The sequence below is a fragment of the Danio aesculapii genome, chromosome 22 (assembly GCF_903798145.1).
Source record: "Danio aesculapii chromosome 22, fDanAes4.1, whole genome shotgun sequence".
NCBI lineage: Eukaryota > Metazoa > Chordata > Actinopteri > Cypriniformes > Danionidae > Danio > Danio aesculapii.
In genome coordinates this window covers 16,784,781-16,928,959 of record NC_079456.1, presented here as the reverse complement: position 1 = coordinate 16,928,959, position 144,179 = coordinate 16,784,781, and the positions used below count along the sequence as shown (strand labels likewise).

At 35.0% G+C, this 144,179-nt stretch overlaps 8 protein-coding genes across 11 annotated transcripts in view; 4 read left to right on the top strand and 4 right to left on the bottom strand.

The window, feature by feature from the left end:
- lama3 (laminin, alpha 3) overlaps positions 1-22,895 on the top strand; it is a 24,401-nt gene extending 1,506 nt beyond the window's left edge. Inside the window, exons 2-38 of one of the 2 annotated variants that reach the window (XM_056448262.1) lie at positions 1,155-1,268; positions 3,843-3,961; positions 4,047-4,127; positions 4,222-4,319; positions 4,391-4,432; positions 4,513-4,664; positions 4,760-4,870; positions 4,946-5,057; positions 5,149-5,310; positions 6,514-6,710; positions 7,192-7,305; positions 7,375-7,529; positions 7,610-7,751; positions 7,966-8,065; positions 8,197-8,313; positions 8,401-8,571; positions 10,588-10,739; positions 10,813-11,004; positions 12,309-12,457; positions 12,776-12,938; positions 13,131-13,258; positions 13,325-13,463; positions 13,541-13,645; positions 13,724-13,872; positions 14,022-14,136; positions 14,219-14,362; positions 14,619-14,749; positions 14,825-14,956; positions 15,036-15,183; positions 18,497-18,606; positions 18,675-18,852; positions 18,940-19,083; positions 19,165-19,327; positions 19,619-19,749; positions 21,760-21,850; positions 21,941-22,057; positions 22,747-22,895. In XM_056448262.1, the coding sequence (XP_056304237.1) occupies positions 1,155-1,268; positions 3,843-3,961; positions 4,047-4,127; positions 4,222-4,319; positions 4,391-4,432; positions 4,513-4,664; positions 4,760-4,870; positions 4,946-5,057; positions 5,149-5,310; positions 6,514-6,710; positions 7,192-7,305; positions 7,375-7,529; positions 7,610-7,751; positions 7,966-8,065; positions 8,197-8,313; positions 8,401-8,571; positions 10,588-10,739; positions 10,813-11,004; positions 12,309-12,457; positions 12,776-12,938; positions 13,131-13,258; positions 13,325-13,463; positions 13,541-13,645; positions 13,724-13,872; positions 14,022-14,136; positions 14,219-14,362; positions 14,619-14,749; positions 14,825-14,956; positions 15,036-15,183; positions 18,497-18,606; positions 18,675-18,852; positions 18,940-19,083; positions 19,165-19,327; positions 19,619-19,749; positions 21,760-21,850; positions 21,941-22,057; positions 22,747-22,886 (4,908 nt within the window). In that variant the 3' untranslated portion in view covers positions 22,887-22,895. Of the gene's footprint in view, positions 1-1,154; positions 1,269-3,842; positions 3,962-4,046; positions 4,128-4,221; positions 4,320-4,390; positions 4,433-4,512; positions 4,665-4,759; positions 4,871-4,945; positions 5,058-5,148; positions 5,311-6,513; positions 6,711-7,188; positions 7,306-7,374; positions 7,530-7,609; positions 7,752-7,965; positions 8,066-8,196; positions 8,314-8,400; positions 8,572-10,587; positions 10,740-10,812; positions 11,005-12,308; positions 12,458-12,775; positions 12,939-13,130; positions 13,259-13,324; positions 13,464-13,540; positions 13,646-13,723; positions 13,873-14,021; positions 14,137-14,218; positions 14,363-14,618; positions 14,750-14,824; positions 14,957-15,035; positions 15,184-18,496; positions 18,607-18,674; positions 18,853-18,939; positions 19,084-19,164; positions 19,328-19,618; positions 19,750-21,759; positions 21,851-21,940; positions 22,058-22,746 lie in introns of both variants that reach the window. The other variant, XM_056448261.1, reaches the window with a different exon arrangement.
- A 21,555-nt stretch (positions 22,896-44,450) lies between these two features.
- ttc39c (tetratricopeptide repeat domain 39C) lies at positions 44,451-67,756 on the top strand. The gene is made up of 15 exons (XM_056448270.1): positions 44,451-44,729; positions 44,834-45,018; positions 48,570-48,618; positions 51,973-52,101; positions 52,182-52,296; positions 53,567-53,933; positions 58,341-58,509; positions 60,056-60,149; positions 60,433-60,540; positions 60,621-60,730; positions 62,655-62,778; positions 62,866-62,963; positions 63,214-63,318; positions 65,314-65,352; positions 66,696-67,756. The coding sequence occupies exons 2-15, from the start codon at positions 44,876-44,878 to the stop codon at positions 66,783-66,785; spliced, it is 1,740 nt and encodes a 579-aa protein (XP_056304245.1). The 5' UTR covers positions 44,451-44,729; positions 44,834-44,875; the 3' UTR covers positions 66,786-67,756.
- Positions 67,757-69,860: 2,104 nt separating this feature from the next.
- On the bottom strand, positions 69,861-99,872 carry osbpl1a (oxysterol binding protein-like 1A). Of its 3 annotated transcripts, XM_056447783.1 has the most exons (30): positions 99,725-99,872; positions 99,543-99,610; positions 95,593-95,718; positions 95,421-95,506; positions 95,239-95,313; positions 94,216-94,327; positions 94,044-94,129; positions 92,103-92,247; positions 91,556-91,623; positions 91,328-91,372; positions 91,147-91,220; positions 90,490-90,553; positions 90,290-90,391; positions 89,261-89,383; positions 87,422-87,503; positions 87,233-87,339; positions 83,886-84,048; positions 81,511-81,703; positions 79,190-79,265; positions 78,970-79,104; positions 78,378-78,475; positions 77,680-77,862; positions 77,342-77,449; positions 77,167-77,256; positions 76,958-77,084; positions 76,757-76,873; positions 74,056-74,179; positions 73,886-73,976; positions 73,542-73,562; positions 69,861-70,969 (listed from the first exon to the last, which is right to left on the bottom strand). In XM_056447783.1, exons 3-30 carry the CDS (start codon positions 95,714-95,716, stop codon positions 70,867-70,869), a joined length of 2,922 nt encoding a protein of 973 aa, XP_056303758.1. In that variant the 5' UTR covers positions 95,717-95,718; positions 99,543-99,610; positions 99,725-99,872; the 3' UTR covers positions 69,861-70,866. The 3 variants fall into 3 exon arrangements, with proteins under 3 accessions (XP_056303758.1, XP_056303757.1, XP_056303759.1); XM_056447782.1 differs by having other exon boundaries at positions 99,543-99,872; XM_056447784.1 differs by lacking the exon at positions 73,542-73,562 and having other exon boundaries at positions 99,543-99,872.
- A 2,006-nt stretch (positions 99,873-101,878) lies between these two features.
- Positions 101,879-106,340, top strand: trmt13 (tRNA methyltransferase 13 homolog). Its single transcript, XM_056448146.1, is given in 15 exon segments — positions 101,879-102,016; positions 102,138-102,187; positions 103,815-103,881; positions 104,011-104,070; positions 104,150-104,192; positions 104,195-104,218; positions 104,316-104,422; positions 104,872-104,998; positions 105,001-105,038; positions 105,130-105,145; positions 105,148-105,201; positions 105,279-105,353; positions 105,437-105,622; positions 105,625-105,832; positions 106,118-106,340. Coding segments are annotated over 15 exon segments (1,371 nt in total). The 5' UTR covers positions 101,879-101,881; the 3' UTR covers positions 106,299-106,340.
- lrrc39 (leucine rich repeat containing 39) lies at positions 106,338-109,682 on the bottom strand. Its single transcript, XM_056448147.1, is given in 11 exon segments — positions 106,338-106,909; positions 106,996-107,148; positions 107,233-107,378; positions 107,462-107,509; positions 107,511-107,599; positions 107,688-107,845; positions 108,656-108,704; positions 108,707-108,765; positions 109,121-109,172; positions 109,175-109,289; positions 109,443-109,682. Coding segments are annotated over 11 exon segments (1,062 nt in total). The 5' UTR covers positions 109,452-109,682; the 3' UTR covers positions 106,338-106,725.
- Positions 109,683-111,025: 1,343 nt separating this feature from the next.
- Positions 111,026-111,656, bottom strand: LOC130216506 (dynein light chain Tctex-type 5). The gene has a single exon (XM_056448406.1). It carries the CDS (start codon positions 111,613-111,615, stop codon positions 111,142-111,144), a length of 474 nt encoding a protein of 157 aa, XP_056304381.1. The 5' UTR covers positions 111,616-111,656; the 3' UTR covers positions 111,026-111,141.
- Positions 111,657-113,279: 1,623 nt separating this feature from the next.
- On the bottom strand, positions 113,280-125,032 carry dbt (dihydrolipoamide branched chain transacylase E2). The gene is given in 14 exon segments (XM_056448386.1): positions 113,280-113,467; positions 114,518-114,589; positions 114,666-114,698; positions 114,700-114,858; positions 114,934-114,952; positions 114,954-115,009; positions 115,086-115,142; positions 115,144-115,253; positions 115,332-115,578; positions 119,838-119,968; positions 120,043-120,224; positions 120,315-120,390; positions 121,950-122,070; positions 124,938-125,032. Coding segments are annotated over 14 exon segments (1,485 nt in total). The 5' UTR covers positions 124,989-125,032; the 3' UTR covers positions 113,280-113,296.
- Positions 125,033-127,332: 2,300 nt separating this feature from the next.
- On the top strand, positions 127,333-135,974 carry rtca (RNA 3'-terminal phosphate cyclase). Its single transcript, XM_056448569.1, is given in 13 exon segments — positions 127,333-127,378; positions 127,527-127,626; positions 130,098-130,241; positions 130,356-130,479; positions 130,559-130,617; positions 130,703-130,844; positions 132,566-132,598; positions 132,600-132,688; positions 132,779-132,807; positions 132,810-132,836; positions 133,030-133,124; positions 134,934-135,038; positions 135,133-135,974. Coding segments are annotated over 13 exon segments (1,089 nt in total). The 3' UTR covers positions 135,229-135,974.
- Positions 135,975-144,179: the final 8,205 nt, after the last annotated feature.

Sequence of the window (144,179 nt, the reverse complement as noted above, 5' to 3'; positions counted from 1 at the left end):
CAAAAAGTCAAGATGACAAATATTTTGTTGCTTTAACTTATTTTAATAGGTTATTCGGTTTTCAACAAAAAATTAAGTTATACAAAGTTTAACTTGATATTTTTATTGATGTAAGTTGAGATGACTAGAAATGTTAATTTGATTAAAAAAAAAAGGCAGCCAGAATGTTTTTACAGCGTAGATGTTGAGGTTAACTCACTGTGCGTTTACATGATAATGATGTAGTAACCATGGGAAATGTTTCATCATATACATGGTCGAAATGATCCCTGTATACAAACATACGTGAAAGCGTTAAAAAAACCGAACGCATGCCACGCCAGTAGGGGGTGATGTCACTTTGTACAGAAACACCACATGAAAGCGCAAATACAATCCTGTAGTCCACCATTGTTGTTTTGTTTGGCGACTTCGTAGAATAAAGACATAATATATGTACATGTTTTCATTTACACCAATAGAGTCAATAATGGAGACAAAAACTAGTCTTTTGCAACCTGTCTCCAAAACAATGCGTTTCAGACCCCCAAAACACCACCGTTGTGTAAATGAATGGCCACACAACGTTTCCATATTCCAAAAAAAAAAGTGTTGAGTAAAACCTGACTTAAAACGAAAGTCAGAAATGTGAGGTTAAAGTGAAAATTGACTTCATTTTATTATTCAGCGGTAGAAACAACCTTCCATGAATAATCAATGCAGATCGCGCATGGATCCACATGCAGTAGTGCACATGAAACAAACACACCAAGCAAACGTTCCTGCAATGTGTTTAATTCCCAGCTTGTATCGCATTTCACAAAAAGATCATTCACGCATACAACCACAGTATATGCAAGAATCTAGAGACCCCCGGCCGAACAGGCTCAAGCTTGTTTTTCTTTAGGTATGTCAGATAACAGATTTAGCTTGAATGCTCAGGCATGCGGCCAACATAAACAAACGTGAAAACGACACGCACCGTAGAAAGCCAAGACCCTTTACCCTGATTTGGATTCAAGTTGTTGCAGTTGCTTATCTGTCAAGTTTGTAGAGTAAAACGCACCTTCAGGGTTAAAGTTTAGATTTGCAGCTCTAAACACTAACTCTATATGGATTCACTAAGGTCTTAGAAAGCTTTAAGTCCCTTTATTATTTCTTTTGTTCCATTACAGGACTGCGAACGTGGTTATTACAGGGAGAGAAGTGGATCGTATAAGGGACGGTGTGTCCCGTGCAACTGCAATGGCCTGTCCGGTGACTGTGATCCACATACTGGGAAATGTTTGGTATTATGTGGTGTTGTTTTTTATCAGTTTGAGAAAGTTAGCCCTCATCTCCACTTGATCTCTGTCACTTTGTGCCCTTCATTTTGAATGTTACTATATGTCACTTGTGCATGAAAAGATGTCTCACTGATTATGATAAAGAATGCATTTCGGATAAAAGAAGCACGCTTGGGCTTGGAGTGTTATTTTCATCCAGCCATTTAAAATTCAAGATACTAGTATTCAGCTTAATGTGACATTTAAAAGCTTAACTAGGTTAATTAGAAAAGTTAGAGCAATTAAGCAAGTCATTGTATGATGATGGTTTGGTCTGTAGAAAATCAAATAAAGTATAGCTTAAGGGGGCTAATAATTTTGACCTTAAAATTGTTTTTAAAAAAAATAAAAACTGCTTTTATTCTAGGCGAAATAAAACAAATAAGACTTTCTCCAGAAGAAAAAATATTATCAGACATACCGTGAGGAATTCCTTTCTCTGTTAAACATCATTTGGGAAATATTTCAAAAAGATTTCAACTCTACACTCACATATTCTGCTGCTTGTCAACACAAATATGTAATCAGCCGATACATTTAGGCATGTACAAGATCAAACCAAACATCAAAATGCTCTACTGTGATTGTCAAACTCAACTATCTCTAGAGTTAAGAGATAATGGTGTGAAAAACTGCCTAGTTGATAGTGGAAGTCAGAGGAAAATGAACAGGTTAGTCTAAGCTAATAGAAAGATAATAGAAACTCAATTAAGCATGAGTTACAACAATATCTAAACACGCAGTAACAGTAAACTAAGGCTACAATTCATGGACTTAACAAATTTAGACTATAATATTGGAAAAAGTTCAGCTGTTCAGTTAAGGCTTTGATTTTTGCTGCAGAATTCAGATTATAGGGTCAGAATTTGGCATAAATGACATAAAAGCATGGATTCACACTGCCAACAATTAAAGGAACACTGCACTTTTTTTGAAAATAGGCTCATTTTACAAGTGAAACAGTTGAGTTTTACCTTTTTTTAAATTCATTCAGTTGATTTTTGGTCCAATAATGAGAGTAGAAACTTAATAGAAACTTTTCATTTTCTGTTGGTCTTAGTACATGATGTAACCACAGAAGAGTCGAGCTTAAAATAGGAAAATTCAAGCTCATTTTAGAAATGTTTTGAGTGAGATGCTAATGTTCTAATCCGATTCAATGATTTATGTTAAACTAAGCTAAAAGTGCCTGAATGGATTAAAAAATGATAAAACTCAAATATTTAATTCTTCGTGACTTGTAAAATGAGCCTATTTCCAAAAAAGTGGAGTCTTCTTTTAAGTCTAATGTTGGTGTAATGGTGTAGGGAAGATTTATTTGCCACACATTGAACCCCCGATATTATCAATTAAGCATTGTTTAAATGTCACAGCTAATCTGCGCAAAAATGCTAATAACTGCATTTGAAAGCTCTAAAATGCTTCCTTTGGAGGCTGCATTTCAATGCAGTAAGGCATCAAGACTTGTCCCAAAAAATTTCCTGTCTCCTGAGATACACCTTCTTCTAATCAAATTTTGAAAGCAGCACACTGTATACTGTATGTGTCATTTGCTATTTGATATCCCACAATCCCCTGCATTTCATTTTTTTTCCTGGGTTTTCACCTTTTATTTGATAGGACAGTAGAGAGGACTGACAGGAAAGCGTGGGGACCACGAGGCGGGAATCAAACTTAGGTCGCCATGAGCACCGGAGTGCATGTGTCGACGCACTAACCACTACAAAACTGGTGCCAATGTGCACTCCATTTTTAACAGTAGAGCTAAAAAATAAACATGGCATCTTGAAACGCCCATATCCATATCAATTTGTGCGTAAATGTATGTTTTATTTACCAACGTTTGCATTTTAGATGGCATTTCTAGCAAGAAGCTCTCACTATTTTGTTGTACATAAATTGTTATGCTGTCTCAGAAGTATGTCTGAAATCCATTTTGAAATCAACAAAAGGGACGTCATGGTGGGACAGTGGGTAGCACGTTCACCTCACAGCAAGAAGGTTGCTGGTTCGAGCCTCGCCTGGGTCGGTTGGCATTTCTGTGTGCAGTTTGCATGTTCTCACCATGTTCGCGTGGGTTCCTTCAAATTCTCCGGTTTCCCCCACAAGTCCAAAGACATGCGCTATAGGTGAATTGGGTAAGCTAAATTGTCCGTAGTGTATGAGCGTAAATGAGTGTGTATGGATATTTCCCAATGATGGGTTGCAGCTGGAAGGGCATGCGCTACGTAAAACATATGCTGGATAAGTTGGCGGTTCATTCCGCTGTGGCGACCCCTGATTAATAAAGGGACTAAGCCGAAAATGAATGAATGAATGAAAAATCCACAAATGCTGCCCCCAGAGTCACTGCCTGACAAGGCAGCAAGGCAACACGTCATCTTTTGTATGTAGACGAAGTCCATCTTTTTATGATGCTTTTTCCAATTTGACAATTTGTTATGTCACAAAGCTCGAATCATCTCAAACTGGCTTCTTGAACATAACCCAAATGGCCTCCACAATAATATAACACTGGAATGACTCTATTTTTCACAGAACTGCCAGTTCAATACAGCGGGTGACCACTGTGAACGCTGTATGGAGGGTTATTATGGCAGCGCCATATTGAGAACCTGTCGTATGTGTCCATGCCCCTTAACAGACCCAGGAAAAAGGTATGATGCCAGCTTTTATCTAAAGCAGAACAATATAGTTTCAGATATCAGATTTTAATGAATAATTGTTTATTAATTTGTGCAGTTTTGCTGTTGGATGTCTCGGAGTTGGAGATGAGTTTGAATGTTTGTGTAAACCTGGTTACTCTGGAGTTCGATGTGAACGGTCTGTCTGGCTTTCACATTTGTTTTGATTGAATTAATAATTTAGCCGATAATTTTATCTAATTTAGTGTTTCATCATTTACTCCACATTATAGGTGTGCGCTTGGATACTATGGCAGTCCTTTGGCAGAAAGAGGAAGCTGTCAACCATGTGATTGTGAACACGGTTACGTATGTGACCCGTTAACAGGCGGTAAGCAAATTCTCATGATTTAAATAGTAATAGAAATAATAATATTAATGAAACATTTTCTGTCTTTATAGAGTGTTATGAGGCTGATGACCCAGACACAGACAACTGCTTTGGTTTGTCATAACATAAAAAACACACAAATGTATGGATGAACAGTACTATGATTGACTAACTCCAGTCTCTCTCCCATTAGACTGTGATATCTGTGTGGTTAGGTTATTAGATGATCTTGCAGCGATGGATGATGAGTTTTCCAGACTTGTTGATCAACTTGGGTCATTTAGTCAGAACGCTACTTCATATACGGGACTTGAAAAACTTGAAGATGCCATTGCTGGTACAAAGGTCACTACAACAATTTTCCTGAACAATTATTTGGAAAGGCTCTAATACACTGTTTATTTTTGTTCACAATTAAAAAAGAAATTCCACTTTCTTAGGTGTTGGTCCAGAAGTATACTGAATCTGTCTTCAAATTAAAACCAAACATTTCAGAGCTTGAATCTCATCTCCAAAATGTCAAAGATGACCTCACTGCTCTCAATGACAAGGTACGATTACTATTCATGGGGGGTTATCTTTATGTTGGCTGTAAAATAGATTACAACTTGTGTTTCCTTCTTCAGGCTATTGAGATGTCCTGTTCTGCAGTTCAGTTACTCAAGTCTATTGACCAAACCTATCAAAGAGGGGACAACCTGCGGTCTGAGAGTGTAAACCTCTTACAAAAGATACAAGGTGGACCCACTTGATCAAGCTAAGATTTCTTCTTCAAAAGTCTTCGTCCCACAAGGTCACCAATTTCACTTTCACTTCTTGACCCACACAGAGTTCTTGGATAAGCTGAATCGGTCAAACAACACAGGTGGAAACACAGAGGATGCAACCAGGATGTTAAAAGAAGCCCAGAGGATGCTGGAGAAGATGCGAAGACAGACCTGTAGGGTTCAGAGAGAACTGGCCAATGAGGAGTTGAGAAAAGCACACATATGTGGGTGAACTGCCTCCGAATTGAGCTTGACCTATGTAATGTGTATTAATATAGCATATTTATTGTGTATGACCATACACCCAAAGTGTTTCACAATCATGAGGGGGGTCTCTCCACACCACCAGCAGTGTGCAGCACCCAATTGGATGATGCGACGGCAACCACAGCACAACAACGCCAATGCGCTCACCACACACCAGCTTTTGGTGGAGTGGAGAGATAGTGATAGAGCCAATTCAGTGGATTGGGGATGATTGGGAGGCCATAATCGGTAAGGGCCAATAGTGGGAATTTGGCCAGGATTTTTTGGTCAATTTTGGCAGGTTACACCCCTACTCAGGACCTAAGTTTAACATCTCATCCAAAGATGCCACTCACAGACAATATAGTGTCCCCTTACTATACTGGGGAATTAGGAATCACACAGACTGCAGTCTCTGTTAGTGAGGCCCCCTGCTGGCCTCATTAGCACCACTTCCAACCGCAACCTAGTTTTCCCATGTGGTCTACCATCCAGGTACTGACCAGGCTCAGCCCTGCCCAGTTTCAGTAATTAACCAGTCTTGGGCGGCAGAGTGACATGGCTGTGACCTACTTCTAGAGGGCCAAGATCCTGACGGAAAGACTCAAACATTGCCCAATTAGCCCATTTTAAGGGATCTGTAAGACATTGCTTACATGGTTCAGATGTGTTTAAATGAATTTGAAGCTAAATTATTCAGGATAGTTGTCCTCTAGAAGATAAAAAAGGTCAACCCTGCTTTATTTTGTTTTAGGTTCCTTAAGGCCGATTTATACTTTTGCATTGAGTGCCCATGGTAGGTCCTTTGCACAGTCACATATCTTCGCCATACCCTGATGTGCACCTCTCAAAAAAAATTATATGACATGGTGTGCAAGATCTGTGATTGGTCAGCCAAGTAGTGGATGCTAATTGTGGGCGGGGCAAGAGCCGTGGGGGTGGAGCACGATAGTTTTTAACAAATGTCGAGGACCATGGAGGAGCTCCAGATGGGTACTTTTATTTTGTGTTTACTTTATGATTAAAGTCTTTGATTGATTGTTGATTTGCGCCACTTTATTCCTTGAATGTGTGTAAGTTTAAGATACTTCTACAGCATCGGTCACTCGACGCAGAAGTGTAAATCAGGCTTTATTAATGACCAAGCTCCTTTGTGGTTTTGAAACTTGTTTTTCTTACAGTGCTCAGCCTCATTTTGGAAGACCTGATTGTTCCTTTGAATGGCTCCTTGATTGCGGTTGATCGTATTCGACAGTATCTCATGGATCGGGCAGAAGATCTTCGAGATATACAAGAGGCAATAATAGATGCCCAACTTGATGTACGGAAAGCCAATGGAGTGAACAAACTCAATGAGGAACAGCTGAAAAACATTTTGGTAATTAGCTAATAATCGTGGCTGAATTACAGTAAAACATTGGCTGCATCCGAAATCACCTACTACTCAAACTTAAATGTACTACTCGGCTGTTCAATAAAGTATGTTCTCTACAGTATGAATGTGAGTAGTATGAATGGAACTCGAACGTACTACATCCGCTATTTTGTCATGATCATGTGACCTACCTGCGTGAGTTGCATCGCTTCACTCCCATTCATGAATTCTCTCGCGGGGCATCATAGGAGAGCATAGCGTCCATGCGATGCCCACTTCAGAATCTTGCCGGAAATAGTAGGTCATTCGGGTACTTCTTGCATACTGATTTTCAAATTCAATAAATTCGGACATACTACTTGGCTCACATACTGATTTTAGGGAACTATATAGTATGGAAGTATGAGATTTCGGACGCAGACATTGTGTTTTGAACTTTAGCTACCATTGTTAACTCCTTAATTGATTGTTTGTTTAACAGAAGCAGTTTAAGGCATTGAGGAAGAATCAAGGAAACATCATAGCCAATTTGAACATGGCCAGAGGGACACTAAAAAACACTTCTGATCTTCAGGAAATGATGGATGAACTAAAAGAGGTCATTAATAATGATATTTTTGTGTAAAACAAATTCCAGTTTGGATACTTACCTTCCATTCTCTTCCAGAATATGACTCATCTTGCAGCTTTGATCGACGGGGCAAAAAACAAGTTAGAGGCAAAACTCGAGTTGCTCTCTAATGCAACCGCTAAGCAGGAAATCGTGAGACAGGCCGAGGAACATGCACAAGAACTTACGAAGCTGGCTGTGGACTTACAAATGTGTGTCAAAAGTCCTCCAATGATTCCTAAATCAAAGTTTTGTTTTTAATGACGTTTTAATGAGTGCATTTGTCTTATAGGGTCATAATGAATATAAAGAACGCAACTGCTGTTCATAAAGCAATTGAAGCCATCAATGCATTCACAGCCATCACCGCTGCCATAAATGAGGCAGAAGCTGCTGCTAAACGTGCCAAAGAAGCGGCGGAAAATGCTTTAAAGGTATGAAAGTCATTACTTTAAATCTCAGTGAAGATTAGATAATGGCCAAAATAATCTAAATGTACAAATAGAAAAAAGTGAGCTTGAAAAACCTCCAAAATTGGCAGATAAATGATATGATATGGACTTTGTATTTCCATATGTGCTTCAACTAAAAAAAAACATTGTTGTTTTTCCTAAATCAAACTTGGTTCAATTAATTTCATGTTCCCAGGATGTGCAAGAACAGGGTCTTCAAAATAAAGCCAAGGATCTTATAAATAATGCAAATACTCTGCTGGTGAATGCCAAGGAAGCATCAATACAGCTAGAAGGTTGCCATTTTCACTTTTTAATGCAACTACAGCAAAATTGCCTCTAGAGCAAACACAGCTCTAATCATAGGAATCCATGAGTTTTTCACTGACGTGTTCTACTATGTAGTAATAAAAAAATCCGTCTACAGATGTTGCACAGAAATGCGAAGCTTACAAGAACCTGATCCAACAGGCTGAAGACAAACAGAAGCAACTCAAGCAAGTCATGCTAGATGTGTTGGAGAGGATGAACAACATCAAAAGAGGTGAATAGCTTCATTATTCTAGATTGTTATCGTATAGCAAGTATTGTAATGATCTTGTCAAATGAGCACTTTGGTGGATTTTTTTAGGCGATACTGAAATCCTCATTAACCAAGCCAAGGAAGGTGCTGCAGATGTGAATGCCACAGCGACTGAGGCACTGACCAGAATGCAAAACATCAGTGAAGAACTGAACAAAGTCAACATTTCCACTCAAGATTCAAACCTTAATAACTTACTTGATGGTGTCAACAAGACCTGTGAGTCTAATTGGTTCTTCTTTTCAGATTGAGTCAATATAATAAACATTTTTAGTTGTCCCTAGTTGTTTCAATCTACCTATTTTATTAGCATTTTGGAATATTGCATAAATTTTGAAAATACACATCAAAAACATCTTGTGATTTAGTTTTAATGGATCATGCGATAACAAAAATGGGTACGATGGGATGGCATTGACAGACAAACCAGCCAACCAAACACATTGTAAAATATCTCAAATGTTGATACATTTAGTTGTAACACTTATTTTTTAACCATTCTGTAATCTTCAGCCTTGTGTTTGCTAACTGAACCAATAGTATCCGGATGCAGCCTTTATGATGCAAGCTGAGATTGCATCACTCAGCAATGCAATGTCAGACACAATGCACTCAAATGGAGCGAGTGACGTCACTGTGAGGGGTAGGGTTAGGGGTGGGGTAAGGTGAGCCCATTAAAAAGCATTGGACGCAGCTCAGATTGCACTGCACCAGGTCTGCATCCAGACCCCTCTCAAGTGAACAGCCACTTGACCTGCACTATTAGCATGTACACTACCTAACAAAAGTCTTGTCGTTGATCCCAGTTGTAAGAGCAACAAATAATAACTTGACTTCTAGTTGATCATTTGGAAAAGTGGCAGAAGGTAGATTTTTCCGAAGAGTCATCTGTTGAACTGCATCCCAATCATTAAAAATACTGCAGAAGGCCAATTGGAACCCACATGGATCCATGATTCTAACAGAAATCAGTGGAGTTTGGTGAAGCAAAAATCATGATTTGGGGTTACATTCAGTATGGGGGTGTGCAAGGGATCTGCAGAGTGGGTGGAAACATCAACAGCCTGAGGTATCAAGACATATGTGTTGCCCGTTACATTACAAACCACAGGAGAGGTCAAATTCTTCAGCAGGATAGCGCTCCTCATACTTCAGCCTCCACATTAAAGTTCCTGAAAGCAAAGAAGGTCAAGGTGCTCCAGGATTGGCCAGCCCGGTCACCAGACATGAACATTATTGAGCATGTCTGGGGTAGGATGAAGAAGTAGATGAACCCAAAGAATGTTGATGAACTCTGGGAGTCCTGCAAGAACGCTTTCTTTGACATTCCAGATGACTTTATTAATAAGTTATTTGAGTCATTGCAGAGATGTATGTCATACACAATATTCATTCTTTATCCACTGCACCATGACTTTATATTTTATATTGTACATTATTTCTGTTAAGTGACAAGACTTTTGTCTAAGCCTTTGCCTATCATGTAAGCCACTTCTGATACCAAATGATCAACAAGAAGTCAAGTTATTATTTGTTGTTCCTAAAACTAAAATAGGTGCCAAGACTTTTGTCAGGTAGTGTACAAAAACAACAAAGACGTCAGCATACATCTGGATATTAGAATTGAGACAAACATTTGGCAAGTCATTTACATACAGCGAAAATAAAAGTGGCCCCAAGCATGAACCTTGTGGGACACCTGCTGACAAAGAAAAAAAATGTGTATAATAAATATGAGTGCAATGGGATGGCATTATAAAGACAAGCCAGCCAACTGACCACTGTACAATATCTGAAATGTAATTTTGGTCATACTAATATCCCAAATTCCATCATCAAAGTGGTTCAGCAAGATTACTTCCCAGAACTGTCTTAAGCATATGCACTCCCAAAGAGCGTCTCACACCTCCAAAAGCCACTGTGCATTTATTGTGTTTTGGCTTCCTCTTCTGAGGGCCAGCTAATTTATTATATAAGAAAAAATCCCACAGTGGCTTCTCCTACTGCAGGAAATCCCATTTTACTTTTTGAAATTTGGTGCCAGTTTATCAGGAATTGAATATTTAGTTCTTTTTGACTAATTGGATGGAATGATGCTTTATTTGGGCAAAAGTATTTTGTATTTTATGTAATATTCCAGTTTTGCGCATAGTTTTAGTCTGCATTTTTGGATTGAAACAAAGCTATTGTTCTTAAAGTCTGAATGTTATTTAGGATTTCTTTTCTTCCATGCAGTGAAAGAACTGGATCAATCTTTCCCTTCATTGATTGACAAACTGAACGATGTGGAGAACCAAACTGAGCACATGCCTGCTCAAACTAACCTATCCAGCAGCATAGAGAGAATCAAAGTCTTAATCGAACAGACCAGAGATGCAGCCAACAGAGTGAGTGCTCAATGAAGCAAAAGAGATGTTTCCTCAACTGCCTTTAGATGTAAACCTCTTGGTTGTCTTCTAGATCAGGGGGCCAATCTTATTCTCTGGCGATGCTCACATTGAACTTCGACCTCCTAAAGACCTGGAAGACTTTCGCACCTTCACAGCTCTTAATTTTACATTGCACCAACCAAAAGCCAGAGGTGACGGAAGACGTAGACGCCAACTGGATTATATAGATGGCCAATTTGTTCTTTATCTTGGAAATAAGCACGTGAGGGCACTTTCATTACTTAGTTTGTTAAATATTTGCAATATATTAGTACCGATATTGGAGATTTTAATAATTATCGATATTGGATGTTTAATTGTTTATGTTCATTGCCACTATTTGTACGTTAAGGCTATGTTTACTTGTGTTTTTAGTAAGTTTTACTTATGATAATGTTTTCAAAACGATTATTGTTTACACATATTAACGGAAACTGCCACAAGTGTCAGTTAATTACTAAACAGTAGCTGTAGGGAAGTGATGATTATCTCTTTGTGAGTTTGTGGTGTTATTCTCTCAGCTTTGATTGAAAAATGCCGTTAAAAAGACGTGTCGCCAGCACTGATGTTTATTTAGGATTTGGCATGAGTATATTATGCATCTCTGCTGTTGGTTGTAATATTAGTGAAGTAAATCCACACTTTTTAGCAACATAGACTCATTATAAAAACGTTGCCCTGAATACAAGTCTGGAGATAGCAAATTATGTTGCCTGAAGTACTTACGACTGCATTTCATCTTTAAAATGAACGCTTCGTGGCGGTATGATGTCGTTCCTTTTCGCGCTTACCAGCTGACCGCTTACCTCCATATAGACGCCTTTTCTGCTGTTACCAGTTTGTCCAGTTAGCTTGCCATGTATATCGGCGGACTTGAGACACAAAGAGAAGTTGACCACGACGATGGGGTTCGAGACCTACGAAGAATGATTCAAGAAAGTTGGTAAGACGATAATAGAATTACAGACATCGATTTGTCAACAGCGGCCTCTAATGGATTTACACCGTGAACAGCAGGCGCGAATGGCACTCGCAAGATAAATTTGAGATCTCAGAAAGCGTACACATCGGCCTCTGGTGGATTCACGAAAAACAAAAACAGTAAAAAAATGTGGCTCTAGGGACATATTTGGTGCTCTCCAGAAATTTATATAGTGCTACATTTTCAAAATGAGCCTGGGTTGCTTTTTGGAGAAGGGATAGTAAACTCTTGAGCAACAACAAAACAACCATGTACTCTGCAATTGTTGTATATGTTTGTTCGAACTTGCCTTTACAGTTGACCCATGCTGTGCATATCTACATATCTAACACATACTACGCACACATATGACCTCACCGTTTTCAAAGATTTGAATTATTGTTAATATCAGCCAGTTATCGGTTATCAGTAACATATATCTGGGTGAGTATCAGTTAGTATCAGTATAGGTTACAGCTAGTATTGTAATATGTGGGTATATTTTACACAAATTCAAGCTGTATATCGTAGGGCATCTTTTTATTTGTAGTTCTCTTGACCAACAGGCAGTCAAGGATTTCATTGGCCTGGTTGTGAGGAATGGTGTGCTTTTTTGCCTCTACAAACTGGGTGGCCAAATTCATGAAATAGAGACGAGCGAAATCACTAAGTCCAGCAATGATAAAGCCTTCATGGATAGGGTGGATTTCCGCAGGTAAACATCTTAATCATTGTAGTTCCCCTGTTCTGTCAATTTGTCATACCTTGTCAGATTGCCCATTCAAAAAGTAGGTAGCACATTTTGACGACGCAATATGCTACCTACCAGATTTTGCTACCAGTGTGGATGTTGAGAAGTGTGATATACAGTAAAGCTGTAATATCGTCCTAACCTACCTAATCCCTAACCCCAACCTCAGAACCATTCAAATACAGTGTTGGTAGCATAATCTGAGGGGTATGATAAAATGTCAGGACACCCCCAAAGAGTACATTTGGTTTTCTGAAAACGATTTTTTTGTTCCCAAATTAGAGTTTATCAAGATGCACAAGTCATATACACGCATACTTTCACTTCAACTGAACCCAACGAGCTTCCAGCAAGGAGAAATCAGCCCAATACCATGAATGGATTGCTCGATCTAGACCCCAGTGACGTCGTCCTTTATGTTGGAGGATACCCAAGTGATTTTATGGTGAATAAGTCTACAAAGCAAAGGCTAACAGCTTTCTTGAAAGATTATAATATGAATAGTTTGTTCCCAGTTCTTTAAATGGATAAATAACAAGTACCTAAAATGTCAGTAATGCATTAATGCAGCATTCGTGATTAAACTATCACCTTATTTACATTTCCCCCATTTATATTCTGTATTTTTGCCTTCCAGCCTCCAGTGGAGCTTCAGTACCAAGGATTCAAGGGCTGCATTGAGTTTTCTTCTATAAATGATCAAATCCTCGGCTTATACAACTTTCAACGTGCTGTCAACATAACCAAAAATGACCTGTGTCAAAGGTACAAAGTCGTCATAATGTTTTGATCTTTAGGTTTTGGGTTACTCTTCCTATTTTCTGCTCCTAGGGGTAAAGTCCGCACATTGGGGGATTATTTCGATGGCACGGGTTATGGAAAAGTGGATATATTAAGCCAGAATTCTTTCATTAAGTTTTTTGTTCTGAGTCATCAAATGGATGCTGTGCTTTTTTACATGGGAAATGAGGTGACTATAAACGCTTTGGTTTGATTCCTGATAACAAATGATTACTAGTTGCTTGATGATATTTTTTTTATTTAAAGAACTCGTACTTCTTCATTACACTGGAGGGAGGCTACATTGTTTTGCGAGGTGTAAACAATGACGCAATTGTTTTTTTAAGGTCCAACGTTAAAGTATTTCCTCAAGTAAGTATCTATTGCTGTTATGTATTTTTTCATATTACTGCAGTTATAATACAGTATATATCCTATTTCTCCCTTCAGACAAACTTCATCCAGATCAGACTGACTATGAATGATGTAAGACCAGTAACAATAACAGTCACAGACTACATCAACATTTTTTTGGGATACGTCAAAGGACTCTTCAGGGAGGCCTACATTGGGGGTGTTCCAGCTGCAATCCGGGAAAGGTATATATATAAATATTAATATTTTGTTTACTGTGCATTTTTTCAGTTTTTGTTTTATTATAGACCAGTGCAAAATGAATGAAAATAAAGCCTGTTTTAGGAGAAACGGACACCTGATGACTTTGAAATGTTGCACTTTTTCCCGCCAGATATAATGTTTTTCTTCCGTCACTCAGAGGATGTTTTAAAAACATCCAGGTAGACGTAACGACTACTTTTACAGAGGAAAACGGAATCGTCCGAGGTTGTCCAAATCCTTTACTGGTAGGACTTTTGTGGATTTTCTGACAGCATACATGGATGACAAGAAAATACATTTAAACTTTTTCTGCTTGGTGGTTTTCAGGGCTCCCGAGAGGCTACTTTTGAGTTTGGCAGTTCTTTGTCGATGTTCCCCATTGTTAAGGATATAGACCTGGGGACAATGGTTTCACTTGGATTTAAGACGTCTGAGGAGAATGTTGCAGTTTTAATGCAGACTGGTGGAATGGTTAGTTAAAGAACTATTTTTTTCCTGCACAATCAATTTGTGTTGGGACAACATGGAGGAAATAAGTTATTAATTAGTTTTTACAAATTTAAGTGGATTGAACATAAAACAATAAAGTTGTCCCCCCAAAAAACATTTAAAATTGTGTAATTACAGCTCATTTTGAATAAGTAGTCTGAACAAACAGCAAACAAGTGTATATTAGTTGGCTATATTATGTTTGATGAAGCTCTTGTTTCTCTATTTTGGCCTGCAGAAGAATGAATTTCTGCTGTCTTTGAAAGATGGCTTTGTGGAAATGAGTGACAGTAAGGAAAAGTTAACATCCTCCATCAAATGTGAAATTGGAAAATGGCACTACATAACAGCTTTCAGAAGCAGTGCAGGGTAAGAAGACCACATCTTAGTAGACTTACTTTCAGAGATGCTTTTCAGTACTTCATGTTGATCGTTTGCTATTAGGATGCAGCTAAATGTTGACAACACAGACGTTGGAGATCCACCATCTCCATCCACATTCCCTGAATTCGCAGAAAGTGTTATTTTAGGTGATGGATTATTTGGAGGCTGTTTAAGGAACCTGTATATGCGGAGGTTTGATGTTATGTTTTTTATCTAATTGGATTATGATGCATATCAGAAATAAGCAACTAACAACAGCCTTATGGTTCAGCATACAGAGTGACTACACTCCAGCCGACTTGAGCAGTTTCAATCAGACTGGAAGCGTGTCTTTGGGATTCTGCAAAGCAGAGCGCCCCCTTCTGGACTTCAGCATGAAGCGTGCAAGACATGCTGGAATTACATCCAACAGCAATTTGGTATTTGGGATTATTGAGAGATAGTTCATGCAAAAATGAAAACTGTCATCATAGACTCACTCTTTACTTGGTTCAAACCTTTGCACCTTCTGGAAACCTGTAACTATTGACATCCATATTAGGAAAAACAAATACTATAAAAGTCAATGGTTACAGGTTTCCACCATTTTTCAAAATGTCTTCTTTTGTGTTCAACCGAAGAAAGAAACAAAATGGTTTTAAACAAGTAGAGTAAATAAATTATGACAGAATTTTCTTTTTTTTATGTGAACTATCCCTTTAAACTCTGTATTAAAAAGGAATAAGGTCAAGTGACAGTTCACTCTATTTGGAGAATCAAATAAAAACTGCAACCATGTCACATAATTACTTATTTGATAAAGATTTTGTCTGCCCTTTTTAACTACATAAACTCACAGTAGGTGAATTTTGTTGGAAGTATTCAACTGAACATTTTCAGTCTCAACAAAAGTAGGAGTAAACTGAATCTAGTTTCCAAATCTCAAAATTAATGATTAAAAATGGCAACCTTGCCACAAAATGACAATTTGGTAGCCATTTCTCAGTTGTTGTTTATTTGTTGTGCTTTTATAACTATGCAATTTTTTTTTCATAAGGCAAGACTGCCTTTTGAAGGCCACCATGTTGAAATGTAATCACATGACTAGCTGAACATGACTAGAAGTCACATGGCTAGATGTAATGACTTTATTTTTACTATTAAACATTCCCACATGACAAAATACAATAGTAATAATTAGTAAATACTATGGTGTTTTAAACAATATTTAAATTAATATTTTGTGGTAATCCTATTGTAATTCAACAACTATAGTGATAGAAACAATTTACCTACTGCTGTACTAAGATTTCTGTTAACCACTGAGCCACCATGCCGCCATTAGAATCAGAATCAGTTCTATTGGCAAATGTGCTTCACACACACACAAGAAATTTGTTTTGGCTACAGAAGCTTCCAGTGTACATAAAGTGACAAGTGACCAACACAAAATAAATAAATATGAAAAAAGACGATAAACATTAAACAGACGTGCAGTCAAAAAATCTGGATGTTGACTTGTGTGTACAGATTTGTTATAAATATACAGGTTATAAGGTGCTGAGTACAAATACTAATGGAGAAGGTATTGCATTGTATATTGATATAAGGTGCTGTGTACAAGTGCGTATGAGAAAGTATTGCACATATTTATAGCACAGTAGGGGAATATTTAACTGTTCATAAGGTAGACAGCCTGAGGAAAGAAACTTTTCCTGTGTCTGGCTGTTTTTGTGCTTGATGCTCTGAAAAGCCGACCAGACGGTAACAGTTCGAACAGGTAGTGTGCTGGGTGTGAGGCGTCCAGAGTGATTTTGCGAGCCCTTTTACTCACTCTGGAAGCGTACAGTTCTTGAAGTGTAGGAAGGGTTGTGCCAGTGATTTGTTCAGCAGTCCGGACTATTCGCTGTAGTCTATGGAGGTCGGTTTTGGCAGCTGAGCTGAACCAGATGGTGATTGAAGTGCAGATGATGGATTGGATAACAGCTGAGTAGAACTGTACGAGCAGCTCCTGTGGCAGGTTAAACTTCCTCAGCTGACGAAGGAAGTACAGTCTCTGCTGGGCTTTCTTCACAATAGAGTCTATGTGAATGTCCCACTTCAGATCCTGAGAGATGGTGGTGCCAGGAACCTGAATGACTCTACTGCACGCACAGTGCTGTTCATGATGGTGAGTGGGGGGAGTGCAGGGGGGTTTCTCCTGAAGTCCACTATCATCTTCACTGTTTTGAGTGTGTTCAGCTCCAGGTTGTTGTATCTGCACTATAAAGCCAGCCCCTCCACCTCCTGTCTGTATGCAGACTCGTCACTGTTCTGGATGAGGCCGATAACAGTAGTGTCGTCTGCAAACTTAATGAGTTTGATGGAGGGGTCTTTTGCAGTGCAGTCGTTGGTGTACAGGGAGAAGAGCAGTGGGGAGAGAACACATCCCTGGGGGGCACCAGTGCTGATGGTGCGGCTGTCGGATGTGATTTTGCCCATTCTGACTAGCTGCTGTCTATCTGTCAGAAAGCTGGTGATCCATTGACAGACAGAGCTAGGAACAGAGAGCTGGGTCAGTTTGTACTCAAGCAGTGATGGGACGATGGTGTTAAAAGGCAGAACTGAAATCCACAAACAGAATCCTTGCGTAGTTCCCTGGTTTGTCCAGATGTTGTAGGGTATAATGCAGTCCCATGTTAACTGCATCATCCACACACCAGTTTGCTCTATAGGCGAACTGCAGGGGGTCCAGCAGGGGTCCAGTGATGTCCTTCAGATATGCTAGCACCAGTCTTTCGAATGACTTCATGGCCACAGATGTTAAGGCCACAGGTCTGTAGTCATTGAGTCCTGTGATCTTTGGCTTCTTCGGGATTGGGATGATAGTAGAGCGCTTAAAGCAGGATGGAACTTTGCGCTGTTCCAGTGATCTATTGAAGATATGGGAGAAAATGGGAGCCAGCTGGTCAGCGCAGGTTCTCAGACAGGCTGGTGAAACACCGTCTGGCCCTGGTGCTTTCCTTCTCTTCTGTTTACTGAAGATCTGACGCACATTATCCTCACTAATCAGTAGTGCAGGGGGCAAGATGGCTGGAGGTGTTGATGGCTCTGTAGGGAGATGGTCCGGGCTGTGTTGATATGCTGTTGATGTTGTGTTGGGAGATGGTCCGGGCTGTGTTGATGTGGTGTTGATGGCTGTATAGAGAGATGGTCCAGGCTGTGTTGATGGCTGTGTAGGCTGTGTTTATTGCTGTCGATGCTGGGGGACGGTGTCTTGTAGTTAGTAAAATCCTTCAAGCCTCTCCACGCTGATGCAGGGTTGTTGGCAGAAAACTGATTTTGCAGCTTTTTGGTATAGTTCTTCTTAGCCACACCAATCTCCTTTGTCAGTGTGTTCCTGGCCTGATTGTTCAAGATTCTGTCCCCACTCCTGTAGGCATCCTCTTTGGCCTGATGAAGCTGTCTGAGTTTTGGTGTGAACCATGGTTTATCATTGTTAAATGATAAGTAGGTCCTGGTAGGGAGGCATAACTCCTCACAGAAACTGATGTATGATGTTACAGGATGTTGCACTGATGTATAATGTTCAACTCAAAGTTCCTGGAAATACCCAGTACAAAACTTTCCATTGTTGAATAATGGTGCTCCACAACACTAGCTGTCAGCACTGAGTGAGATCATTAAATAAATACACATTATTAAAATGTAGCAATAATTACCTTGTGAAGGTTAATGCCATTTGTTAAAGTCTATATTTGCTGTTTTTAATAGGAAAGCTCTACACAAGACTGCAGAAACCCAAAATCCATCAAGCACACCTACCACATTGGTTCCAGAAGCAAAATGCAGTTTGAAATACACCAAGAGGAGCTCAATAACAGGTAAATTATGTTAATGACGTTAATTCTTACTTTTGTAACACCTTTATAAGATCTTCTGCTTCCTTTAGGCCCCATTTCTCCCTAGACGTCAAGACCACATCATCTGAAGGACTTTTATTCCATATCGCAGGGAAACAAGGTGTTCCTCTTGTGATCTTGTATTTGGATAAAGGAAAAGTCAAACTTTCTGTTGGGGAAGATGAAATAGTTTCCTCTCAAAGGATCAATGATGGTGATTGGCACAGTGTATGTAGCAAACTCACCCGAACATATATATCTGTGACTGCAAAATCCCAAGTTTGGATTCATGTTTTTGAAATATTGTGTGTGCAGATCAAGTTTACGGTCAAGAAAAGATTATCTCATCTTGCTGTGGATGGCGTTCGAGCACCCAATGGACAGCCGTTGAAAGGTTTCACACATGATTTGGAGTCTCCTGTCTATGTGGGACAACTTCAGACTTTTCACCAAACATACGTATGAATGTGTAACGTCCTTATTTCAGCACAGTTAAACTGCATCATTTTGTATTGTTTTAAAAAGGCTTTTTTTCCTCAGAGAAAAGTCCCTCTGAAGAGTATAACCGGATGCATTTCTGAGCTCAGGGTTTCCAAGCTTCTCCTCATGAATCCAGCTGTCAGTCATGGAGCCACGCCCTGTTTTAAAGGCCGAACTGAAAAAGGGGCGTATTTTGCTGGAAACGGCGCACGTTTGGTATTAGGTATGCCCCTTCATTTTAATACATAAACATTGCAAAAAATGCTGGGTTGCACACAATTCCTTCATGCTGTCCCAACATAAATCGAACTTAACTTAATCGTTTTTACAAATTTAAGTGGATTGAACATAAAACAATTATGTTGTCCATAAAAAGCCTTAAGAATTGTGTTGATTCAACTCATTTTAAATAAGTAGTTTGAACAAGGAGCAAAAGTTATTTTTATAGTGTATGTATAGTGAATAGTGACAGAAAAGTATGCTAAAGTTGTCCAATTTGTTTTTGTTTGAACAGAAAAGTACTTTATCTCTGGTTCTACGTATGATTTGGCTTTTGAATTTCGGCCAAGAAACCTCACAGGCCTCATGTTCCACAAAAGAGACAACCTTGGACAGACACTCACACTGTTTCTCAAGAAAGGGAAGGTGAGTGAAAATATGTTCAGTAAAAATCAGTTTTTGCAAATTAGCTATTTTAATTGTAAATAAAAAAGAACAATAAAGCTAAAATCGAATATTCAGATTGCTAATGCTTAGCTAACATGTACATTTAGTCTACCCTGATGGTAAAAAATATCAGAATTAATCAGTTTAATAACATCTCAACATTTTTAAATCACTCAATTTACCTTCGCAGTCCGCACAGCATTGATGTTTATAAAAAGTCATCCCCATTCTCACTGTTCAGCAAAAAATAAATAAAAAAGACAGATGCGCTATTATGAACGCCTGGCCAATACTACCATCTGTGCATAGAGTTGAAGTCCAAATTATTATTATCATTATTTTTTTTTTCAAATATTTCCCAGATTATGTTTAACAGAGCAATTAATTTTTCACAGTATTTCCTATCATATTTTTTCTTCTGAAAGTCTTGTTTGTTTTATTACGGCTTGAATGAAAGTAGTTTTAATTTTTTTAAAGCCATTTTAAGGTCAATATTATTAGCCCCCTCAAGCAATTTTTTTTAATTGTCTACAGAACAAACCACTGTTATACAATGATTTGCCTAATTACCATAATTAACCTAGTTAAGCCTTTAAATTGCACTTTTAGCTGAAAACTAGTGTCTTGAAAATTATCTAGTAAAATATTATTTCTATAATGTTTAGAAATGGGTTCACACCAAACCACAGCAAGTTACTTGCTCTAGTTTACTCACAGAATGTGTTTTACATATTTTTCTGCTCAAGTTGAATTATTTTAACCTGAGGTGAACTTTGAATGTCATCTTACCCCGTGAATAATAAGGATGCACCTATATGGATTTTTGGCCGATTTCGATAACCTATAACTAAAGCAAAAAAGCAATAATTTTAAAGTTGATTATATAAATATATACACGATTCCACCTACATCAGCATGCCAAAAATAAATTATTTCCTTTTCTTTGCATAGCAAATTAACATGCAACTTGACTGTTGCATAAAAATAATAGGTTAAATAGCAAAATTGGATTTAATTAACAAACAAGTTAAATAAAATGAAAATGAAAGAACTAAGAACTGAAACCAGCTCAAATGTTCTTAACGAGATTCATTCAGGACTTCTTAATTATAAATATGCCGATCAAACTGAATACAATCTTACATCCACAACACATGGCAAGCAACACATTGATAGTAACAAAATAATCATATTAGATTACAAACCACCCAACAGACGGCATGTGTGCATCGCTGCTTTTATGTTTACACATGTAATATTTTTTCCTGAGGTGATTTAAATCAAAATACACATTGATACTCTATCAAACATATCTATAATGATGAGGAATAAAGTTACTTACTGAGTTATTAACACACAGCAAGACCACACAAAGAAAGGATGGACTTTGAAGGAATAAACAATGTGAGGTAAGCATCGTTATAGTGCACTGGACAAGTCTGAACAAGTTCGACCCACACATGCGCAAGACAGGCAGTTCTGTACAATTACCTATTCTATCAGCTTAAAGATATCGGTCTAATTTTGACATCGGACCGCTAGCGATAACATTAAAAATATCATTTATTGGCCGATAACAATATGGCCGCCGATATATTGTGCATCCCCAGTGAATACTTAATTCCATGTTTGGTGTGAACTCAACATTAGACTGAATAAGTAATAATGCATGTGAGTGACGTTACCATTTTCACAAAATTGCCTATTTAAAATTTACACAGAAGATAATGGTATAGTATTAAAAAACATGAACTTTAAAACATTGTTCGGTACAGTACACTAGCACATGATTTCTGGCATTTGGCAGAAACAGGAATATGGTAGTACGATTTTACAAATTCAGCCACAAATACTTCGCAAAATGTTGATATAAAAGATAGTGTGTGCTGACATTGTGAAACACTGACATTGTGAATTACATATTAGACTTTAGTGTTGTAATTATGCTCAACATTATATATATTTGAGTACTGTATGTTGTTTTGTTAGGTGGTGGTAAAAGTGAATGATGGAAAACAACGCTATGGCACTGCAGTGACTCCAACACGACCCCTCTGTGGTGCATTTCACAGTGTGTCAGGTACTTCTTCATATCATGGTGGATTGTAAGAGATTGCTTTCACAATAAAAGTACGTGGGAGTTCATTCATTTTTGAACGATGTATCCCAGTGTCCATTTGGCGAAAAACTATTGAGCTGAGAGTGGATGATAGAAAATCAAGAATCAGACGACGGTCTATATCACGTCTTTCAGTTGATGAAGAAATCTACATTGGTGGGCTTTCAGGTAAATCACCTTTCGATGAAGTAAAAATATCTTGTATTGGTACACTTATTCATATTAAACATGTTTTCAGTTTGACCTAACAAATACATTTAACTTTATTTGAAATGGTTAGCTTTACATACGGCCACAAGAAAACCGCTATTATAATTTATAGCAAATACTATAGTATTTTTAACTATACTGTAGTAAACTCTTTATATTAAAGTATTTACATCTCTTTTATTGTAATGAATACTATAGTATTAGCTGTTGTGTACTGATCAACTGCAATAAATACTGTAGTATACATTAATATTTACTACAGTAAACTGTGGTTTATTGATGATTAACATATATAGCTGTTGAAAAATTTATATTAGATGTTGTACTACCGTAGCAACTATAAAAATACCAAAGCAGATTCAAGTTCTTCAATATAGTTCAATAACACCATAGTATTTACTATAATATAATTAATACTAATGTTAATAATAGTATATTTACTACAAATTGCTATGGTATTTTATCATGTAAGTGTTCATGTTAATTCATTGATGTTGATTTTTGAAACCCAAGGTCAATCTTTTAAGTCTATGTGTTGTTAAAACTACAAAATGTAAGACTCATACCAAGCAGTCATTTCTGTGCAACACTACTCTCATATAGTGAATAATAAATTATTGTTCATTTCTTGTTTTTCGTTAATGCAGAGAATCGGAGTGAAGGAGTGGAGATACAGACCTCTTATGAGGGATGTTTGCGGAACATATGGATTAATAATAATTCTCTCTCATTTGATAATGCGCATGTATTCGGCCCCGTAAACACAAACGAGTGTCCGGCAGAATGACAGAAGGATGAAATAATTGAATTAAACCAAAACAAAAAAAAGTATTGTTTAAGGAACGCTATTGATTATTGATCTCAGAAATAGGCAAAGATACCAAATTTTTGGATTTCCAATTCTTGAAAGTAATTGCCAACACATTTCATTTACTGTAAAAATTGTTAGATTCAGTGTGAAGGTTTAAAATACAAAATGTGACTTTATTTTACAGTTTGTGTACTGAACCCGTATGTAAATGACCACACTGTAAGGACATGTTATCACTAGTGCTGTCAAATGATTAATCGTGATTAATCGCACCCAAAATAAAAGTTCATATTTACTAAATATATTTGTGCATATGTGTATATTTTTGTGTATATAAATATATACATAACTGTATTGTATGAAATATATATATATATATATATATATATATATATATATATATATATATATATATATATATATATATATATATATATATATATATATATTTATGAACACATCTCCCTCTACACCAAACCACTGAAAACGCACATCACGTGACCACACACACACACACACGCACACACACGCACACACACACACACACACACACACACACACACCAGATGATCTCATCTACCCAGATGAGAGCTGTGCATGTCCGACTGTTCATCAAGGATCTACCGCTGGATCCAATCTCACTATATTTGTTAAACGTGATATTTAATTCATCTTGTTCTCTATATCTAACGACATATTCCCCGACTTCGGTCTTTTGAATCTATTACTTGTTCTCAGGTAACACATTTTGGCTGAGCGCAAAAATTAGTTAATAATTAATGTAACCACGTACAATCTGTATATTGACTGATTGTTTGCCTCTATATTATATAAACCTATTGTACGTTTTATAATGGCCATTACTGATTATTAAAACTGATATTCAGCAAAAGAGAGGGTATGTTATTTCACATCTGCAGCTGACGTTAGAACAGCAGAAACTGTTGCTACTTCATAAACGTCACTTTAGAGCTAGTATTTGTATGATTCTCTAGCGTAATGACTTAAATGATGACATAACAGGGGATTTTGCTCACATTTTAAGGCTGAACGGCATAAAGTACCATCAGTCTACTGAGATTTCATAGTATTTCTCATTTGCCATCGGGATACCACAATAATTAACTCCGAAAAAGGCAAAGCAAACTCTACCAGATTACTATAGTATATCGACTTATTATTAATGTCACTTACCAGTTTTATAATGATTTGATCAGCTGTAGTTTAAAATTTACACTGAGTTTTCACACTTATTACACGTCTCTGTTGCCATCTTGTGGCGGAACATCAACCGTCTTTGCTCTGCTCAGTATGACAAGCTAATGGCCGCCGATGTTGTCTCTCAGAAATTATAAATATTTAAAAATGGCCACTATCCTTATAAATAAACTGCATAGTTGCAATCTAAACAACTACATTCTTGCCTAAAAAGCCTCAAAAGTACATTATGTTGCCCAACAGATGCAATATTTGATAAATCTGTAATCTGTATACCCTCACAGGGGGGGTATTGTGTGTGTATGTATGTGTATAGAGTATATTATGTGTGCATATGTATAAAGTGTGTATATGCATGTGGTGTATCGTGTGTATACGTATGGGGTGTGTAAATGTATGCAACGTACCATGTGCCTATATGTATCGAGTGTAGCATGTGTGTATATGTATAAAGTGTGTATATATGTATAGAGTGTTTCATGTGCCTATATGTATGGAGTGCATATGTATAGAATGTGTATATGTATGGGGTGTATCGTGTGCATATGAATAGAGTGTATCATGTGTCCATATGTATACAGTATGTGTAAATATGTATGCAATGTATGCAGACTGTCCAGTAGCTCCAGTGCCTATATGTATGGGGTGTATCATGTGTGCATATGTATAAAATGTGTGTATATATATATGGGGTCTATATGTATGAAGTGTATCATGTGTCTATTTGTATGGGATGTATCATGTGTCTATTTGTATGGGGTGCATATGTATAGAATGTGTATATGTATATATATGACAAATGGGGTGTGTATATGTATATCATGTACCTATAAGTATGTGATGTAACATGTGCCTATATGTATGGGGTGTATCATGTATGCAGAGAGTCCATCAACTTCCAGGAGCTCAGTGGTAATGTGGACCCACTTCTCACACCAGAGACCCGGGTTCTATCCCAGACCCTGACAGGAGTGTATCATGTATGTGTATAAATGTTTCCAATGTATCATGTGCCTATATGTATGGAGTGTATCATGTGTCTATTTGTATGAGATGTATCATGTGTGCATATGTATAGAATGTGTATATATGTGATGAATAGTGTATAAATGTATACAATGTGTATATGTGTGTATATATATGTGATGAATAGGGTGTATATGTATGTGATGTATCATGTGTCTATATGTATGGGGTGTATCATGTGTGCATATGTATGGAGTGTATCATGTATGTGATGTATCATGTGCCTATATGTATGGAGTGTAACATGTGCCTATATGTATGGTGTATCATGTGTGCATATGTATGGAATGTGTGTGTGTATATACATGATCAATGTAAGTGTGCAACGTATCATGTGCCTATATGTATGGGGTGTATCATGTGTGCATATGTATAGACTGTGTATTTGTATATATATGATGAATCGGGTGTGTATATGTATCATGTGTGCATATGTATAGAATGTGTGTGTATATATATATATATATATGGGGTGTATATGTATGTCATGTATCATGTGCCTATATGTATGGGGTGTATCATGTGTGCATATGTATAAAATGTGTATATATATATATGGGGTCTATATGTATGGAGTGTATCATGTGCCTATATGTATGGAGTGTGTGTGTATATATAAATGGGGTGTATATGTATGTCATGTATCATGTACCCATATATATGCAGTGTTTCATGTATGTATGTATGTGTGTAAATGTATCATGTGTGCATATGTATGGAATGTGTACATATATATATATATATATATATATATATATATATATACATTCCATACATATGCACACATGATACATTTACACACATATATATATGACATATATATAAATGATGAATGGGGTGTGTATATGTATAGAGTGTGTGTATATATATATGGGGTGTATATGTATGTCATGTATCATGTGCCTATTTGTATGGGATGTATCATGTGTCTATTTGTATGGGATGTATCATGTGTGCATAAGTATAGAATGTGTATATGTATATATATGATGAATGGGGTGTGTATATGTATATCAAGTACCTATATGTATGGGGTGTATCATGTGTGCATATGTATGCAGAGAGTCCATCAACTTCCAGTAGCTCAGTGGTAATGTGCACTCACTTCTCACACCAGAGACCCAGGTTCTATCCCAGACCCTGACAGGAGTGTATCATGTGTGTATGTGTGTAAATGTTTCCAATGTATCATGTGCCTACATGTATGGAGTGTATCATGTGTCTATTTGTATGAGATGTATCATGTGTGCATATGTATAGAATGTGTATATGTGTGTATATGTATGTGATGTATCATGTGTGCATATGTATGGAGTGTGTGTGTATATATGATCAATGTAAGTGTGCAACGTATCATGTGCCTATATGTATGGGGTGTATCATGTGTTTATATGTATAGACTGTGGAGTGTATCATGTGTCTATTTGTATGAGATGTATCGTGTGTGCATATGTATACAGTGTGTATATATATATATATGTGATGAATAGGGTGTATATGTATCAAGTGTGCATATGTAGGGAGTGTGTGTATGTATATATATATGGGGTGTATATGTATATCATGTACCCATATATATGCAATGTATCATGTGCCTATATGTATGGAGTGTATCATGTGTGCATATGTATAGACTGTGTATTTGTATATATAGGATGAATAGGGTGTGTATATGTATATCATGTGTGCATATGTATAGAATTTGTATATATATATATGATGAATGGGGTGTGTAAATGTATATCATGTACCTATATGTATGTGATGTAACATGTGCCTATATGTATGGGGTGTATCATGTATGCATAGAGTCTATCAACTTCCAGTAGCTCAGTGGTAATGTGGGCTCACTTCTGTATCATGTATGTATGTGTGTAAATGTTTCCAATGTATCATGTGTCTATTTGTATGAGATGTATCATGTGTGCATGTGTATATGTATACAATGTGTGTATATATATGTGATGAATAGGGTGTATATGTATGTGATGTATCATGTGCCTATATGTATGGAGTGTATCATGTGTCTATTTGTATGGGATGTATCATGTGCCTATATGTATGGGGTGTATCATGTGTGCATATGTATAGAATGTGTATATGTATGTCATGTACCGGGTTCTATACCAGACCCTGACAGGAGTGTATCATGTATGTATTGTGTAAATGTATCAAATGTATCATGTGCCTATATGTATGGAATGTATCATGTGTCTATTTGTAAGGGGTGCATATGTATAGAATGTGTATATGTATATATATGACGAATGGGGTGTGTATATGTATATCATGTACCTATAAGTATGTGATGTAACGTGCCTATATGTATGGGGTGTATCATGTCTGCATATGTATGCAAAGAGTCTATCAACTTCCAGTAGCTCAGTGGTAATGTGGGCTCTCTTCTCACACCAGAGACCCGGGTTCTATCCCAGACCCTGACAGGAGTGTATCATGTATGTATGTATGTATGTATGTATGTATGTATGTATGTAAGTAAATGTTTCCAATGTATCAAGTGTCTATTTGTATGAGATGTATCATGTGTGCATATGTATAGAATGTGTATATGTATACAATGTGTATATATGTGATGAATAGGGTGTATATATGTATGTATATGTATAGAATGTATATGTATGGAATGTATCATGTATGTGATGTATCATGTGCCTATATGTATGGAGTGTAACATGTGCCTATATGTATAGAGTGTATCATGTGTGCATATGTATGGAGTGTATCATGTGTGCATATGTATGTATGGAGAGTGTGTGTATATATATATATGATCAATGTAAGTGTGCAACGTATCATGTGCCTATAGGTATGGGATGTATCATGTGTGCATATGTATAAAATGTGTATATATATATGGGGTCTATATGTATGGAGTGTATCATGTATGTGATGTATCATGTGCCTATATGTATGGAGTGTAACATGTGCCTATATGTATAGAGTGTATCATGTGTGCATATGTATGGAGTGTATCATGTGTGCATATGTATGTATGGAGAGTGTGTGTGTGTGTGTATATGTATATATATGATCAATGTAAGTGTGCAACGTATCATGTGCCTATAGGTATGGGGTGTATCATGTGTGCATATGTATGCAAAGAGTCTATCAACTTCCAGTAGCTCAGTGGTAATGTGGGTTCACTTCTCACACCAGAGACCCTGACAGGAGTGTATCATGTATGTGTGTAAATGTTTCCAATGTATCATGTGTCTATTTGTATGAGATGTGTGCATATGTATAGAATGTGTATATGTATACAATGTGTATATATATGTGATGTATCATGTGTGCATATGTATGGGGTGTATCATGTGTGCATATGTATAGACTGTGTATTTGTATATATAGGATGAATGGGGTGTGTAAATGTATATCATGTACCTATATGTATGTGATGTAACATGTGCCTATATGTATGGGGTGTATCATGTGTGCATATGTATGCAGAGTCTATCAACTTCCAGTAGCTCAGTGGTAATGTGGGCTCACTTCTCACACCAGAGACCCGGGATCTATCCCAGACCCTGACAGGAGTGTATCATGTATGTATGTATGTATGTGTGTAAATGTTTCCAATGTATCATGTGTCTATTTGTATGAGATGTATCATGTGTGCATGTGTATATGTATACAATGTGTGTATATATATGTGATGAATAGGGTGTATATGTATGTGATGTATCATGTGCCTATATGTATGGAGTGTAACATGTGCCTATATGTATAGAGTGTATCATGTGTGCATATGTATGGAGTGTATCATATGTATGTATGTATGGAGTGTGTGTGTGTGTGTATATGTATATATATGATCAATGTAAGTGTGCAACGTATCATGTGCCTATAGGTATGGGGTGTATCATGTGTGCATATGTATAAAATGTGTATATATATGGGGTCTATATGTATGGAGTGTATCATGTGCCTATATGTATGGAGTGTGTGTGTGTATATATATATATGGGATGTATCATGTATAGAATGTGTATATGTATATATATGACGAATGGGGTGTGTATATGTATATCATGTACCTATAAGTATGTGATGTAACTTGCCTATATGTATGGGGTGTATCATGTGTCTATTTGTATGAGATGTATCATGTGTGCATATGTGTATATATGTGATGAATAGTGTGTATATGTATATGTGTGTATATATATGTGATGAATGGGGTGTATATGTATGTGATGTATCATGTGTGCATATGTATGGAGTGTGTGTGTGTATATATATGATCAATGTAAGTGTGCAACGTATCATGTGCCTATATGTATGGGGTGTGCATATGTATAGACTGTGGAGTGTATCATGTGTCTATTTGTATGAGATGTATCATGTGTGCATATGTATACAGTGTGTATATATATATGTGATGAATAGGGTGTATATGTATCATGTGTGCATATGTATGGGGTGTATCATGTGTGCATATGTATAGACTGTGTATTTGTATATATAGGATGAATGGGGTGTGTATATGTATATCATGTGTGCATATGTATAGAATGTGTATTTGTATATATATGATGAATGGGGTGTGTAAATGTATATCATGTACCTATAAGTATGTGATGTAACGTGCCTATATGTATGGGGTGTATCATGTGTCTATTTGTATGAGATGTATCATGTGTGCATATGTGTATATATGTGATGAATAGTGTGTATATGTGTGTATATATATGTGATGAATAGGGTGTATATGTATGTGATGTATCATGTGTGCATATGTATGGAGTGTGTGTGTATATATATGATCAATGTAAGTGTGCAACGTATCATGTGCCTATATGTATGGGGTGTGCATATGTATAGACTGTGGAGTGTATCATGTGTCTATTTGTATGAGATGTATCATGTGTGCATATGTATACAGTGTGTATATATATATATGATCAATGTAAGTGTGCAACGTATCATGTGCCTATAGGTATGGGGTGTATCATGTGTGCATATGTATAAAATGTGTATATATATATGGGGTCTATATGTATGGAGTGTATCATGTGCCTATATGTATGGAGTGTGTGTGTATATATATATGGGGTGTATATGTATGTCATGTATCATGTGCCTATATGTATGGGGTGTATCATGTATCATGTGCCTATATGTATGGGGTGTATCATGTATGTGATGTATCATGTGCCTATATGTATGGAGTGTATCATGTGTCTATTTGTATGGGATGTATCATGTGTGCATATGTATAGAATGTGTATATGTATGTCATGTACCAGGTTCTATACCAGACCCTGACAGGAGTGTATCATGTATGTATGTGTGTAAATGTATCAAATGTATCATGTGCCTATATGTATGGAATGTATCATGTGTCTATTTGTATGGGGTGCATATGTATAGAATGTGTATATGTATATATATATATATATATGACGAATGGGGTGTGTATATGTATATCATGTACCTATAAGTATGTGATGTAACATGTGCCTATATGTATGGGGTGTATCATGTGTGCATATGTATGCAGAGAGTCCATCAACTTCCAGTAGCTCAGTGGTAATGTGCACTCACTTCTCACACCAGAGACCCAGGTTCTATCCCAGACCCTGACAGGAGTGTATCATGTGTGTATGTGTGTAAATGTTTCCAATGTATCTTGTGCCTATATGTATGGAGTGTATCATGTGTCTATTTGTATGAGATGTATCATGTGTGCATATGTATAGAATGTGTATATATGTGATGAATAGGGTGTATATGTATGTGATGTATCATGTGTGCATATGTATGGAGTGTGTGTGTGTATATATATGATCAATGTAAGTGTGCAACGTATCATGTGCCTATATGTATGGGGTGTGCATATGTATAGACTGTGGAGTGTATCATGTGTCTATTTGTATGAGATGTATCATGTGTGCATATGTATACAGTGTGTATATATATATATGTGATGAATAGGGTGTATATGTATCATGTGTGCATATGTATGGAGTGTGTGTGTGTGTGTGTGTATATGTATATCATGTACCCATATATATGCAATGTATCATGTGCCTAAATGTATGGAGTGTGTATTTGTATCATGTGTGCATATAAATGGAGTGTGATCAATGTAAGTGTGCAACGTATCATGTGCCTATATGTATGGGGTGTGCATATGTATAGACTGTGGAGTTTATCATGTGTCTATTTGTATGAGATGTATCATGTGTGCATATGTATACAGTGTGTATATATATATGTGATGAATAGGGTGTATATGTATGGAGTGTGTGTGTGTGTGTATATGTATATCATGTACCCATATATATGCAATGTATCATGTGCCTAAATGTATGGAGTGTGTATTTGTATCATGTGTGCATATAAATGTAATCTGGGCTCACTTCTCACACCAGAGACCCGGGTTCTATCCCAGACCCTGACAGGAGTGTATCATGTATGTATGTGTGTAAATGTTTCCAATGTATCATGTGTCGATTTGTATGAGATGTATCATGTGTGTATATGTATACAATGTGTATATATATGTGATGAATAGGGTGTATATGTATGTGTGTATCATGTATGTGATGTATCATGTGCCTATATGTATGGAGTGTAACATGTGCCTATATGTATAGAGTGTATCATGTGTGCATATGTATGGAGTGTATCGTATGTATGTATGTATGGAGTGTGTGTGTGTGTGTATGTATATGTATATATATGATCAATGTAAGTGTGCAATGTATCATGTGCCTATAGGTATGGGGTGTATCATGTGTGCATATGTATAAAATGTGTATATATATATGGGGTCTATATGTATGGAGTGTATCATGTGCCTATATGTATGGAGTGTGTGTGTATATATATATATATGGGATGTATCATGTATAGAATGTGTATATGTATATATATGACGAATGGGGTGTGTATATGTATATCATGTACCTATAAGTATGTGATGTAACGTGCCTATATGTATGGGGTGTATCATGTGTCTATTTGTATGAGATGTATCATGTGTATATATGTGATGAATAGTATGTATATGTGTGTATATATATGTGATGAATAGGGTGTATATGTATGTGATGTATCATGTGTGCATATGTATGGAGTGTGTGTGTATATATATGATCAATGTAAGTGTGCAACGTATCATGTGCCTATATGTATGGGGTGTGCATATGTATAGACTGTGGAGTGTATCATGTGTCTATTTGTATGAGATGTATCATGTGTGCATATGTATACAGTGTGTATATATATATGTGATGAATAGGGTGTATATGTATCATGTGTGCATATGTATGGTGTGTGTGTGTGTGTATATGTATATCATGTACCCATATATATGCAATGTATCATGTGCCTATATGTATGGAGTGTGTATTTGTATCATGTGTGCATATAAATGGAGTGTGATCAATGTAAGTGTGCAACGTATCATGTGCCTATATGTATGGGGTGTATCATGTGTGCATATGTATGCAGAGTCTATCAACTTCCAGTAGCTCAGTGGTAATGTGGGCTCACTTCTCACACCAGAGACCCGGGATCTATCCCAGACCCTGACAGGAGTGTATCATGTATGTATGTATGTATGTGTGTAAATGTTTCCAATGTATCATGTGTGCATATGTATGGAGTGTATCATGTGTGCATATGTATGTATGGAGTGTGTGTGTGTGTATATATATGATCAATGTAAGTGTGCAACGTATCATGTGCCTATAGGTATGGGGTGTATCATGTGTGCATATGTATGCAAAGAGTCTATCAACTTCCAGTAGCTCAGTGGTAATGTGGGCTCACTTCTCACACCAGAGACCCGGGTTCTATCCCAGACCTGACAGGAGTGTATCATGTATGTGTGTAAATGTTTCCAATGTATCATGTGTCTATTTGTATGAGATGTATCATGTGTGCATATCTATAGAATGTGTATATATATGTGATGAATAGGGTGTATGTGATGTGTCTATGTGTATCATGTGTGCATATGTATGGGGTGTATCATGTGTGCATATGTATAGACTGTGTATTTGTATATATAGGATGAATGGGGTGTGTATATGTATATCATGTGTGCATATGTATAGAATGTGTATTTGTATATATATATGATGAATGGGGTGTGTAAATGTATATCATGTACCTATAAGTATGTGATGTAACGTGCCTATATGTATGGGGTGTATCATGTGTCTATTTGTATGAGATATGTGTATATATGTGATGAATAGTGTGTATATGTATATGTGTGTGTATATATATATGTGATGAATAGGGTGTATATGTATGTGATGTATCATGTGTGCATATGTATGGAGTGTGTGTGTATATATATGATCAATGTAAGTGTGCAACGTATCATGTGCCTATATGTATGGGGTGTGCATATGTATAGACTGTGGAGTGTATCATGTGTCTATTTGTATGAGATGTATCATGTGTGCATATGTATACAGTGTGTATATATATATATGTGATGAATAGGGTGTATATGTATCATGTGTGCATATGTATGGTGTGTGTATATGTATATCATGTACCCATATATATGCAATGTATCATGTGCCTATATGTATGGAGTGTGTATTTGTATCATGTGTGCATATAAATGGAGTGTGATCAATGTAAGTGTGCAACGTATCATGTGCCTATATGTATGGGGTGTATCATGTGTGCATATGTATAGACTGTGTATTTGTATATATAGGATGAATGGGGTGTGTATATGTATATCATGTGTGCATATGTATAGAATGTGTATTTGTATATATATATGATGAATGGGGTGTGTAAATGTATATCATGTGCCTATATGTATGGGGTGTATCATGTGTGCATATGTAAGCAAAGAGTCTATCAACTTCCAGTAGCTCAGTGGTAATGTGGGCTCACTTCTCACACCAGAGACCCGGGTTCTATCCCAGACCCTGACAGGAGTGTATCATGTATGTGTGTAAATGTATCTAATGTATCATGTGTCTATTTGTATGAGATGTATCATGTGTGCATATGTATAGAATGTGTATATATATGTGATGAATAGGGTGTATATGTATGTGATGTATCATGTGCCTATATGTACGGAGTGTAACATGTGCCTATATGTATAGAGTGTATCATGTGTGCATATGTATGGAGTGTATCATGTGTGCATATGTATGTATGGAGTGTGTGTATATATATGATCAATGTAAGTGTGCAACGTATCATGTGCCTATAGGTATGGGGTGTATCATGTGTGCATATGTATAAAATGTGTATATATATATATATATATGGGGTCTATATGTATGGAGTGTATCATGTACCCATATGTATGTGTGTAAATGTATCATTTGTGCATATGTATGGAATGTGTGTGTATATATATATATATATATATATATATATATATGATGAATGGGGTGTGTGTATATATATATATATATGGGGTGTATATGTATGTCATGTATCATGTGCCTATATGTATGGGGTGTATCATGTATGTGATGTATCATGTGCCTATATGTATGGGGTGTATCATGTATGTGATGTATCATGTGCCTATATGTATGGAGTGTATCATGTGTCTATTTGTATGGGATGTATCATGTGCCTATATGTATGGGGTGTATCATGTGTGCCTATATGTATGGAATGTGTATATGTATGTCATGTACCGGGTACTATACCAGACCCTGACAGGAGTGTATCATGTATGTATTGTGTAAATGTATCAAATGTATCATGTGCCTATATGTATGGAATGTATCATGTGTCTATTTGTATGGGGTGCATATGTATAGAATGTGTATATGTATATATATGACGAATGGGGTGTGTATATGTATATCATGTACCTATAAGTATGTGATGTAACGTGCCTATATGCATATGTATGCAAAGAGTCTATCAACTTCCAGTAGCTCAGTGGTAATGTGGGCTCTCTTCTCACACCAGAGACCCGGGTTCTATCCCAGACCCTGACAGGAGTGTATCATGTATGTATGTATGTATGTAAATGTTTCCAATGTATCATGTGTCTATTTGTATGAGATGTATCATGTGTGCATATGTATAGAATGTGTATATGTATGTCATGTATCATGTGCCTATATATATGGGGTGTATCATGTATGTGATGTATCATGTGCCTATATGTATGGGGTGTATCATGTATGTGATGTATCATGTGCCTATATGTATGGAGTGTATCATGTGTCTATTTGTATGGGATGTATCATGTGCCTATATGTATAAAGTGTATCATGTGTGCATATGTATGGAGTGTATCATGTGTGCATATGTATGGAGTGTGTGTGTGTGTGTGTGTATATATATGATCAATGTAAGTGTGCAACGTATCATGTGCCTATAGGTATGGGGTGTATCATGTGTGCATATGTATAAAATGTGTATATATATATGGGGTCTATATGTATGGAGTGTATCATGTGCCTATATGTATGGAGTGTGTGTGTATATATATATGGGGTGTATATGTATGTCATGTATCATGTGCCTATATGTATGGGGTGTATCATGTATGTGATGTATCATGTGCCTATATGTATGGAGTGTATCATGTGTCTATTTGTATGGGATGTATCATGTGTGCATATGTATAGAATGTGTATATGTATGTCATGTACCAGGTTCTATACCAGACCCTGACAGGAGTGTATCATGTATGTATGTGTGTAAATGTATCAAATGTATCATGTGCCTATATGTATGGAATGTATCATGTGTCTATTTGTATGGGGTGCATATGTATAGAATGTGTATATGTATATATATATATATATATATATGACGAATGGGGTGTGTATATGTATATCATGTACCTATAAGTATGTGATGTAACATGTGCCTATATGTATGGGGTGTATCATGTGTGCATATGTATGCAGAGAGTCCATCAACTTCCAGTAGCTCAGTGGTAATGTGGACACCCCATACATCTCTTCTCACACCAGAGACCCAGGTTCTATCCCAGACCCTGACAGGAGTGTATCATGTATGTATGTGTGTAAATGTTTCCAATGTATCTTGTGCCTATATGTATGGAGTGTATCATGTGTCTATTTGTATGAGATGTATCATGTGTGCATATGTATAGAATGTGTATATATGTGATGAATAGTGTGTGTATATATATGTGATGAATAGGGTGTATATGTATGTGATGTATCATGTGTGCATATGTATGGAGTGTGTGTGTGTATATATATGATCAATGTAAGTGTGCAACGTATCATGTGCCTATATGTATGGAGTGTATCGTATGTATGTATGTATGGAGTGTGTGTATGTATATGTATATATATGATCAATGTAAGTGTGCAATGTATCATGTGCCTATGGGTATGGGGTGTATCATGTGTGCATATGTATAAAATGTGTATATATATATGGGGTCTATATGTATGGAGTGTATCATGTGCCTATATGTATGGAGTGTGTGTGTATATATATATATATATATATATATATGGGATGTATCATGTATAGAATGTGTATATGTATATATATGATGAATGGGGTGTGTATATGTATATCATGTACCTATAAGTATGTGATGTAACGTTCCTATATGTATGGGGTGTATCATGTGTCTATTTGTATGAGATGTATCATGTGTATATATGTGATGAATAGTATGTATATGTGTGTATATATATGTGATGAATAGGGTGTATATGTATGTGATGTATCATGTGTGCATATGTATGGAGTGTGTGTGTATATATATGATCAATGTAAGTGTGCAACGTATCATGTGCCTATATGTATGGGGTGTGCATATGTATAGACTGTGGAGTGTATCATGTGTCTATTTGTATGAGATGTATCATGTGTGCATATGTATACAGTGTGTATATATATATGTGATGAATAGGGTGTATATGTATCATGTGTGCATATGTATGGTGTGTGTGTGTGTGTATATGTATATCATGTACCCATATATATGCAATGTATCATGTGCCTATATGTATGGAGTGTGTATTTGTATCATGTGTGCATATAAATGGAGTGTGATCAATCACACTCATGTGTCTATTTGTATGAGATGTATCATGTGTGTATATGTATACAATGTGTATATATATGTGATGAATAGGGTGTATATGTATGTGATGTATCATGTGTGTATCATGTATGTGATGTATCATGTGCCTATATGTATGGAGTGTAACATGTGCCTATATGTATAGAGTGTATCATGTGTGCATATGTATGGAGTGTATCGTATGTATGTATGTATATGTATATATATGATCAATGTAAGTGTGCAACGTATCATGTGCCTATAGGTATGGGGTGTATCATGTGTGCATATGTATGCAAAGAGTCTATCAACTTCCAGTAGCTCAGTGGTAATGTGGGCTCACTTCTCACACCAGAGACCCGGGTTCTATCCCAGACCTGACAGGAGTGTATCATGTATGTGTGTAAATGTTTCCAATGTATCATGTGTCTATTTGTATGAGATGTATCATGTGTGCATATCTATAGAATGTGTATATATATGTGATGAATAGGGTGTATGTGATGTGTATCATGTGTGCATATGTATGGGGTGTATCATGTGTGCATATGTATAGACTGTGTATTTGTATATATAGGATGAATGGGGTGTGTATATGTATATCATGTACCTATAAGTATGTGATGTAACGTGCCTATATGTATGGGGTGTATCATGTGTCTATTTGTATGAGATGTATCATGTGTGCATATGTGTATATATGTGATGAATAGTGTGTATATGTGATGAATAGGGTGTATATGTATGTGATGTATCATGTGTGCATATGTATGGAGTGTGTGTGTATATATATGATCAATGTAAGTGTGCAACGTATCATGTGCCTATATGTATGGGGTGTGCATATGTATAGACTGTGGAGTGTATCATGTGTCTATTTGTATGAGATGTATCATGTGTGCATATGTATACAGTGTGTATATATATATATGTGATGAATAGGGTGTATATGTATCATGTGTGCATATGTATGGTGTGTATATGTATATCATGTACCCATATATATGCAATGTATCATGTGCCTATATGTATGGAGTGTGTATTTGTATCATGTGTGCATATAAATGGAGTGTGATCAATGTAAGTGTGCAACGTATCATGTGCCTATATGTATGGGGTGTATCATGTGTGCATATGTATAGACTGTGTATTTGTATATATAGGATGAATGGGGTGTGTATATGTATAGAATGTGTATTTGTATATATATATGATGAATGGGGTGTGTAAATGTATATCATGTACCTATATGTATGTGATGTAACATGTGCCTATATGTATCATGTGTGCATATGTATGCAAAGAGTCTATCAACTTCCAGTAGCTCAGTGGTAATGTGGGCCCACTTCTCACACCAGAGACCCGGGTTCTATCCCAGACCCTGACAGGAGTGTATCATGTATGTATGTGTGTAAATGTTTCCAATGTATCATGTGTCTATTTGTATGAGATGTATCATGTGTGCATATGTATAGAATGTGTATATGTATACAATGTGTATATATATGTAATGAATAGGGTGTATATGTATGTGATGTATCATGTGTGTATATGTATGGAGTGTATCATGTATGTGATGTATCATGTGCCTATATGTATGGAGTGTATCATGTGTGCATATGTATGGAGTGTATCATGTGTGCATATGTATGGAGTGTACCATGTGTGCATATGTATGTATGGAGTGTGTGTGTGTGTGTGTGTGTGTGTGTATATATGATCAATGTAAGTGTGCAACGTATCATGTGCCTATAGGTATGGGGTGTATCATGTGTGCATATGTATAAAATGTGTATATATATATATATGGGGTCTATATGTATGGAGTGTATCATGTGCCTATATGTATGGAGTGTGTGTGTATATATATATATATAGGGTGTATATGTATGTCATGTATCATGTACCCGTATGTGTGTAAATGTATCACTTGTGCATATGTATGGAATGTGTGTATATATATATATATATATGGGGTGTATATGTATGTGATGTATCATGTGCCTATATGTATGGGGTGTATCATGTGCCCATATGTATGGAGTGTATCATGTGTCTATTTGTATAGGATGTATCATGTGCCTATATGTATGGGGTGTGTATGGGGTGCATATGTATAGAATGTGTATATGTATATATATATATATGACGAATGGGGTGTGTATATGTATATCATGTACCTATCATGTGTGCATATGTATATATGTGATGAATAGTGTGTATATATATATACAATGTGTGTATATATATGTGATGTATCATGTGTCTATATGTATGGGGTGTATCATGTGTGCATATGTATAGAATGTATATGTATGTGATGTATCATGTGTATCACATATCAATGTAAATGTGCAATGTATCATGTATGTGATGTAACATGTACCTATATGTATGGAGTGTGTGTGTGTGTATATATATATATATATATATATATATGGGGTATGTCATTAAATGTATGGGGTGTATCATGTGTGCATATGTATAGAATATGTGTGTGTATATATATATATATGATGAATGGGGTGTGAATATGTGTATCATGTACCTACATGTATGGAGTGTATCATGTACCTATATGTATGGAGTGTATCATGTGCCTATATGTATGGAGTTTGTATTTGTGTCTTGTGTGCATGTAAAGGGTGTAATCAATGTAAATGTGCAATGTATCATGTGCCTAGATGTATGGGGTGTATCATGTGTGCATATGTATGCAGAGAGTTCATCAACTTCCAGTAGCTCAGTGGTTCTCACACCTATGTGATGTATCATGTGTCTGTTTGTATGGAGTGTATCATGTGTGCATATGTATGGAGTTTGTGTGTGTATATATATATATATATATATATATATATATATATATGGGGTGTATATGTATGTCATGTACCGGGTTCTATACCAGACCCTGACAGGAGTGTATCATGTGTGTAAATGTATCAAATGTATCATGTGCCTATATGTATGGAATGTATCATGTGTCTATTTGTACGGAGTGCATATGTATAGAATGTGTATATGTATATATATGACGAATATGTATATATATGCAATGTGTATATGTGTGTGTGTGTGTATATATATATATATATATATATATATATATATATATATATATATATATATATATATATATATATATATATATATATATATATATATATATATATATATGTGATGAATAGGGTGTATATGTATGTGATGTATCAAGTGCCTATGTGTATGGGGTGTATCATGTGTGCAGAGAGTCCATCAACTTCCAGTAGGTCAGTGGTAATGTGAACCCACTTCTCACACCAGAGACCCGGGTTCTATCCCAGACCCTGACAAGAGTGTATCATGTATGTGTGTAAATGTTTCCAATGTATCATGTGCCTATATGTATGGAGTGTATCATGTGTGCATATGTATAGAATGTATATATATATATGTGTGATGAATAGGGTGTATATGTATGTGATGTATTATGTGCCTATATGTATGGAGTGTATCATGTATGTGATGTATCATGTGTGCATATGTGTGTATATATATATATATATGTGATGAATAGGGTGTATATGTATGTGATGTATCATGTGCCTATATGTATGGAGTGTATCATGTGTGCATATGTATGGAGTGTGTGTATATATATATATATATATATATATATATATATATATATATGTATATATATATATGGGGTGTATATGTATGTCATGTATCATGTGCCTATATGTAAGGAGTGTGTATGTGTGCATATAAATGGAGTGTGTGATGAACTATATGTATATGTGTATCATGTATGCAGAGAGTTGGTTATATATATGCAATGGATCATGTTCCTATATGTATGGGGTGTATCATGTGTGCATATGTTTGCAGAGATTTCATCAACCAGTAGCTCAGTGGTAATGTGGACTCACCTGTATATTTATGCGATGTATATATGTATAGAGTGTATCATGTGCCAATGAATGCAGAGAGTTCATCAACTTCCAGTAGCTCAGTGGTATTGTGACTCACCTCTCACACCAGAGACCCGGGTTCTATTCCAGACCCTCACAGGAGGATATCGTTAGTGTATGTATTTGTATAGAGTGTATTATGTATGGGGTGTATGATGTGTGCATATGTATAGAGTGTGTATATGGAGTGGAGTGTGAAAATGTATGCAATGTATCTTGTGCCTATATGTATTGAGTTTATCATGTGTGTATTTCTGTATATAAATACAAATTATATATATATGTAAATATATTTCTTGTGTATATTTTTTGTATTTTATGTTCAGTATATGTGTGTATTTATACATATAAAATACATTTACACAGTACACATGTATTCTGTAAATACAAACTGTTATCTTGTATGTGATTAATCACGATTAATTGTTTGACTGCACCAGTTATTACACTGTTTTTAATGTAATGACTATGATAAATATGTGCAAAACAAAACTGTGAAATAAAGCGCTACCAAAATGTGTCTGGAAATAAACTATGTTCTTCTTGTTCTTCCATTGGGATGGCTGCTCCTTGGAGACACTGCTCGCTGCAGAGCCACTTGAGCTCCAGTGAGGGGGACCTTGAGCTCTCGCTCCTCCTCCTATGAGCATTGACATCACTCGCAGTAGTAGTGCAAGGAAGGAGGAGCTGGAGCTGAAGCTCTCCCTTGCTGGAGCTCAGCTCTGCCCCAGTGGCTCTGCAGTGAGCACCACTTGGCTCCTTGTGGCTCATGTATGTATTTACACAGCTGCTGCATCTGCTGCTCTGTGAACCGCACTAAGAAGTTCAGAGCATAAAGCCTGAGACGTCTGACTGCACCTTCATCATTTATTCATTACGCTCATAATGTGTGAATAACGCACTTCCTCATTCCCAGGCCATGCAGAAAGCTTTCTTCCTCATATTTCTTTCCTTTTTGCATCTTCAGCTTTCTCTCATGTCATACATCATGTGATATATGTGAGTGTGGTGTTTACGAAAATACACAATCCATCAGTCTAAATGGGTTGAGTTTATATTATATTAAATTTACATTTTATGTTGCGTCTCCCTAATGTTTGTTTATAGTGGAGATAGTTAAAGGGATAGTTCACCCAAAGAAAATCAATATTTTGATTCCAATCCCCTGAGACCTTCATTCATCTTCAGCACACAGATTTTTGATGCTCTCTGATCCTCTGTAGACAGCAAGGGCTATGAAACGTACAAAGCCTATAAAAATAGCAAGAACAGAGCCAATTCACGAGTTCACACTCACAGATATTTGACTGAATAGAATATGTGTATTTGGGGTGCTGTCCGGGGAGAGAGTTCTGAGCTCGGAAAGATACCCTAACTCGTGTTTTTTTCGTCTAATAAGGATAGAGAAAGAGATAGGGGTCTGAGCACAGTGTCTATCCTGGCTCCAGAATGCTCCCCCCTCTGATTTACGTAGGTATCGAGTTAAAAAGTGTGGAGTTGGGGTGGTGGAGGAATGCTGAAGTTGAGAGAAAACAGAGGTGCTTGACTATTTAAAGGGATTTGGTCTTATGCTGATTGAATAATAGAATGATTGCTAATAATGAATTAGACTCGGCAAAACTGATCGTGCTTCTCCCAAAATTTGTTTATAAAACATCATCAAAAAAAAGAAAGGTTCAACCGCAATTTTATGAAAATAAAGAATACCTTTCAAATTAAATGCTATTCAAAAATTAGCTAAAGGCTTTTTTCCCTCTGTCCTCTTCTCTTTGAAAGCTTTTGAAACATTAAGCAGGCTGTGTAATTATATTGCCTATATGTATGGTGTGTATCATGTGTGCATATGCAGAGAGTTGGTTATAATTAATCTTTTTAGCATTGTTATAGGGTATATGGGGAAGTATGCGGAAGGACTTTTAATTTGTCAGTAACCTGAGTTAAGCGTTTCTGGTGAACCATATGCCATTACAAAATCGGCGCGTTTAAGGTCTGTTTTCTTTAATCATCGGCAATCTCCACTGGCTGAGTGACATCCGATATAAAGTGGGTTTCAGATTGTACATGAAGCACTGCATTAAATTACATTTTCCCCCACCATATCTTTAAAGTATGAACATTTATTTTACCCCAGTATATTCAATGGAGCTTCTGCGCTAGCCTGCTGATTTTAACAGGCGCGTGCGAGTAAACAACTTTTTGTATCATTTTATGCATGAGCAACTAAATGAATGCCAAAGTCTATTTAATTCATTGTATTTTAATTACATTACAGCATCGATGCTGTAAAAGGAACCTTATAACATGGAAAAAAGTCACATTAACTGTTCACTGGAAGTTTATCAGTATGGGAAGAAACACTAGCTCTGAATATACCCTATTGCAATATGTGCACAATATTAGTCAATAAGTCACATGACTGGAGTCAAAAATATAGTTAAACAGCCGCCACAGTTTAGAATATGTGATTTGGTAAAGCTACCATTTTCATGTGTTCTGTGACTTTGTAAGATTTTAAAGCTAATTTAATTTATGGGGCACAAGAAATTAGATCATTCGTAGCTTTAAAAAGCATTGAATTATTTATTTGATGAAGACTATGCACTGCAGTGTTATTTCACATTTAATTATTAACATTATTATAATCCATTTCTGTGCCTAAATACAGTTAAACCACACAGAAAACCATAAACACTGTTTATCTTTGCTTTGTTGTATCTATCTATGCAATTTATTTCATTTTGAGCTGATGCTCTACCCTACAAAATCAGCCCAGTCAATCTAAAATAATGAGTTCTTTCCAAAGGTCCAGTCATCAGGTGAAATTGCATTTAGGCTGTATCACAATATGTATCTAATAATAATAATAATAATAATAATAATAATAATAATAATAATAATAATAATAATAATAATAATAATAATAATAATAATTGAAGAAGTCCACTAGCCTATTTAGAGAAAAATCCAAGAACATTTTCCATTTTGGCTCACAAGCGGCGTAAAGCTAAATTATATGTAAAATTTTAAATAAAATGTGCTAAAATTTGTTAATTTGTTCATGATACTTTATTATACTTTTTATTATATAACTTATCTGTTACTGTGTATTTCATGTTGCATTTGTATGTTTATTGTTATGCAAATTGCAATTAAAAACAAGAACTACAACAAACTCTCCCATTTAAACAGTGAACAAATCTTCTTAGTGAACCGACTCAAAAGCTTCAGATCATACAGAGAGTAAACAGAAAGGGTTAAAGTCACAGTGGTTTCCTGGTTGGAGCCAAAGGGCGTGTTTCTGTCAGGAGGAAGCTGTCAAGCGTTTGCTTTCCAATCCAAGCCGAATCGCCTGCTGTCACCTATAGCACCTCGGCGGAGTGAATCAGTCGCGGGACGGTCGGTCACGTCACTGACGGTTGCTCGTTTAAAATATTGCGTAACGAGCGAACAGCCGGTGGATGCTCCTCTGCTAGCTGATGGAGGGGCACGACTGCGCATCTAAAAACATCTTAGCACTGCAGTAGGACACGGAAGAACTCAAATCATACAAATGCGAGTCATTACAGCGGTCTGCCGTGCGTTTTATTGGTAAGCGAAAATCATTTGAGCCGGTGATTTCTTTATTCGGCGCGCGGAATACCAAACAACCCGACTTTTGTTTTTTTCCCTATTCCTCCTCGGTTTATTTGCAGAAGAGCGGGTTTCTCGGTTTGTGGAGGAGTAAAGGAGAGAGGATGGCGGGCCCGGATTCCCCGCAGCAGCAGCAGGTTGAGGAGAAAGCCGAGCAGATTGACGACGCCGAGCTCGCCTTTCAGGGCATCAATATGCTGCTCAATAACGGCTTCAGAGAAAGCGACGAGCTCTTCAGGAGATACAGGTCACATTCATATTCAATATTCACATTATGCTCATGAGTGGTGTTTGGTTTTTGCTTGAAGTGGGAGTTGAATTCATTTGGCCTCGCTGCTGCCTTTATTTTCTTTCATTTTCTATGACCAAAATGGACCTTGATACAAATAATAATAATAATAAAAACAAATGAATTCTGTTCATTTGGTTTTTATTATATCTAGCCTATGTTAAAGTGATATTATTAGACTTTGGTTTTGCTTAAAGTGGGAGTTGAATCAATTGGCATCGCTGCTGCCTTTATTTTCATTCATTTTTCAATGACGAAAATGGACCTTGATACAACATTGGGGTAAAACTGGTTTTATATTCGCACATTCTGCTTAATAATATAATTTCAGAAAAGGGTTCTTTGCAAATTATAAACGGCAATATCTTAGCAAGCCAGTTACAAGTACAACATTGTTCAAATTCAATTAAATAGTGCTAATCTTGTTTTTAAGTCAAAAATCAAAGATAAACAGAAAATAGTAATAATAAAGAATAATAATATAGATAACAACAAATAACCAAAAAGGTAAATGATATACAATTTATAATAACAAAATAATCCGAAAACAATAAACCCCGCAGTGGAAGAGGACAAAAGTGGCGCTGAAAGAAAAGAAAATAACAAAACCAAAAATCGAACTAAGTCGGTATAATCCTTTTACCTAACTGAAAAATGATGTGTTAAGTTTTCACATTAAGAAATTAACAAATGTATGAATAAAAAAAACAACTACCTCAATTGATATTATCACTACTACTACTACTCATAATTATATAATAGACTTTGGTTTTGCTTAAAGTAGGAGTTGAATTATTTGGCCTCGCTGCTGCCTTTTAATTCTTTGTCCAAAATGGACAAACTAATAAAACAAAGTAAATATGTTTTTATTATGTCTTTAAACATTGAAGTGATATTGTTGTGCTTTCTTTGGTTTTGCTTCAAGTGGGAGTTGAATTATTTGGCCTGCCTGCTTCCTTTTTTCATTCTTGTTCATGTGACCAAAATGAACCTCGATACAAATGAAAACGTTTAATCTGTTTAACTTTTATTCTAGATATAAACATTAAATCGGCACCTTTAAACAACTAATCAGAGACTTTTTATGTATTAATTATTTAAAATATATGTACATGTTATATATGCTAACACTTCACAATAGGGTTCCATTAGATAATGTATTTACTAACATAAACACTAAACAATAAGCTCATTACTGTATTTATGCATCATTGTTTACATGAGGTAATGGGAAAAAGTTGTTCATTGTTAACTTATGGTAACTATTGTAAAACTTATTGTTAACCATTGTAAACTAATGTTAACAAGCATGAACTTTAATAATGCATTAGTAACTATAGATTGAACCATGGTTCAATAGTGGTTTTGAATAAATGCTGTACGAGTATTGTTCATTATTAGTTAATTCTAGTAAATATGTTTGCTAACAATAATGAAACCTTATTGTAAAGTGTGACCATATAGTATGTACCTTGTGTTGTAACTAATATATTTATAATTTTTTTTATGGAAGTTTATTTGATGGGAAAATGACACACTTTTTCATCTATATTTTCTTTTATATATATATATATATATATATACAAAAACACCAAAATTAAAACTTTAAAAAGATAAATATTTTTATACTATATATTACTGAAATTTGACAATTAAAATATAATAAAAATAGACACTAATTCAAAATACCAATACAGACTCTAACAGCTCAAATGAATTTCATTGATGTGTTTTATAGCTTATAACATCTTATTAAACAGATTTGAATATCAGTTTAATATATACTGTGAATATTTCTGTGATTCGTAAATGTAAAGTCTGAGGTATAAAAGGTCAAAATCAATTTTAAGAGGGTTAACAATAGTTAAAGTAACTACTTAAAGTAATTACATTGATTTAATTTCATCAAACAGATTTAAAAGTGCTCACCACAAAAATCGTGGGATTTGTGCTTCTCATTATTTTGAAAAACATTTCAACATTAATATAATCTAGGCCGTCCTTCTGGCGATTCCTGAGCTTCTAGAAAACTCCCTGTGTACAACAAATAAATATAATGATGGGCACACAGATGAATGGTGTTTGCCTGGTCGATGTCGCCTCAGGCAAGAGTGCAAACTGAACTCAATAACATCGACTGATAAAATACACGCACAGATGAGGTTAGAGAGATAAAATGACCCTTTTTTGAGTGGAGAAAGCCTTTTATGTATCGACTTGTCTGTTTGCTGATTTACAGTTGACTAGTTCTAATTAATATACTTTTATGACACACATCTTGCAGTAAATTGAAGAAATGTGGTACACATTTATACGTGAAGCTTAAGGGTTTAAATATCAGAAGAAACTGCTTTAGACATTCTTAAGGATACAGATATTCATGGATTATAGCTTAATTCCATAAGCAGCTTATTGCTTTGGCTTTATATGTGCTAATTCTTTGTTTAAAGTAAAATATAATTTAATAATTTTAATTAAAAAAATGAAAATAAATAGGCTTTTTGCACACGTACCATGATTAAGGCCGTGTCATTTTTGCCATTGGACGATGTTTGCCTGCAGTTGAAAAAAGTAAACTCTAAGCAGAAAAAAAGACACAACATCAGTTGCGTCTTTTTTCATTATCTAATCAAAGCAGAGGCATTTCTGTGACACTGTATGACAATAATTAATATTTTTACAGTACTGTGACCATTAGATTTAGGCTTTGGGTAGGGGTAGATGTTAAAAAAATACAATTTTTAGGGTAATTTAATTAATAACACAAGTAATACTCTGTACAACTACTGAAGGAGGGACCACACTGTAAAAAATATATAATCAGTTAGTCAAGCATATGTCTTTAGTTCATTGTAACTTATTAAACTAAGTTGATCATGTTCTAACTTAATTTTATAAGTTGCGCAAGCTCTAAGTCAGTTTAATATAACATAAGTTCTGTGGACTCAAAAGGTTAATTTGATCCAGCTTATAAATTTAAGGCAATCAGGGTTTTTTTTACAGTGTAGTGGTTGCTGTTTCGAGTTATCCAGAGCTGTATGACATCACAAATTGTGGATATCACAATATTATGAATTATTACATTTATAATAATATCAACAGCAGCGCTCAAGAAAAATAAGGAGCTGATTTAGTGGTTGCCTAGTGATATAAAAATAGTGGTTTTGAATAAATGCTGTACGAGTATTGTTCATTATTAGTTAATTCTAGTAAATATGTTTGCTAACAATATAATATAATTATTACATTTATAATAATATAAACAGCAGCGCTCAAGAAAAATAAGGAGCTAATTTAGTGGTTGCCTAGTGATATAAAAAGTGCAGCACACTTCTTTTATTCATGTCAATAAATAAAGCAGTGCGGTGTGCCTTATGTTCTCAGAACTGAAAAGTGCATTCGGTGTGGTCGGCCCAAGATTATTATTATTTTAATCTGAATTAATCTTAAAAAGTGAACTTATTTCATAAAGACTTGCCTTATCCAGTGATTCTATATTCTGTCTTCAGGACCCATAGTCCACTGATGAGCTTCGGTGCCAGTTTTGTCAGCTTCTTGGTAAGTGAACTCAATTAAATGATATTTTGATAGCATTTACAGTATTTGCTACAGCTTAAAGTGAAATTGAAAGTTGCCAATACTTTTAAAGTAATGCAAAATAGGGATGTCCAGATCCGATCACGTGATCGGAAATCATTCCCGATCACATGGTTTTAGACTCTATTGGAATCGGACGTTACCTCCCGATCAGGACTCGAATGTATAGGTGTATATATTTATTCTCATTATTTTTCAATACATCTATAGTTATGCTGTGGCACAGAGTTAGACCTCTTTCTTGACGCGTGCGGCATGACATCACGTTGTTGCAGAGACACTATTGGTTAAATGGCAAAGTAGAACATAGAAGCAGCTTGAAGCAGAAAGCGTGAGTACGTCTGCGGTCTGGAGGTATAATAAAGTTGATGACGAACATTGCCATAGCAAACTGTGAGATGTGTAAACTTAGGATTGCCTGCCGGGTATTTTAAGTTGAGGTGCTATTTGTTTTTATATTAGATTTTTTTTTTTCTGATGCACTCCAAAAGTCCAAAAATGAAGAATTGATGTTGTTTATTATTTGATTGTTCAAGCGACCTCACAGAAGTGCTCTGTTTGTTAACAGTGTTGATGAACGTTAAAATAAGGTGAATTAAATAAAAAAATAAGGAACATCCTGGATCAGTTTCTTCACTCTTCTTTATTCTTTTTATATGTATTGTAGAGGGATTGGGTTTCAGTATCGGTAGATACTCTAAATCAAATGACTCTGACTCGAGGGCAAAAAAACCTGATCAGGACATTCCTAGTGAAAAATAAAGTTTATCGTAACCCCATACAATTGCACTTATTTTAGGAAGTAATGCAGTGTTTAGCAAAGAGCATGCTGGGAAACTACATGAACATCAGCTGTGCCGCCCAAGGACATTTTCTTGTGTAATTAGTCTGACATCAGCCTGTCATTCCTCGTCCATTTCTGTTACATGACAGAGTCAGCAAATGCTCTGAACCAGAGCTCTACTCCGGTTTCATCCAAACATTAACAGGAAGTGAAGTATTGGAGATAAAACGAGACGCATTTTGAATTCCACAATTAAATAAACAAGTTTTATCAGTTATTTTTAGTTAATAGGCGGAGCAAACTAACCCTGTTTGTGCAAATAATTTTAAATTATTTGAAGACAAAAAAAATTCCTAAAGATGATATTTTATTTTATTTTGAAATTTTTAAAAATATTTTAATATTTGTATTGTACATAACATTAAACTAAAATAGAAATGTTGCCTTGGATGAAATCGCACTAATTAAATAAAGTAGATGTATTTTATGTTGTATGAGAATATTATATTGTTATGTATTAGATAATATTAGTATATACAAAAAATTCTTTATTAAAGTTGTATCCTATTTCATATGACATATATTATATTACAGGAATACAGCAAATATTTTTTTTAAATGCCATTGCATGCTTCTAGAAAATCTAGAAAAAAAGTGCAATAGTTGTTTTTTTAGAATAATATTTTAGAATATGCTTGTGCCATTAGTGTAATAATAGCAGTGTACATTGCACATGCATGTTTTATTGTGTGCCAGTAATACCCACATGGCATCTGTTTTTCGTTGTGTAATGAGCACCGTTTTACATTCTATTTTTAAAGAATAGTAGGAGGTGTTTGGAGTAATATAATACACTGTGCAGTGTGCAGAAAACTGTGAGTTTCTCCTCAAGAGTTGAGGAACAACCTTGTCACAACCACTCACATCAACTCGGTTCCCCAGGACTGTGATGTCACTATGACGTCAACTGGCCCATGGGAAAACAGAGATAAAGGATAGTCAGCACTGCTGCATCGCCAACAAAGAGGGATTACTTTTAATAAAAGACCTTCAGATGTGATTCGTTTGAGTTATTATGTTGACTTGAATGCTAACCCACTGTTTTAAAATGCTAGCAACATGCTGATTCATGTTAAAACATGTTATGATAAGCGTTTGCACCATTAATTCATCTTAGAAATGTGCTAGCAACATGCTAATTCATGTTAATGTTTTAACCATGATTGCAGTGTGCTAATTTATTCTAGCATGACAAAGATGAGTTTGCGTTATTATGTTGGTTTGAAAATGGTAATTCACTGATTAAAAACATTTTAGAAACAATGTTAGCAATGTTAATTCATGTTAGAAACGCGCTAATTTATGTTAATATTGTTAACTATGATAGCAATTTACTATGATTCTAGTATATTAACATATGTCTCAATTGTACCTGAACGTGTACCACAATGTGTTAAACATGACGCAAACTATTAATGTTTATAAGCAGGATTAATGAACAGCTTGTTAAAGGTTTTTGTTGGAAAACATAATAATAACATGTTAAAACATGCTAATAGTAGACAAACAACATGATAGTAAATTTATGTTAAAACATGGTATGATGAGTGTTTGCAATATGAATTCATCTCATAAACGTGCTAGCAACATGCTAATTCATGTTCAAACATGTTATGATAAGTGTTTGCAATATGAATTCATCTCATAAACGTGCTAGCAACATGCTAATTCATGTTCAAACATGTTATGATAAGTGTTTGCAACGTTAATTCATCTTATAAACGTGCTAGCAACATGCTAATTCATGTTAATTTTTTAACCATGATTGCAGTGTTCTAATTTATTCTAGTATGATATAGATGAGTTTGTGTTGCTATGTTGGTTTGAAAATGGTAATTTACTGCTAAAAACCATTGAGACGTGTTAAACATGACGCAAACTATTAACGTATTAACGTTTTTGTTACATGCTAATAGTAACAACATGATGGCGAGATTCTAGAATGTTTACAGTGCTGAATCATGATAGCATGTTGTTAGCAAAATGTTAACATGTTTCAAGTATGACATAAGTTTACGTGTTACTACCATTTTCTGCAGCTGGCTAGAGCTAATTAAAAAGGATATTTCTAGTACCGCTGTGATTAACATATTAGCATGTCTAACAATGTGCTAAAACATGATCAGCAACATGCTTAAATATAGCACCATCATAGCAACATGCTAAAACACAATTATGAAAAAACACACATTTATTATTGTTATTTTGCTAACAACATGTTGATAGCATTATAAAATGTTGACTGTAGAAAATTAGGCTAAAAATGTGTTCACCAACATTTGTGTATTATTTTTATGGTTCTTCAGTTTTGTAGGTTAAAAAGTTAAATATTTAATTATATAATATATTCATTTATAATTATTTTACATTTTTTACTTAATTTTTCCATATATTGCAGAAAATGAAATATTGCAGTGCTAGTTGTTTTCCAGTTTTGCACAGCCCTATATTACATCTGTTATAAATCCTAGAACGCCATGATGACGTTCGAGGAGGAGAAAATGCAGATGGCGAGCGATGACCTGAGGACTACTGAAAAGCTCTGTGAAAGCGATAATGCCGGCGTCATCGAGACCATCCGCAACAAAATCAAGAAGAGCGTGAGTCTGTTTCTATCACTGTGCACCATCAGTCTGCCAGATTCTTCACATTAACGTGTTGCTTTTTCTCTGGGCTCCAGATGGACTCGCAAAGATCAGGAGTGGAGATTGTGGATCGTCTTCAGAGGCAGATCATTGTGGCTGATTGTCAGGTTTATCTGGCTGTGCTATCATTCGTCAAACAGGAGCTCTCAGGTGATTTCACCTTCTCCATTTACAAAGTGCTGGTGCATAGAAAAAAAACTGTTGGAAATGTCTTTTGCATGCTAGTTTTTTTTATATTTGAATGTTATTTTTTACTTTTATTTTAACAATTAACAACTTTTTTGTTAAATATGTCAGTCATGGAAATACTTGTTGAAAATTATTTCAAAATAAACATTAACTAAAATTATTACAATTATTTAAAAAAACAAAATGTTAAGATCAGAAAAAAATTATTTTATTAATTATTAAAACATTTTTGCGTGTGTGTGTGTGTGTATGTATATATACAGATGAAGTCAGAAATTTTAGCCCCCCTTTGAATTTTTTTTCCCTTTTTAAATATTTCCTAAATTATGTTTAACAGAGGAAGGAAATTTTCACAGTATTTCTGATAATATTTTTTCTTCTGGAGAAAGTTTTATTTGTTTTATTTCGGCTAGCATAAAAGCAGTTTTTAATTTTTTAAACAACATTTTAAGGTCAAAATAATTAGCCCCTTTAAGCTGTATTTTTTTTTCGACAGTCTACAGAACAAACCATCATTATACAATAACTTGCCTAATCTCCCTAACCTGTCTAGTTAACCTAATAAACCTAGTTAAGCCTTTAAATGTCACTTTAAGCGGTAAAGAAGTGTCTTAAAAAATATCTAGTAAAATATTATTTACTGTCATCATGACAAAGAGAAAATAAATCAGTTATTAGTAATGAGTTATTAAAACTATTATGTTCAGAAATGTGTTGAAAAAAATCTTCTCTCCGTTAAACAGAAATTGGGGGAAAAATCAACAGGAGGGCTAATAATTCTGGGGGGTTATTAATTCTGACTTCCACTGTATACATTTTTTTATTTATTTATTTTATTTTATTTTTTTTAAAGAAATCATTATTAATTCACTTTTTATTGCTTTAAGTATTAACAAATATGTGCTATTAAAATATTCAGCTTTAACTTAATCATAATTTTTAACATGTTTTATTGTATATTATATTTTTTATTATAATTTTGTTATGAGAAAAACTGATTATTATTATTTTTTCTTTTAGTTTTCACACCATTTTTGATTATTAAATTATTCAAAGTGTTACCAAAAAAAATTTTAAAGTCTCCATAATGCTTTAATTTTATTTTTACATTTGAAAATTCATATTAAACTGTTTTTTACATTTATTTTTAACTACTATCATGCTGCAGAATATTAGGTTAGGATGGTCTAGAGTCCTTCATTTAACCTTATAATTGGCTGTTCTCCCTCAGCATACATCAAAGGAGGCTGGATCCTCCGCAAGGCCTGGAAGATGTACAACAAATGCTACAGTGACATCAGCCAGCTTCAAGAGGCCTGTCGCAGACGCTCCTCTGATCAACAGGGGGCGCTGGCCTCTGACCAGGCCAACCACAACACCTCGACCGCCAGCGGTGGACGGGTAACAGATGAGGTTCTGGACCGCCTGAAAGGCTCGGTCAGTTTCGGCTATGGGCTCTTTCACTTGTGTATTTCTATGGTGCCTCCACACCTGCTGAAGATTGTGAACCTGCTGGGCTTCCCTGGAGATCGACACCAGGGTCTAGCCTCTTTAGCGTACGCCAGCGAGAGCAAGGACATGAAGGCGCCCCTTGCCACGTAAGATTATGTTTTTTTTTTTAAACTAAGGTCATGTCTTTGTTAGTTTTTTTACTTTTTGAATTTTCTCTGCCTTCATATAAAAAAATCTTTCTACATGAAAGTGCAAAAATTGTGATCCACTGTTAATGGCATGCCGAGCCAACAGAGTTCATACCAAACTCAGAATTAACTATTAACGTGAGCATGTTAAATACAAAGTCAATGCATTTACATTACGTTTACATTTAATTATTTAGCTGACATTTGTCCAAAGCGACTTTTTGAGGAGACCACAATTGAGGAGGCATTAAGCGATTCAACAAGAGGTGGCAATACACACAAGAAGTGCTAATTATACAAAGGAACTGTTAGTGCTCAGAGAATTAAGTGCTAGAGTTAGTTAGGAGGGGCGGGGGTGGGGGGGGGGGGGTGCGGGGGTTATAAAGAGAAGCCCACTGACTGGTGTAAAGCATATATATATTTTTGCAGCCAATACGGAGTACCGATTCCTCGTCATTGTGATCAGCCGATACCAAGTACCGATTCTGATGCTTCAAGCTTTATATACTTTGCCATTGCATAAGCACATTTTCCCTCTATGTATGAGATATTTTGCTTTACCTAAGAGAATAAATTAAGAATGTTGCATACCTGTAATGATCAGAAGCAGCTTTACAAAAAAATAATAGATAAAACAGACAGAAAAATATGGTAAGAAATATTACTGACAATGCAATTTGAAAACATTGCTCACTTGATGTAGCGCTGTGGCTATATAGCCCGGGTTGTAAACTCGTAAACAAACACTTGCAATCGGCTCATGAGATCAGCGAGTACCGATTGAGTTGTGAAATGTGATTATCGGCCGATATTTATTTATTTATCTTTTTTTTTTTTTTTTTTGAGATACAGAGTGATTGTAAAAAAGTGTCTGTTGAAAAAAACTGGTGCAAGTGTCAGTTAAAGTGTCAGAAAAATGAAAGTATTTTTTCTACAGGTGGATTGTCAAGCCCACTCACCTGTGTGAGGGACACTTAAAATTGCATAATGTAAATGTGAGAACAGGCGAATTTCTGTGAATGCACAGAATTCACCTCTATCACGTCTACCGTGTTTGGTGTAAACCCAGCATTAGAAAAAAGTCATATTGGCCAATCAAATAGGAGAAAATGCCGATGTTGTCTTTAAACAAACATTCATTCATTTTCTTTTCGGCTTAGTCCTTTTATTAATCAGGGGTCACCAGAGCGGAATGAACCGCCAACTTATCCAATACATGTTTTACACAGCAGATGCCCGTCCAGCTGCAACCCATCACTGGGAAACACTCGCTTACACACACACACACACACACACACACACACACACACACTACAGACAATTTAGCTCACCCACTTCACCTGTACCGCATGTCTTTGCACTTGTGGGGGAAACTGGAGCACCCGGAGGAAACTCACATGAACACGGGGAGAATATGCAAACTCCACACAGACCCAACTGACCCAACTGAGGCTCGAACAAGCGACCTTCTTGCTGTGGGGTGACACCGCTACCCACTGCGCCATCAAAAAACAAACAGGCAAAATATATTAAATGTTTACTGGTTTAGCAAGAACTGATAATTGCATACCTTCAATGCAGTGTCAATCATTTAGGATAAATGCGTAAATGTCCCTCAGTTCATGTCTGATTATTAGCAGTGTTTTGCGTTTGCATGGCCGAAGTAAATCCCTCTGCTGATTTACTGTGCGCGGTGACGCATTTTTGTGTGCGAGCACATGCTGGCATTACACTGAACCGGCTTCACACTGGGGTTACATAATTGATGGCATCTGAAAGGTCACAATTAGAGATAAAGGGCATTAGAGGAAATGACTGCTAGGGGATGATGATGCACACACTAATGAACAGAATTATCGCTTTAATAATAAATAATTATTTTTTAAAATCTAAATACTACTAAAAATATGGGGTTATTGTAGTTTTATTCATTTTCACTAACCATTTTAGTACCTTTAGACTTTAGAAGTGATTGAAGTAAAAGCCCATATACTTTGCAGGTCTGCTGTTCAATCTGTCATGAAGCAGTCATGTTAGCAGCCACCTTGAACACGCTAGCAACAACATTAAATATCTTTACAAACACCCAGAAAATACAGACCAGAACAACCACATACTCTTGCCATGGCATAAATCCACTGCATTCCTTATAGTGGCAAGAACATCAATAACACATTAGCAATCTGCCAGAACATCTCAGCATTTTTTGCAACTATACAGAATAGCCTAGCAAGCACCCTGAACCATTTTGAAACCACAATGTAACAGCCTAGCAACCATTCAAACCATCCTCGCAACCACCTGAAACATCAGCTAAGGTGCCGAACAATCTAGTAAACATGGCAATGCCCTGCCAACAAGACCGTTTATAACACCCTAGCAACAGCCCAGCAATCATCAGAACATCCAACTACTTAGCAAAACACTGACAAACGTTCACCTCATGTAGTAAGACCACCCAAAACACCTTATTTTAAATATCCAAACGACCCCTCAATATTCTGCCAATGCCCTAGCAACCACCCGAACACCTTAGCAACCTGGCAACCATCCACAACGCAAAGCTAGAGCATTATGGAAGCAGCAACACCATTCAAAACACACTAGCCACCACTTAACTCCACAGCCTGAAAACCACCCAGAATACCCTAGCGACCACCATCCATGACACCTTAGAAACACTAAGCATCTGCGTAGATTGCTGTACCATCACCATATGTTTTACACAGTCAATCATCGTTCATATTTCCTCCTTTTACTTTTATTTAGTTATAGCTTCAGAGTTAGCTCTATTGTTCCTAACCCTTGTTTCACCTCTTCTAAAACTCATTGTTCTGGGCAGTTCGTTGCCAGCGGCTGACAGATTGCGGAGCCGCTCTAATAATAGAGATGAATTTAAGCATACTTAATCCAGTCGGGGACAAAACCCTTCCAATTTGTTCTTCAGATGCTGCTTTCCACTCTGTGCCGCTACAGCAAATTTATTTTCTGAATGAAACGGTACCGTTTAAAAGTACTGTTAAAGACCATATAGAATCAAAACTGATTATCCGATAGTCACAATGTTAGTCTTAAGTGAACAATTAATCTGTTCGACTTATTCCACTGATTAAAAAAAACTCTCTTTGTTTTGGTAATCTTTAATCAAAATCTGACCAATTTTCTCTGCTCTGGAATGACGATCCACGACAGCTTGGGTGAAATATGCTTAGCTGTGCCGCTTTAACCATTAGTTTGCTGCCAGTGAAAGATGAGAGGAGGAGCACAAAAATAAAAACCCTGCCTCCTAATCAGTCAAGTTTGGTGAAGGAAAAATCATGGTTTGGGTTTACATTTAGTATAGGGGCGTGCGAGAGATCTGCAGAGTGGATGGCAACATCAACAGCCTGAGGCATCAAGACATTCGTGCTGCCCATTACATTACAAACCACAGGAGAGGGCAAATTCTTTAGCAGGATAGCGCTCCTTAATCTTAAGCCTCCACATCAAAGTTCCTGAAAGCAAAGAAGGTCAAGGGGCTCCAGGATTGGCCAGCCCAGTCACCAGACATGAACATTATTCAGCATGTCTGGGGTAAAATGGAGGAGGAGGCATTGAAGATGAATCCAAAGGTTTTTTTTTTTAAATGAAAATTTTTACATAACATACAATACCATACAAATAAATAAATTAAATGTATACAAGTTCTTCACAATTTATAAATTTGTTCATCAATTTAGAAAATAAATAAATAAATCCACAACCAGTAACAAAAGTATAAAAATACTAAAAATAATACAGAGCGTAACAGGACAGATATATTTCAAGTGAGGAAATTCAAATCTCCCATATATCTATTTCCTTGTTCTCGCTATTCATTTTGGCCAACGTTTTCTCCAATGATACATTCTCAATCATGGAGTCCATCCATAATTTAAGTGTAGGGCATTGAATATCTTTCCAAAACCTCAGTATTATACGTGCTGCTGTAGTAATGCCCATAGTTATAAGGGTGAACTCATCACTTGTAATATGCGGAACCTCAGTTTTGTCACCTAAACGGCATATCCTGGGTGAGAGAGGGATATTAAATCCCAGGCATCTACGTCATTGTCTTAACACAGATTCCCAAAAGGGTTGAAACTTTTGTACATTGCCATAATGCATAAAAGTATGTGAATCCAAAGAATCGCTGGGAATGCTTTCTTTGCCATTCCAGATGACTTTATCAAATAGTTATTTGAGTCATTGCAGAGATGTATGAATGCATTCCTCCAAGCTCATGGGAGTCAAACACAATATTAATTCTTTTTCCACTGCACCATGACTTTATATTCTATACTGGACATTATTTCGGTTTGATTTCGCCTATGTTTTCTCTCTCAGTTTGGCTCTGTTATGGTACCACACTGTGGTTCAACCGTTCTTTGCTCTGGACGGCTCCGATTCGCGCGCTGGGCTCCTGGAGGCCAAAGCCATCCTTCAGAAGAAGGCCATGGTTTACCCAAACTCCTCTCTCTTCATCTTCTTCAAGGGACGTGTGCAGAGATTAGAGGTAAAGTGAAACCAGAGCTTGAAAATCGATAGTGTAATTGAAATAATGGTGTGGTTTATGCTACAGTGATCATGTGTAATTACTATGTTACTGTCTTTAAGTAGTGGGAGTGTCTGAGACGATAAAGGCATCCAAGGCCAACGGTTAACATATCAAACATCTCGAAAACTAATTTCAGACTGCCCGCAGTGTCGAGCTGACATTAGACTGCTGTTAGAGGAAAACAAATGCTCTTTTGAGATGGGATGGCAGGGTTTCATGTGGCCTGACTTAAATAAGAGTACCGGGATGTGGTCTAAAAAAGCAAATGAAAGGAAAGTGAGCCAGTTATAAGATTCAATCCAGAATTGTGCGTACATTTAAAGCATTTTCATTTAATTTTCCTTAAACTGGAATTATATACAACTAGTGTATAATTTACAGCATTTGTTTATGTAAAATAATGCAAAATGGGAAAGGGAACATTTGATTGCTACAAATTTTTGTTGAACTTATTGTTAAACATTTTAAACCACTAACAGAGTTGACACTGTCACCGTTTTGTGCTTTAGCTCAAGATGCTAACCTCAAACTAGATACCACATGGCATGTCTAAAACAAATTTTTATGTATTCTCATCATATTATTGTTTTTTTAAAAGTGAAAATTACTGAAATATCACAGTAACGGAGTTGAGGTATAATTAATCTACTGTTGGTATATCCTATACAAATGAATGAGAGAAGAATACTGACATGCCTCAATGCCTTCCAGAGTTTCCAGCAAGAAAGTGACATCACTTGGAGCAAGTCACATGCTTTTTCTATCAGTGCTTAAATATTGTTATAACTTCTTTATAACAGGTGTAACAGAGTTGACCAGAACATGGGCACAGACAAAACAATTATAAAAGAAATTACTAATAATTCATGCAAATAAGGTGAAGTAAACACACAAAAAAGATGACAATTAGACTTAAATATTAATACTTAAATAGAGACTAAAATAGGTATAGTGGAGTCTTTACATTACATTTAGTCATTTAGCAGACGCTTTTATCCAAAGTGACTTACAAATGAGGACAAGGAAGCAATTTACACAACTATAAGAGCAGCAGTGAACAAGTGCTATAGACAAGTTTCAGGTGTGTAAAGTCTAAGAAGCAAAGCATTAGTAATGTTTTTTTAAGACAAAATATCCATACAAACATTATCTTTAGAGATAACTTGATATAATATTTTGTGTTATTATACTTTTATGTACTTGTATAAACTGTACACATATATAATATACAATGTCCTAATAATTTATTTAAAAATTATATAATTTTTTCAATATTAAATTGTGTTCTAATGTGTAGTAACACTGTTTTAATGTCTAGTAAAATATGTTTTACGTTTATATACAGTATATTTGTAGATGTATTATGCTAAGTTTATTATATTTTAATCATAGTTATGAATGATTTCTACAATATAGACAATAGTCATGCTAATCTAATTGGTCATTTATACACTGCCAACAATTTATGCTATATAAAATGTATATAATTTTTGTTCTTTTTCAGTGCCAAATCAACAGTGCGCTGGCATCATTTCAGGATGCTCTGGAGTTCGCCTCAGATCAGAGAGAGATTCAACACGTGTGCCTCTATGAAATCGGTACAGACCTGTAATCGGCTTACTTCTGCAACAATTTTGTGTCCCATTAGATTCTGTAGTACTTAATATGCCCAAATGGGATAGTTGTACCTAAACTAACGATATTTTTGATTGCCTTTTTCTGTTCACCCATAAACGAAAAACAAACCATGAAAGTCAATGGCGACCAGTATCCAGCATTCTTCAAAACATCATCTTTGTTTAACAGAAGAAACTGTAGGCTGAACTATCCCTTTAAGAACTGTGAATAATTCATAGTTTTCTGTGTGTCGTGTGTGTTCAGGCTGGTGCAGTATGATCGAAATGAGTTTTGAAGATGCCTTCAGGTCATTCGAGCGGCTGAAGAACGAGTCCCGATGGTCACAGTGTTATTATGCTTACCTCACCGGAGGTCAAATCACGCTCTTTCTCAAACTCTCTCATACGTCTCTATGAAATGAGCGATTTATTAACAACTTTTCTATCTCACAGTTTGTCAGGGGGCTTCTGGAGATCTGGAAGGAGCCAAAGGGGTTTTTCGAGACGTCCAAAAGCTTTTCAAACGCAAGAACAATCAGATCGAGCAGTTTGCACTGAAAAGAGTGAGCTTTCTGCTTTAAGTGTTTTACTTGAACATTATTGTAAAAATGAAGGTTATAAAATACTGTTATTAGATCTGAGTTTACATTTAGTAGTTTAAAGGCATGCAAACTCATAGTTATGATCTAATTCATGTATATCAGTTTGTAGAATCAATTACTTGATATTAAACATTAAATGCTGATCATGCTTATGCAATTATATTGAAAGTTTGTATTTTCCATTTTGTTTTTATAATTACAGTTATTGAGTAAGTTGTAGGTTGTATATAAAGGTAAAATCGATATTTAAATGGTGAAGGTTTGATATGTTTGTAGCTATTTTAAACTAGAAACGTAGAGTTCGTTGACAAACTTTATGGTGGCTTGGGAAAGCCCAGTCTGACAGTTTGAAGTGGTTTAAAAGTTGAAATAACTGAAGGAGTTTAAGAAGTTTGAAACAGTTACAACTGCATATATGTTAGCATGTTTCTAGTATGGATTGGCATGTTTCTAGTATTGGCATGTTTTTTGCTAGGCTGTTGATAGGGGGTTCTGAGTGGTTGCTAAGTGTTCTGAATGGTTGCTAGGGTGTTCTGAGTGATTGCTAGGCAGTTGCTAAGGCATTGCTAGGGTGTTTTGACTGATTGTTAAGGCAATGGTAGGTGGTTGCTAAGGTGTTTTGAGTGGTTGTTATGCGGTTGCTAGGGTGTTCCAGGTAGTTGTTAAGGTGTTGTTAGGTGGTTGCTAAGGTGTTGCTAGGTGGTTGCAAGTTGTTGCTATGCAGTTGCTAGGGTGTTAGTAGTTGCTAAGGCATTGCTAGGGTGTTTTATGTGTGTTGCGAAGCTGTTGCTAGGTGGTTACTAGGGTGTTCTAAGTGGTTGCTAAGGCATTGGTAGGGTGGTATGTGGTTGCTAAGCTGTTGCTAAGTGGTTGCTTGGGTGTTCTTAGTGGTTGCTAAGGTGTTCTAGGTCAATGCTAAGGTGTTTTGAATGGTTGGTAGGCGGTTGCTAAGGCGTTGCTAGGTGGTTGCTAGAGTGTTCTGAGTGGTTGCTAGGATGTTGCTAGGTGGTTGCTAAGATGTTGCTAAGTTGTTGCTAAGGTGTTGCAAGAGGGTTGCTAAAGTGTTCTAATTGATTGGTTGCTTGGTGGTTGCTAAGGCACTGCTAGGTGGTTGCTAAGGTGTTGCTAAGCGGTTGTTAAGGTGTTCTGAGTAGTTGCTAGGTGGTTGCTAAGATGTTCTGAGTAGTTGCTAGGCAGTTGCTAACATAAATTAGCATGGTTCTAGTATGAATTAGTATGTTGCTAGCATATTTCTAGTATAAACTAGCATGTTGTTAGCATGAATTCAATATGAATTAGCATGTGGCTAGTATGATTAGCATGTTTGTTATTATGTTTCTAGTACGAATTGGTGTGTTGTTAGTAAGTCCAATGTGAAGTCAATAGCGTTTTTTTACAATGGAAGTCTATGGGACAGTTGCTAGGGTGCCATAAGTGGTTGCTAGGGTGGGGCTAGTAAGTTGAAAGGTCATCAGTGATTGGCAGATTGGTAGTCTGAGTTAAATGAGCCCAACCTTAAGTCTGTATGACAGTTTGGAGCAAAGTTATGAGGTCACAAAGTTTGGTCCAATGTTAATTCAATGGGACTTTTCCGAAATTTCCGGGTCGGGTCAGTTTGAAAAGATATAGCAACTTAATTCAGTATGATTTGGAGTTAGTTTTGTAGTTGTAGTATGAATGGTCTAGGAGGAGATGCGCTCTTAAAATGGTCAAAGAAGAAGTCTGAAGAATTAAGTCTTTCTCAAGCCACCATAATGACTATACTAAATGTAGTTTATTAAAATAATTATGGAAATATATTGAGTTTATTAAGCCATTATTATTATAATAAAATGTACATTTAAAATATATACATATATTTTGCTGTTTTTTTTTTCCTTAATAGGCAGAGAAACTGAGGAAAGTGTCTTTAACGCGAGAGCTGTGCATTCTGGGAGTAGTGGAGGTGCTGTACTTATGGAAAGCTCTTCCGAACTGTTCTTCCTCCAAACTCCAACTCATGAACCAAGGTAAGAAGAGTTTTGAGATAGTGTGTGTGTCTGTGTGTTGAGTGTCTTTTTCCCTCATGATAACAGTGATGTTGCTGCTGTTTTCAGTGCTACAGGGGCTCGACGACCAGTCAAGCATAGGCCTGAAACACCTGCTGCTCGGTGCTATTCAGAAATGCCTCGGAAACATTAAAGACGCTCTTCAGGTTTGTTCGCTCTTATATGCTGAGCTGACAGAATGATCACATCACTAGCTCTAGATTACTCTGGGAATGTTTTGTCCCTGTTCAAATTTTCCACTTGAGTTGAATTTTCTGAAGTTCGAGCTAGCCAGAAAAGCATTTTGGGAATGAATGCTGCTACAAAATGCAGATTACAGCACATGTGTTAACCATATTTTGTTGATTCTCTCACATTGAGTGTTTATTATTGGGGGTGTTTGTTTTTTGCTGACAGTCGTTCCAGCTGGCAGCGCAGGATGAATACGGCCGTCTCAATAACAGCTACGTTCAGCCCTATTCCTGCTACGAGCTGGGCTGCGTCTTACTGGCTAAACCTGAGGTAAATCAATATATTCTCAAATTCCAGCCGCTATATTGAAATATCTCTTAATTTCTCTGTGATTTTAACTCTGATTCTCATTAAAAAGATATTTCTAAGTGCTGGAGACTATGTGGGTCTCAGGAATCCAATCACTGGCACATTTTTTGGGAATGTCCAGTAATAAAGCAATTTTGGGTAGAAGTACATAGAGAAAACAAACTTAATATTACACTACCTTTTAAATTCAAATCCAAATAAGTAAATCAGAAAAATACTTACTTGATATTTTAATAATCACAGCCAAAAAAGCAATTACAAGTCACTGGTTACTTTCTGAATCCCCAACATTGCAAAAATGGCTGGAAATAGTAAATAATATTTATGTGATGGAAAACTTTACATTCTCCCTTTGACTCCAAATTCACGTATTTAGAAATATCTGGTCCAAGTGAATACAGAAGTCCAAGTAAAGACTAACTACGTTAGGTTGCTCCTTCCAATCTTCGTAGAAATATAAAAATATTCCTACCTAATTCCCATCCACAGAACAAACATTTGTCAATTTACGACCCATTGCACTCCCCTCCTTAATCTTCTCTTTAGATTAGGAATTTACAGCTGATAATAACTAAACTAAAGTTGAGCTAATAAATGAAGATTCAACCCTCTCTGACCTATGCATATTCAGTTATTGATATGATTTATGTTACCATTTTATTGTTACTGTTATGTTCATCAGTGCTTCCCACACATAGACTTAACTTGAGCAGGCCGCCAAGTAAATTTGGTGGTGGCTCACGATTAATACTATTATTTTCATCCCTTCATACTATTTTGTATCCGTCCAGGAAAGCCAAACATTAGTGATTGATTTACCAGTGGAAAATCTTCTCTTGCTCTGCACGTTTCCTACTACTGGTTCTATGTGCGCAAGAAGTGTCAACACTCAAATAATCTCTCGTGCCCTGCAGAGACCCACAGAGACGTGCCTTTTGCGCCAAAATGCGTCCGACCATAGTTTCTAAATCTCCTAAAATGTCCGGCATTCGGGTTTTGCTTTCGCTTTCTAAAGTTGTCGTTATTTGTATGAGTTTTTGCATTAACTTTTCGCAGCTGACTATGTGCGTACATAGAAACATAAATGATTTATTAAACGACTCTGATAAATTTGACTATACTCAGAGAGAACAAAACATACTGGCTGCAAAATATTTGTACATTAGAAATGGATAATCAACTGTTTTGCCTTATTTAAATAATCTACACTTTTTATTCTAGTAGCTAATTATTAAAATTTAGAGCAATATTGTCTATTTTTATTCCTTTTTTTCTGTAATTTATTTTTTTCATTTGCTGCATATTTTATTAATTTAATGATGTTAATATATTACATACTTTATATCTAAAATCCTTTGCCAATACTGTAAATGTCATACCAATAAAGCAACTTTAGAGAGAGAGAGAGAGAGAGAGAGAGAGAGAGAGGAGAGAGAGAGAGAGAGAGAGAGAGAGAGAGAGAGAGAGAGAGAGAGAGAGAGAGAGCAGTCTTTACCTGTCAGTGGGTGCACATGGCCTCTAAATAGCATAAAAGTAAGAGAAAAAGTGGATTTCTTTTATTTTAACAGCCTTTTTAAAATAACTTTAACCCACTGAAAAGAAAAGGGTTATAACAGTGTCATAATAAATAAAAATAAAGTTAAAAATCACATTATTTTTTGTTTGTCGCATGTAGTTGACCGTTTATGTGCTGTGGGTAAAAGGTGTGTTTCAATCCGGCTACCACCGCAAGTATATTTCAAACCTGTGGGAAGCACGGTTTATATTCATGAAACTTTTGTTTTGTATTGTGTGTATTCTGTTACTTTATAGTTTGTTAAAAAGAAAAATGTTTAGTAATGGCAAATGTACTCTCTCTTAAGTGAAATCATTGTACTGTAACTATTGCTACTATAAATAAAAAGATATTTCTATAAGATGATTAATTTTTAACTCCCGTCTTTTTCCTTTTCCAAGACTTTGAGTAAAGGAAGGTCATTGCTGCTTCAGGCCAAGGTAAGATATGTTTAATATTACTAGTGCTTAACTGTATACATTTTCAAATATTTCTGAAGTGTTGATTACTTGAGAGATTAATTTTATTTCACATTTTTAAACCTTAATCGTTTTAATAACTATTGTGTGTTTTTCATGATGACAATACTTAATATTTTACTGGTTATTTTGCAAGATACTAGTATTCAGCAGAAAGTGCTATTTAAATTGTTAATTAGGTTACCTAGGCAGGTTAGAATAATTAGGCAAGTCATTGGACAACAGTGGTTTGTTCTGTAACCAATTGAAAAAAATAATTGATAATATTGACCTGAAAAATTATTTAAAAAATTTTTACTCACCTGAAACCCCGCCTCTTCTTTCACTTGATTGGAGAATGAAAAAGATGTGACTGACTTAACGCGCTTTTTCCACTCAGAGTTGACTTTTTTCAACTGCGAAAACACAGCGCGCAACGGCAAAAATGCAATGCGCAGCAGGCGAGGCATGCAGGGCGCATAATCAGTGCGCAAAACGCTCGCGGCCGTTAGTACACCATTCAAAAGATTCATCTCTCAACGCAAAAAGCGTGTTCGGTGTGAATGGCCCCTTAAACAACACTTAAGGGAAATACACACATGCAATATTATATATTTTGTTAATTTTACAGAAAAAAGCCACATCATGCTGAAAGATTTAAATTAAATATACAGAAAAAATTTAATGTAAATTAAAAATTATTTAACTATACAGTTTTTTTCAGCAAAATTGTCATATTACACATTTTACTCTATCTATCTATCTATCTATCTATCTATCTAGATATATATATATATATATATATATATATATATATATATATATATATATATATATATATATATATATATATATATATATATATATATATATATATATATATATATATATATTTATATGAAAATGTGCTTAGTGATTTAAAGGTTACCTGTTGTATCTTTAACAAGCTGTAAAATAAGTGTTTTTCTCTAGTGTGTATATGAAGTTTCAGCTCAAAATAGCCCACAAATAATGTTTTATAACCCTTTACAACTGCATCTTTTAGGATTTGATCCTAATTGTGCAATTTTAGTGACTCGCTTTAAATTCAAATGAGATTCTGCTCCCAGACCTCTTTTCAAAAGACGGTGGAGCTACAAATGCTGTGTTAGCATAGTGGCAGATTCAAAAACAAGGCTGACTGTCCTATGCTAATGAGGGAGAGATCATCACTAATGGCGGGGCCTGTCCTCCCCTCTAATGACATGTACAAAAGGAGAATGTTAATCAAACTGTTTCTGCAGACTGTTTTTATGAAGTGTGATTTAATTACCTTTTGCTTATAGGAGAATTACACCGGTTACGATTTCGAGAACCGGCTGCACGTGCGGATCCACTCGGCACTCGCCTCCATAAAGGAAGTGGTCCCTCACTGACCCCGTCCCGCCTCAGAAGTGGACCGTACTTTGACTGCTCCTGTCCAGCACTTTGAGCCGAAAGCCTTCTGAAGCGATCCTGCTTTCCTGGAGGCAAAAGCTGAACGTCAGCGGACTTTCAGAGGATGCGTTCGCAGATATTTTCAGCCTGGTATTGAAGGAAAATTCACCATTCATGTAGCTGTTAGTCCTAGTGACATCTGATTTTCACATTTTACATTTCCACCCACATCATAGTGCAGAAAACAGAGGATTTTGGATCGATCAGAAGTGCAGAAAAGCGTAACTCTCACAAAGAAACACGATATAGCGAGTAGATCAATTGTTAGATCCTTTCCCATAGCTTGCGCAGTCATACTCAACACATTAGCATGGGGATAGACCTGTACATTAGATGACGGTAACACATAAACATGAAATATATATTGTGTAACCCTTTATCTCAAAGAAATAATAATATCCAAACTTACCTGTATGTCAGATCAAGATTGTATGCGCTGTAGAGAAGTGATCGACTGATATAAGACTCAAATTTGCATAAGTAACGAGTTCAGTTAATGATATAAAGAGCTCAAAATTTAATTTGTACATTTATTATTAGTAACATTTGGTATTACAGTTGTTCTTTACACATTACATTTAAGGATTATAGTAATAACATTATTTTATGAGTGCATCAATACAACAAAACCTAAATGCATAGTAATATTACTAGTACTTAATTGTATAATTACAATGTAGCTATATATAGGCACAATATTGCTGAAAGGATATACATGTATGTGTTAAAATATAAAATTTTACACAATATATTTAAATGGGATTGTCTTGAACAAAATATGAAGCGTTGACAAATTTACTGAAATTTTTTGTCTATATAAAAATAATGTGTAAAATTGTCTATAGAGAGCGAGAGATTTTTACTGAATTGGATATAATTTTACAAAAAAGGATATGTAATTACAGTTTGTCTATAGTCAATTTTACTTTATTTATATATATATATATATATATATATATATATATATATATATATATATATATATATATATATATATATATATATATATATCGAAATTGAATATTACTTATAATTAAATAAACTATTTTTTTTTTCTTCTGTTCACCAAGGCTGCATTTATTTGATTTGATTTGGTCATAGTTTCATATGACTGAAAAATTTAATCACAGGAATAAATTACTTTAAATATATTCAAATAGTAAACAAAGATGAATTTTCAGTATCCTTACAGCAGTTTTCAGTGTCACATGATCTTTTTTTTAATGTGCTGATTTGTTACGGAAGAGACATTTATTATTATAACATTGAGAATGTTGATCTTCACCATCATTTGAAAGCTTGAAGTAATTCATTTTCTACAATATTACTATTTACTGTATTTTAGCTATTGTTCTATCAAATAAATGCAGCCTTGGTGAAAAGTGAAAAAAAATACAACTGCCAAACAATGTGAGAAGGGTCAGACATCACTGTTTGAATCAGTCTGCATGATATATCGGTCTATCACTCCTCTAATCTAAGACATTTTGCAGGTTAAAATGCATCGTATTTAAGTTTAGCTATTTTCATAGTTTGCATTGCGAAGATCCATTTTAACACTAGAACTCGTGTTTATTTCATCATTTAATCTCATCTGTATTAAGTTTAAGAAAAGCCTGTTTACCATAACTCTCATGTCCTCTGCTGGTCAGCAGATATAAACCATGCACAACTACCTACTGGTCTTCCTCTGGGCCAGAGGAGGTTAATTTATTTCGTTGTTGACGAGTCGTACGTTGTATTTATTTCTTTCTTTGTGCCAGATGTTCTGTAATAATATTCTCAGCCCAAGTTCATCATTTATAGACTTTTAACAACACATCAGTAACTCTTTTTTTGATAATGTTGCCTCTGAATAACTTGAATTAAATGAAGTTGGTGTATATATTGTGAAATTGTTGTGGAACTTGCACCTTCTGATATTCTCGGCCCCGTCGATGTAATACGTCTGTCCCTCCGATAGGCTTTATTCACTACTGTACATGATTCTCCACTGATCTGAAGCTCAAATCATTTCTTCACTGTGAAACGTGTCAATATTGGATGTTCAGGGTATTTATACCTTGTGAGGACAATAGAATTAGGAAATGTAATTAATAAAATAATGAAACTTGCCATTAAAGACGTTGTGTGAGTTCATTGAATCGAGACATTTTGTGTTATTTAAATTAATAAAGTTAAATTGGAAGAAAATGTTAATGTAACTGATAAAACGCACTAACTTTAAGGGTTATGCCATAGTTACACAAATCAGTTCATGTTAATTGCTTATTATAAAAACTGTTTACTGTTGAATTTCGTGTTGAAAAACTACATTACCCATGATGCTGTGTGAATTTCAACCAACTAGAGGGCTACTACAGTGAGCGAATGAATTTTGAAATTGATTAAATTACATTTCTCTATTTTTATTTACTTTTTGTGTCGTTCACAAAGGCTATTTACCGTACGTCAACTCGATAATCACTTCTTTTATAATACTTACTAACTACATATGTAGTTACGGTTAGTCTAACGTTAGATTCGGAACTACAAATGTCTAAACGTCGAACGTTTACATGGCAAAAAGGCTTAAAAGTGTCCCTTTTGATTCATTCGGGCAGTTTACGCATGTACTTTTCTTAATTTTTTCACCCTCACACTTCGGTAACGTTATTTTTCATTACACAGAAAACGAAACAGAGTTAAAGTGGATGTATACTTACAGCAAGGAGCAGCACCGTTCTTTACCAACCGTCCACAGCAGTGAAACATATTCAAAATGTCCTCTCGTTTGCCTGCAACGACGGGTCTTCATCGCGTAAACGAGTCAATCCAGCAGGTAAAGATCTTGTAGATAGTCGATGATTTGAAGTATTTTTAACAGAAACATTTTATCTAGAGGAAAAGTGTCATGCAGTGCTGCTTTACAATACCGGTTTCTTATTTGTGCTCGTGCTGTCATAATAATTCTCAAGTTGACTAGAACTTTTTTCCTGTTAGAAACTATATAAATCACTCTATACTGCATAAAATGATCGTAAACTGTTTTTTATTTGTATTTTTCAGATGTAATTACAATATGTAAAGGGACAGTTCACCTAAAAATAAAACTTCTGTCATCTTTGAAGACTGAAGAATGTTGGACACTAACATTTTTGGTGAACTATCCCTTTAATGCCTTTTTTGTACAGATTTATTCTGTTAAACACCTGTAAGCATATTTGTTAAGATAAATCTCTAAAAAAAAAAAAAAATACACTCAACAACATGTAACTCTCAAACACAATGTAAATTTATAGGGTTAAAAGTATAACTCATCAACCGAAAGCTCAATGTTCCTGTTCAAGACCAACTTTTAAAACAGACGAATAACTGACTCAAAATAAATACATAATTAAAGTAAGATTGTTATATTATAAAATAATATAACAATTTATTAGTCAACATGTTAACTCTATAAATCAACATCACAACAAAAGCAGCAGGAATGCACTGTCCCAATACTGTATCGTAAATAGAGACTGTGAATTTGCATATTAAAGTTAACATTTAAATGTAACAGTCATTTTTATAACCAATTAGGTTTTATATCACAGTATGGAGGGAATGTATGAACTTTCTGAATTTAGTAAACGGAAAACAAAATGGTCTCAGAACGGAGCCTTGCTGGACTACTAAAATCTACCATTGTTAAATCTTCATTTCATTTTCATAGGAGTAAAATAGCATATTATTGCCATTACAGTACACTCATATTGCTATGGTAGATTAAGGCCAGCTTGTAGTAATCTTCATCATGATATGTCACAATCTGCAATTCTTAAAAACCTTGATAGTCGCATGTTTGTTTAAATATGAACATTTGTAAAAACTAAAATCAGCTCTACAGAGTGAATTAAAACAGCTCTTGCTCAAAAAACTATGTATGTTTGAAATGTTGGCCTAGCCAACCAGTGCAGAGTTTGTGTTTTAATAGTTATAGTAGATGTAATTTTTACTATACAGTCTATCAATGACAGTGCAAGATTTTTGTGCAGGTCAGTATATGTCCGGTACTTGGGAATAATCACGGTCCCAGTAGCTATTGGAGAACAGCCAGTCCTGAGAGCCATTGTGTGGATTGGGACCTTGATGAAACCACCTGTTTTAAGAAAAGGTTGTTTAGCAAACATGTAACAGTGCTGACAGCTGATCTAGTTTTAATCGCATGGATTCATTCGACTCAAAAACCAAACATGCATAAAAAAAAAAAATGTTTCTTTGACCCCCCATTAGAATAGCCTCTTTCTTAGTTCAACAGACTGTGTGGAGCATTTGGCTGTAACACTTAAACCGGGTGTAAAGTTACACCATGCTCTCTCAGTAGAAGGCCAGAGAGCTCCGTTTACATCGTCTTATTCCACATTAAAAATAGATTGTCTAAGGGGGACATAAAAACCCAGTCCTTTGGTGTGAAGTGCCATTAGTATATGATATCTAAAAACAACTTACTTATTTTAGTATTAAATATCCTTATGTCAGTCACTTTTACAATCTATTATTGTTTAAAGTTGTTTATTGCGATTGTGAAACTATATGCATAAATCTAATGCTTTTTTCACCTTTGAATAATTAAAAAAATGTATACTGTTTATTTTCATAACTGTACTAATTAAACCTTAAAAGTGTTTTCCTTGGTAGCACAGATTTGTGGAATACAATGTTACCAACTAAAGAAATGACAAGTTCAAATTTTAGATTCCAGTAAAAAGAAACCAAAACAGACTGAGCCTTGCAAGACACCCATAATCTATGGCAGGGGTGTCCAAACTCGGTCCTGGAGGGCCGGTGTCCTGCAGATTTTAGCTCCAACTTGCCTCAACACACCTGCACGGATGTTTCTAGAAAGCCTAGTAAGTGCTTGATTAGCTAGCCCAGGTGTGTCTGATTGGGGTTGGAACTAAACTTTGCAGGACACCGGCCCTCCAGGACCGAGCTTGGACATGCCTGATCTATGGGAATTTGATGGGAATAATACTATATATCAAGGCTAACTACAAAACCACTGACAATCTTCACATTCACAAAAACCTAGATTTGTTTTATTTTATTATTTTGCATTAACTTGTTCATGCTTTTATCACCGGCAGGGCGGATTACTGTAATGGATTCTTCACTGGCCAATTATTGTATATTTTATTCCAAACACAACACAGCAGGAATTAGGGCTGAGCAATTTGGCTTAAAATCAAAATCTTGATCAATTGAACATTTTAACTATTACGATTAATGAACAATTCTTTTATTTATTTATTTTTGCCCTCTCAGTGCCACTTACACTTATACTTGTGTCGTCACAACGTATAGTTTTATTTTTTGAAAGGTCGGTGTCAGCATCAGTCACAGCAAGGGGTATGCAAACGCGTGAAGGATGCGCCAGACCATATGCTGGACTCAACACAGAAGTGTAAACAGAGCTGAGTCACGTTACTCCACACGCGGTAGGGAAAGCAATTGAAAAAATTGACCTTGAAAAATTTGATCGATTATAGGTTCTGAATTGAGTACTTTCCGATTAATCACCCAGCCTTATCGGGAATGTTGCCAACTATAGAAAAAAAATAAGTTATTTATCTATTTTCAGATTAACAAAAAAAACTAAACAGACCTTGAATAGAGCCTTGGGGGTCACCTATGATCTATTTTTATATAAAAAAAAAACTTAAATCAAATTTTAATTATGGTAGTGTTACAACAAATATACATCAAAGGGCCAATAGCTGTTTCCATCCACCTATTATTATGCACATTTTGAATATGACCATTAAAAAATGGTTGACGAAAACACCCAAGATGCACAAATCTTGAAAATGCGCTTAAACGTATTCACATAACTGAGTAGGATGAACGTTTTATTAGATAGGAAAAGATGCACATAAACTACGATGGAAACACTTTTACCGAACAAATTCCAGTATGTGCATTAAAAAATGTCATGTGATTTTGTTATAAGAGATCATGTGATGATAAAAATGTGTGTGAATGGACAAACCAGCATGCCGAGCACACTGTAAAACATCTGAAATGTTGTTTTGGTCATTCTAAATCGCCTTAAACATCTCAGTATTAGTGTTACTAGATTAATAATTACCTCCAGAATTGTCAAGAGCTTCTGTGCTCTGTGTCTCACACCTTCAAACGACACCACGCCTTCATTACGCGTCAGCATTTGTTTTCTGAGGTGCAAGTCATTTATTAAATAAGAAAAAAAAATTCACGCAGCTTCTCCTACCACAGCAAATTACGTTTTTACTGTTGATCTTTGGCTCCAGTTAATCAGGAAGTAACAATTTTGTTCACTTTGACTCATTGGATGGAAACGCTGCTTTATTCACATGTCTTTTATGCGATATTCCAGCTTTGCCTGTAATTTTAATGCGCATTTTTGGATGGAAACAGCTACTGACATATGAATATGAAGAATTAAAAGTGCTCTAGTTGTGTTGCACACCACAAATTCTTAAATCTATTAATCCTTAAAAGCTCACACACACACAGAAAACAAGTGTTTTACTATCATTACGAGTCTATTCAACCAATGTTGTTCTACCACAAATAATCTGTCCTATGCCATAATTATAGACTGTGGTTACCTAGTCACTCAAGGCAAATAAATTATGAAACTGCAGAAGAAGCTGAATGTAAAAGACAGAGCAACAAAGCGAGCATCAAACCTGGGGCCTGAAGCGATGTTTCTGCTCACCGCAGCAAAGTCATAGGATAGATGATAATGCCAAAAGAAACAAACAGGGAAATGGGGTTAAATGCAAAGAACTATGAACTAGGAGTGCTGTTAAATGTCAACCGGTTACTTAAGTAGCTATTTGGTGTGCATAAAACAATTTATAATGCAGTTAGTCACAAGCAAACCCAAACAGCAGTAGTTACTACAGTTATATTTTGCACGTGTTTGCCAACCTTTCATAAACCAAACCATTTAGTTTGGTTATCATTTAGTACTAACAATAACTGTAGTAACTTTTAGAAAATGTAAAGCCGAAATTAATTATTTCTGCACCTCGTCTTCCACTCATCATCTGACTTGGAGCGGTTCTTACGTGCCGCCCTCTGTTTCTCCTCCAATCTCTTCTTCTCCTCGCTGGCCATGTCTGAGATGATCCAAAGAACAAAGTTAATATCTGAATATTTCAATGCAGCAAACAAAGTGGTACATGGAAACGCACATACCGATGTCTCCGTTCTCCATGGCTCGTATGTCTGGCCTCAGTCTGCTGTCTGTTTTGGGGATGACTGATTCGATCTCTTTATCCAGCTCATTGAGTTGCATGGCGAATGAAGTGAAGCTGTACATCTTTTAATTGCCAATAAAAACAAAACAAAGATACAAAACACTTTAATCAACATGAATTTTAAAGTACCACAAAATTAAACTGCTTGTAGAAGAAATGTGAAGCTTATAAAAAAACATTCATTCTTATGCAAAGATTCTGAACTATTTAAATCCTCAAAATGGTTTAAACATTTAAATTTTTATTGTCATTTTGAGATTTATTCTGCTGTTATGGCAAGCTACAAATTTTGAAATAGCTCTACACAGAAAACTCAAATTCTCACGCTAGAATCATTTTAAAAATGTGTACTGTTTATTTTCATGACTGTACTTTTAAACCTTAAAAGTATTTTCCCCTGTAGCACAGAGTCGTGGTCTACACTAGTTGGTGTTTATGTGCTTCTAAGTCATTGCCTCCAGCTTTAGATTTTATTACCTTTTTAAAATTTAACCCAATACTGGTGTTATGTTGGCCACACAAATGATATAAACAAGATTGGTAAAATATGATGTTTTCTATTTGCTGGACAAATTATCGATGAAGTGTAAAGCTTTCACTTTGATTCAGTCTGACTCAAGTGAGTCAAATCAAGTGATTTGAATCTTCAAGATTTGATTCCTTAAAATGAGCTAATAAACCCTGATTGATCCCCTACGCTGGAGAAATGACAAGTGAAATTTGATTCAATAAAACAGAAATCAAAATGGACTGAGCCTTGCAGGACACCCAAAATCTACCCTTTGTAATAAATCCATAAGAATAATACTACATATCAAGGCCAGCATTTTACATCACAATCTCCACTTGGCCTGTCATGATATGTATTTTTTGTTGTATCATATATTGCACCAAAATATAATTGCGATAAACGATAATATTGGATTTTTAAGACCATTTTATGCCACTCAAAGTATAATGCCAGAATCACAATGTAATAGCATTACAATGCAAGTAACACATAACAGTTCATGCTTAAGAATATTCATTTAATTATAGTAATTTTAACAAATTGGAGTCAGAATGTGAAAACGCATATCCTAAACAAATAATAATGAATGTTAAACAAGTGTAAGGTAAAAAGTAACAGAAGCTGTGAAATCTGCTACCACTACTATAATGTTTTTTTAACCATACTGACACTGGTAACTCCAATAGAGATGTGCGCAAAATAAGCTAAACTGTTGCTAGAATTGTTGTTGTGTATGGGCGATATATATTGCATCATTAAAAATGACTGAGGTCATGTCCATGTGTTGTCTCCATGTTCATAATAGCCTAGATTGTTTCATTTTCTTTTTAATTTGTCTAGAGAAATGACAAGTTAAATTTTTGATTTAATTAAACAGAAGCCAAAATGGACCCGTAATCTAGGCTTTTTAATAAACCCATGGGAATAATACTATATATCAAGGCCAGCTGCAAATCTGCTGACAATCTCCACATTAAAGAGCCCATATTATGAGTTTTTGAAAAAGTGAAGTGAAATATCCAGCTAAGGCTTAAATCTGTAAGTGTACAGTGTTTAAAACTATTGATTCATCTATAAAAGAGTCGACTCATAGTGCTTCAAATGAGTCGTCTTGATAACAAGTCATTAGGTGTTTCGTGATGACGCGGCTACGAAACACAAGTAGTTGCGCGCAAACCCGGGACATTTGAAACCTGCGGCCCCGCCCACTAACACAGAAAAAAAGCCCCACACACACACACACGTGTGTCGCAGATATAACCAAGGACGCGGGTGGTGAGGGAGGTGTCGCGGACGTCTCCCTCTCTATTGGTGTTGTGTCTTCTAAGGAGGAGGAGGAGGTGTTTGTTTGTGCGTGTGCGTGTGTGTCTGTGTCTGTGTGGAAAGAGCAGGTGACGGGCTCCTCGCCAGTTCTTGGAGTTTTTGCTCAATAAAATAGTTTGTCGTCTGTTTTTTTTAAGTGCATCGTCTGTATTTACATTCACCCACTGGCAGCCAAAATCCACACCTTACACTATGAAGTGTGTATGCACTGTGACTACTTTTATATTGTTGATTAGCTGCTGGGCATTTCACTCTGTCTCGCGCTGAAGCCTGTCAGTTTCGACCAATCACAACAGGCTGTCATCGGTCCAATCAGCGCAGATTAGCTTCGCGCTGAGGAGGGGTTTGGGTACAAATGAATCGCTGAACGAATCATATGGGAGTCACTGTAATAATTAGGTAAAAATAAATGCAGATTATAAGACCATGAAAGTGTTTTTTGACCTTGTATGCATATTAGACTGTTGTTGGAGACCCTTAAAACCCAAATATGACCCTATTTCATATATAATATGGGCTCTTTAAAAAAACCTAGATTGTTTCAGTTTCTTTTTTACTTGCATTAACTAGTTCATGATTTTATCACCAGCAGGGCGGATTACTGTAATGGACCCCTCACTGGCCAATTATTGTATGTTTTATTGAAAACACACACACACACAACACACACACACACACACAGTAATGTTGCCAACTATAGAAAGGACAAGTTATTTATTTTCAAAATTACATGTTGCACATCCATAAATGCTTAGATTGTTTCATTTTCTTTTTTGTTCGCGTTAAAAATGTAGTACAGCTATACCTGGGCAGAGTTGGCAGGTCTGGGTGCTATTCTCCAAAGCAGATGACTTCCTGGGATCACCTCCAGAGAATCTCCACCTGGTTGAGGTGTTTCTTCAGAGTCTGATGACTGAGATTGCTGCAAAACACCACATAAAAGATTATCAATCATATTCAAATCAAATAATAAATTTCTCAGCCATAGGAATACATTCAGAAAAACCTGTTTACTGCTTTTCTTCTCTTCTGATGCCTTCTTATCATTCTTCTTGTGAGTTTCAAATGTAGCTGGGTCGACTATATACATGCACTCCGTCCATTTGCCATACAGCATACATACTTTCTTTTTGCTGCGTGGAATCAACAAATAAACAATATAATCTATGATGCAGCGACGAAGAACATCATGATATTTAAACTCAAACCACTGACCTCTTGTCTAAGATGTAGCCCTCAACCTTATGTAATTCCTTCCCAAAAAGGCCACATGGTTTAAAATTCAGACAGCATTTTTCACCAGTTCTGTTAGCAAATACAGTCAATATGACAGCATTAGAGAAGTTAATCCAGTTAAACTAATACATTTACAGAAGAGACTCACTGATACCTGTGGTTAATAACCTCCATGTTGCCATACTGTTCAATCCACAGCTGTCCCACAATGATGTTGTGGACACAACATGTGGGGTTCGTCCATGTGTATGCCTCATTATGCCTGCAACGGGATTAATTTGGTACATTAAAACATGAATATGCTTAGAATGCATGAACGTTTCAAAATTATGATGATTTACCAAATATTTTCATAATAAAACTGCTCCTAAATTGACTAATTTACAAAAAAAAGACACAAACCAATAATAAGCAAAAAAATAAATAAATAAAAACAATTGTTATTGAAAAATCCATCAATATTAATAAACAAATTATTACACAAATGTTTACTTGGGAAGTTCAAGAGTGATGATGCCCTTAGGTTCTGCCTCCACGCTTTTGCCCCAGAACTTCAGTTTGGGATAGATGGAGCCATGAAACACAAAGTTCTTCTGCAAACCCTCGGCATGGAAAGCGCTGACTGGAGGATGGTGGCTCACTTGTTCAGATATCAGCCGGAAATCAAGATCATCCCTACAAGGTTGACCAAAACATGATGAATATTCTCAACCACACAACAGACTGATAAACTCTGCTAAGTGGATAAAAGTCACACTAAATGATAACCAAAGTTTTAATAACAGCACATTTACAACAAACACTATGGCTGACAGTATTGCTAATGCTAACAGTAATGCTAACATTGTTACACTTGAAAAAACAAATAATAATAAAACTTCAATTCTAATGAGATGCGTGTAAAAATGTTAGCATTACTGTTAGCATTAGCAATACTGTCAGCAATAGTATTTGTAATGCAAGCGTGCTAATTGTATTTGCGACATTTAACACATTTGCTAATTTAATGCATTTTTCGTAACATTTTCATGTTTTTTTAATTATGTGGAATTATGCTAACAATATATGCTAATTATATGCTAATAATATGTTAACAATGCTACCGTTTTAACTTTCAAAACAGCAAACGTGTAACATTTGCACCTTAGTGGTTAACATTACAGCTAACATAAGAATATTCAATCTCTCACCTGACTAACTCGTACGTTTCTCCTAGCAGGGGGTTGAAGGGTTTACCTGTCCTTTCCCATTGAGACGCCACAGCCGATACAGCAAACGCAGCCACACACTGCATAAAAAAACACATCATTTCATTCATGAATACATCTACCAACAGAATAGCTAATCAATAGGATAAACTAGTTTTCAAAGTGTCAAAGACCTTACAGACTCTTAAATGTTTGAAATTAATAAATATCTGCAATTGTAGCACTCACAGTATTTCTAATGCTAACAAAAGTTTAAATGTTAACATTACTAAGCATTTATAAGACAATGCTAATGCTAAAATTTACTGTCTGAAAAGCTAAAAAGGCATGTTAAAAACAGAAGTGCTAATGTGGCTTGCTAACACGAATGCTAACAGTAATTTCAATGCCAATGTTAAAAAGTAATGATAATGTTTTTTTGTTACGAACAATAAAGAGGCACATATGCAATGCTAACGCTCATGCTAACAGTAATGCTAACCATTTAACATTCCAAACAGCAAAAACAAAGATCACAGGAGGTTATACACCATGCTGTATTTAGTGTTTTAGGGCCAAACCCGTTGTTTTTCACCTTCATTCTCTCAATAGAGTTTTCTGAAGAATTAGCCTGATGGATGAGGTACGTGTGCTCCATATATTCAGTCAGTCTTTGCAGAAAACTGAGCGGCTCGTTAAAAATGACAGGCATGGTGATCTTAGACAGCTCCTGAAAGACAGATGAAGAGATCAAATCAAAATATGGTAATTGATTGTATTGTGTGATAAAAAAAACGAGACTCTCGAAAGCTCACCATCCCAATGCACTTCCTTAGGATACTCCAAATACTGAAGTCATTTCTGGAGAACATTGGGGCTGGTAAACTTGTTCTGGAGAAGAAAAGAAAAATCATAGTAACTCCTCTATAACCAAAAGGGGCCTAGTTAGCAGCTTCCCTGAAACTCGTCTAGACTTTCGTTATCAGTCAAGTAACGGAGGCTTTATATCTTATTCAGTGAAGCAAGGCCAGTGATCCGATCCATTTCAGAGAGCTCAAGATACAAGAAAACCTGCTGTTTTTATATTGTAGCTGATAAATATAAACGTAATAATGAGACGTGCTGTAGTTTATGTAAATACAGGGCTCTAGACTAACTTTTTGCACTGGTGCGCCGACTTTTATTCTCATCCAGAGTTCAGACTGCATGATTTTCAAAGTAGTCGTGTCACAGATATTTTCACACCGCATGACTATCTGAGCTAGCTTTTGGTGCTGTGTTTACACTGCAAGATAGATCAGCGACAGGGGGTTTCACACTGCATGATTTTAAAATGCGCAAGGTCATGTAGTTTATCTTTTGTCATTAATTACATAACGAGAAAGAAGCCTTTAGTGTGGTAGAAAAGGTACTTATTTTGCTCACCTGGCTTTTAAAGGGAATGTCAAACAGATGCTCCTACCAAATTTCCACTAGTATTTCCTCCAATTCTTGGGTCTAAATTGACCGAAAATAAGCCCTTTTAACTTCTCCCTAAACCTCCCGCTGGCTTGCAGACACCCATACTAGTGGATGCTGCTCGCTCATTGGCTGTAGGTAATCGCAGATGCTTTTTTCAATCAGAACACATTTCACACAACATGATTTTGAGTTGCGACAGCTCCAGATATTTAGCATGCCAAATGTGGGTCTCAGTTTTTTTTTTGTTTATTTATTTTTTGCCCTCAAATGGCTGGTCTCACTAGTGCAACCTAAGAATTTTTTTGTTGCACCACTGAGGAAGTAGGTCGCACCTGATATATATATATATATATATATATATATATATATATATATATATATATATATATATATATATATATATATATATATATATATATATATATATATATATATATATATATATATTAGGGTTGTCACGATACCATAAATTTAGGTCATGATACCAGTTGAAGTATCACGATCCCTAGTATAGTACTGTATTAACTTAATTCAGAACTCAAATGTACGAAATCAAGCAAATTATATTCGAAAGTATTTTATATTATTTATTACATTAAACATGATACATTTAGATATATGGTTTTCATATATGATTAAAAATACTATATATTATAACACTTAATACAGAATATAATGTCATTATGTATAAGTAATAAATCAATGAAAGTATTCTCTAAAAACACACTATTTTTTTTTTTTTTACTTTTCTAGATGTCGAATAAAAACAACACCTATAATCGGATGCAGAATCAGTCAACCATCCATCAACAGGCCATCAATCGACATGTCGAGCCTTAAAAGTTCAAATTACGGTGTTAAACTCAGCAGCCTCATCAATCTTTTACTGTTTCATTATGAGCGCCTCTTCTGTCCTCGACTCGCTGAATTATTCACCACAAGATACAAACCAAAACAAAACAGAGAGATAAGACAGCGAAGAAACTCAACAAATGACAACTAAACAGCATTAAATATACCACATCTGCTTTTATACAGTGCTTATTTGAAGACGTTTAAAGGTTTTTTTTAGCTTAAATGTAAATTTACAGGTACATTGTGGTTTGAATTTTAAAGTGAAGTAAAACACTATTCATACACCAGTCAATGTTGAGATTGTGAGCTTTTTGGGGGGCTTTTCATAAAGAAAACATCTGAAAGACACTTTTACGGGTTTCTTTTGTCATGCTTTATCAGTTGGTGTTACTTTAAATATTATTTTACCTCCATTTTTACAGCACTTACATTCAACAAACTTCATATTTGTGATCACATCTGTATTCTGACCATTTTATCAGAGGGATTTGTTCGAACAAATGTCCTTTATTCTAAATAACATTTTATTAGAATAAAAATTACGATTTTTTTTCTTTTTATGGCTGTTCGCTTTATTTTCCGAACGACAAAATGATAAAAAAATAAAAATGTGCAAAAACCTTCATCCATTGTTCAGATTTTTGTGCTCAAAATATATGCAAATTGGCACATTAACATAATACAGCCTCATTTGCATAATAAAACATAACATTTTTAAAAACTTGCAATGCTATACAATATTTATTCGTTAATTTTTTACACTATTCACCTTCAGTATCTCAAGTTAAAATCACATATTTTGTTTTGCGTAAAATCATACCTGTGTTTCCTCAATCCGTTAACATTGGCCACCTCTTCATCATCCTCTTCCTCTCCTCGACGCTCCTCTTGGGACATCCTGCCACTGTGTTGTCCTGGGACGCTATAGTAAAGCTCAGACGTGAAGTCGTCTTGGTCTTCGTGTGAGTGTCCGTCTGTCTGGAAGCCGCTCAGCACAGGCTCCGAGTCTGAATCTGTGGCGAGGGAACACAAACAGACATGCTTTAGAGGAACAATGTTGGTCCGACAGCAACAGGCACTCCGAGGAAACCTGAGCAGGGGATCGGGTGGCGTTTAATGGGGCCGGAAGTGACTGGACACGTCACCGAGGAAACGAGGTGTCTCATGATTATCAAGCTACATTTCACACTCGCAATCGGTAAATTGAAGGAATCGTGACACAAGCGTCAGAATTATTAACTTGGCCTGAAATGTTTGGATTGTTGAGCTTTGGTGCTCATCTGGGAAAAACAGGTTCTAATTCAGTGTAAACAACTTAATGCTTTCATGTATCCATCAGTATTTAAAACATTTTATTGCATAAAATGGCAAAAGTGTACATTATTGAAGTGTTACGATGTTAAAAAAAATATATATATATATATATTTTCTCATTCTGTACTACCATATCTGCACAAAAAGAGAGACAAAATGTCCAGCAATGTCATATCTTATTTTATTTAATTTCTGTTTAAGATATAATTAGTGTTTTTCCACAAGAATTTGATTCAAGTTTTACAGATAAACATGGCCAAATTATTTGATGAAATTATTCATTTTAATAAACAAATGTAAGTATAATAACTGATATAAAATGTGTGTGAAATTAAAACACTTTAAACATTGAGCAGAATTAATAAAATATTAATTTTAAGATATTATCTTACAAAAAAGCTAATTAAATTAGTAGTGCCTAAATTGAGATTTAAAAAAAAATGTACGTTTCTGAAATAAGTCTATTATTTTGCAAAAACTGTCCACATTGGTCAAAAAAAAGTAGTAAAAACAGTAATATTATTACAATTTTAAAATGACTGCTTTGAATATAATTGTAAAATAATAAGATGATCCCTCAGAAATCATTCTAATGCACAAATTAATCTCATTATTATAATCAATGTTAAACTGCAAATATTTTAGTGGAAGGCTTGACGCATTATTTGCTCAAAATTCTTTGATTAATAAAAATTCTAATTTGAAGGCATAATATTTCATTTTTGCCACTAGAGGGTGCATATTTGAAACAAACAAAGGCCTATTTGGATGACGTGACTGAATGTGGAATCATGGGAATTGTGGTCTTCTTTACATCCTATGGGATCCATGGATGAGCTAAAGTATTTAACACTTATTATTATGGTAGTATGAAGCAGAGTAAAGGCTAAAAGCTGTCGAAATTAAACGAGAGCACTGGAACATATATGCACAGCTAGTGTTTTTCAGCCAATGATAAACTTCTGGTGAAAGCTTTATGTGACAATTATTTTCAATTTCATAAGGTTGCTTTTACTGTATTGATATTGTAATGTAATTAAAATCTAATCAGTTAAATAGACTCAAGCATCCACTTGGTTGTTAAAGCATTAAAAGAGACAAAAAAACTGTTTAAACACAGGCACCATCATTAGCCGCAGGCTAGCAAAGAAATTCCATTGAAAATTTATTTCCATATTTTAAAGACACGGCAGGGGAAAAAATAATTGAATGCAGTGCTTCTTGTTTGGTTTGATACCCACCTTATATCGTATCTCAGCCAGGCAGTAAAGATCAATGTTTTTTTTAAAGAAATCACATCTTAAATGTGGCGATTTTGTATGGGATGACAATTGAATGAAAAGTCTGTGTGCATATACCCCATTTCTGATGAGAGATGTGCAAGACGCAGCACAAAGAAAAGAGTTTTTATTATAAACCAGGCAACCGCATCTGGTTCTTCTGGTTCTCATGACCACATAGAGAAGCAGCAGCGCTCTTTTATCATACTAAACACACTTTAGGGTTCTGTTATAACGCTGCTCTTGTGTATAGAAACAATACATGTATATTAAATATTGGTCTTTCTATGTTTTATATAAATAAAAAACTGAAAATTAAGGTGTATGACATCATTAGCATGTCACTAGTTAAAATTGCTTGTTTCTCTAGTTCTAACTTTTGATCATTCTTCAAAACATTCAGGATAATGCAGGTACGTTTGTCAGCAAATATACCACTTTTCTAGTGTTTTGGATATACATTTCTTTTAAATCATACATATTGTGCCTCTATATCAAGTCTTTGATAACACTATAAATGTCCAATGCATGAAAAACATGTACTGAGCCGTAACTTCTCAGTACTTCATCCATTAGTTTAGTTCCTCTCAGACATACGCACCAGACAGAGCATCGTAGAACTCGTCTTCGCTGAGGACACTACGGGGCGACGAGCCTTTGACCACCGACTGCTCCAGCTCATGATGTTCAGTGGCCAGAGTCTGCAGAGCCTCCGACAGGATTTTATTCTTCTCCACCTCCTGCTCCAGTTTCACACTGCGCACCTGTATATAAACAGACGCACTTTATTAATAATAAAATCTAATAGATCTCATCAAATCTGACCTGACAGAAGACTGGACGATTAATATAAAGGGGTATTCATTGGTGTTTTGTCAGTAAAACAAGTTTTATAAAACCTTTCATTTGGAGCAGCGTTTACTACACAGAGTTGAAGTGCACTAACAAGGTACACAATATCACGTTCAACATCGAAATCGATTTAATCAAACAATAATGATAATGGTTTATGATAGCAACAACTGATTGCGAAGCTTCTCCGGCTGTGTAGTAAATGCTGCACGTTAAAGACACAACATAAAATAACAGGTTTTTATTCCAAACTCACTTCAGAACTTTTGATAAATGTTCGAAATGAATCATTATGTGAGACGATTCAGTAGTCGTGTGATTATTAGTCACGCTGAAATCAATGAAAGCAGTTCAATCTTCGGTTTACAATGCAATGCTATGGAAATTGTCCTGGGTTTCTTTTTCATTGGTGTTTCCACACAAGAGCGCCCTCTGCTGTTCTTCGGAGATTTACTACTGATCACAGAACCATGCTTTCCTGACAAGATGTGCATGACACTAGCAGCTTTTGAAAATTAGTTTTGATTAATAGCTCAGCCCTACTAATGATTACAGTTAAGTGATTCAGAACTGCTTCAATTAGGATACGCAAACTTTTTAGATATTTTACATTTACAGTACGTCCACATTACAAAACTTACAAGCAAAACTTTACCAGTTTTGAAAATGTTATCTTGGGTGTCTCTATTGGACATTCACTCACAAGCCACATTATTCAGTACACCTATTCAATTGATAAATGGGTATTTCACCCAAAAATTAATCAACTTCATGCATCATTCAAGCCGGAGGTCAGACAAGTACTTATCCAGAACATGCATTCAGCAGCTGCCCGAAGTTTATGAAATACACAAAAACAAATCAATCTACGGTGGCCCAGTAGTGCACGGCACAACATAGGCCCGGCGCCAAGATGTCACAACTGAGGGGGTGTTTTAATCCCATATGGAGGCACTAGACTTGGTGACTGATTTTGGTCCCTCTTGTTTCTTTTATTTAGGCTATTTATTCACTTATTTATTACTTTGCATTACAGCCTAAGTTACTGAGATAAGGCAGTAAAATACTTTTTATAGTAATAATAATATGCACAGTTTCGCTATTACTGATTATCAACGAAGGTAATGCAATGATACAGTCATGGCTTCAGCGCCAAACGAGTGGATTAATGTATATTTTATTCTCCTCATCTCTTTCTGTTTTATTTCAAATAACATAAATGTTTAGTTTTAAGTGAAGACATCAAACTATGCCCACACATGCAAGCTAACCCTCTATTCACATAACCGGTAAATAAATATAGTGAAATCAGCTTAACAGAGTCATCACGCTTCATTACCCTACCAACATCAGTGTTAGGAAAAAGTTACATGTTACAATCTAATGTCATTTAAAAAAAAAATAGTAGCTAAATGTGTTACTTAGTTACTTAGTGTTACTTAACAGAGAGTCTGTCTACACCTCAAAAAAAGGAAAAAAAGAAATTAATTCACAGTTATTACTGTGAAAAATGGTTACATTTTGGCATGGATAACATGCAACTTAGGCTATATAACATGCAAACAGGCTATATAACTTTTATTATCATTTTAAAGGTTAAAAATAATGATTTATGGGGTTTTTTCTTGATAATGTCCGTTTTTTTTTTTGCTTGTTTTTTTAAACGGCATCATAAACCATTAGGTTACTAGGCCTACTCAACATTTATTTATTTAGCCTATTTTCAGGTTACATTTTAATTTTTAAATTAAAGTCAAAATAAAATCGATGTGCTTTAGCAGTTAAATAGGCCTACAGTCTATTTTCAGGTGTTTAATTTTGCATGAGCAAATAGCAGTATAGCCTATATTGCATATTTTTAAAAGATTATCATTCAGCCTACCTGCAGCGCATGTGAAAGGTTGATTCGCAGCAAATCCACTTACGCACTATAAACCATTTATAAGACTGTAAACTTCGCAGGCTGATCATCTTTAAACTTAAACAACATTAAGTGTCCTAACTTGAGACTGCTGCTGCATAATGGGATGTTTCTTTACACAACCGTGAAAGAGCGCTTTAGCGATGTCAAAATGAACGCAAACATTCAAAAGGTTCTGTGTTTTGTCAATTTTATAGCTTTTTTTTTTATAGGTTCATTTTCAATTATAATATTATTTATAGTGTAGACTACTGTGGGTCTGTGCAGTGTCCAACTAAACATTTTTATTGGGCTACTCTAATATTAATCCCAAACCGAAAAACTAAATGACTGGCAGTTGCGTCTCTGCTAAAATTAACGGCAGATTTCTTTTGCACTTTTCCCTTTAGAGCTCAAGAGTTGTATTTAAAGAATTAGTTACCCACAACATGAAATGAATTAGTCTTCACGTCATCCACTAGTTCAGTTTTCTCCCGTGTGAGTTTAGAGTGTGCCTTGCATAACAACATTTCAATAAGTAAACATTAAGCTCACAACACAACGGATATTCTCCCAACCACTACGTGGCAGTGAAACACCAACTACTACATCTTGTTTTGTTTGAATGGAGAGTTATAGCAAAACAGCGATTACCTTTGGACGCCACAAAAAATTTGTCACAATACATTGCTACCAAGGAGAAAGAAGTGGGTTTTACCTCTGGGCATACCCACCTGCAATGTTCACAAAATGAACAAATATTTGTGAGATGCGCACAGAACTGCCCGTTTGTGGACGAACAGACACCTAGAGGTTGGGAGCACTTCTATTGTGTTGTGAGCGTAACGTCTGTGTTGTGATTTTAACATCATTGTGGTGTGAGATTAATGTTTGCTTTTTGAACTGTTTAATCCGCTTTATAAGACATGCGTTAACTTTGGCTTAGTTTTACTTTGGATTTGTGTGCTTTTGGAAGCTTCAAAATAAACACCACTATCCAACACAATTATCCAGTGTGGAAGAGCCAGGATAAAATTTAAAACTACTCTCACTGTGTTCATCTGACAGAAGAAAACCATATACTGTACATGAGGATGGCTTGAGGGTGAGTAAATTATGGGGTCATTTTCATTTTTGGGTGAACTATCCCTTTAACCACTCAACATATCAATGTACGAAATGAAATGAACACATACTCCTTCTTGTCTGGAAAAGAGCTCCAGACACTGGTGCAGTGAGGAGCAGCTTTCACTGGAGGCTTCACAGACATCCTTCAGCTTCTGAATGACCGTCACAGGGATTTCTGCAAGAATATAAAAAGACACTGCTGCTTTAAAAATGTAGATCTTTTGGTTTCAGACGCTGTGGACATTTGAAGGTCTTACTTTCCGCCAGACCGTCTTCCTTCATCATGGACTGGAGACTCAACACCTCCTTCTCCAGTCTTTGATGACAGGACTCGGCCCGCTGCCAAACAAAAGAGGAACCAAACGACAGAAAAACGTGAAGGAGGTTATCGTGGAGCAGAACGCGTATGACTGCAAGAAAGGGTCAGGGTTAGTCAACTTCCTAGTTGCCACTTCCTGCGGTTAAAAAGTGAAAAGGGAAGTTAAAGTGAATCTCGTTTTTACTGTAGAAATATTTAGACATGAGACATAACCGTGCCTATTTAAAACACATTTTTTGTGTCCGGATACATTTTTAGTTGCGATGAATATAAAATGAAAATATTAAATGTAATTATAGCTATCTAATGTTATAGTTAATTAATATGATAGTAATAATTACAATATTACCACTACTACTAATAGCAATTAATTACAATTACTAGTTAATTTACTTTAAATATTTTACAAAATGTTTTTATTTGTTTTCTAAAAGCAGTTTAGCAGGTGAGTTGTCACTGTAATTGTTTTACTTTCTATAATTTTGCTACTATTGCTACTTTTAGCACTGTGAATTAAATGATATCATTAATTTGTAGATTGTCCAGACTGGCTGAAACTGTATCTGTACTGTATTAGATTTTAGCCATACAAAATGTTGAATAAAATGAAAGTAACATTTAAAAATGCATGCATTTGTTTTTATATTAAACGTTTAGTTAGAAACTTATGTTTATATTTTAATTTTATTCATTCAAATTTGAATAGCAATACATTTTAGTCTGTTTTTTTTCCAGATCTTAACATTTTGGTCAATAAAACAACAATTTCAAAACAATTTGAAAAACAGAGACAAATTTTCTTTGCTCCAACAGAGCCCCCCACCCTGCTGCACCATTTCTATACAATATATTGTGTCATGATATATACATTCAAACAAGTAGATAAAATTTCCCTTATATGGTTACTTATCTATTGTACATATACACAATGAATCACAATAGGCTTAGCAAACATAAAAAAGAAATAAAATATAGATTAAATAAACTACGGTCAAACTGCAAATATTAAGTTTGAATCCATTTGCTCTATATATATGTCAGCACTGGCTGATGAATAAGATAAAATATTTGACTGCAGCCTTTGGAGGTGTACCGAATCTTCTTCATTGTAAGATTGTACGTGAGACCCCACATTTTATTCTGTTTAAACTATTTAAATAATCCAACATAATTTCTTTATAATTTATAAAAATATTGACAGATTAAACACACATACATATTTACATGTACACACATATTTATTTATACAGTCCTATTTATTAATATACAAATATATATAAACATACATTTTTTATCAATAATTACAGCATTACCACTACTAATACTAATCATTATTATTAGTTCATTTACTTTGAGTCATATTAGAATATCATCTATATATAGTTTATGTTTTTATGTATTTTTTATACCAAGCAATAGCCATTTTTAAATCAAATCTGTACTGTATTAAAGTTTGGAATTGTTTTGAGAAGTAAATTAAGTTCAGTTTCAGCCAGTCTGGACAATCTACAAACTAATTGTGTTATTTAAATTCACAGTGCTAAAAGTAGCAATAGCACTAGTATGAAATATAGAGAGTAAAACAATTACCAATGGCAAAAACTCTCAACATAGAAAACAATTAAGAATGTTTCTCATAGACATACACACAGACAAAAGCATCACATGATTAAGCTTTCAAATCTACATCCCCTCACAGAAGAGGAAGGAAAAACACTTGCATGCATATTTAAATCACCTGATGTGTTGATTTATCTGGACTAATGTGATTTCTCACCTGAAGTGACTTAGAAAGCTCATTCACAGACACAGCATTGTCCTCCTCTTCCTCGCTGTCAGGCTCCTGTGAGCAGTAATGAGTGCTGAAGGCCGAATGCTCCTCGATGGCCTCCAGCCACATCTAAAAAACCACAACACATATTATTAGGCATGTTTTACATGCACATTAATACACTGATTACTTTAATAACATGCGGTCCCATTTTACATGCAAAACCAATATCCTCCCAACACAAGTAAATCACATACACAGGGAGATTCTAGAATCGCTGGTATAACAACTCTTCTGTGTTATAACACAATCTAGTTATCTATAAAAAGTAATGTTTTTATAAGTGTATTTATTTTGAAATGATCATTTTACATTAAGAATAGATTGAATTTACTGCACATTTTTATATATTATTCAAGATTAAATAAAAAGTAATGGAACATACTTGAAATGTACCGTCAATTCTGGATTAAGTCATTATTAAAATGTATTATTATGCCATAATTTGCGCATCTACCTTCATTTGGTAAATTTTTTAAATTAAAATTTTTAATAAGTAATTTGGTGTATTTATATTCTTCACATAACCTGATCATGCTTTATAAGCTAACAATGCATGTGTTCATGTCAACGTTTAGTCATTTTAGCTAGATTTTTGTCCCTTACATTAAATTTTTTCCCAGCATATAAATGTGTTTTTCTGCTTTGTTCATTTATTAATGTGTAAAATGAACCCAAAAATGAACATTTCCTCACCATTTAACTCACACTCAAGTGGTGGTAAACGTTTATGAATTTCTTTCTTCTGTTGAACACAAAACAAGATATTCTGAAGAATGTTGGCGAAAAAACAGCCACTGACATCTATAGTATAAACCAAAAATACAATTGAAGTCAATATTTTTCACCATTCTTCAGAATATCTACTACTCCTATCTTCTACTTTTCTTCTCTTTTAATCGGGTCCATATTGTGCAAATAAACACACAATACAGGCTGTTCAGGACTTATTAAACAGGCCGAGAGGAATCTCACTTTTCTGCTTTCTTCAGGGTTGTTCTTCTGGGTCACTTTGAAATGGTGAATGCTGTCGTCAAAGCATTTGACCGTGAAATAGCAATTATCTTTCGCTTTAATCTGAAAGTCACGCATTCACAAAAAAAGGCAGATATGTTTAAACCACAAAATAAAAATGGCTAATTTATAATTGATACAGATGATTAAGTGAGTCTTACCATGCAGTGTGCTTGTGTTAGTGGTTTACAACCTTGCCGGTGTGTGTTTGAATCCGCATCCGTTCTTGAGGAGATAAATTTAGACATAAAAAATAGCAGTTTATTGAAAGAAGAAAAAAAACAATAGTAGTATAATTTAACATAATTATATATAATTGATTAAAATAATTAATATAATTATTTATATAAAAAAATAATAGTATAATTTTAGTAATATAGGTATTATCTATTTAGAAGTAGATGCTTGAAAAAAGATTATAACATTACAATGAGAATTAGTGGTTTATAAGTCTAATTATTTTTTTATTATTATTACATTTTATCAGTACATTTTCAGAAATATAATTTATTTTTTATTTATTGTGATGTTGACACTGCAATTAAAACATTTTCAGACAGTATTTTTGGTTGTTTTGCAAAATAAGTCGTTAACTTTATTTTTATTTTTTAAATTTTGCCATCATTAAATGTTATTTTTTTCTAAGACCTTGATGCAATAAACAGGATAAAACATTACTTTTAAAAAAATGAGTTTTAAATATTTCTGTAGCACATTTTGCTAAAATAAACAGAATTTCAGTCATTTTCATATCATTAGATTTAAATTGTAAATATACCTTGATGTTTTTACAAAAAAAAATGGAGAAAAATACGCACTGTTTAGGGTACCATGACAAAACCCCATCTTGAAGAACCACCCAATAGGAGCGCCAGCCAAAAAACCTTGAACTCTGAAAAAAAGAAAAGAAAATCCACACAATAAAAAAAGAATAATAATAATAATAATAATATTTAAAAAACACATAGTCATAGTATAGATAAACACTATCCAAACTACCTTCCAAAGAGGCCCTTCAAACATTTTAACATGCCGTGTCATGCCCTGCCGGATTCAAATATTACAAAAAACAAATTCATTAAAAAAAAATATTGTCAAAAAGGGTCAAATTTGCAAAACAAAGAATGTTTTAGTATGATATATGAAGGACAATGGTGTTTTAAAAGCAAACAACATGTATTACACACATTTTGTGACAGTCAGAGCTGCCTAGCTTAACAAACCTACTTTCACAACATTTCCTGCTATGATCTGCTTCATTTCTGCATCATTAGTCAAGTCAAAAACAGTCTGATCTGAAAACAACAAGTGCATGAATTAGCTTTAGCTTCAACCCAATCAAAAGTGAGTGACAGTAAATAGTAAATACAAGTATAAACAGAATCTAAAACATCTGGAGCTTTTCCACTTAGTACAACTAGATTAAGATGCATTTCAGTAAATCCACTTACAGCAAATACAGGTATAAACAGTGTCCATAACATTTGGAGTGAGTCCACTTTTGAACACTACAGCCCTGTTTTTAATTAGTATAAGATGCCCCTTAGTAAATCCAATCACAAGTTAATAACACCAAGCGCCTGGTGACAAAAATGTCCAAAACATTGAGTTTGTCCACTTTTGACCACCCCTGTCCTGTTTTCAATTGGTGCTAATATGCATTCTGTCAGTCCAATCACAAGTAAATGATACTAAATAAGGACGTAAAAAGGATTTAAACCATTGTGAGCTTGTCCACTTCCACAGGTAGTCATAAAAGGTGGACACACGTTACCATTTTTGTTCTTGATGTTAGGATTGGCCTTGTGCTGCAGAAGTTTGACAGCGCACTGTTTTTGGCCTCTGTAAGCAGCGCAATGCAGTGGTGTGTTTCCCAGCAGATCCGTGCAGTTTATATTTGGAGGTTTCTTCATGTTTAGCTACACAAATAAACAAGAGTTACAGTATGAAAGTCATACTGAATTATTGCTAGATGTCAGGTAGAATGATAACAGATTACAACAGGATGGTTTTCAGTCAATATTTATGTATTTATGTTTTAATACTGTCAGGCTACAATCATGGCAAAACCTATACTAAATAAACAACATGTAACATGCAATCATATCGGTTTCTTAATAAACATTCACTGCACAAAAAAACAACAAAACTGAAAAAGAGTCATATACAATATTTTACTTTGATTAATGATAAATATTCTACAAGTCCTCCAGAAGACACCTTTTTAAACATTTCCATTAAAATATTTCCTGCATAAAAACATTCACTAATATCATTTAAAAATATACACCCTATTAAAATGCTTTATTGTCAAAATATTCTCACACAAGCAATGAATAGGTTTTTCTTCCCGTTTCATTAAATATGAGTGTGTAAGTCTTGAGCGACCGATTCTACATCTCTTTCATGAGTTCACACTTACAGATGTTTGATGGACAAAAAGCATATTTGGCGTGCTGTCCAGGGAGAGGGGTCTGAGCTCGGACAGACACCCAAACTAGTGTTTTCCCCTTGTCAGGAACGGGAGAGACGTTTGGGTTCGTGTGAAATGTCTACCCCGGCCCCAGAACGCTCCCCCCGGGTAGATAGTGTTTAAGAGGTGAGGTGTCGGGGTGGTGAAAGGATGCTAAAGTCGTGAGATAATGGACGAGTTTGGTATTTATGGGGGTTTGGCCTAATGCTGATTGGATAATAGAATGCTTGTCAATGATATGTTAGAAGTGTTGAAACATCAGTGCATTTCAGTTGGCATTTCTGTGTGGAGTTTGCATGTTCTCCCAGTGCTATAGGTGAATTGGATAGGCTAAAATTGTCCGTAGTGTATGTGTGTGAATGAGTGTGTATGGATGCTTCCCAGTGATGGGTTGCAGCTGGAAGGGCATCTGCTGCGTAAAACATATGCTGGATAAGTTGGCGGTTCATTCTGGTGTGGCAACCCCAGATTAATAAAGGGACTGAGCCAAAAAAAAATGAATTCATGAAAATCAAGTATATCAGTTAAATGTTGATAGTAGGGATTGAACCAAAATGAAACAAAAACAAAAGATACACTTGCCCAAAAACCAAACTAAAGAATTCTTTGTATTAATTAAATTAATAATTAATTATTATTATTCAAAAGAAACATGAGCCAATGAAATAACCACATTTTATTGACAGTGAATGAGTTGAGGCATCATTTTACCTGCATTGCCATGACAGCGCAGCAGCACTACTGCAAGCAGCAGGAATAACTACATAGAAGTCTCGTCAGCGTGTTATTTGAAAAGACTTCTTTTTTTTTCTGTGAGCATGCACGGTTCACATATAGATACGTGTTCAGATATATATATATATATATATATATATATATATATATATATATATATATATATATATATATATATATATATATATATATATATATATATATATATATATATATATATATATATATATATATATATATATATATATATATATATATATATATATATATGGGATCGTGCTATTTTTAATTTTTACTACAGTGCACATGTTCGATGCACCAACAAATCAGCCTTTGCATGGTGCAATGAAATGAATGGGTTTTATAGTGCATCGCTTTCCACATCCAGTGTGACAGTTGCATTGATTACAGTTAGATTTATATACAAACATTAATCTTTTGCAACATAGCAATTAAAAAAAATACTTATCTGTGCAAAACTACATATAATAAAGTTAGTAAGGTTACCAGTCTTGTGAGTGTAGAAACGGCTCCTTCTCGAGCCGCTTCCAGCAGCTGCTCCTCCAGTTTCCTCTCTTCAGTCCTCTCAGCAGCTAGTAAGTTTACATTTCATGGCAATAGTTTAGCAACAAAGGTAGATTTTTTTCTGTCTGTCTTCTTTTGTTGTGTTCAAGCTTACCCTCCAGCATGCTTTTAATCTCGGCACTTTGGGTAATGTCTTTAGGAATCTGCGCCATCCCATTGATGACAGAAGCACAAGCATCATGTTGAAGGAGCAACATCACAACCTCCTAAACAGCAGAATCAGCATTCAGTTAGTATTCAGAGTCCAGTCAAGGATCAGTATTCAGCATCCAATCAGTTTTATGCATTGAGCATCCGGTCAGTATTTAGCATTCAATTAATGGTAAGCATTTAGAATTCAGCATCCAATAAATGTTCAGAAATGAGGTGAGAAGTTATGTAGGTTAAACAGTAATACTCATTATGAATATTATATTACTAATTAATGATTACCTATACAATAATGCTAAGATAAAGAAAAAATACTTCTGATTTATAATAAACGAACTATGGATGAATTATGTATAATAATAATAATAATAATAAGAAGAAGAAGAAGCGTAAAATATTTTATAATAAAATTGTTTGCAGTTTGTTGTGTAAGCTAATAAAAATAGTTTATAAAAATGATTTGATCCCTAACAATTGCAGTATTATGAATTACATGATTGACATTTATTATTATAACAATCTAGTTTTCACTATATATGTATATAAACCAAGTTGTTAATGCGTCTGTAAATAAATATTTATAACTGTAATATTATGAATTCCATAATAATGATAATAATTTATTAATAGTATTGTTGTTATTACATTATATTTGCTATATTATTATAGTTGCTATATTTATGTTCTAATCAAATTAGGATGTTTAACATGTCTAAAAGATGTCTGTTAAGATGTAGTTCATTTCTTTTCCCCTGTTTTGTGTAACCTATATTGTAAGACTTTTTTTCATTATAATTAAAAAATAGTTTTAAACATTACTAATAGTTATTATTACCAATGTTCCAGTACCAAAGCTCAGTTCCATTGTTAGACGTTTTTTTTAAAGAGACCCTCCAAATGGGTCCATATATCTCCATTAATCAACATTATAAAGCATATGATGATGTATAACGCCATAAATAAATACTTTTCTCCCTGTGAATGCTGCTTTATGGAGTGGTGTGTCTCCGACATTATTTGGCAAATTGGCATCAGCTCCAGCCTGCAGGACATACAGACGAGCTAAAATTAGACAATAAATCCATCTTCAATTCATAAACCAACACATGTGTAAGAAAGTGTCCTAATATCAGCCTGAGATGATTGTACTTTGAGCAATGCTTCAACAACATCTCTGTGTCCAAAATAACATGCCAGATGAAGCGGTGTCCAGCCATGATTTGATTTGCTCTTGCCTGAAATGCAATACAACGCTTTTAGAGGCGCTCTAAAACATCTAGAACATTATGAATGGCCAATTAAACCTAATGACGTGTTTTACCCTTGCAGTTGATGTCGATGTTGACCTCCTCCTTTATCTTGCACATCAGAAGCCTCTGGATGCCTTCGAGGTTCCCGTTCCTGGCATCCCTGAGGAACTGCTCCTCTGGATCCAGCTCCTCCATGACTGCAGAGATTAAATACGACACCATTCAAAACCAAAAATCTGAGCCCAGAGTCAACTGAATGAAGAGCAGGACTGCAAGAAGTCTATAGTTTATAGACATCCTAGTAAGTTAGCAACATGCTAAATAACGGACATCACAACTTACCAAGTAAATAACATCTTACAAAAACATCCCGTACTTCTTAGAAACTACACAGAAATGTGTTACATTCTATTGTAACACCCACATAGCAACAGACTTTAAAAAAACACTTAAAACACGCTAAATCCACGACTACAAAAACAACTATACACTAGCATGCTAATTGCAACATATATATTTCTCTCAGATCACCAAAACAACCACCCAGAACCTCATAACAACTCCATAGAAACATGCTTAGAATTTTGAAGTGTTTTCCAACAACTGCATAGCAATGTAAGCATAGCATACGCAAACTTTTAGCATTGTTGAAAAAAATACTATAAAAACACCCCAATAACCACCCAGAAAATCTTTTATAATCAATTTAATAGCAACAGAATATCAACATAGCGACATTTTTTTAGATCTTTTAAAACACCCTAACAACCAACCAAAACATCATAGCAACTCCATAGAAACATGCTAATAATTTAAGTCTTTTCCAACAACTGCATAGCAACATGTTAAGTGTACCAGAGGCCTTCTAGCAGTGCTATGCAGATAAATCTCACTGACCTCAAAAGGTGCTTGTTAGAGCAACCGACTCCAATAGAAAGAATCACCGGTTCAATCCCAGCTCAGACTGGGTTGGGTGCAGTAGGACCGGTGGGTTAAAAGAGGGGGCTCGTCCGGGATGGGAGTGAGTGTAACGGTGGCCAGCTAGCAAAGTGCTATGCAGATAATACTCACTCCTCTGACCTCTAAAGGCGCTCTAGTGACAGCCACTAGAGACCATGGTCTTTAGCCTCCTTGTTAGAGCAACCGACTCCCATACAAAGAATTACCGGTTCGATCCCAGCTCAATAGCAACATATATTTTAAGCGCCATAGCAAACTAAGGGTTTTAGCATTTAGCATTATGTTGAAAACAAATACGATAAGATTACCCCAATAACCAAGCAGAATACATTAGCAAATCCAATAGCAACAGAATATCATCATAGCGACATTGCTTTATAAAAAAAGTCTCTCAGAACACTATAACAACCACCCAGAACATCATAGCAACTAGAAACATGCTAACAAATTTCCAACAACTGCATAGCAATGTGTTAAAAAACAGACAGCCAAGCATCTCCAAAGCAAAATATATATTTAAGAGGCATAGCAAACGAATATCAATATGTGAGCAACATTTAAGTGTTTCAGCCTTGTTGAAAAACAAAATACTGTATGAACACACCAATAACCACCCAAAATATCTTAGCAATTCTATAGCAATAGCAACAGAATTTCAACATGGTGGGATTTTGTTTGTTTTAAGCAACGAAACCCTAAAACTATCCAGACCACCTTAGCAACTCCACAATAAAGGAGAAAAATACATTTTCTGCACCCTATCAACCACATACGAGCAATTCCATTCAAAAGTCAACCTTCCCATGAAAAAAAATTATGTTTTTTACCAAAATAGTAAAACCCTTTTTACGATGTTTGCTCAGGCTTGTATTTTACAGTTCTGTCAAAATACTCAGAAATGTCTCTGTCAGTGTTTTCAAACAATTATATTTGATTTCATTCTTGTTCTATAGACAGCCAACTCTTATCCTTTTAATTAGCATTGTTTCTTTTGGGTTGTGCAGTATAACTCACAGAAAACATGCTGTCTAGGCATGGGCCAGTATACGTTTCTGACGGTATGATCACCTTGGATAAAAATATCACGGGCTGTAATTTACTGCAAAGGATTTGCAACCAAGTATTAAAAGGCAAAAGTTATGAGTTTTATTCTGTCCAATTCATTTCCAATTGTATTTCCTACAGCATTCACCTGATTTGGATGTAAATACCCAGTTAAAGCACATTCATTTCATTTCAAATTCATTGTGTTGATGTATAGAGCCAAAAATGTTCGAATTGTGTTGATGTCCCAAAATTAATAGACCTACTGTACCTTAGCAATGGTATAACAGAAAATTTTAGCGACTTTAAAACTTTGACTTTTCCACACCGGGGTAAATCTTGAAACCGGTTATCATCCCATGCCTAATGTTGTCTACTGTAAACTTGCAACTTTTTGGTCACATCTATAACACGATTATTTTCGTTTAAAATCTAAAAATGTTTACAGATTAATTTTTTTTTTTATATTTTTTCAGATCCCATAACTCTGTGGTTAGTAGTTTTGGAAAATATTAACAGACGTTTCTCTATAATGTTAACATCTACTTTCTTTATATTTATGTTTTAAGGTTTTACTGCAAATGTCACGTCCATAACACTGGAACTGCTCAAACCAACAAGCTGAAAAATGTTAAAACAGAATGTAAAGTCATTAATACTCCATTTGTTTTGCTTTTCACTTTCTTAACAAGAGCAATTAAACTAAAACACGAGGGCAAATTCAAATTCTTTGAAGCAGCTGCCATGTGATTTCCTTGTTTAGAAAGGAGAGCAGCACATGACAGAGCTTTGCTTTGTAGGAATTTTCTGTAGAAAATGCTCTGTGCTAGCATCAGGAACCCCCTTGTAATATATAAACCACCAGAGAAAACCTCTATGACATTTCAGCTAATCCTAAGAGCTCAAGACGCCGGCCTGCTCAACCAAGCAGGAAAAAAAAAAGTCTTGGTATGCAGATTAACAACGTCACTTTTAACGCAGTATAGTAAAACATAAAGCTGTCTTTGTGTTAAATGTAGGTCAATAACCTAAAGCTAACACTTATTTACATGCCAAACCGAGTCTAAAGCAAAACTTAACCAAAACAAAATGGTTCATTTATGCACATAAGTGTTTCCGATATCAATCGAATACATCAAATTCCTACATCTGAACTAGGTAAGGCTGTCGATTATTTCCTGAAGGAAGTTACACTTCAAGTTTTGCAAGCTTGTAACGGCTGAAACTAATGGACAATGAGCTGGTAATGAATACAAAACTAATTACATGTGGAATCATCATAACTGTCATGTGACTTTCTAGACATCTCAAGCCTTCCTTCAAACATATCTAACCATCATTACATCCTGAACAATTTAATTAAAATGTTTCTATGTTATACCTTAACGTTCGAGTAGTAGCCTATGAATGAAGATATAAGCCATTAAACTGAAGGCTGTTTCAAGTTCATAAATGTCTTGTCACCAGGATGTGGGTTTACCACTTATGACTTCAGTGTTTAGACTCATGAACTGAGGTAAAGTTGGTTTTATATTCGCACATTCTCCTTAATAAAATTATTTCAGACTAGCATTATATGCAAATTCTTATTATGTATATGGGGATATAAAAGCAGCTTTAACTCAATGACTCATGAACGGCTACAGTCAAATATGTATGCATGAATGTAGCATTAGTAAAAATAAATAAATAAACTATAAATATGTGTATTATAGAGCAATTATAATGTTCTTAAATCATATAAACCTGGGCAAATTTCAAGCATTATTCATAAATTTCAAATATAACTTATAAAAATGTAATAAAAACAAAAAAAATGAGAATTTTGAACTGTATACGGCAAATATAGTTAATATTTTAGTTAAAAATAATAATATAACATGTAAAATATCTATCTATCTATCTATTTATATATATATATATATATATATATATATATATATATATATATATATATATATATATATATATAATGATGTTTTGACATTTTAAAAATGTAAATATGAATAACACTTGCCTGACTTTGGACGTTAAACCATGACTCGGTCCTCCAACAGATATTTTACCATCCCTTGTCAAGAATCACTCCGGAACAAATAAATAAACAATAATAAATACATCACAAAGTTCCATAAAATTGTGCTTTTATCAGAGATTTGACAAAGCATGTGATGAACTCTTCCTGTTTGTGTAACTCACACATTTGAGGCTTTCCTAACAGACCAAAGTTCTTTAAGAGCATCTTCAACAAACATCTTTCAGTCTGTTGTGCAACTTTCCTGCTGCTCGTGAACTGAACGCAAACACAAACTATCATTCGGCAGCATGTAAATGACCAGCTGACTGACATAACACATGATGACGATGCACTTCCGGTTTCGATAAGACCGTAAACAACTACGATAAAAGTCAGTTACTACAACCACTTCTTTTACATCTACTATTACTACTACTACTACTACTACTACAACTACTACTACTACTACTACTAATAATAATAATAATAATAATAATAATAATAATAATGGGTTTATTAATAAAATAGTAATAATAAAAACAACAACAACTGTTTGTTTGTCTATATGAATTAATGAATTGATTCATATGATAAAACAGCTAATTATATTTATTTACCTTAAAATCAAAAGCATAACAGGACTATAATGGATATATGGGACATTCTACCTGAAACGTACATTATCTGTCTCTGAAATAAATACATAAATGCAGTGAATAAAAAGTATTTCATCCCAAAAATGTCTAAAATGGACTGATGGTTGGTTTCTGTAAGTTGTTCTGTAAAGGAATATGTCATTCATTTGGTTCTCAGATTTGTTTTCTTTATTAAAAACACTTTACAAATATACGAACCATCATTGTCCTTGTCCTCGGCCCAGTTGAACGTACAGCTTTAATAGTTTTGTTATGCTAAATATTGTTTTTAGAAAAAAAAAACTTCAGAAATAGCAAGTTTAAGTTGTTCTCATTCACATGAATTAATGAAAAACATGACATTATGAATAAATTCTACAAATAAATACTACAAATATATAAATCTACAATTGTCCCAATGTTTCTGTCAGTCCAGTCACATTGGCATTAAATTTAACATAAAATGTGTGCAATACACCTTTAAGGCTATGACTTGGAAAGCATCATTTGATGGAAGAAGCTGACAGTGCATACAATTTACCAAAAAATGCAGCTACAAAAAACACATATATAACACATATATATGATTTACATAAGTGAAATGTGTCCACGATTTACTTAAAATGAGGTAACGTATTAGTAAAATATACATACGATTTACAGAAAATGAGGTAACATATTGGTAAATGTGCAGTTAAACTAATTGATAATGTTTAATGAAAAACATGCAGTATTTAACTAAACTATTAGTAAAGCATGCTTACAATTACTGAAAATGAGTAGTAAAACATACTGTAGATAGCACACGTATGTCTGTCAGACATTTTAAAGAGCATTTGGCCTTGAAAATATATATATAAAAAGGAAAATGCAAAGATTTTAGTTAATGCAGGTTGTACGAATATTCTACATCTGAAACATCTCAAAGATATATTTTAAACATCTATTGAATGTCTGAAAGAAGACGCCTAATTGACGTAATGTAGATGAGCAAATACATCTTACAAAATCCTCTGAGATAAAATAATTAAAGAAAATATACATATCACTGCCATGAAATAAGAATTTGTTTAATCAACTCATTATTTTTCCTCCTGCTAGTAAATCGTGGCCACACTGAAGTAATTTGTTGCCATGGTTTTGACTGGTTTTTGAATTATTATTATAACATGGAAACAATTTAGTAAACGAGGGAAACTTGCTCATTTGTTTTTGTTTTGTTTGTTTTTTTATTGTAAATATATACAAACTTAGAACCAGAATAAACATCTCACAACAATTCTGAACAAATAAAACAAAATAAAAGTGAGAGAAATTATATTAGTTATACAATCAAAGCATAAACAGATGCCAAAGGTAAAACAAATAAATAGGTAAGATAATAATAATTTAAAGAGCATTTATTTAATTAAATGAAATTTACATAATGCTTCATATAGTTTTTTTTTTTTTTTAGCTTTTCTGTTTCTAATGTTACCATTGTTTAATCTCCTTTATAACATGTTCACAATTTGACTTAGTTTTGGCCCATTACTTGACATGTATATGGAATTTTCCAAGTAATATTATTAGCTGTATAAGAAAATAAGTTGTACTTTTTGAGTTCATTCGTTAACATGACAAACACATTTTTCCTGCATGTCATGCAAGCACTACTCTTATTATGAAATGTTTTTGCGGAAGTGGGTCAGTGACGTCTTCAGAATGGAGGGCTCCACAGCTGACGGCGTGTCGGCGCCTTTACCTGGACGATGTGCTTTTTATGTAGTAAAAAAGAAACGATACTGCAAGATGATAGTTGGGAGTGGGAAAACCTTCTGCGGAGAGCATGCAAATGCTGTATGTTAATGAAAATATGTCATAATACCAATCTTTATCTGCTCTGAATGAATGCGACCAATGAGTTGACTAGGTTAACTTCTAAACTGTTTCTTCAAACCTTTATTTTATTTTCATATAGAGTGATGAGAGCGAGAGAAAACGGATACCCTGTCCTTTGGACCCCAAACAGTAAGTTATTAATTCTGCCAACGATTTAGAAAAAGTTGCTGTAACATAGTTTAGAGAAGTATGAAGTGACGCTGTCTAAACAAAATAAAGAAGTTGTATTAGAGCTTTAGATTTAAGGTATGCATAAAGAATATTACAGCAGCTATAAATCATTTAAAATCATGCTAAAATTTCTATTTGTATTTAGGCAAATCTAGAAATTGATTAATGAAATGTTTCAAAATATTCAGCTTCATCTGTTATAATCATAAATAAACTATGGTATTAACGGCTTTGGTATATTAAAATAAATGTAATTATTTACCACTTTATTATATAATAATGAGATTTAATACATAATATTAAATAAATTTTATATTTAAAATTCAAAACTATAATATTTTGATTTGAAAGAATTGTTATCAGACCGAATGTTGCCAGATATAGCAGATTTTTCCAGCCCAAAATTTGTCCGAAACTCACCCAAACGCACAAAAAAACACTCAAGATGTTAGATTAATATTTTATTTAATTTCAGTTTATTTAAATCAAAATTAACCTAGTTTAACTGTTGTATATATTGATTTTTTTGTCCTAAAGAGTTTAACTCGAATCCTAATCAAACACATATGAATCAGCTAATCAAGCTCTTAAGCTGCGGTCACGCTGGGCTTTTGTCCCCATAGACTTCCATTCATACACACGCAAATGCATCAGACCGGAAACGCAAGGACATGCGTCAAGTTTCGCAGGTCGCTGCGGTGCAAAGTTCAAGCTTGATGAACTCTGACCTGCGAAATCGCATCACTTGACTGTGTGAGACCAATCGAGGATCAAACACGACCTCTCTGGACAGAATTTAAAACATGGAGCAATCGCTCGCTTTTTTAAAGTCTAATAATCTTGTTTAATCCTGCTCCTTTTCGCAGCACCGTACGACAGAATTTAGGATTTTCAAACTCTAGTGTGACTGCAGCTTTACTAGATAGACTAGAAACCTCTGGGCAGGTGTGTTGTAGCAAGTGGGAGCTAAACTTAGCAGGACACCCTCCAGGACCGACTTTGGGTACCCCTGTATTAGAGTACGTCCCATTTGGCATATTAAAATCTTTTGAACATAATTAGGTGCTGCTTGCCAATCAGGACAACGCTTCTATGTTTGTTCTAGCTGTTAATTGCAGAAAAAATGATCAATAAAAGTGTCACGATAACTGCTGTGAGTTTAACTGCAGGCGCTGCGTGAACATGCGTAATTTTTTTATAACCTCCTCTTGCGGGTGGGCCAAACCGTTTGCACTATGCACTGGTCACTACTAACTGAATGGAGTAAGAGCACACAGTTATGTTTTGTTAAATAAGTTGCATAAAAATTTACGTTTCAAAACTGCCTAAATATTGTCAACCCCCAATGCCATTTTTACCCACACAATCAAATTCAAAACCGCCCAATATGGTGGGAAACCACACAATCTGGCAACACTGATCAGACCTTTTATAATATAGAGTTTCAAAGGTTGTTTGAAGTTTGTTAAAAATGATAAATGAAACTACATTTAGGATAATCACTGCTAAATTGTAAAATAAAAAAAGTTTATTTTTAGGAGGTGTAAAAAAAAAATCTATTAATTATGTTTTTGTGTTTGAACAGCACTGTATTTGAAGATAATTTGACTAAACACCTGAAGAAATGTAACTCCAAGGAGAAACCAAAACCTGTATGTATAAGTAATGCGTCTTGAGAGGATTTTTTTAAAACTATGTTTTCCTTTTAGCATTATAACAATATTAAGTGTCATGTAGTCATTGTTGTGCTAATGACTACCTTTATTGTATGTTCATACTAGATTTATTACGTAAAGGATATCAATGCTGGGTGTGCAAGTGAAGATGAAACCGTTAAAGAGGTGATTTGACTTCTTTAGAGCTTATGTATTAAACTTGTTTATAAAAAGAATTGTGTTTAATGATGATTCTTCAATGCAGATATCCATTGCTGATCGAACCAAAGAGGAACTGGATGAGTTGATGTGAAACTCAAAAATGCATTGCAAGGTTTGCAGCTGTCATTTGGTTATCATCACATGATATTAATTTATGCATTATTAATTAAGATCAAATAAACATTTTTTTTTTTGTTTCGTTTCCTCAGGACTAAATACCAAGCTCATTGAAAACACACTTTCACATTCTGCTCTACACGAGTCTCTAAATGATCCTAAGAATGGAGACTCTGCCTTTAAACACCTCAAACAACAGGTAAAGCACTGCAGTGGGTGGGGTGTTCCAGAAAGCAGGTTATAAGATATATTCAGATAGTTTGAGGATATGTAAATGGATAGTATCTGGTTCCAAACAGAGGTAACTTTTAGGGTATAAAATAATATACAATTACAAGCTTTAAAGTCCAAGTGAACCTCAAGTTCTGAAATTGACTACAAATTAATTCAGTATGTTGATGTGCTTCCAACATAAATTAAATATTGAGTAGGAGGTGGGGCTTTCTTTTTGCGCATCATTATCTTGTAGCAAACTAACATTAAGAGGGGCATGGTTAAGAATATTAGAGATAAGCAGGGTTTAGCAGATGGTAAGTTAACTTTGCTTTGTGGAACACATCCCAAAACTGTCACATTGTATTTACCATGTATATACGGTTTTGGTTTATTCTTATTTTCAAGAAATATTCATAATACCTGGGTTCGCAGGCTTCTATCCTTGGAAACATGGAGGCTTTGGAACTGCTCAGCCCAAACAGATGCTACATAGAGTTTGGTGCTGGGAAAGGAAAACTGTCCCACTGGATTCACGTCGCTCTTAAATCAGCTGAAAATGTCAATTTTTACTTGTGGAAAGGTCCAGTACTCGCTTTAAGGTGTGGTTTCATTCACATGAAGCTTCCTTTCTTCAAATACAGAACAATATTGCTCTTCCTGCTTGAAGTTGAAGTTCAATTTGTTATTAAGGTAGACGGCAAGCACAAAATGCAGACTCCACTTTTGACAGGCTTCAAGTGGATATTCAGCACCTAGATCTGCGTGAGTATGGTGTTAATACTTTATGATGTTCTGTCTTGATCTTCATGGATAATATATATTTTTTTTCCCCATTTCAGGGAAAGTTCCTCTTCTGAGAGAAAAAGGACTTCCCGTTATTGGTGTTGGGAAGCACCTCTGTGGTGCAGCCACTGGTAGACGGAAATTCAATAAACCTTATAGCTTGACTATGGTATCAGTACTGTAAGACTGATGTAGTATAACCTTATTCCCACAGATCTGGCTCTTCGGTGTTTATTTGAGTACAACTGCACCAGCAAAGACGATGAACCTCCAATCAAGCGTGTAAAACTTAATCAGGCAGAGGGTGCTGGTGGTGAAGATATGAAGCCTGTTCCATTAACTGAAGGCAGGGAAACAGATAAAGAGATTGTAGTGTCAGGACTGGCCATTGCGTTGTGCTGCCACATCGGTGCGACTGGAGACATTATGTGGGAAAAGAGTTCTTTAGGGAACGAGGACTTGGACCTGAAGAGTTTGCAGCCTTTCAGCGCATGTCGAGCTGGGCCACTTGTGGCATGAGAAAAGCAACAGAAACAACAAGTGAACAGCAAAGAGACGAAGAGGAAGAACATGAGATGAGCGATGAAGCTGTACCAGATACCCTCAATGGGTGAGTTTTTTTACTGAACAACCAATGGTAAGATCGGCGCCAATGGCGTTGTGATTAGTGTGTCGACACAAGGCACTCCAGTGTTCATGGTTACCTGAGTTCGATTCCCCCCTCGAGGTCCTATTCCGATTCTTTCCCTCTCTCTGCTTCCCACACTTTCCTGTCTATAGTCTCTACTGTCCTATCAATTAAAGGTGAAAACTCTGGAAAAAAATAATTATATAAGAAAACAATTGTAAGTATATTTAAGATCATGATCTCATTTGTGAACATTCCTTCTTGCAGATTTATGTCAGTTGAAGATCGGGAACAGATCGGACGGCTTTGTAAACGTCTAATTGATCATGGCCGAGTGCATTACCTCCAGCAGAAAGGCTTTAAAACAAGCATGAAATACTACACCAGCAGAGACGTATCATTGGAGAATGTGTTACTAACGGCAATTCCCCCAAAAAGTCTAATCTAAATCGCTTTCCTAAAGCAAACAAGCAGAGGACACATATGCTTCTTTTTATTTGTTCAATGTTTATGGATTTTTATATTTGGTTTTATTTTGATTTTAGCATATTCACAAACATCAGTTATACTAGCAAGAAGAAGCAATTCCATCAAATGACATACTCAACAAAACAATCAATACAAAGAGCACAGGACTTGACGAAACTTGACACGATGGACTGGAAGATCAGCCCGGAAAGCGGACAGAAGCCAACATGCAAGTCACAAAGACTATGCCATTTCTGACACACACCATCCAGCATCACATTTAGCACTGAAGTGAAATTTGGGATCCTGCAATGGGCATATAACACAAAAGATGGTCATTAAGAGTCTCTTAAGACTTTAATTTCAGCAACATTTTATTTATGCAACGATTTAATAAAAAAAATCTGCTAGCAGCTTTGCACACAGTACATATTGAGTATGGCATAACCTCTTTTCCGGGCCTCCTGAATGTAGAAGGTCATGAACTCACGACCAAACATCTCCCTGTCGTTCACTTCCTCATCTACATCCTCATTTAAATCAGGCAGCGTCACATCATACGTCAAAGGGTTATCTCGAAAGTTTACAAACCTGCAGAATGAGAATTTTAGGTCCAATAAGTGTTTGGATTAATCATAGAAGTACTTGAATTCACATTCTTGCATTGGGTTGTTTACCTGAGGTTGCTCATGCCCTCCATAAGCGGAGGAATGTCTCGTAGTTTATTTTTGCTCAAAACTAGCGTGTCCAGACTTTTCATGCGACTGATATTGTCGGGTAGGTACTCAAGTTCATTTCTTGGGAGCCACAGTGTGTGAAGTTTCTCCATTCTAGATTAAAGTCATCAAAGATTATTGGATCCATTGGAAATACTTCTATTTTAAGAAATAACAGTGCTTGTAGTAGTATTTCACCTGTGAATATCATCTGGCAAAGTCTCCAGTATGTTGCTGCCCATGTCAAGCCACTCTAGAGAAGGAAGGTTGACCACACAATCTGGAATGGTGGTGAACTGGTTCATGGAGAGGTCCAAGTGAGACAGCTTCTTTAGATTGCTAAGCTAAGAAAAGTAAATTGCACCGATTGTGGGAATGTATGGAGTTATAGATTAAATTCATTATGCATATAAATGTTATTAATAACCTGAGTAGGCAACTCTTCCAGATCTCGATTCATTGCAAGTTCCAGTTTTCTCCAGATTTTCACAACAACCAAGCTCTTCAGGTACGTAGCTCACTCTGTTATAGCTCAACAACAGTTCTCTTAACCGAGTTAGTTTACCTGTTAGTTATAAATGCACAAGACAAAACTAGTAAATCCCTAGAAGCTCATAAAAAATTTGTCAGGATTGCACCAATTTCTTACTAACCGATCTCTTTGGGAATCTCTGTGACTGAATTACGAGACAAGTCCAAGACTATTAGGCTCTGAAAGCTTGAGATAAACCGGGGGATTCTTTGAAGTCCAATTCGGTGTAACTGCCATTCTTGAATCTGGGAGAGTTGGACCAGAGCTGGAGGAAAGAGTCTGCAAAAAAACAAGCATCATGGGTATGAACCACACCTCTTAAAATGTTTGCAGCTGCAATTATTTTAGCACATTGATGGTATTGTTCTTGGCCAACTGGCAACTCCAGTCCTAGATGGCAATAAATTTTAGGTTTGTTTCTAATTTCCTCATATAATGCAACTGTGCATCAGATGTTAGGGTCCCTAGTTTGAATCTGGGCTTGTGGACCTTTTCTGAACCTGAATCCTCTGTCTCCTGTCTAACTACTGTCCTATCAATATAAAGGCCAAAAAGTTGAAAATAAAAATAAAGTGCTGGAACAATTTAAAGCAAAACTCTTCAGGAACAAGACCCTCCAGAACCAGGAGAGAAAGACGAGCAGTAAGTGTAGAGACATTTTACAGACTATTGCATCATAATTATTGACGATATAGTAGATCTGAGAAAACCCTAATTTATTGGACGTCATGGCAAATATTCAATAGCTTTTGGTAAGATTGTTCCAACTAGATCCTTGGGGGTGTTTTCATGCAAACTTTAACCTTAAAGCTGAATCAACTAGTCAGGTTTTCAGAATTACTAGAAACCTCAGATCAGGTGTGATGGAGCAAACTGGAGGTAATCTCTGCATTATTTGGCACTTCAGGAGCAGGATTGGACACCCCTACAGAGCAAAGGTCACTCTGACACAAATCCTTTGCCCATCATTTAGGACATGAGATGTATTTTATTAAGATACAACAATCATGCACCACCTTTTCTAGATAACAGCTGTGGTTATAAACCTCCTGTTTGAAAAAAAAACCTCTCAAACTACAAATCCTAGACTTACCTTCCACCTCCTCTTTTTCAATCCGCAGGATAACACGTCCTTCTCAGTCACAACTTTTGCCTTTAGCTTGGCCAGAATGATTCGATCCTCCCAGGCACCTGTCAACCTATGAAAAAGACTTTCTTTATACTACATTAATCTATTAACAAAGTTCCGGGATAAACAAAGCACAGCTGGTGATTGGTTTCACATCAGGGCATAGATTTTACATTGGACAACCTTTTTAAAGTGGCAACTTTTTTTCTTTGAGTAGTTTAATTAGATGTTTAAAGACAATGCTGGACTTCCTTCTACCAAATAAATGGATAAACTGCATTTATCCATTTTATTGACTGATTGGATGCTCATCCTTATAAGAAATATTATTAACTTTATGGTTATCATTTGGGTTTAGAGACCTGTGCACCATTGTTTCAAATAAGTCCTTCATAATAAGGGATACAAGATCGTAGTGCACGTACCTACCCACTGCTCTTCTGTCTTTTTGCTCCTTCTCTTTCTTCAGGTCATCTTGGTTTTCTTTATCTGGTTTCCCCACAGAGCCTTGATGGAGTTCACCGTCCCGCAGCACACCGTGACCCCCGTCATGATGATACGGAACCGCAAATATCTCCTCACACTCACATTGTGCTAAGGCAGCAGATAAGCCATTTACCAGCCAGAGTTTGTGTGAGTACGCACTTCAAAACTGTTGTATTTGATAGGATACATATGAATTAGGACTCTGGATTACGTTAAAGCTGCTGTAAGAAAGAAAAACTGTATGGATTCGTCAGTTCTTACCACTCTCATTGGGTCATGTTGTCCTTCCAGTTGTTTCGTATCATGTTTGTATGCCGATTACTTCCATTTGGTATGCATTAGTTTAGTCGCCATGCTGCATCAGCTGTAAAATTCCTCTGGCAGTTACAATGAATGTTCTCAGTGTTAAAAGACTGGACTTTAAAGTAATTATACTCTTACTGGTTTTCCCTCTTGAAGCGTTACTCTGCCAAGAGTCTATATTTAACTAGAGACAACACTGGGAATAGTGTGGTCACATGTTAAAGTTGGCACAAGAGCAGCTGTCGGCTTTCGCATACTTTAGCTACAGACATCAGGAATAGAGCACATTAACCTGATTATCAATGAAGCTTTGGACCATTTAAAAACACCAGTATTAGGTATTTAAAATGATGGCCCTGCTTTAGTAGAATATTTTGGTGTTTCTGTATAAATGTTCAAATGTTTCTTTTGTTCACCAGAATATACTGATTATTTATTCAATTTTAGGAAATTAAAAAAAAACTTCTGGCATGCTTTTTCTCACAGTTCAGAGAAAGAAAGAAAATAAAGAATTACAAGATTGAAGACTGAGAAAGACATTGTTAGCCTACTTTGCAAATCGTGCATTTATACACTCGCAATTGCAAGAAAGTCAGTATAACCCACCATTTTTATTTTTATCCTTGTCATGAATGGAATCATGTTGTAAATAAGGTACATTTATTTTGCACAGATCAATTCTTTAATTTCTTAGGAGCCATGGGTATTAAATTTGTTCCCCCTGTAGGCCTTTGTGTTTTTGACTCTTAAAGTGTCAACAGCATTTATGATCACCAAGGACCACAGTTTCATCTAAAATAAATCTTTAATGTCTTCTTCTGAAACATCCACCTCTCTATAAATCTTACATGTCCCAATAACAGCAAACTTATTATCGGGTGAACCATCTTTAAGGGCTCCATACTTTTGAACATATTTCACAACTGAATGGCTATCTATTCTTTCTATTTTTAATATTTAGTTTATGAAACAATTAGCAATAATAATAATAATAATTTTGTATATATATATATATATATATATTGATATATTAATATATATATATATATATATATATATATATTGTATAATATATATAGTATATATATATCATGTATATATATGCTATGTATATATATATATATATGTATATATACTATATGTATATATATATATGTATATATATATATTATGTATATATATATCTATGTATATATATTATTATTATATATATGTATAATATAATAATGTAATAAATATATATATGTATATATATATATATATATGTATAATATATATATATATGTATATATATATATATATGTATAATATATATATATGTATATTATATATATGTATATCTATATATATATATATATAGATATATGTATATTATATATATTATGTATATATATATATATGTATATATATTATATATATATGTATATATATAATGTATATATATATATATATGTTATATATATATATATATATATATATATATGTATATATATATATGTATATATATATATATATACACACCACACACACACACACACACACACACAGTAGCCATATTTAAATGTTATTTAATTTATTGAATATGCTATACATTTTCATTGCTATCAATATTCTTTCCAGACACGAACTAGCTAGTCTGCTTCATTAAACGCTTAGCCTACTCTTTATACACCGCAAACAAGATGCAGACAGCAAATAAAGATCTGTTTTTATAAATATATTCAGTAAAAGTGTCTGAAGTGGGACACCAGATGGCTCTACTGCCGCAGTTCACCATCGAATCCTTCAGTTGCCCGATGGTCACATAACAAACCAGTTTATATCGATCATACATTAACTTCTTTACTGCCGCTTTAATACAGTCGGAGAGATCTTTAGTGATAACCGCGCATGCGCAGCTGTACTCAACCGCCTCCAGTCTTTCGTCGACAATGCGTTTTATTACTTCATACGCTCGGTCCCTGGAGAAGAGTCTTTCTGGGACGGACTGGTAGGTGAACTGTTCGGCTTTGTCTTCTGGTAGCTTTTGGCTTCTTGGTTCCTTCTTAAGCGGTTCTTTTATTTTCTTTTGGATGGGGTTCAATGATGAGGTGCTGCTCTTTCTTTGAGGGTCTTCCTTGAATGTTTTCATTCTGAGGGTGATTTTGCTTTTCTCATGGGGTCCCTTCCATTGTTTCTCTTTCTTAAAAAAAAAAAGTTGTTGTTGCTGTCATTTAATTTTGTTAAAACATTTTCTTCCTGACAATCAACTTGCAAAGGCTGCAATTTCAGGAAAAATACAGCAACATATTAAGATAACACTTAATATGTTTTAATAGATTGCAAAATAGTCATTTTCATGGCAAAAGTACATTTTCTGCAATTTGTTGACAGTCTTTTAAGGATCACAGTGCCTAAAATAATTAATAAATTGTGTTGTCAAATCTTCATTTTAAATCTTTAGGTTTATCTGTATAACCATTACATTTTTTGCACTTCGATTTATACATGATCACTCATTCCTTGATATATTTTAAGTACAGTTCTGGAAAAGTTACATTTTAAAATAAAGGTTACGCTGAATGATGAGTGAACATCATCGTACCTAGATTTGAGATATTTTCATTTCTGAAGTTATTTTGATGCAAGACATTTAAAAAAAAAAAAAATAAATCCAGACACAAAATTGCTAGATTGTGCTAATTTTGAATGTTTAAAATCAGTTCATTATGATTAATCCAAAGTTTGTCCTACCAATTTAGTTGCTGAATAAGTAGAACTATATGTTTAATAGTTCAATGTACATTTAAAATATTACATCAGAATACAATTAACTAGGTGTAGCTAAGAAAATCTTTCATAAATAAATAGTCTTACCTGCATTTTCTTTCCAAACAAAACCCACAGAGTTTGTGCTGAAGAGATGGAGACTCTGGAGCTTTAAACTGAGCAGAGAATCAGACTCCACCTCCTACTGAAACACTGTTTGACTTGTCAAAGAATCATAAATCCTTCTAGATTTACCAGCTGAGTTCACTACAGCTCCTGCAGTTCAACCTTGTTTTGAGATGGAGTAGTAACACAAGCACTGTTTTATGATTTTAAATGGTCTACAATACAATGGCTCCTCACACTGTACAAATTTATTAACACTAATTTGCAAATTCACACCGCACTTAAACAAAATCATCACACTAGAGAAGATGAAAAAATGTATCAATGCAGATTCCCCACAACCATCTTGAATCACATATATTTAATAAAAACAATGACTGGAAAGAAAAGCAGCACTGAAAATACATGAATCGTGAACATGTCTCATTCCAAAAAAAGAAATTATATTTTGCGTCAAGAAGACATTTTTAAATACGTTTAAAAAGACATAATAACAATAATATTTCTATAAATTTTCTTTTTACAAAATATAATTTCTTTTGTTGATTATAGGGTGACATTTTAGGGACGTTATTACTAGTTCATAGCTGATTTTAAAACCCGTGTGCAACACCATTGGAGATTTTACAGTATGTAGAAAATGAAAAATCGGGGTACGCGTTCATATTGCTACATGAAGTTCATATTCTCTAACCTTCAACAGTTCACAATACGCTCTGGTTGATGTAACATCTTTTATCAGTAAGCAACGAGAGGAGAATAAACCACAAGAAAAAAACAACAAAACGCCAGTTATTAGCTTATGCCGTTGTGGAAATGTTCTTCAAACGTGTCATAGAGACTCAAAAAGCTCAGTGTCCCAGTAACGAAAAAACTCTTTAGTGTGGGATATGGAGTCAGCACGGAGTACTAGAGTGTGGTTGGAGGATTTATGCTTTCTATTTGAGATCCAGGACCCATGGAGGCAGGGTTCTCCAGTATGATCTCCACAGGTTGGAGAAGCGACACATGGTGCTCCGTCGATGATTCGGGTGGTCTGCAGACCAGCTGACGTTCATGATGTGTGCTTTCACGACCTCGTCCTTGTGGTTAAAAACCGAGGTAAAGACCTGTTAGAAATGCAAAAATGAACATGCCAATTTAAAAATTTGTCTCCGTTCTAAAAACCTAGTGCTCCCACTGGCTTACTTAGTTTAGCTTACTAGCTCAATGCAATATTAAGCGAGCGATTTGGAACCAATTTAAAATTTGTAGGTTTTGAATTTAAATTGCACTGTTCACAATTGACTTCAACCAAATGTAAAATTAGCACGTTGCTAAACTAACTGCAATACATGATGAAATGCAGGAAACAAACAAATGTTTGCAAAAACTGACTAGTACTAAGTGAATAATTATGCATAAAGGTGTATCTGTTTGGTCAGCCATTTAGGATTTTATAGTAGCCCTGTCACAGTGCATTATGGGAATGTCTAAGTATATGATTCTCTCTTTAATCTTAATGAGAATTGTGCCATCCATAGCTGAATTATTGCAGACATCCCAAGTCTCCCAGAACTTGAGGGAGAACACATAGTTTTTCGCAACATATTTGGAAAGTCTCCCCGCATATGCATAGAGACTCCCGGATGCCTGCATAGTCTCCCCCAGGTCCTCAAATATGTCTTGCACCCCTCCATTGTAATTCAGATAAGCCTTGCACCAACCACCCCCTTCAGATATGTCACCACCCCCTATCCAAATATGTTGCGATTCCCCGTCCCCCCCCCCCCCCCCCCCCCCCCGCCCCCTCCAACATCCCGCAAATCATCTATGTCCCACCCTGAAATGACTTTTCCCAAGTTGGGATGTCTGTTATTGTGTAAGACTCAAGGACAAAGTAATTTTGTACTGAACGATTAATTATGTAAATCATTTCTGCTTTATTGGCCATTTTGGATGTTTTTAAACAAACCTTGTTGCAGTGCATTATGGAATTATCTAAGCATACCGGTGTGTGAAAATAACACACCTTAGATGGCAACAAAAAGTTTGCTGTATAGGGAATCGACTATGTTTTGAAAGCGATTTGTAGACCAACAATATATAATGATAACGATTTCAAATGAATCCAACCCCAAATCACAAAGCACCAAAAGAAGAAATTCAACTTTACACACCTGAATTTTCCCAAGAGCACCAATAGCAACCTCAGGTGGCAATATGACCGGCTTTGCATAGGTTCCTCCAATCTGTCCAAAAGCAACATCATTAATGTTATGTTACAAACACCCCTAATTCACACCATTTTTGTAGCCCTAAACCTACTGATCCAATGTTTGAGAGTGTGAATGTTCCCCCCCGTGAGGTCAGAGGTCCCCAACTGTCCCGATGCTCCCAATATCTGAAGGCGGTTGAGCTCCACTGCGATCTCGAATACACTAAGCATCTGTATGTTCTTTACATTGGGAACCAGAAGACCTTGGCTCGTGTCCATCGCCAGTCCGATATTATGAGCAGCCTGGAGGAGAGGACCGATGGTCAATGATCTACCTTGACTGAGTTCAAATGATCTTAATTTAGAAAGAAAACTTGCCTTATAGGTGATATTGTGCAGTTTTCATCAAAGATGAGTTGAGAATGGGAAAATGGAGGAGGGCGAGAGATGCTGCCTGTGTACGAAGACGACGCATATCAAAACAAGTTATAATCAAAGGTTTTTATACAACAAATTGCTTTCTTTTGTACCTTGATGAAGAAGGGCATGTAACTGAGCTTCACTCCTCGTGATTCAGTCAGACCTTTTGAGTTCAGAGCGCAACCGGACCAACTGGCTCAGATCTACTTCATCTTTATAGCCAAAGTGAGGGATCTTCAGTGCTGCTGACATAGTCTTAACCATCGCCTTCTGAAAGCCTTTGTTCAAAAAAAACTTTCATTAAAGATTTCCAAGTATGAACCGAGTTACAAATCAAAACAAGCCAGCAAACAAACCTTTAATGGGTTCAGTGTGGTCTTTGCCCGTAAACACAGGTTTAGGGATCACAGGAATAGGTACACTCGGTGGAATCGCTTTCGCAGATGGAGTTAAAGGTGCTGCGGCTGCAGGAGGTGGAGGACGAATCTCCTGGAAGGGAGCTGGAGGTAAAATGGCCCCAGTTTGTTTGGCGATGAAGTTCAGGATATCCTCTTTGAGAATGCGTCCATCTTTTCCAGTGCCGACAACTTCACTTAGTTTGATCTGTAAGGAAAAGACGTTGATGCAAATGGAGCTTTTGAGTACATGCAACAACTTGCATTACATATCAACGAAGCTGGAAAAAAGAATAAATGCTGCTAATATTAGTTCCCCACTGAGAGGTCAATAGGTCTGATGTGCATGATGTTGACCAATAGGAGCATAGCAGCTCTTTTGTACATGGTTTTTAGACATGGGCCGCATCCGAAATCGCCTACTACTCAATAGATACTGCATTTGAATTTAAACGTACTACTCAGCTGTTCTAGAAAGATACGTTCTATACAGTATGAATGCGAGTAGTATGAATGGAACTTGGATGTACTACATGAGCCATTTTGTCATGATCACATGACCTACCCATGTCGGTTGCATAGCTTCACTCCCTTTCATGAATTCTCTCGGGGCATCATGGTATAGCGTAGTGTCTATCTGATGCACACTTCAGATTCTCACCGGAAGTAGTAGGTCACCCAGGTACTTCGCGCATACTGATTTTCGGCGTGCATACTGATTTTAGCATACTATATAGTATGGAAGTATGCGATTTTGGACGCAGCCAAGATCAAAAACAAAAATAATCAATGCATTTAAAATGGTTGATTATCCCATGGTAATTTGCCAATACAGTAGACAACATTTGAAGTAGATCAAAAAGGTTTTCAAAATTGTAGTAAGTCTAAGGGTGTTGGTGAAAAAGGTTTTGATTCACTTCAAATGTTGACTCCTGTAGACAAGTTAAAATTAGTAATAATGCTCAATTCGATTTTTGTCGATTACGATGTATTGGATTTCCCTTCTTTACATAAGTCACAGGAAGAGAGAGAGCGCATGCACAAGGGAGTGATTATTTATGTGCGTGTAAATGACTGATATCTAACAGCTCATAGTAACGTGTGTTAGCTACCTCTTGCTAAATATTTTGCAGCATACATTGCAAGTTGGTTGATCAATATCAGCTCCTTGTGAAACATGTTGGTCTCCTCGAGATTACACTGATGAATGAAGGCCCTGCAACTGTCACTAAGTTACAATGATTACAATTAATGTTTGAGGGAAGTCAGACTTCGAAACGTAATCAAAACTGACTGGATCTACCTGTCCATTAAATGACTTTATTGCACACCTTCCAGCCAATCAGAATCAAGAATTTCAACAGACCATGGAATAAGGTGGAATTATGAAAGAAAGGACAGGTTGATGGCACTATGGGAACAACACTGCTACCTTTACATTCCCCCAAATGACTAACATGACAGGATCTACAAAGCAAGCTGCATTGGTAGCCATCGCTTGTTTACATTTTATATCTAAAGCAGCCTATAAGAGACCATGTTTAAAAAGTTTTGTTTTGTCGGAAAGCAAAATGTATCTGCAACACGTTAGGAATTTAGTAGTCAAAAATGTATTCACTAGACACTTTCTTGTCAACACTTCACGTTTCTGGTAAAACATGGTGCAATTCATAGTGTGCTTCCTGCAGGTGAGTGGGCTTGACAAACCACTTGTAGGACACACTCTCTCTTTTCTGTATGCTAGGAGAAAAAAACCTAACTAACAGACATTTATACTGTATACTGCTGCTCTTTAATGATTTTAAGTTCTTATATCTACTTAATAAATACATGTAAAATGTAAATGATTGCCATAGTGGTAACCACAGCGTGGACTAGACAAGTGTATGTCAAGACAGAAAGGCTAAATGGATTTATTCTAGATCTGGGCTTGTCTGATTTGCTACACACTTCACCCTGCCCCTACTTGTGGCCATAGTAACAACACCAATTCCTCTAACTATGTGATGCTGACAGGCTAGCCATCTTTTTTCTAGCACTCTCCACAGAGGATGTACGACTGTCTATAGAAAGAAGCTACATCTCATGACGCTGATTTATAATGCTACTCCACTGCCTAGCAACTTCCCGTCCTGCGCTCGAGTTTATGACCTCTGATGACAATAGCGAAACAACCCCCCCACCACCGATGTTGACAGCCATTTGATTTCTGTTAGCTAATGCCCAACTTTCAAATCTAGTTTAAAACATGATGGAATTAAGAGTGAACATTCTATAGGAAATAAGGTAGGACATTACTTGATTTATACATCAGGTTTGATTTTGCTATGGTTTTTAGATAATAATGTTGTTTTTAAATGTATGTTTTTTTTGTTTGTTTTTTTCATTAGGTTTGAGTCATGTATTTTAAAGTTACCCTTTTTTATTTGAATATATTGATTTTCATGTTTTAGTCACTGTGTGTAATTACACACACACACACACACACACATATATATATAATCCTAATATTTCCCAGTGATGGGTTGCAGCTGGAAGGGCATCCGCTGTGTAAAACATATGCTGGATAAGTTGGCGGTTCATTTCGCTGTGGCGACCCCCTGATTAATAAAGGGACTAAGCCGAAAAGAAAATGAATGAATGATATAAGCCTAATAACATATGTTGTGTTCCAATATATTTTGATTAATCTGTTAAACTCAGATATGCTTCGGATATAAACAAATACAAAGCTGTAATTTTTTTTAAAGACATATTATAATATATACACACACAAAAAGATAGATTTATGGACATTTGTGTGATGTATTCAGCTTTGAGTAACATTTTATAACAAGGTTTCATTAATTAATTTTACACTCATCGGCCACTTTATTAGGTACACCTGTCCAACTACTTGTCAATGCAAATCTCTAATCAGCCAATCACATGGCAGCAACTCAATGCATTTAGGCATGTGGACATGGTCAAGACGATCTGCGGCAGTACAAACCATGCATCAGAATGAGGAAGAAAGGTAATTTTAGTGACTTGATTTTGAACGTGGCATGGTTGTTGGTTGCAGACGGGCTGGTCTGAGTATTTCAGAAGCTGCTGATCTACTGGGATTTTCATGCACAACCATCTCTAACATTTACAGAGAATGGTCCGAAAAAGATAAAATATTCAGTGAATGGCAGTTCTGTGGGGGCAAATGCCTTGTTGATGCCAGAGGTCAGAGGAGAATGGCCAAATAACCACTCGTTACAACCAAGGTATGCAGAAGAGCATCTCTGAACGCACAACACATCAAACCTTGAGGCAGATGGGCTACAGCAGCAAAAGACCACAACGAGTGCCACTCCTGTCAGTTAAGAACAGGAAACTGAGACTACAATTCCCACAGGCTCACCAAAACTAGACAATAGAAGATTGGAAAAACGTTGCCTGGTCTGATGAGTGTCAATTTTTATTTTCTTGGCACATTTTGGGCCCATTGTGAGTACTGTTGCTAACCATGTCCATCCCTTTATGACCACAGGGTACCCATCTTCTGATGGCAACTTCCAGCAGGATAACACACCATATCATAAAGCGTGAATCATCTCAGACTGGTTTCTTGAACATGACAATGAGTTCACTGTACTCAAATGGCCTCCACAGTCACCAGCACTCAATCCAATAGAGCACCTTTGGGATGTGGTGATACGGGAGACGACAAATCTGCTGCAACTGCGTGATGCTATCATGTCAGTATGGACTAAAATCTCATAGGAATATTTCCAGTACATTGTTGAATCTATGCCATGAAGGGTTAAGGCAGTTCTGAAGGCAAAAGAGGGTCCAACCGGGTACTAGTAAGGTGTACCTAATAAAGTAGCAGTTGAGTATATATTTACTAACATGCACTAAGTATACAGTCTTGTACAGCATTTATTAATCATAGTGTAATACTTACTAATGCATTATTAAAATACAAACATATGCTTGTTAGTTAATGCACTGAGTTAACAATAATTAACAAATAAACAATTTTAACGTTAACAAAGATGAATATATATTGTAATGAATGCACTGTTCATTGATTGTTTATCTTAGTAAATACCTCAACTAACTAAATACTTTACAACTGGATAATTATTTTAAAGTGTTTTTAAAACAAGTGTTTTTTTTTTGCCATTTTTGTTAACTGAAAAACAGCTGAAAATGCAAAACAGAAATAATTGATAAACCTATAATACAATATAAATAATTTAATAAAATATATCACACAAATAAAAAATAAAAATGAGAACAAATAAATTTAAAATGAGGTACAAAATTAAAACAAAAAATTGAGCTAAATAGAAATATTCAATTGACTAAATGTAATTAATGTCCAAAAAACAAAAACTTCAAACTTCAAAATAAACTAGATATATTACATACACCTTTTTTACACCATTTACATCCAAATGCAGCAGTTTTAGCATGAGAGAAATCATATACGTACATTGTTTCCATGGCTAGTCGTCTGACAGCAGGAGTGGCCTGAGTCTTGTGTCCTTTGATCTCCTGGTGCGTGTGCTCTTCCTGAGACACTGCAGGCGTCTCCACCACGTCCTCCTGAGGACCTTCAGCTGTAGAAGTCAAAGAAAATCTCAACCAACTCAATACAAAAACCAACCATTACTCAAAACTGTCAACTTCTTACCCCGACCGGCGTCCGTTTCGATGTCCACAAGAGGTTTACCGACGAGGGCAATGGAATCAACATCATAGTAGAGTTTGCGGATTACTCCATCATAGCGGCTGGTGATGGTGACGGAGGCTTTGTCACTCTGCACTTCACAGATACTGTCGAACTGAGAGACTTTATCGCCTTCTTTCACATACCTGATGATGAGAGCATAATAATATGGATAATTGTGCCCTCTGCTGGTACTTGTGTACAAGTAAATTAAAGAATTAATTAACAAAACTGACCATTCTTTAACCGTCACCTCCATAATTCCTTCCCCAATGTCGGAGAGCTTGAATTGTAAAATTGGTCGTGCTGCGACTGCAAAAAAAAAAACAGCGTAAAGTTATAATGAATACACTCTGCTAATTCAGAACTAAGAGATGGGCTTCACAGGTAGTTTAAGGAACAAAACTTTGCAGATGCTTTAAATAGGATTTTTGAACACATTTCCTGTTTTGGAACCAACTATGTGATAAAGTAACTAGGTGTCAAGAGTTTCTTGTTAAATTATCTAAGATATTATATTCATGACAAAAACTGTAAGATATATTGAACCCCTTAAAATTCTGACAGAAATTTGTTGATGAACATGTCTGTATTGCAGCTGACAAGGAAAATGTAATTATTTTGTCAGTTGAAAGTGAATATTTATATTTATCATTCAGGTAAAATGTTTTTTTTTTTTTTTTTTAAAGATGTTTTGTTAGTTTTATTAGAAATAAATATGTAATTTCATATATTTAACCCTTTTTGAGCAGTCATGAGTAATAAATTCCAAAACATGTGAATGTATTAATATATTTGTTCTAGTTATGTTTAAATACTGTAATAATAGCTAAAATAAAATGTTAAAAAAATAGATACAATGACAATTAAAATGACCTTTAAATTCTTGTGATCATCGAAATAAAAAAATACATTTTTCATCATAGCTTTCAATGTAATTTCAAGAATTTCTTATTGAATGAATAAAATAAAAAGACATTTTTGCATGGTGCGGCACGGTTCAGCACAGCTCACATTTCGTACCTAGTACTGTTTTTATAACTACCTCAGGTGAGGTTTCAAACAAGCTATATCATTACCAAAACATGACTTTATATTGGTCATGTTTTGAGATTTGTCACTACCAGCGATTTGTAACATGAGACACAAAGCCTGCTATATTTAAAAATACCATAAAGTGCTGTGAAATGTGCATTTTTGTTCAACTGAAACATGAAGACAGGGTGAAACCAGAGGTATGTAGAGTAACTCCTCCTCTTCTTAAAATAAAACAGCCAATAGCATTATGTTTTAAGTAGTTGAGCTCAAGTGCATCAAATGAGAAGCATCTTAAATGTGGGTGGGGCATGGCAGACTCAGACAGCATTTGATTGGTCAAAAGATTTGATGAGAAACTGAAGTATGGGGTGATGTCAAAAAAAAATTCATCCATTTAGGCGGAAGTGATAAACTTCAAGCTTTGAATGTTTAGATTTTCTAAATGCAAATTTTGTCACTGTTTTGGAGCACACTCACTTATAAATATCATTAAAACAGACATACTGTTACCAACATCGAATCAAAACTTTATTTTGATTTCACCACTACTTTAAATAGTCAGCTTCAGCACTGTTGGTTTGCAAAGCAAGAGTAGGAAGACACCTGAATGAAAGCTTTTCAGAACGTTTTTTAACAGTAAAAGCACTACTAAACTGCAGCAGAAAAATGCAGCCTTGCCGAAATGCAGTGGAAAAGCAGCATAAATGTAATGACACCATGGTAAAAACATGTTAACGTTCAAAACCTTTTCATTTTTTCACAGTCACCATATGGTTTGAGGCAAAAAAAAACATTATGAGGTTTAAACCAAATAAATTTGCTTTAAAACTCACCATAGCTAGTGTGAAGATAGCGATGCTGCCGTCCAGCAATAAGGGAATATGAGTGAGGTCTGAGTACAAGACAAGTGGCTGGCAGTTTCGAGCAGCAGTTTCTGTGCAGGCGTGCAGAGACCTGAAATACAGCACAGAATAGCATTAATTTACGTATACTTGCACTTTTTAAATGAATACATCAACACTATGAACTAGTGTGAACCAGTGTCTGTAAATGATACTCTACAAAAAAAAAAAAAAAACAATTATTCAACAGAAGAGTGTACTTTTCATTATAACAATAAATTTAGGTAAAGTTGGTTTTATATTAACACATTCGTTCATTTTTCAATAGTGAAAACTTGTGACATGCTCTCTATATTGTTTACCTCGCTACTTTGAATATATATATATAGTATGACTTCAAAACAACATTGAACACACTATGAGGACACATTTATTTCATTAAAAGTGAAAATTGGTTGTTTTTGCTTAATCATGAGCAAATTCGTTCTTCCAGTTTGAATATAAATTTTGAAGCAACGTCACGGCGATCAGATCATTGTGTAAATTCCAGTGTGGATACTGGATGTCTGTACAGGCTGGTGCAAAGTGAAGTCATTGAGTTTTCAGCATTAATTCTTGAGGAAGACTTGGTTTGAACCAATTTGCACGCTCTACTGTGAACGAGATGCTTCATTAATATACATGATATAGCTTTGAAGACTGTATTTACCTGTTACAGTGTTCAGAGAGACGCCACGCCAACCGTAATTCAAACAAGTGGAAGAAGAATTGTTCGGAGACGTGGGTCGTCAGTGTTGTGTTTAAAAATGAGCCGCAATGAAGTTTTTTTTTTTTTTCAATTTCCCCACGAGGAGAGCACAGCAACATAAATATGTTTGAAAGGAACATTTTTTACCCAAGAGCTTTTTGCATCTGGAAATGGTGAAATGCGGATTTGCTGCTCGTCTTCTTATAAAAAAAGATGAGGTTCCAGTAAGGGCTGTGCAAATAATCAAAATTCAGTTTTGATTTCGGCTTCTAACGGTTATGAAAAAACATTAATCGAGATAAACGATTATTGCATCATATATCACGCCCCCTTTCCAGTTGTACACATTTGTTGCTCTGAAAAGCTCAGTTTCGTGTCAAAATGACTAAAAGCATGTACTGTAATGTAACTTTTGTAGCGCGGGATGCGCATCGTACTTTGATGTACACTCGAATCATTCATGTTTTTTAAAAGCGCGAAAGAGATCGCCATGCTGTTGTGTGTGTGCGCTCAGCCTCAGAGACGAGCAGAGCACACACACATCTTAAGTCATCTTAATGTGAGCGCTTTAATGGTCAAATAAATGCCACATTTGTGTCAAAACGCGCTGTTTAGTGATTATTCATATTAACCCCCTTTTATGTAATAACAAGATTATTTAATCTATATTAGTTGAGTATCAAAAGACATGTGAAAGACAAACCATTAAACAGAACCGCCACTGCTCTTAAAGTGAACAACATTTCTGTTGCAGACTGTTTTAATCCTTAATCAAACAACAAAAGGAGAAAATCACTCACTGCTCTTGACTGAAGGACTTTTGTAGCAATAATTAAAGTTTTTTCTTACAGTGGAGATGCTTAAAGCACAGTTTGTTTCATATTTTATTCTATTGTATTTATTTCCCTTATTTACAGGGAGGAAAACAACTGTATATACTGTATACAGTTGAAGTCAGGATTATTAACCCTCCTGAGTAATAACCCTCCTGTATATTTTTCCCCCAATTTCTGTTTAATGGAGAGAAGATGTTTTCAACACATTTCTACACATAATAGTTTTAATAACTCATTTCTAATAACTGATTTATTTTATCTTTATCATGAGGACCAGTAAATAATATTTTACTAGATATTTTCAAGATACAAGCATTCAGCTTAAAGTGCGATTTGAAAGGCTTAACTAGGTTTATAAGGCAAGTTATTGTATAACAGTAGTTTCTTCTGCAGACAATCAAAAAATATTTTTAGCTGAAGGGGGCTAATAATATAGATCTTAAAGTAGTTTTAAAAATATTTAAACCTGCTTTTACTCTAGCTAAAATAAACAAATAAGCCTTTCTCCAGAAGAAAAAATATTATCAGACACACTGTGAAAAATGCCTTGCTCTGTTAAACATCATTTGGGAAATAATTATAAAATATATTAAATATAAAAAAAAAAAAAAATAATAAATAAATAAATAAAAATCACAGGTGAGCAAAAAAATTGACTTCACAATTATCGTTTGATTACTATTATGACCAAAATAATCGTGATTATGGTTTTTTCCCATAATCGAGGTGAAAATCAAGCTGTTGTGCACATAATTATAACTCCCCTTTTCATGCAAACCCTTTCCCTCTTTCGCCACTTGACATCCCACCTAAACAGAGCAGGACTCACACACTTTCCAGACTTTTTACAAACTAGAGGTGAGAAAACATCCTGCTGAGACAGAGAGGGGTTTCATGGCCCTTTGACTGGCTGTGAACAATGTTGTACTTTGACTGTGGTTGGCTGCTAATATAATTTCCCTGTTTATAATTTTGTAAAGAATACTATTCTGAAATTATATTATTGAGGAGAAAGTCTGAATGTGCGAATATAAAACCAACTTTAGCTCAGTTAATAATAAATGTTCCAGGATCTGCAACTTTTTACCATAGCATGAATAATAAATGCCCATAAAGACCCATTTGTTGACCAACTAAACACTTCATTTAAGCATTTATACAAAGTGGACTCATAATGTTTGAGGTGTGTCGTTATCAGCAACAGTTTAGATTTCTTAATGTTGTTTACACCTTGGCAAGTCTCCACAGCTCATGCATGTCCAGTGTTCGTCCCTTCGCTTTTATACTCGCTTACAGACGTCGACTTGCGCACAAATGGTCTTTAAATTTTAGCATATGCGTTCAGACATCATTGCAACTGTAAGGTGCGTGCAAAATAAATTGAAAAAAACTTACCAGGCGTCTCATAAACACGAATGGAGCCCGCACAGTAATGACCGCCGCCATCTTTTCCCCAGCGATTTGATGCAACCGGAAATGACGTCACTCTCACGCCCCGCTTCGCTGACCAATCGGAGAGCTTTTTTGGCCAAGGGCAAATTTTTTTCCTGACAATTCTGATATAAAAAAACTAATAAATAGAAGTTTTTATTAAATAGTGCGTAAAACCTGTGCTGGATAATTTGAAGGTTCATTCGCTGTGGTGACCCCGGATTAAAAAAGGGACTAAGCCGAAAGAAAATGAATGAATTGAGGACAATATGTTATATAGAATATAAAATGCATATGAATGCAAAATTATATAAATAAAATAGTGCAGGGAAAAAAATTATCGCAATTAACCGCATCCAAAATTAATGTTTGTTTTGACGTAATTACAGTAAGTGTGTGTACTTGTTTATTTATTATGTATGTATAAATACACACATGCATTTAAATACACACATGCATTCACATATTGAGAAAATGTTTATTTATATTTAGATATAAAATGTATATGACACAAATTATATATTAATTTAAATATATCTCTATGTAACAAAATTGTTTTGTAAAGTTTTGTTTCTATGTATGTGTGTATTTATATATATATATATATATATATATATATATATATATATATATATATATATATAATTATATATATATATATATATATATATATATATATATATAACACACGCACATACATTGTCAAAATAAACTTTTATTTTGAATTTGATCAATCATGAATAATCTTTGACCAGAACTAAAATAAAACATTATTTTTTAAATTTAATACATACATTTTAAGTAAACTACTAAAAAATCAACTATTAAAATGTAACAGAAAGACAAGACATTAAATTATTACAAAATAAATAAAATAAATATCGCTCACCAAATTGCTTTCCAAATTCTACTGAGCCGAACAGTTTAGTGAACCGGTACATATGAATCATCCACAAGATTAATCTTTGCCCAGCACAAAAATAAAACAGTATTTTCTTTAATTAAATACATACATTTTTAAGTAAACTACTTAAAATTAACGATTAAATGTAACAGAAAGACACTAAATTAATAGAAAACAAAATAAATATTAACAGAAATATGATATAAATATTATTATAATTAAATAAATACATAAAACCTTGATTTGTTTTCTTAAATGAACAAAAGAAAAGAAATTTGAAAAGAAATTATATTATTATTAAACATATATATAAATGTATTAAATTAAACGTTATTAATCATTAAATACATTTTAAATAAATAAATAAAAAAGAAATAAGAAACAAAGACAAAAATAATACAAATATTATATTAAACAAATCTATTATTACTATTATTATTATTATTTTATTAATATTAGATATATGGATTTGCATTAATATAATTTATATATATATATATATATATATATATATATATATATATATATAAATGTAAATTAAATTAATGCAAATTCATATACAGTGCAATTCATATTAATTGTTAGTGCCGTAAATGTTAAATTTATCATAGTTTTTCAGATGATCCACAAATTATCTGCAGTTTTAATGTCATATTTAACCATATTTATTTAAATTTAGGTTTAAGAAAATATAGTGTCATTTTTTGACATTATGTGTCAGAAAATATAGCTCAATGAATCCTCCTTTACTGATCTGTTAATTACGAATCGGACAAAAGTTTCGGTTCAATGAATCAGTCACACTAAACAAATGACTTTTTGTGTTTGTTCAAACTACTTATTTAAAATGACCCGATTTTTTTTGGTACAACTTAATTGTTTTTATGTTCAATCCAAGTTTGTTAAGTTAACATAAATGGATTTGTGTTGAGAAAAACGTGAATGAATGTTTAGAACTCAGGCATTTTTTACAGCGTAGTTCACAAATCGCTCACCAAAATTCTACTGAGCCGAACGGTTTTAGTGAACCGGTTCATACGAATCACCCAAAAGTTTCAACTCAGCAGAACGACTCGTCCACGAATTGGTCCTCGCTCATCTGCGCATATGCCCAAAGCCCGTCCACCATAGCAGTGTGACTGGCAATACTAGTTGCCAGAGTGTGACCGTGCTGCCAGAATTCGCTCATTTCTTATTTGTGGGAAAGACAAGTCCGTCTGCGCTTATTTCTGTCGACTCAACCGCGCGTCTAACTTTAATCCTCTTTAAATCCAGAAGAAGAGCTTCCTCTCGTGCTACAGCTTTTGTTGAGGAGTTCGCGTTTGTCGCCGGGCATTGTTTTGCGGCCATACGCCGGTTTATATTAACTTCACACAGAGTAAAAGTCGCGCTCGGTCTCTTCTTATTTCCACGCGCACTTTAATACATCCTCACAATTTCTCGGTTTTCTCGAAAATGGCCGCAAACTACGTTCGAGATGGACGGAAGTGTAATGGAAGGGGTGAGTGTTCATTTTCCACTCTTTTTGTTTTTTAATATCTCCCTTTAAAGTTTAAAATGTTTAGTATGTAATCATGGCATCACCTACATTTGATTTGCCTGGTGTCGCTAATATTTAGCTAACTAAATTTCGATGTTTGTGTTTAAAGGGGGACAGATTTTAAGGGTGTCTGCGGCGCTGAGTTGCATCCAAGGGGCGTCAATCAAAATAAATAAAATCCGAGCCGGCAGAAGCACACCGGGTCTGAGGTAATGAAGATTTTGCTTTTAAATACTGTAAATTTGTATTCCCCATGTAGCTTGTGTGGATAAACAGTTGGTTTGTGTGTGCCTAACCATCCTCCATTTTGCTCCCCCTTTTCCTATTCAACAGTGAATCGTGATTGAAACAAAGCCAAAGTTGGTGTTGGAGTCTAGTTACTCATTACGCGTTACTTTAACGTCAACCCGCTAGACAAATGACTGCTTGTCAGTTAAAGTTGTTTCATGTTGTTGTTTATCCGATAAATATGCTGTTAAATACCTTTTACCATGAATTTTTAATGTGCTCCTTTGTTAGTTGGCACTGAGGCACATGGCTACTTTCCATGTTGAGCTTCACATTTATCTCTTTAAGCGATCTGTATTTGTGTCAGAGCTTTTTTAATGGCCCATGTTTTGTTGTTGCTTGTTATACATTATGCCTAAATTTAGAAATGTTGTCAATCTGAAGAGTTTGAAACCCAATATGGAGTAATTTACTGTCAGTAAGCAACAGTGTTTTAGGTTAAAATTGTTAGACTTCAAATTGTACTTCTGATGCACTAGCTGAGTTTCCATTACCCTTCAAATTGTGTGAATTGAAACTCTTGAGTTAAAAAATGCACCCAATGGAAACTAATTTCTTACAAAAATTCCTATATGCCTATATCACAAAGTTTTTACACTAACATAAGGTGTTTTTACAGGCAATTCGAAAAAGAAATATTTCACAAACCTTGTTCGCCCTGCCAGATGTAAAGTCAATCATTTTATGTTTTTTGATCAACATTTAAGGAATAGTTCACCCAAAAATGAAACTTTTGTCATCATTTACTCAGCCTTTACTTAATTTAAACCATTATGAGTTCTTTCTTTTGTTGAACACAAAAAAGATGTTTGAAAAATGTTGGAAACCTGTAGCCATTGACTTCATCGTATTTGTTTTCTACTAACTATGGTACTTTTCTGTTGTTAGAAAACGTATGAAACTGTAGGAAAAACAAATCTAAATCATAGGAAAACTATGGTCTTCTGATCTTACTATGGTAGTCTGACCTATGGTTTTCAGCTTTTTTTTTAAGTGTCTTTTGTATTTAGAAAAGAGTGAAACTCCTAAAGGTTTGGAACCACTTGAGAGTACACTTATTTTCCTAAGTGAACAATCCCTTTAATAAAAATATTGCAACAGTTTTGTCCAAATCTCTTAATGGAAACCTGCCTGAAATGTATAACAACAATAAAACAAAACAATAATAGCTCCATTCCAATTGCTCTTCAAATTTAGCAAATTTAAAGGAATAGCTAATGAAAACTACCATATATGGCAAAAAATAAAGTTTTACGCTCACATTAAGATTATTTTTTAGGCATTTTAAAAGAATATTTCAGAATGATTTTTGCGATGATTGATCCTGAGAAAAAAGTTCATTTTAACCGCCATAAACATGGTTAATGGAAATATATTTTTTTTTCAATAGTTTTTAACTGTATTCAGAAAATCTCACAGAAGTTTTTCGCAAACCTGCAATGGAATCCAGGCTATCAGTAGAATAAAAATGATACTTAAAAAAGGTTTTTCTTTGCATTTTAAATGCGTTTCAAGTACAGACGACAGCATTGTCAAAATGATTTCCACCATTCAAACTTAATGACAAAAACGACCTAAAATGTTGTATTGTGTATTGCACACCTCCTGAACACACAATAGTTGTTTCACAATGTTTTTGTAGTTTACACCACAACAATAAAGTGCAAAATCAAACAAAAAGTGCTCAGGGGTAAGCTGAAATAATGTGATGGTCTTTGGGTAAGGGATTCATCAAAATAAACAGCAAAGTCAGTCCAGGCACTCAAAAAAAAATTGTGGACAAAATATTAAAAAGCTTTTATTGACATGCCTATTACTGAAATCTGCCCACACTTCGCCAAACAGTTGCCTTCATCAGGGTAAACAATACTAAAATAATATATTGAACACAAGGTCAAGTCAACAATCAAAATACCTTTCAATTACCTTGTGTTTTTTGGCTTATTTGTTTGTATAATGGTATATAAGTTACCTTTTGTGGTTAGTTGTTGTTATGCTATATTTCTTTATTATTACTGTTTTCTGTTTATTTTTGATTTTTTATAATAAATTATTTTCTTTTGGCGAGTATTTGGTTGATGCGTGTTTGTTTTGTTTTGTTTTTTCTCCCGTATTGCACAAAATTGTCAAAATGTAATTTTACTTCCGTCCTAGATAACATTGAGAAGTCGTAACAACCTGTCAAAACAAAAATGTAGCTGTTTTTAAAAAATTGCCATTTTCAGGCCACCAAAACAGCGTTGTCTAGTAAATCAATAGCCAAAACAAAAGTTTTCAGTTGTTCTTTTGTAATCTCTGTGTTATGTAAACACCCTCCTCAGTTTTCTCTTCAGTTTGTTACCCCCACACACACCCACCCACCCCTCACCCCTTTCCTATTCAACGTCACCAGGCCTCAGCATCTGTCAGGTCTGGAGCTGCTGAGGGACATGTGCAACGGCAATCTGGAGGGAGCCACAGTGGGATCCTCTGAAATTACACTCACTCCGGGGAAAATCAAGGGCGGGAATCACATCGCTGACACCCACACGGCTGGGTAAGACACTTTTAGTTTTTTTTAATCCCCACTAAGCCATAGTTTGGGACACCATGACAAAGCATTTTTTGAAGGGGGGGGAGACTAAGTCTGCGTTTGTGGTCTGTCCTGTAGAAGTGTGACTCTGCTGATGCAGGTTTCGCTGCCATGTGCCCTGTTCGCTCAGGGGCCATCAGAGCTGTGCCTAAAGGGAGGAACTAATGCTGAAATGGCACCTCAGATCGACTACACAGTGAAGGTATCTGTAGATGTAAATTTGCATGTTGGCTTGATTCATCATTTGGATGTCCTTGTAATTCTTGTTTAATCCTTCTCAGGTCTTTAAACCAATCGTGGAGCGATTCGGAGTTCAGTTTGACTGCGATTTAAGAATGAGGTATTTAAAGATGACTTCTTTTAATTGCATTTGATTGTAAGTGTTAAAACTAAAAGCTCATTTTTTGTTGTTGTTGTTAAAACAGAGGTTATTATCCGAAGGGAGGTGGTGAAGTGGTGCTCAAGGTCAACCCGGCGAAGGAACTCAGTCCCATTAATATGACAGAAAGAGGGAACATCACTAAGATCTACGGCAGGGCCTTTGTGGCTGGAGTACTGCCATTCAAGGTAGAATAGCAGAAACCTTTTATTTTATTTAACTTGTGTATAAATATTATGCTTTTTTTAAAATACAAATTGGCTACAAAAATGCAACCACAACATGTTTTATACTTATTTTTATTAGAGAATACAACATTGCATAGAGTACAATACAGTGTAACAGTTTTTTGCACGTTAAACCATCAATTTCTAGCTACCAAAATGGTTGTAATACATGTACAGAACAAAAAACATCCTTAGGACATATAAAAGAAGAAAAAAATAGCTAAAAATAAATAATACAATAATAATAAAAAAAAGGAGAAACTGGAGAAAGGAAGCAAAAAGTGACCTTGTTCACCTATATGGAGTTCAGTATGGCTCATTATTGAATAATTAAAGGCATGACAGGAGAGCATCTCTTTAGGAAAATAGTTTTTTGAAGTCGTAATGCAAATGTTATTTGTTCTATTTGACACAGTTCCCACACTTTTTGAATACAAGTATTATATGATAGAGGTTCAGAATTTTGCCATCTGCATTTGATGAACTTCAAAGCTGCAGCAAGTAGGATTTGTAATAAGTACATTTTTGATCTGCCATCGAAGCCCTCAGGGCATACACCTACAGTAGCAGAGCAACTGTGGGATGCAACTACAACATTTAAAAAATTTATGCTTAACTGTATGTAATAAATTGAATTCAATTTTTTTTTGCTACATTGACCTTTGATTTTTGTGTTTTTTATGATGTGTCTGAACAATTTCTACAAAATGCTTTTTGATACAAATTAAACTTTACAAGTATAAATACAAGTTTTTTTTATCACTAGGAACTTTTATCACTTGGGTATAAATTACAAAATACTTTTTAATTTTTTTATTTTACGTTTTACATAAATTGCTTTCTGTTAAACACCTTTTTTTCTTTTCTTTTTGCCAAATAAGCAAATAATGCTATTTAAGTTATATTTATTTGGGTGGAAAATAAATTTATTTGGGGAAATCAACCATAACTTGTTTAACTTCATAATTTACACAACATATTGCACGTGATTAAATGATGGTCAAATTCGTCAGTATGATGAACTACTATAGTCATCCCCTTTTTGATATAGTTCAAGCATGTGCAAGCTCTTTTAGCTCAAGATTTATTCAGCCCCAGTGTTATAGAGAAAGATACAGGAAGTCGTTTTTACCAACAGTGATCAGATTGTTTAACCATAGTCATACTAGTTGAGTTATGCTGAATTGTAATAGTAATTTATTTGATCTATTTTTAGTATGGAGCGCTCTACTGTGACCCTGAATTTCTTTTGGGAAGTCTAGAAGTCTAAAACAATAATTTAGAAAAAAAAACACTTCTTAACCACATTGTGTTTTTGTGAATAGTGTGGGCATAAAAAGCTTTTCTTTTTGTAAATAGTTAATTTTTTTCATATATGCCAATACCACACAAATTTAAACACCCCAGTGCATAATTTATCTTTCGTAAGTGGCTTTTTAAAACGCTCAACATGCTTTTTGTTTTATTTTCCTGATGAGATAATTAGCATTTCTTCCAACGCTATCTAGCATTGAAGACCTTGATAAAAAAGCACGTAAACCACAACATGCTTGGTCTTTTGCTTTTTAATCAGCATTGTTTAGAGAAAAGGTCATAGATGTTTATAAAACACTCCACATGTTTTTTTTAAAACTGCTATTAGTTTCAATATCAGCTTCAGTCGCTTTGTTCTTGATGTTCAGCTGGCAAAGGACATGTCGACGGCAGCCGTTCGCCACTATCAGGAAAGAAATTAAGGACTTGTACATCAACATCCAGTCTCTGCAAGAGAAGGACAAGGCCTGTGGCAATGGCAATGGGATCATGTGAGTTCGTCCTGCTTTAAAAACATCCGCCACAGTTGTTTTGCGGTTTCATTTTTAACTAACGTCTGTTATTTTCTCATCTCCTGGCAGAATAATTGCAGAATCATCCACCGGCTGCATATTGCAGGCTCATCTCTTGGCAAAAAAGGTAAGTGTTTGTCCACCTGCCAGTCCTGGAATTAATTCAGTGTCCGTAGTTTTGGCACTAGAGGGCGATGCGTCACAAAGAAAAAGCCTGTGGGCAGGAGGACAGCCTTAAATATGTTCTTCTACTGATATTTTTTTTTTGTAGTGATTAATTGAATTTAAGACTGTTTAAATTCAAATTTATTCATCTTCAGGTGTCTATGCTGATAAAGTTGGCATCGAGGCTGCAGAAATGTTGCTGAGGAACATCAGACATAATGGTTGTGTGGACGAGTTCCTGCAAGACCAGGTTAGAGATGCAAACACCCGACAAAACAATTGTGCTTGTCTGAGGAGTGGAGCTGTGCAGTTTCAACATGTATGACAATATCCTAATCATTATAATCATGTGATATGAGAGTTGGCTATTAATACAAATCCCATTAATTTTGAGCAAATAAACAAAAACACCTCATGAGAGTACTAAAGTATTCACTGCATTATAAAGCCTATTATATTAGGTTTTCTGCAGGCTTCACTAAGTAAAATTTAAGGCTTTTTAAGACCATTATGAATGTAATTTTAGACTTTTACAAATGCTAAGGTTTTTTTTTAGCGAATATCCCAGTTAGAAAAGATTTTCACTAGCCCTACCACATTTTTTTAAATACATTTAATATTACAATAATAATTTTGTTAGAATTTTTTTTTTTTGTTGTTGTAATTTTCAAATGTATCCATTTTTAACCCATAACTTTACCAAGATTAGAACAAAACATAGCTGTCAATTATTTCAGTCTACAATAATAATAAATTAATAGTAAAAAATAGGTCAGGTCAGTATCCTCAGCTGTAAATAAATGGAGAACTTTTAAACAAATGTTACTGTGAGTAAATATCGAACACGTAAACACAGGCAAATCAGCGCTGTTTAAGAACACACACAAATGCTAGCAGGAAATTGGCATTTTTAAAACTTTAGTATTGATTGTACCGAATTCCAGTATCGTGACAACCCTACTTGTTTGTGGCAAACTTCACACATTCGTGGCAAACACGTCACACACTCTACATCATTTGCTCCACCTGATCATAATTAGACTCTATTTGTGCTTTGCATTGACTTTGTATGTAACTTACAATGCAAATACTTAATTCCGCGTTATTTTTGAGCACAGCATAATATTATACACATGTTTTGTAGTAGTTTTGGATATGTGTGAACCGGGATGCCATATGTTCATTTTATCAACGTTTCACACCACTACTGCAAGTAGGTATGGGCCAGTGAACGATTCTGACGGTATGATAACCTTGCATTAGAACATCAGGGTTTCACTGTATTGTGATTACTGCTCTAAAATAAGTTCTATTTTTAAATATCGGGGTAAAAAACAACAACTTTTCCCCCATTGAACACAGTTTATTTTATTTTAATAAACATTTAAAATATTTTGAAGCAGTAAATGTTAAATTAAATGAAAAATGAGATCATTGACTTCTGCTGTCTTCATTAGTTTCAAAAACGCTGATTTCTTTACATCCTTGAAGATCTTTCTTTTCTTTGGGTTTAAAGTGAAGCCACTACACTGTTCAGCTCTATAGCATGCTTGGATGTTGGTTTATAAGCGGTTTGTTTTTCAGATGTTTGCTAAATCATGGCCTGACCAATAGCTTTTGATGTGGAGATACTGTTGCCCTAGAAATCTAAATAAAATAGTCATAACTTAAATATACCGAAGGAACAGTATAACAGAAAATGTTGGCAGTCTTAAAACCTTGACTTTTCCAAACTGCGGAAAATCTTAAAACTGGGAATTGTGCCAATCTTAATTAAAACCCTCCCAGCTGCAACCCATCACTGGGAAACATCCATACTCACTCAAGCTTACCCAATTCACCTATACTGCATGTCTTTGGACTTTTGGGGAAACCGTAGCAACCAGGGGAGAACATGCAAACTCCACACTGTAATGCCAATTGACCCAGCCGAGGCTTGAACCAGCGACCTTCTTGCTATGAGGCGATCGTGCTACTCACTGCACCACCATTACGCCTGCCATGCCTAACTGCAAGTTCATAATATTTAGTAATTCCTTTTTTTTTTTTTTTTTTACAGCTTATTATTTTCATGGCCTTGGCAAACGGTACATCCAGAATGCGAACAGGACCGATCACTCTTCACACGCAAACGGCAATCCATGTCGCCGAGCAACTGACGAACGTAAGTGGCCACATTTAAACAAGACCTTTTATTTTATTTATTTATTTTTTTGAACTCTCTGATACTTAAGTTCAGATTTTTGTATCTTTTACAGGCAAAGTTTGCTATTAGCAAAGCGGAGGACGAAAACGCCAACGACACCTACATTATTGAGTGCCAGGGAGTCGGCGCCACCAATCCTAGCTTGTAAACGCACAGATCGCTCATCAAAAAGGAGGACTTGTAGCACAGACACACTACTACTGTAACTGACTGGATGACGCAACGATATCTTTACGTTCTTCGCGATTGATGATTAGTTTTGCTCTGACCACCAAGTCAGTCCCTATTTGTCACGTCCCCCTTTTGTTGATACTCAGGGTTTTGTCTTACACTGTAACGAAACATCACCTTGGAATAGTTTTCACGCAATGTTCGCCAGTCCGATTTGCTTTTTCGCACGCTAACATGAGCCTTAAACTTTCATTCAACACTTCAGATTCTGCCGTTAACTATAACAATAGCATAAGCAATTTGCATGGACGTAGTAAAATACATGCATGTCACTGGTAAATTAAGTGCACTGTGTGTACAAGGAGGGGAAAAAAAAGATTCCCATCAAATTTATGGTTCCATGTAGCTACTTTTTGTTTTTTGTATTTGTTATTTAAGTCATTGCATTGGTAATTTCCCAGATTTCATTGCCATCTCTTTCTGTGCATTGAATTTCTTAGACGTGCACAGTTGGGATGTTTGTCATTTTGATTAATTTGTGGTAATTATTTTTACTTGTTATTTATAAGATGGAACTGCAGACATTTCAGTTTTTTTCTGCGCAATTGTTTCTGTGCCTTTTTCTTTGGTTTTGCTACTCTAGGTGACCATGTTCTTTTGGTATTTACATTATTAAAAAAACTTTGGAGGAGAAAAATGAAATAAAAACAGTGATAGACCACACGGATTCTGTCATTTGTTCAGTTTAAACTGTATTTAATCCATAAATAATATACTGTGTGATAATAAGTGCAAACAAAACTTAATCTAGATTAATATATATTTATAACATTTATAATGTTCATGAAGAAATTTTTGTTGTTTGAAAAATTTTTTTTTTTGTTACTTTTTGACAGAAACAGAACATTTTACATTTCAAAAATATACAATTTGCCGTATTGCACATGAAATAATAAACAAATACAACAATAGTAATAAGTAAATAAACAACATTGGGGGAATACTTTGTTCCAGATTCAATGCATTCAGCAGTTGTTAATGCAAAAATCAATCCATTTCTTCCAGTGTTTTAGAAATAAGTCCTTTTAAGTCTTAAAATAAATGTCAATTTTTCCATATTGCTTATTTCCTTCACAATTTCTATCCCATCACTAATAGAGGGGGTGTCATGCTTATACCAGTGTCTGGTAATACTCTTTGTGCTTGCCACATTTATTATATTTATTAACATCCTCCTCCACTACCACCACTTCATATTTCCAAGATAATTTGTAGTAAAGTCTTTTGGTGTATGGTATCCTAAGATCTTTCCAGAAAGGTTATATTTTTGCACAAGTCCAGAAAATATGGAGATGATCTACTGTACATCAACCTTCCCACATATTCTCCAACAAGTTTGAGGTGTGGACAATTGTTTGCTTTTAATTTTGGGGGATAATAAAAAAAATGTACCAGATTTTCCGAGCAAATTCTTTCCACCTCTTCGAAGGTAATTGTATGTTGTATCTCACAGGCAGAAAGTCATTTCTTCCACTAATTCTCTTTCCCATTTCTGCCTAATGTAGTTCTTTTCTTAATGTAGTTTCTGTTTTTTCCATTCTCCCTAAGGGCTTGGTAGTAGGAAGAAATTCTTTTACAATTATTGTTTGTATAATTAGTTTTATTAATTAGTTCAATCCGAAATGTCCTTTGCTTTATATTCCCTTTAAGAAAGAGCTACCCCTCACTGGCAAAGGTCCAGAATTTGCCATTGGCGCAGAATTTTTAGACACTATTTTCTCAGTTGTCCTATTTTGATTGCTATGCCATCATAAATGGTAAAAGTAACCTATAGAAGGTTTAAAGACCATGCAGACTCTGACAAGTGAAGTCAACTTTGGCTGTTGACCTACTGTTGTTAAATAGAAACAACATTTTACAAACACTTTTATTCTAAAATCTTGGAACTTATTCTTGAAAGCAAAATTGATCAATGAAATGGTCCTGAAGCACCAAAAGCACCCATATTAAAGCTAATTAGGCTGTTGTTTGTTATCCATGATGAATTTTCAAAATTTTCCAGAGAGGCTTGAAAAAAAACAGTAAAGCTTTCCATTATTGTTAGTCAATTTTAATAGTTTTTTTGTTCAAGTGGCCAAATTCTGACTGAGGAAAGTTGAATGTGGCTGGCCAGTTTGTTATTTGTTCTAATAAATGACAACAGGCTACATTTTTTTTTCTAATGATATATGATGTAATAAATTTGTATTTTAAAAATAAGTTGTTTTTTTTCACCATATTTTTTTTTTTATTCTAAATTTTTAGGAATTATTTTTGGTACATCAAAAACTGGTTTTGATGACCATCCGACAAGCTAATCCAGCTTAATATTGCTTAAAATGGCATTAAATATTTAAACCTCATATTAAATAGCAAATGAGGCGAATAACTGCAAAAAACAAAACACTTTTTGAATAAAAAAAAAAACCTACCCCATTCACCAGGCTGGCTACGGGTCTGCCTTTCAAAGTTATCTTGAATTTGCAGACAGCTGTTCAAGTCTTTATTGTCCAAATTATCATCAATTTTTTATTCTGAAAAACATTTAAATTGTCCTTGAGCCACAAATGTACATAAAGCAGTAATCCTTGGTTTATCCATCTTTTGAAACCGGCATCATTGAAGACCCGTTTAAAGTTAGGGTCCAATGCCACCCACCCATTAATGGAAATGTTTATTGGGATTGAATCTTAGAGTTTGTGTTTTTAATAGTGTATTTTATTTTTTAAACAATGTAAAATAATGAATTATTTTAACTAACAAACTTAAGAAGCTACTGACTGGAAAGATCACTACATGAAAAACATTAGTGGAGTTATTAAAAACTGTAATGACTGATTTTATATGTATATCAGATTTTATCATTAACCGTAGTGTAAATAAAATCCATTAGTGGTTAAATTTGTCAATTAATATCAAATTATTTTTATTTTCTATGTTTGTGACTTTAAGAGCACATTTAAAGCACTTTTATGCGTCTTACAGTCAAATAAGAAGCAACTAAACGACTTGTGTTCTAATGTAAAATCTCCCACATCGAGCTCACCCCAGACGGTCTACAAGTGTCAGCCGGACAGGAGAGTCGTTCGTCGGCTCTTTTGTTCTCCAGACCGGCACAAGTACAGCTGGCAGATGCCAGGACAATAGCAGGAGAAAAAGAGAATAGAAAAAGCCGTGTGAGGAGCCGTGAATATTCATTGAGCCGCGGGTCTGGAAAGGCCATTTCGACATTGTTAAAGCGAGCGGCTCCCGGTGGGGGGCGGGCAGTGGACGGGGCTTCAGGAGTGCGTTTCTAGATGATCATTGGCTGCTTGGAACGCATCTGTTGTGGCCAAGAGTAATTAAATACTGGAGGAGATGAAAACATTTGGTGTGGGGTGATCACTCAGACAAATCAGTCTTGTTTAAATTTCACAATTGTATAATATATATATATATATATATATATAATATATATATAGATATATATATATATATATATATAATATAAAATTATATTATTGGACAATATTTGATCGTTATTGTGTTTTACGAGTTTGCAATTTAGTGCACACAGATGACATCACAGGTGAAGGCTAATTTAGACACGACTGTTTACGGTCACTCTGGTTTTATTAGCTAAACTCGAACAGTGTGTTGGTTTTTAATAACCGTGTGGACTTCACTCTTGATGTAGATAAGATGTGCTGACAGCAGAAGCTCACTGTATTTACCATAGTGTGAATCTCCAAGGAGATGAATCCATTTCAATTATTTTTTTCTTATGAATACAGTGGCTAAATAGGGTATTATTCTAATTAACTCACGAAAATGTACTTTACAACAGCTTCTGGGCAAATGTTTATTACAATAAACCTTGACTTACTTTTTAAAAAAGTCAATATTAGATAAAAACTAATTAACTTTCAAAATGTAATTGCATGAGTGTATTTATTTTATACATATTAATTTATTAATACTTGGAAAATAGTAACTCTTTTTAATTGGTGTGTTTTTTTTAATGGTGTGATTTTAAAAAATTGGTTGAACTGTAACTATCACCACCTACATTAACTAGCATGCTAACACAATAACCACACTTTGTTGATCTCAATAAGCAGCATAATTCATTTTAAATGCTATTATATTACTATTCTCCAATAATACATTGGTTGAAAAATTGCAACACCACCTACATTAACTAGCATGCTAACACAGCAACAAACACCACACTTTGTTGACCTCAATAAAAGACCTCAAAACACACAATAAAACCTTCAACTTCGTTAACTCATTCAGCACCCCACAAAGCCCATCATTTTCTTGTTTGCTAGCTTTTCCATGAAATCAGAGCAGCAAAACACATTTGAAATTATATTATTATTATAATTACTATTCTCCAATAATATATTGGTTAGACTTGTAACTAACACCAACCTACATTAACTAGCATGCTAACACAATAACCACACTTGACCTCAATGAAAGACCTTAAAACACACAATAAATCCTTCTTCATCTTCGCTAACGTCGTTCAGCACCTCAACAAAGCCCTAATTTACTTGTTTGCTAGCTTTTCCATGACATCAGAGTAGCATTACTCATTTTAAATGTTATTATATTACTATTTTCCAATATAATATATTGGTTGAGACTTGTAACTGACACCCACCTACATTAACTCTGTACAGCATTAACACCTACAGCTCTGCACAAGACGTTTGGGCCAGCGGAGAAATTAAATGGTCGTGCCCAACTGAGCCTGGTTTCTCTCAAGGTTTTTTTCTTCACTTCCACCTTTAGTGAAGTTTTTTTTCCTCTCCGCTGTCGCCACTGGCTTGCATGTTCGGGATCTGTAGAGCTGCGCATCGTTGATTTGCTCTTCAGTATTTGGACTCTCAGTAGTGATTATTAAACCACACTGAACTGAGCTAAACTGAACTGAACTTAAACACTACAAACTGAACTACACTGTTCTATTTACTGTGACCTTTTATGTGAAGCTGCTTTGACACAATCTACATTGATAAGCGCTATTCAAATAAAGGTGAATTGAATTGAATTGAATTAACTAGCATGCTAACACAATAATCACACTATGACCTCAATAAAAGACCTCAAAACACACAATAAAACCTTCTTCATCTTCTAATTTACTTGTTTGCTAGCTTTTCATGACATGAAAGTAGCATATTATAAATGTTAGTACGTTATATTACTATTCTCCAATATAAAAATTGGTTGAAACTTGTAAACAGCAACCCCCTACATTACTAGGCATGCTAACACAATAACAAACACTAACACCACACTTTGGTTGACTTCATAAAAGACCTCAAACACACAATAAAACTTTCTTCATCTTTGCTAACTTGGGGGGGGGTTCAGAACCTCCACAAAGCCCATAATTTTCTTGTTTGCTATCAGAGTAGCATAACTAATTTGTTATTACATTATATTACTATTCTCCAATGAAAATATATTGGATGAAATTTGTAACTAAACCCCTAACATTAACTAGCATGCTAACACACTAACAAACACAAACACCAGACCTTGTTGACCAACAATAACAAACCCCAAAACACACAAAAATCCTTCTTCATCTTCCCTAACTCGTTCAGTACCTCCACAAAGCCCATAATTTACTTGTTTGCTAGCTTTTTCATGACTTCAGAGCAGTATTGTACTGAACAAAACAAAAAGAACATACTATAGATACAGTGCCTCAAATACTGGCACCCTTGGTAAATATGAGTAAAATAGGGAATTGAGTTTGTTTTTGGATGAACATTTTGTGTAAAACTCTTTCAGTTGCTGTGACATGAGGTCATATTGTAGTTAGACATGGGCCAGTATAAGATTCTGACGGTATGATAACCTTGGATAAAAATATCACGGTTTCATTATCACGGTATTGCGATTACTGCTCTAAAATATATTCCTTTTTAAATGTCTTGGGTAAAAAACAAAAACTTTTTTCCCCTTTGTAAACAATATATATATATATATATATATATATATATATATATATATTATATATATATATATATATATATATATATATATATATATATATATATATATTTTTTTTTTTTTTTTTTTTTTTGTTTTTTTTAAAGATTTATTATACTGTGAAACAGTAAAGATGTCAGGCTAAATAATGTAAATGAATCATTGACTTCTGCTGTCCTTCATTTGTTTCATAAACACAGATTTCTTTAACAATTTAAAACCAAACATCTTGGATATTTTTTCTGCTGAAGATACTGTTGTCCTAAAAAACAAAACAAAAAATGTAAATAAAAAAATCGTACATATACCTTAGAAACGGTGTTACAGAAAACTTTTTTTAACTTTGACTGAACCAAAACCGCAAGTATACCTTAAAAGCGGTTATCGTCCAATGTCTAATTGTAGCAGGCTATTAAAGATTTTCTGACCCCAATACCAAACTTACTTCTGTAGATCTCAAGCTGTAATTTTTACTTTTTGTCCACTCGAACCCTCCTGACAGTGAAAAAGATAAATACACATCCTGTTCCAGCTAATTCATATACCTAACAGTTGAATGAAGTTTCGTAATTTATTACCCTAATAGTGGAAATGGGCAGTGTTTTATATTTTCTTCCACTTGAGAAAGCTCAACTAATTTTTACTCTCTTTTTTCTCCTTTTTTATTTGCTTTTAGGGATAGTTTAATGTAAAACTAAAAATTCTTGTGTATTTTATTCAACCTTTAACATTTTTCAAAATATCTTCTTTGTGTTCAACAGAATAAAGGTTTGGAACCACTGAGGTGAAGAGAATGAAAAGTACATTTTCATTTTTGGTGAACTATCCCTTTATAACAGTCTATACAAGACAAAACAGAGACCAACAGAAATAAACAGAGAACAATAGATACATAAAATAATTTGATTATTTATTAAATAAAATATCATAAATCAAATAATATCATAAATAAAAGTAGAGTTGACATGGGGTGAATATGAGATATAATACAAACAAAAGTAATACATTGTGATTCGACTGCATCACTTTAATCTGCTCTGTGTATTTTCTAATGTTTCATTCTCTCCCTCACACTTACACCTCTGTGAAATAATAGGTCATTGTTGAACATTGTTTTTCCTGTGCCTTGTCACCAGGTGTACAAATACTGAAAAATACCAGTGGAAAACTCTTATAATATATTATACGTTTATGTTTATTATAAATATATGTTTTGTGTTTGCAATTGTTATTCTCAGCGTTAAATCTTAAAGTTCCAAAGATTAAAATGTGCTTCAACCAGAAGTTCTGAGAATTTCATTTCTTATGATGACATATTTCCGGAATACTGAGGGTTTTATTTTAGTCTCCTCTTCTAATCTTTCACTCACAGCAAACTAATGGTTGGAGGGGCATGGTTAAGCTTGTTTCACCCAACCTGTCCGTTCCAGAGTGAAAGTAAAATGGCAGATTTTGATTAAAGATTACCAATATATATATATATATATATTTCCAGTGGATTAACTTAATATTTGATCACCTAGATAAACACGGTATATTTGATTGCAAGCAGACTTTTTAAAGCTGTGCTATTTTTACACCATATATTGGTGCCAATATTACATTGTATAACAACATCCAGAGGAAGAACCGTCACAGCAAACGTCGTTCGGGAAAAAAGTAACGTGAGAACCTTGAAAGTCACACCTCAGCAGGACTGAAAACCCGAGCGGCTTGTGATGAAACCTGAGCGGCCCAGTGAACCGGATCCTCCCTGTCCTGTTCCACTGGCACATGACGTACCTGTGGACCAGCGCACATTCAGATGGTCGAGGGTCTAGAACCGGTTCTGCTGAACCTCCTATGAAGGCATGTCAGGACGCTGGATCCTGGAGGTCCCAGGAGAACAGTGAATGGAGCCAGTCACCTGCCGCCGTCCACAAGGTCTGGATCTCCTTAATTGGTGGTAAGATGGACTTTATTTCAAGTGGATCCTTGTTTGTATACAGAGAAATGTGTGGGCGGTGCTACATGTGGGGATTGGTGGAGCTCGAAGCATTCTGGTTTGAAGTTGATTTGATGACTGTCTTTGTAGATTTGATTAAAATTTCATTTCATTTTAAAGTTTTTTTTAATAGAGAATATAAAATGTTTCCCAGTGTTGGTTTGCGGCTGGAAGGGCATCCGCTGTTTTAAACATGTGCTGGTAAGTTGGCGGTTCATTCCGCTGTTGGCGACCCCAGATAAATAAGGAACTAAGCTGAAAAAAAAAAAAAAAAAAAAAATGAATGAATAAAAAAATAAGATCAGTATTTTCGTATTAGAGAAAGTTAGTAAATTTTTTCATTTGTTCGTGTAATTGTTAATCCATGTTTATGTTTATATTCATGTTTGCACTTGCCTATTAACATAACTTGCCTACACTTTAAAAAAAAAGATAATTTTACAGATTTTACTATTTTATTTAAGGTTTTTCCACATTACTCTGAAATACAGTTAAAAATCGTAAAAAGAAATACAGAAAAATACTGTAAAAGTACATATCCAATGTAAAATCACATGAAAAACATGACAATTAAAATATTTTTGAAGATTATTTTTTTACATATATCAGCATATCAGTACACACCACAGACACAGGGTGTTTTTGTGAATTATGGGGACTTTCCATATGTTCCATTGTTTTATATTTTATAATATTTCCTAATATTAATTTCTGACAAATTATTTTGTGAAATAAATACTTGATTAATCATTTTCACTTCAAATGGATATATAAGTATTTTATATATTGTATTTTAAGACTGGGTGAATTTAATAGACCATTCTGAGATATCTAAACAATAACAATGGTCCCAACGTATTTCCTGTTTTACCCTTTTAATTTTTATAGCATCCAAGAATTCAAAAGAGCCA

Coding starts and splice junctions, on each gene's coding strand:
- osbpl1a (XM_056447782.1), bottom strand. CDS start 95,716: ATGGAGGAGCTGGATCCAGAGGAGCAGTTCCTCAGGGATGCCAGGAAC. Junction 84,049..87,232: donor TCTTTTCCAGACAAGAAGGA/GTATGTGTTCAT, acceptor GTTTATATACAG/GTGCGCAGTGTGAAACTGGA. Junction 78,476..78,969: donor ACTCTATTGAGAGAATGAAG/GTGAAAAACAAC, acceptor TTTTTTATGCAG/TGTGTGGCTGCGTTTGCTGT.
- LOC130216506 (XM_056448406.1), bottom strand. CDS start 111,615: ATGAAAACATTCAAGGAAGACCCTCAAAGAAAGAGCAGCACCTCATCA.
- ttc39c (XM_056448270.1), top strand. CDS start 44,876: ATGGCGGGCCCGGATTCCCCGCAGCAGCAGCAGGTTGAGGAGAAAGCC. Junction 48,619..51,972: donor CCAGTTTTGTCAGCTTCTTG/GTAAGTGAACTC, acceptor TATAAATCCTAG/AACGCCATGATGACGTTCGA. Junction 60,150..60,432: donor CGTGTGCCTCTATGAAATCG/GTACAGACCTGT, acceptor GTGTGTGTTCAG/GCTGGTGCAGTATGATCGAA.